Source organism: Ptychodera flava, chromosome 5 (assembly GCF_041260155.1).
Source record: "Ptychodera flava strain L36383 chromosome 5, AS_Pfla_20210202, whole genome shotgun sequence".
Taxonomy (NCBI): Eukaryota; Metazoa; Hemichordata; class Enteropneusta; family Ptychoderidae; genus Ptychodera; species Ptychodera flava.
The window spans coordinates 10,263,197-10,407,375 of NC_091932.1; the positions used below are offsets into that span (position 1 = coordinate 10,263,197).

Here is a 144,179-nt window from a genome sequence, read left to right on the forward strand (position 1 = left end):
CTTAGCCTGCTTTTACTCATGGACTCGTCTTAGCTTGCTTAAGAGGTACTGGCAATCTTCAATTGACTACACGAAATGTTCAGAGTTCGTTGGTACTACATAGACTTTATTTCTCGGTAGACAAGCTTGACAGGTGCCGTCGCCCAAGATACGCTTCTCCAATTGTCTAAATGCCCTGGAGTACTCTTTGGTCGTTCTGTCCTCCTGCCCTGTCTGTTGTATTTTTCTCTCTTGTCCTTTGTATTCCCTTTCCCATATTATTTTAGAATGGGATTTTAAACTTTATCTTTAAGGCTTGGTTTTGATCATATGATAGATATGAATTAAAGATAAGATTATACGTCCAATCAATATCAATACAGGTCTCGATCTTAAATTTACTTGTCACAATCAATATACAAATATCACTGAGACACGTTGCAAAATTGAACCCATTACGTGAAATTCTTAAGTTCCTTTATCAAGTGTTGACTACCTTCACCATTCTTATATAATTCAAATATATTCTTGTTTTCTTCAAAATTCGTAAACATCCTCGTATACGTAATTTGCGTCTTTTTACATTTGTCGCAAATATGCTTTTTATTCATAATTGAGATCATGTTATTTTAACTAATAATTTTACTGGCGCCTCTGTATGACCACCTAGTGAATAAACCTCCGTCAGAGATAAACTATCTTCGTAACACAACCAGTTGATTATTATTACACTGTACATGTTGTACATTATGTACTGGTATAGTGTTTACTGCCATTATTTATAATGGAATTTTGTTCAGACTCAGAGTCAATTAACTCTTAGTATGCTTGTTGTACTTGTACAAATATAACCTGTGTTTCCAATCATTGTTTTCAACGTGCTTAATGAAGCGCACAAGCAACACTGTATTGTAAATGTAACAGATGATTTTTGATACTTATGACCCATAAACCGATGGGAAAGTTAAAATTTATGCGATTGATCTATATTATGTTTTTTTCTGTGCCTGTTTTATTTTCGCTGGCTGGCTGGTAGGTTTTTCAAAAATCAAAGGACGGAAAACTAAGAATTTTCTTTACACGGCCTAATTATACACCATTCACAGGGAGAACACCTGTGTTGTTTTCTCCAACATATTTGTCGCTTTTCTTGTGCTCTTTTGGCAAAGGAGACATAATTTCTGTAACTATTGCTAAGCGTGTTGTACTCTGATAGTTACATTAGTATCGTTACTGTCCAATGCTGATATAAAAGTGTAAACGTTAGCATACGTTTTAGAAATGTGGCAGAGATATGGTACCCTCTGACGAGGAATGGCTGAAATATGACGCATCTTGAAAATTAATGAATTGCGACGCAGAAAGGTCAAAGGTCTAGGTCTGACCCGATCATTCCGACACCCGTATTTAGCCATGTCGTACATGTACTGAATTTTTCAATTTCTTAAATTATTTGCCAGCACGATGTAGAATAGATGATGTAGGTGAGCTCCTCTTGTGAATTTCAGCGCTCCACATCTATTAAAAGTGGAAATAATCACAACCATCATAGCCATCCATAATCCGATAGCAGTCGGTCGAATCAGTAATACATAGTGAATTGTTTTAAAAATAGACCCAAAACAGCACAGAACAAACAGTAAGGCACCTGTACACACAACAAAGTCATATTCATGAAAGAAAAATATGTTCTACCATCGCCTTAGGCAATGTATGCACGACATTGGCCGCATCCTAGATTCGGTGATTTGATCGTGTATGCCTCATCACTACCACCACCAACACCATCACCATCACCATTATCATCATCCTCATCACCTCCACCACTACCATCATAACTAAAATCGTCATCAAACAATCATCACCATAATCATCACTATCATATCCATCACTACCACCAGTATTACTACCATCATTGCCACCATAAACATGATCATGATCTACATTTCAGTCTTTTTTCACATATGGATGGTTTTAGTTTGATTTCATATGAAGATATATTTACATTGGTTTTCACTGTTGTCACATTTTACATCGTAATGTAAAGAGCATTGAGATGTTTTTGTTACGTAATGGGTTAATTAAGATTATTGAGATCCAGAGTAATCTGTTGAATGTTTCGAAACCTGAATTAGCGCAAACAACTCCACGCATGGCTCACGTGTCAGACACTTGCCCGAAGGATATATATCACGGTAACATGTATGAGAGAGTGTTGCAAATTTGGCAACCCTGCAGTCGAGCAAGGTTGTAAAAAACCAGCACATCTTTCCACACTTTGCAATGGCGCCATCAATAGTGTTTAGGTTTATCACTGCATGAAAACCCAATAATTCAGATAAATTCACATTAATGAGTTGCCTGTATTATAGTGTAATACACTTGAATTCATATGAATCCACATGAATACAGGCTTGCTGAATACAAAAAATGGATTCTTGACTGTATTCATCTGTATATGCACTCTTCAGATACAATACAGGCAATAATCCATGTTAATACAGTAAGTATTATTGGTTTTCATGCAGTGTATGGTATATAGCCTTGTTTGCTTCGATTATTACAACTAGGAACCACGTACACTGGCAGAAATCTGGTCACATGATTTGCACGAAATGAATGTACTGTTTGCCAGATTTATTCAGCGGTAGGTGTTTTATCTACCTCGATTGTCAATACTGCTCTCTGGGATATCGAAAGAACCTTTGCATTTTATACAATCGAAACTGCCATTGTTTCCAAATCACCCAGCTTTCATTTTAGACAGGTGGGTTTTTTTATATATTTATTTACTTGAAATTGCTGGAAGTTCACTCAAATGTTAACAATTAACAGTGACTTCCAGCTTGTCCAAGACTGGCATCTATCATTAAATAACACTTACACAAAGTGCATCTTGCATTCATTGTATAATAATGGTATACTTTCATACATTATCAGAATCAATTTATCAAATCAAGAACACAGTCACGACGTACTAAAATAAAATACTGTCGATTCTTAGCGCTTCATGCCTTCATTCGCTTCACTTCATGCTTGAAATCGGAAAGTTGCTGGAACATGGTGATGAAGACAGCCCATACAGGACACATGGCAGCCATCACGGATTATGTAGCACAGTGCCGAAATGAATAGTTTTTGTTGTGAAGTGAATAAAATATTGTCGATTCTGAGGGCAGTTGAGTAGCGCATGTAGATGGGGGATACTTGTTAGGTTCAAGAATGTCAAAGTTTGGGCGAAAAGTAGGTTTTTGACTCAGGCTGGCAGCGATCTGCATGTGTAAATTCAAAGGCCACAAAAGTGAAAAAATTTCAAGTATGAAAAGAATTACAGAGAGGAACTAAAAAAATATAGGCACGAAAGAAAAATACAGGTAGCTACGAAAAAATTACAGGCCTAAAAAATTACCGTTACAAAATAAAAATAATGGGTATGAAATAAATACAGGTATGAAAGAAAAATTTCAGGTACGAAATAAAAGTTACAGGTACGAAATAAAATAATTACAGGGATACAATTAAAATCCTTTCTGTGGCCTCATTTATCATTCGTAAAAACGATGTGGCCGTTAATTGAATCGACAACAGTACAAATACACATGATGACGAAAGCAGAACAAAACTGCTCTGTTCCATGTGCACCCTCTCTCGAAACATAGCGAATATTATTATTGACATAAATGTAAAGAACGCATGCTGTTTGACATTTGCTCCTAAACAGACTGTTCACGAGTTATAAATGCGGGTAAATTCGCGGCTATCTTTAACAGCTCAATAATAACTCAGTTTGACATTAAGTCAACATTAAAAATGTCAACTTCTTTCACACTGTAGACTTTTCAATGCGGTTATTGTTGTAGACGTAGGTGCAGAAAGGTCATATTTCTATCTTGTAAAAGTGAGACGCCGTTAATTAACTCACGCCCAGCTGACTTTAGGCTGGTCATTTTTGCGAAATGAAAATTTTGAGCGTTCACCACACCGTTTGACATTAAAAGCGCTATTATTGCTATTATAAATAATACTTTGCAGACCAGATCAAGGGTTCATAGAAGGGAAAATGGGAAAGAATGTCAAAAAGATGACTCATGTGAATTCATCACCAGTTTCTGTATGGAAATCAAATCAAATTACTATGAACGCTGAGCAAGACAGTTATGATTGTTAAGAAACCGCACTGAAAGTCCAGCGTATAGTAAGAAGTGAATAAAATATTGTCGATTCTGAGGGCAGTTGAGTAGCGCATGTAGATGGGGGATACTTGTCAAAGTTTGGGCGAAAAGTAGGTTTTTAACTCAGGCTGGCAGCGATCTGCAGTTGTAAATTCAAAGGCCGCAAAAGTGAAAAAATTACAAGTATGAAAAGAATTACAGAGAGGAACGAAAAACATATAGGCACGAAAGAAAATTACAGGTAGCTACGAAAAAATTACAGGCCTAAAAAATTACCGGTACAAAATAAAATAATAATTATGAAATAAATACAGGTATGAAATAAAAATTACTGGTTTGAAATAAAAAGTACAGGTACGAAATAAAATAATTACAGGGATACAATAAAATCCTTTCTGTGGCCTCATTTATCATTCGTAAAACGATCTGGCCGTTAATTGAATCCATAACAGTACAAATACACATGATTGACGAAAGCAGAACAAAACTGCTCTGTTCCATGTGCACCCTCTCTCGAAACATAGCGAATATTATTATTGAAATAAATGTAAAGAACGCATGCTGTTTGACATTTGCTCCTAAACAGACTGTTCACGGGGTATAAATGCGGGTAAATTCGCGGCTATCTTTAACAGCTCAATAATAACTCAGTTTGACATTAAGTCAACATTAAAAATGTCAACTTCTTTCACACTGTAGACTTTTCAATGCGGTTATTGTTGTAGACGTAGGTGCAGAAAGGTCATATTTTTATCTCGTAAAAGTGAGAAGCCGTTAATTCACTCACACCCAGCTGACTTTAGGCTGGTCATTTTTGCGAAATGAAATTTCAGCGTTCACCACACCGTTTGACATTAAAAGCGCTATTATTGCTATTATAAATAATACTTTGCAGACCAGATCAAGGGTTCATAGAAGGGATAATGGGAAAGAATGTCAAAAAGATGACTCATGTGATTTCATCACCAGTTTCTGTATGGAAATCAAATCAAATTACTATGAACGCTGAGCAAGACAGTTATGATTGTTAAGAAACCGCACTGAAAGTCCAGCGTATACACCCCCTATACCGTAAGGTTAGAGGTAGCCTCTGTTGCCTTTAATTCTTTAATAAATAGGAGTTAACTGACATTTCAATTGTTTCCAGTATTGAAAAGTTAGTATCTAATATCCTTGGTACTAGTGCGTTACTTACATAATGGTACAAAGCACGTGATTGACGAGAGAAGAACAAATCTTCCTATTTTATGTGCATCCTCTCTCGGTTAAGTTTGTTTGTGAATGAAATTGGAACATGGTGAAAGCTTACTTACTATTCAAATCACGGCAATGAACTCATGTTATTTGAGATGTCAGCTCCTAGCCTGAAATAACTTATTGTTCAGTGATTAATAAATGCGGGTAAATCTACGGGTATTCTTACAACTTTAATTACTCAGTTTGACATTAAAACAGACTTTGTAAAATGTTAACTTCGTTCACATCGTAGACTTATCAATGCAGTTGTTATTGAAAACGTTGGTGGAGACAGACAGACATTTCCAACCCGGAAAAGTGAGAAGCCGTTAGTTTACTAACGCCCAGCTGATGATTGACATTGAACTGCAACAGTAATATAAAGAATACTTTACGTTCACAGAATGGGAAATCGGAAACTATGTCAAAAAGGTGACTCTTGTGTATGGTCGTTAGTTTCTATATGTAAATCAAATCTCAAGTATGACGTTATGATTGTAAAGAAACGGTCAATGAAAAGTGGCTATAGATACAAGAACTCGTGAACTTCAAGTTAAATCTCTGAATTATATCTTGCACACAAAACATGATCTCTACAGAAGAGGTATGAAGGAAACACTCCTCTTCTCCTTCTGTAATAGCAATGACAAAATGCTCAACCATTTATGTAATTTCTCTAACACCTTTAAGGACAATTTTTTATTTCTACAAAGATTATCCTTTTCTTGTCGTGATACCTAGCCTTCGTGATGTACTTTTTAGAGACAGTGCAACAGCTATATTTAATTATCTCATACTTATTGCAAACATATTTATTTATGCAATGAAAATGAATAATAGGAAACCATCATTTCCATTGCATTTACTACAAGTTAAGAATAATTACCACCTAGAGTTTGAAATTGCTCAGGAATGTTTGAGACAAACTATCGTAAACGGATAAAAATACCACTACAAACAATAAATAATTATTAAGAAGTGTACCGCAACACTTCTCTGGCAAGCAATGTAACCCTTCTTGACTGATATAAATAAAACAATCAAATACAAAACATGTCCATCGCAAACACATAGACCTGAAAAATGGGACTTGACTTACTTTTCAACTGTTTCGAATACTGAAAAGGTAAGATATATTATTCTTAGTGCTAGTACATTACTTAGATCTATTTTCAAAATGGTTTCAAAGTGCTAATATTTCATAACTGACTTGAGGTAATTGACCTTTTTAAGGTAACAATTGTCTATAGTGGTTAATCAGCTCAGAACGCCCGTAAATTAAATTTTCGGAAAGCCTTGATATAGGGGAACATTTTGGTTATCATAGTGACACCATTGTTTACATAAATATCACGTGACAGGTAATTTGAATAATCTTTCAAATTCGTTTTTCCTTTTGTTTTGTTTCAACGCTTTCAGATATGAGGCTGAAATTTGTGTGTGTGCAAGCTGTTCTAAGGATCTTATAAAGTGTGTCTTAGAATTTTTTAAAACCTGCCAGAAAGACTTACAGAGCGGTGAATTTAATCCTGGTTGATTTCTTTAAAATTGTGCTCCAAAAAACTAAGCAAGATATAAAGATACAAATAATCTGAGACACACTTTGGAAGAGCATTGTGACAGCTTGCATGACAGCAAGTTTGAGTAAAATATTTTGAAGTATTGAGACAAAACATATGGAAAACCGATTTTTGAAAGGTAATGCAAATTACCTTTCACGTGATAGTTATGCACACAGTGGTGACACTGTGGTTACTAAAATGTTTCTCTAAATCTAGGCTTTCAGAAAATGTATAATTTACGGCGGTTCTGAGCTTATTAATCACCAGAGAATTGTTAGATTTAAAAGGTCAATTACTTGTCTTGGAACCTCAACCCCTAAAGCCAGATTTTTATGCCCGTTGCTTCTAAAATTATTGTCTAATTGATATGCTTTATTAATACGAGTATCGTCCGTATTTTTAATTATTTTAGTCCAGTGTGTGATCATCTGCACTACAGTGAAAAACAACACAAGACGTTTTCTTAGTTCCAGAGAGTACGCTTGATTAGAAGTATTACTGTTTACCTTTAGAACATGTACACAAAGTTTGATGAGTGGCTTTTCAATGTCTGTTGTGACATTATAAGCCAATTTATTTACATTCTTGCAAATATCATTGGACCAAATTTCTGAACTGCACGACTAAACATCTTCAGAGATACAAAATATGATTTAATATAATTATGATTCTGCATACAGCATGTTTTCTTTAGAAACATTCTTTCAAAGCTCTTTCTAATCCTATTTTGCTATATTGAATATTCCTGCAGTGTCTGTATTAGTTTAGTGCTAACGTAAATATATCTAGATACATTTTCCAACTCATTGCAATGTATTGTTAATCTGACTTTGTCGTGTTTACTACCCAATCTTGTTTTAGAACATGATATTTTATTCACGAATTATTGCAAGTTTCCATTTGTACAGTTTTGTGAAAGAACATTATTGCATATGTTATAAACATTTTTCCTTCAAAGTTATTCCTTCTTTCACTGTACCTGTAAAAACATTGTCACTGTTCAGAGAGCCATAACTGGGGTAAATCCTCGGCTGATCAATTTTGAGGGATCGAAAAAATTAACCTCGAAACACCACCGTTTGACATTAAAACCGCCTATGAAAGTTAACTTCGCCCAAAAGTAAACATTGCAAAACAGTTACAATTGTCGAAGTGGGTGGTGGCAGGTCATATTTCAACTCAAAATATTGAAAAGCCGTTAGCTGTCTCAAGTAGAAGCATACCGGCAAGTGATTGTTAGAAAAAACTAAGGAAAGCTACGTAACATTACGTTATTTGTTTTAACTAAGTTAAGTGCCTACGTCATCGCTCTGGATGCTTAAAATTAGATAGATTAAATAAATAGATATAAACTACAATAAAAAAGCATTTCCATTCTTACCCGTCAGCCATATTTCCGTATGATATAAATCGCAATTTCACACACTAGCATTGATTATAAAATCATCTCCAATTTAACTGCTTATGACTTTTCTTTTCAGATGACTGTCAATGTAGTGTATTCCGAGTTCTACTCGTTTCTCTTTACACAAGTCATCGGTAAATGCATCTTTAAAATGGCCGCTACTCATATTTTCGCTTTACGTCCTTTTTATCAATTACACATATCAGAAATGATATTCCATACAAAGGTACGAAGCCAGAAAGAAGACATCATGTTATTACTAATAGCCCGAGTCAGACAAAACCGAGAAAAAGCTCTCTGTACAATGACCATTGTCTTTGTACCGGATACCTTTGATCTATGACTTGGCCTATGGTTTTATAGACAGACAGAATTATGGTTTGCAGTGTGACTTTCCTCTATGGAAAAGATAAATACTAAGAACTCAAATATGAAAATATGAGAGCTAGAATACATCTTATGAGAAATGAAGATGAAGAGGGGCAATATGAGATTTGTTCTGCGACAAGATTATGGTCTCAACTGCTGTGTTTATGTTTACAGTGTCCTCTGTGCACAGGCGAGATTCGGTAGCAGCATTGCCAGTAATTGAGGTGGAGCAGTCCCAGCATGACAACAGTTTCTCAAATTTGAAATATGATTGTGGTCACTTATGAAGAGAAAATTTATCAAAGATACCAAAGGCTTTGGAGCAGATGGTACAATTATTGTGTACTTGTTCTAGGTATTATAGGTGTCACGCTAACTCCTATTTTTTACATTAAAGAAACCTGAGGGACATGTTTGCCAATAAACCTGGCCACGGGCAACAAAGGAACAATTTGCAACGAATAAGCAGGCAGCGCCAACTCAATTAGTGGCCATGCGATTTATGTTATGGAATAATTTTTTGTTCATCTTTTCTCTTGCCATAGTATATGTTAACTGAGGAGCTGGTCAACACGCTGCATGATGGATCATATCAGCTGGACTGACTATTGTCATTTCTATGACTTTACAAAAAAAAACAAGGAAAACCATATCTCAACAGAAAACTGAAACTAGCAGGGGCAGTTATCGGAGTCATTGCTAACATAAATTTCTCAAGCAGAAAATAATTATTTCAAAGGAAACTAATATACAGATATAACGGGAGCAGATGGTATGAGAGTTTTCGGAGCCACACTAAATACAACACTGTTTACACGAGGTTCAATTCTCGGTCACAGGTTATCAGGTCAAGATGAAGGACTGGAACTATCAAGAGAAAGGCATGACTGAACCTTAAAAAAAGTAATGAAGAGACTGAGAAGAATCGTAAACAATAGCAAATGTTTTATGATTGGAAAATAACTTCTCACAATCCAGATTGATGAGACGGAACTGAGAGTGACAATGCCAACATGCAAACTCGTCCGAGACCGCAAGCCAAAATGCCCTGTGCAGGGAAGCCATTGATGTGCCAAAACCTTACTCTGCAGACTGTACAATTTTTCGTGATCAGAAGAAATCGGAACTCATTTACATGACTGTTGGACTTGCTGTAAGCGAACTTTAATGGTAAAATATTTCTAACCACCATATCTACCATGTTCTGATATTTGGTGAAATAATAAATCAACGTTTCTGAAAAACAGCCATATATTTCTGTTTTTATATGTAACTAGAATAGTGCTGACTAAGAAGGGCAAATAGGCAAATAGGCATCCTTAAAGTACATCAAGGTCAATTGCCTATTGATAACTTGTACTTACTGTCTGTCTATAATAATTTTGGCTTCATCAAATAATTTTAGAAGGTCAACTTTTTCAAAATACTGGATAATATTCGTGTTTATCATGATGTAGAAGATGATGAACAGCTCCATTACTGCACGAAAATTGAGACCCATAATATGGAAAAGAGGCTTATTTTCCGGGCAGATGTAATATACCAAATGTAACTCTGCCAGGCGTACCTTAACCACGTACTCAAAAAGAAAAAGTAATAGGTACTAACTCCATTTGGGCACTAAGGGAGAGTTACGTAGCTTCAAACCAGTTGGATCCGGTTGAAAACGGTTAGGCATCCCAGAGTGAGTAAGATATATTTCTCTAATATCATATCATTTATCACAAAACCGGTTTGTACCTTTTTAAACTATCCCGCAGTAGGACATCTCCCCTACTGGCTCTTGTCCAGATGACCTACGGCTTATTGCGAAATGGAAAGTTTACCTTCTACAGCTCAATTTGTCATTAAAAATATATATATAAATTAAAATTTACCGACTCGGCCAAGGATCATAGAAAGTAAAAATAGGCAAAAACTCAAAAGGATGAGTAATGTGATTTCAATGCGTTTCAACATGCAATTCAAAACACTTTGAACGCTGAGCAAGGCAGCTATGCTTGTAAGAAACCATCAAGGAATTCCAGCAAAGACACCCAGACCTTGGGCGTAAAGCTCCAGTTCCTTCAAATTTAATAAGGTTTGCACTTAAATTAACTTTTCAATCATTTCCACTGCTGAAAAACATAAAGTAACGACAGTTTTTACATAACTTATTCAATTTCATATTTGAGATTGTTATTATCATACAATATTACAGTTTCAATAGGAGAGACCTTACTAACAAACAAACGGCTCAGAATAAGATATGCTGGTATATACTATATATAGCGACCAATCATATTACGTTAAGTATTGCAACAACTTTTTTAAAAGGATCATAAAGTCTCTCGGTAGGAAACATTGGCGTAGCAAACTCAGCATGACGCGTTTGTTGGTTCTTGGCATATTCGCGGTAGCCTGGTTTTCTCGTACAGGTAAGTAAATTAAGTAATTTAAATCAATGGCCAAATTCTTTTGTTGATTCGAAAAACAACTTCCTTATGGAATGAGACTTTATTAATGCAAAAATAGTCAAATGCACATCTTTGTATAATCTTATGCAAACGCGTACACTGGGACTTTAGTGAAGGCGAGTCCCTTCCTATCTCAATGTTTGTAAAACTGGGATGACGACATAAATCTATTCGGAGACCCATCTTCACTGCATGAAGTAAGCCTTATATTTTCAGAACTTTAGGTTAAATTTCAGGATTCAGAGTAAAACACGTCGACGTCTTCTTTATTTGAACCCCTCGTGTTTTGCGTTGAATAACCCCGATACGGTGAAAACTCATGGCCAAAAGTGTATTGACAGCCGAATGCCACTGGAAACATATCGGCGCCAACTCTCTCTCTCTCTCTCTCTCTCTCTCCTCTCTCTCTCTCTCTCTCCTCTCTCTCTCTCTCTCTCTCTCTCTCTCTCTCTCTCTCTCTCTCTCTCTCCTCTCTCTCCGCTCTCTCTCTCTCTCTCTCTCTCTCTCAACATCGGTCAGCGTCAGCTTTGCTAACACTATGCAAGTTTACCTTATGTGAAAACATGCCGCAGCAGCAATAAACGCATGAGTCATCAGGTGTGATGCTAAATACAACAATAGTTGCGAATACTTAACTGTAATAACTTATAACTTCTTGTGGATGCGGAATCTCTGCCTGTTCTTTACCGTTACGCGGACGCAGAATCTCTCTGCTCACATTCCAGTGCGATAACTGTGATCAAAAATCGACGACTTATAACTTCCTTTGCCAAGACTAAATTTCATACTGTTTATTATATGAGTGAAGCATTGCATGAGATTTTTACATGGTATAGAAAACATTCCATCTTAGTGAAGAGAGAGATTCGTCACGAAGCTTTATACGGTGGTCGATTTTAAAGTATTTATATTCTCCATGGGCGTCCAGCTTTCCTCTATTTTTGTTTTTTGAGGGTTTTGGTATTTTTTTGTTTTTTGTTTTTTTGTTTTTGAAAACAACAGAATACTTCTTCTCTCTGGTTATGGCTAATTAGTCAATCAGCGCAAGTTCTGGCCATCGAGTGAAAGATCAAGTTTGATCAAGATCAAGTTCGATTTGAAGTTGTTTCTGTCGAATTTCGCAATTGGCATTGTGATCAATGGCGAGAGTTCTGAGGTTTAAGACGCGATGTAGGCGAAAATAAATTTATTTAACCCTTGCATATCACTTAACGGTACAAAAAAGTGGTAACACTGTTACCTGTACGCCCAAATCAATAGATTTTCCAATATTGCAGATTTCTATTGTGTGGACTTAAGTTAACATTTTCCCTTAGCATTATCTCATCTAATTGTCACCCCACAATTTCATATATATCAAAGCCATATAAGCAATCACACAATGGTCATTCAACTGAGCTAGCTAACATTCATATCATAAAGCCCCCCCTCCCACCTTCCACAACCGAATCACATGTTGTAATGAATAAAATAAACATAACAAGACATTGCTTTGGCATCTGCAAATATAATATGATAAACTGAAAGCTATGTGCGATTGTAGTAACCAATATCACAAATTCTACAGTGGGATCAATTGTCCTGAGAAGTTCAAGGAAGGTCCATCCGGTAGATTTTCACAAAAGGATCGTAGTGACCGTTAGCCCAATGCGTGACATAACTCTGTATGAGATACTCTGGCATATCCCTCACGCGTGAAATCCCCTCTATTTGAAATTAAGAGAAAAATTTACTTGGACCGCGTTATCCTCCAATGACTAAATCAAATTTGCACTGACTGCACAAAAGGTATCCGACGATGCATGGCATTCCATTACCCGCAATTTGTGTCTCTGCATCTTTTCGTTACATTTATATGAAATAGTGTATACGAATTAATATGATTGCTCTTAGACTATAGTCACCATCGTTATCTCTGTCAATTTTATCTATTTGTAGTTTTTGAGTTTGAATATTAATATTCGTACAAATAATTAATATACTATAATACCAGTGTTTACTTAACTTTGTTTAAGTCGATGGCATAATATTATATAGTAGTTGCCAGCCGGAAACGAACGGTGTGCGACTGTACGCTAGAAAGGTCCGATCTTGCTGCTAAGGCAGTGATAATCATGGATCTATACTGGGTTTAGTTCAGGTAAAGTATCTTGCCTGTCTAAGCTGTCCAAAGGAAGGCTTAATGCCTTCTTGCATTTACTCCCGTAGACTTTTACGGTATAATGCGCCTTGGGATAAGATATTGAACTCTCAAATTGTGACATTTGTGTTCTGGTCTAGAGCAGCAAGTTGGGACTCATTTTGGCAGCTCTTGGAGTAAATAAAGTTTTCCCCATCTTAATTCTGTGAAAATTTATCATTTACTGTTTCTTATTGAGTCACCACAGGGATGGCTGTTATTTCGAATTTCAAGTATCGGTGAAGATTATGTATTCTGCTCCTAGTACAAACCATTTGCAGAAGACCAGATATTTTTATTCGTAGGTTGTTCAGACATTCATTGAAAATTTAGCTGATGCAATTTTTGGCACGTACTACCTCAGCTTCTACATATTTTTCTCTCAGAAGGAGAGATGGAATAAGAGTTCATCAAACATGGGTAAATCTACGACATAAAGACACAGACATCCCTTCAGATTATTTTCAAGTATTCTCAATATGTTCACATAGCCATAAGTTAAAATTTGCGCATAAAACTCTTTGGTAGAGTTGACTATCTTTTACTGGTGCCTGTTCTACAGAAATACCGACATGACAGACTCATTAACAAATGGTATTATTTTTTTTTCCAAAACATACGATGTTAGAAAAAAGACGCTAGCTCAAGCTTAGTGGGTATTCCGTAACTAAGTGGTCAATTCCTTACTTCCAGAGAGGACATTCCAAATTTGAAACTCAACGGGTTTCAATTGTTCTATCCAAATTACATTGAGTTTTCACTCTAGTTTGGCACGCGATAGTGCAACCGGGCACAGCGTTATAAAAACTGAGAACAACATGCCAAATTTCACTCTGATTTTAACACGACTGGTTTGTAGACCCTATAAATGTGACATTTTCAAATCATTGAAATATGTTCTTAAAAGAAGAATTATTAACCTGATAACGCCTCACATTTAAATATTGTGCCAGTGAATATGTGCACTATATGGGGTCATGTTTACACTTCTTACGGACAGAAATATCTGGCAAAATGTCCCCCAAAAGCAAGTCATCGGGTACTTTTTTCGGTTGACATATAGTCCGAGATTTTCATCGAAACTGAATAGTCAAAATTGAATGGCGGGAATCGTTATTTCACAGTTCTAAACTTGACTCCACGCAAGAACCACTTCGAGTTGAGATGAAGTTTTAGAGACGACATCGCAGTAATAAACCTTTGAAGAAATTAGGAAGGTAAACTAACATAATAAAAGCCAAAGTATGCATTTGATGTATTGGTTACTGTGATATACCATTTGGTATTTGTAAAATACATTAGTGAAGTAGAATAGTATGGAAGATTATCACATGAAGTGGCCCGGATCGCCACCTGTGTGCCGTAGACCAGCACAGATTAGAAATCCACATTACTCCTTATGTACGTCATCAACCGGAACTTTTTGCCAGCACTGGTTCCGTTCATAGATGCACACCGCGACAAAGACCGATTTGTCGTGATCGATCCCGTGCTGTCATGAAATTTGCACAAAAAGGTGACCCAATAATTCTGAATACTATGGCTATTCGTCGCCAGCGCGGTGAAAGCTGTGTCCGCCGAAAGCCGACCTGCTTAGGGGTCAGGGCAGCGCGAGACAATGATCACACGTTCACGTGACCAAATCCGAATGTCTTATTAGTGGAGATACCATTTGAACTATAAAAATTTCAACTTGATCGGATTTATAAATGAAAGTACCCGTAATTCATTTATACATCTCCTTCTGGGTGACGGGCCGCTTTACTCATATAAATGAAAGTACTCCGAGTAAATAAAACACAAATCTCGACAAAAATAATGCAGTTTATTGCAATAATTTTGATCCATCCACATAAAAAAAGAAAAATAAGAAGACTGTTCATGTGGTAAACTTGTAATCCCATGGTATTTTTCTCTATTTGACGTCATAGTATACTATTTTTTTTTGCGCGAGACGTACAACGTCACGCCGAAGGCGAGAATTTGTGCGGCTTCACAAAAAAAAACAGGAGTATAAGTATACTCAAGCGGACTCATTTCTCTTGCTTTTGCAATTAAGTCAAACGCATCTTTCCCTGCCTTCATGAAAACGGGATTTTATTTGTGTAGAAATAATATTTTTCTTGTCTGTGGAGGAAACACATTAATGACAGAAACTGGTTCATTCATAGCCTTGACACTGGGTCCATGATTACCAACGGGTGCCGGACGATACTAGATATCGTTTGCATTGGAGTCAAACATTTAGAAATTAGTTTCCATGAGACAAATCAATGGCTATATGGGCAGTGCGTACAAGGCATGAACCTCAGTATTTCAATAGACATCCTTACAAAAGAATAAAAAATGTAACCCGCAAACTCTAATAAGTGAAGAAATACTTACATTCCGAGTGCTTTGACAAAGTGTCAACTATATTCACACGAATGAAATGACAAGTCTGCAAGTATTTACTTACGACAATCAGTCCCACTTCTGTTGTTCAACTACAACTGCTTGACAAATGACGAAATGTTTGAAATGTTCAAAAAATTTTTGCTATGGTAGCTATCCTCCCTTTCAACTAGAAACAAACCAGATTCCACTTATTGTCTTTGACGCAAAGGTGTAAAATTAAAACATATTTACCTAAAGTCCAAAAAATAATTTTCTCACTAAAATTTCAACCGGGGTTCCTGTCAAATGTTTGACTTTCATTTACACAGCTCAAAGAGTCACCTATGCTAGTCAGCCCACGGCATATCAATTTCGAACAATAAAAAGTTAAGCTGGTACCACTGAGTAAAAATAAGTCTTGTGTAAAGGCTCACAGAATGGATAAAAAGGTGACACGTCACGGTCGGGTGAAATAGTGGCCACTGATAATCAGTCATTAATAAATAGCTTTCGACAGGGTCATTTGTACATATGGGGTACAGAGAGTTTATACATGTAGAACATATGTTGACTCTTTATTGTCAAACTTTTAAATCAATTTGCTACTAATGCGATCAGGATCATTTTCTTCGGTTGTTACAAAAAACTAGTGATTAACAAATATTCTAGTTTTCACTTGAGTCAAGTTTGAATTGGATAAGTTAGGACATGTCCGTGATTGTTGGGAGTATAAACGTCACGGTTATCGTCATAAAAAGGGTTCAAGGTATCCACGGAAGGCTTTGTTTGTGCCAATAAATACGACGCAAACAAAAAGTACGCTGTATCAATACCTTTATTACATTGTACTTACCTTCGACTGAAAAATTGTCAATTCTTTCTATTACATACCACGTTTGTCTATTTTGTCTATACACTGCTCACACAGAGGAGTGGCGATTTGGGCTGTAAGACTTGTTATGTTATGGCTTGTTATATGAGCATTGCTTCAAGCTGCAACCGAAAACAGCACTCAATGACTCGTTTTGCTGGACGTTTTACAAGATATTTCTGTCCGTAAGAAGTCTAAATAGGACCCCAGGCCCTTACAGTACATACACTCAATGGTACATTAGTCAAATGTGAGGCGTTATTAAGTTAACTATTTAGCACATAGTTTTAGGATTTGAAAATTGGCATTTGTAGGATGTAGAAACCGGTCATGTTAAATCCATTCCCTTAACTGCCATGAACAAGTATGAAAAGTTCGCAGTAATGATGCAATACCAGCTACGGCTGAAATAAAAGAAAACATCTTACGATATTTATTAATTAGAATGACAGCCGTAAGAAAATAACTCTGTAGATGTGTAGATGGGAATCACTCATGTTAATCAGTCAATGAACTTCAAGTCATTGTTTGAAAAGAAATTCTTGAGAAAATGACAAAATTACACAACATTTTTAAATCTTTATGGCATGTTAAATGTCACACATTGGGTCCGAAAACATGTGAATGAACCTGCAAGATTAACTATGGGAATGGAAGTGTACTCCAACAATAAGTTTTGTGTTTCAAGGGTTGCTTTTCGATGAGTTGGTCTATGGTCAGATATGGCTTGCCTGCACCAGAGGTCCGTTTATGGACTGTTTCAAGACATTAGTTCTTGACTTCATAGTCAGTGTCCAAGAGCGCACGGGGCAAAACATTTGGCGCGTCATGGAGCGCAGAACTGTCTTGTGAAAGATCGCAGTACAGTTCGACTCTTTTCCAGAAACAAGCGTATTTGTTCACATGAACATTACATGTATGCCACCCTTCGTTTACAGCGGTTGCCAAACGGTAAGCCTTATGTAAGCAGCAATCCCTAAGTCCCAAAGTTTACCACTTGTTATCAGCGGAAAACTAACCTTAAACATTGTTTATATATATATATATTATATATATATATATATATATATATATATATATATATATATATATATATATATATATATATATATTGTTTTCATATACTTCTTTAAATCTGGGCAAAGATAGATGCAACGGGTCACATCTAGATCTGTATTAAAAAATGTAATTTTTAATTAAATTCCGTTTCTGTATATCATAACGACATGAACTAGGGAAAAAAAACAATCGAAATATCTTCATTACGTATGGAACATTACGCAGTAACCATTTGATACGCTGGAAGTAACATTGATCATGAAGTGGATTGTTTTTACACAATAATAGTATCATAAACGCGGATGGTAAATGGTCTGGTCAATTATATATTAATCTTGAGTGGACGATAACCTGTCGGTTTTTTACCTACTATCCTACGAAAAGAAATTAACGTTTATATTTTTGCCAGTATCGGAAAATGTCGCAGTGGGAAAACCGGCGTATCAAAGCAGCCTTTACAGCGCCTCACCGCCACTGGCCCCGAAGATGCTGTTGATGGAATTGCAGACGGTCAGTGGTCAGCTCAATCATGTGCTTGTACTCTACATCAATACAACCCGTGGTGGAAGGTTGATCTTCAAAATAGATACGCTGTAAAGGAGGTGGTCATTACAAATCGCCAGGACTGCTGCCGTAAGTGCTGTCCTCTTTTTCAAAACTAGTTTTAATATGCCTGTCATCAGACAAGCTTAGTTAAAATTGCCAATAATTTGATTCATACAGTCTCTGGATATAAAGCTGCTACAAATTTTTCGACTTCAAATGTTGCACTTGAAATTATGTTTTTTCTAGAACAGGCGTTTGGTAAGGACGCAACTTATTCCCCACGGACTTTCGACACATCTTACACAAAGAAAATACACTTAGCGATCGCTAGCTCGATATTCATGAAACGTTCAATGAGATCGTGCCCATCACTATATGTTAACAACTTCGCTCACTTGTTTCTCTCAATTACCAAAAATAGGTAGCACAGAGGGCCATAAAATTATAATGACAAAGACAGGACATTTGGAGACGCCGTTAATTACAATTTGTATGATATCAACGTCTACTGCCGCATGCATCTATGGTTGGATTAACTCCTTTCACTTCTTCAAAGCCTACCATTTTTTGCTCACGTGTTCACACACGTGAGCATATGGTTTACCTCTGCCTGTTTGTGTGTGTGTGTGTGTTTGAAGTGTGTATGTGTGTATACCCGATATCTCAAGAACTGCTGAAGGGATGTCAACCACATTTAGTGCACAGCTTCAGTATCTAAATGGCAAGAGCTGAAAAGGTTTTGGTGGGCGTGGCTTGGATATTAATGAAGTTATGAAAGTTTTAATTTTTTCTGTTACGCCGCATTTGACAGGTGAAAACGATCGACTGTTTGAGGGCGCTTTGAAATGAGATGGTCCAGGTTGGCTACAGCTGGATAGCTCTGGTTTCAACCACGGTCCCTCCGTGTTTCAACCTCGTATTGAACATTAAAAATATGATATTTTATTACTCATTCAACTCACTATTCAAGATAAATTATCGTTTAGCAAATTAGCTTTACCCTTGGTGATTGATTTGTTTCTCTCGCTGCTCGATCGCCAGAAATGACTACATACGTTCTCTATCTAGCCTCATGGCATGGCATTATCACTCACCCCGACCCCTAAATATGGAAGTTCTGATGAATAATAACTTTTGGTAAAAGGTATAAAACTATCCAATCAGGTTCGTGCACAGAGTCCAAGCCGTGACCTACTTCATGTACTTCATGTACTTCATGTACTTCTGCCGCGTTTTGATTTTGCTTCGCCAAGAAACGTGCTCGCCATTGTCCATAAAAGTATGTTTGCTCTCCTTTGTGAACATTTTTAAATTCTGACTGTGTCAGATTACAAAGGCGAGGTTGTTCGTCAAACAAATTCCGGGATAGGCTTTGGTATGCATACGATCGGCATCGCGGCAGTGCATGTAGCGTACCATCATGCTTGTGTAACTGCCGAGCTCAACCTGCATTCACGGTTGGTACTTATATACAATCATGATGTGTTCAATTCCGATGAAGATTCGAAGTCTTACTTTTGCAGTCTTTTTTCCGTATGATAATCCCGACAATTCGTGTTACGGTTAGACGTGGTGGCCATTTTATGACAAGTTTTCAATACTGCAAAGCTACATAGCGTCACTATCGCGTGATCGAGGTAGGCCTACAGCGTTGAGCGGGATACAGAAACTCTGCAGAGGGAGAAACGATCGTTGACATGAACAGTCAATGCACTTCAGCACGTAGTCCGCAGATTGCGGATTGAGAAAATAAACGTGTTCCAGTAAATAACGGAATGTTTATTTACATTAACTCGATATTAATCAATTTCCAGCTCATCGCAAAAAATGTATTGCAAAGACAGTATTTGTCACTGACAAATACTGCACTGTAGGGAAAAAACAATCTGTAGAATAGTTCAAGTAGTACTACCCGAGACAAACACTTGTGTTGTCAATTTTGATTTCATTTCACAAATTTCATACTTCATCGAGTATCGCGTATTTCAGCCTTTGTGAAGCCATTTTATTGACATTTTCAATTTTTTCTTGGCTTCGTTGAGGAACATGTTGAATCGTCTCCGCGGACATGTAGGCACTTGGCCGTGGTGCAAATATTCAGTGGCCAAATTATCGTTTCGAAGCAAACAGTTCTATCATAGAAACACCATCAATTCTCTCTAGCAAAGTTGCGTTAAATATTCAGTAAAATGTCACATAATGTTAAAAGTGTGACGGGTCGAAGTGACTTGTTGTACCGGGGTCAACCAAACCAGTGTGAATTACTGGGGTCGAAGTGGACAGCGGTCGGGATGACGTGTTCCCAAAGCGAGCTACCTTCAGAAGTCTGTTTCGTCGCAAAAACGTCTACTTTTAAAACCCGTCTATGATGCGTACATAAAGGCCAATATTCAAACTCCCAATTTCCGACTATACAACTCAACATTCACATTCAAACTCCCAATTTTTAACTATACAACTCAACATTCAACATTCAAACTCCCAATTTTCAACTATACAACTCCACATTTTCAACTTTCGAACTCCCAATTTTCAACTATACAACTCTACATTTTCAACTTTCGAACTCCTAATTTACAACTTTCGAACTCCACACATTCAACTTTCGAACTCCACATTAACAACATTGGAACTCAACATTTTGCATTTGTATACCCCATTTGCAACTATCGAAGTCATAGGTCCCCCTAGACCACTAGCCAGCGAACACAAGCCAAAATGAGCATACATATAGTCAAATACGATTTAAAAAATCGTCGGTGTCATTTTACATGAAACTACTTATCACTTTGTTAGGGAGTCCCAAACACATGGTGACCTCGCAGTTAATTTTGAACATGGACGACACCGAGTTCGTTCATGACCACGTCAGTGATAGTTTGTCTAGGCTGCTACTTGACCTTTACCAGCCCGACAGACGGGGAGATATGTCACGTAGGTGTGAGAGTCTTGTAATGTTAGACTTTTGTCACAGTTAAGTGGCATTGGAATGTGTAGTGAGCGTATTGTCCAACTAGTGCAAGCCGCTCAACGTGAAATACATGATGTTGAACATAGTGGTCACGGTGTAATAAAGGGAAAGTGGCTTCACACATCAGCCATTTCGTCTTGTATGTGCTTTGGTGTGTTTAGTGTCTGAGTTGTGTTTTGGCTGTTAGTGTGGAAATTAACAAGCGAGTCGTTAATTTTAAAATAAGCCATGGGCCATGGCGAGCCACGCACGCACGGTCTTGTCATTAGACGACATGATAGCGACCGAATTAGGCCAAAGTGATGGCGGCGGTCGGCGGTAAATCTTGAAGTTATAGCATCACAAGTGTTACCGGTTCATATTTTTGGACCCTCTAGAACATCACATAGGAATAACTCTAAAACTCCGAAACGTCATGTGACGTATCTATGACGCGTTCTGACGTAGTAGCCCAGAAGAAAAAACGTGGCTAACTACAATGAAGCAAGTTAGGGATGCCTGGGAGGAGTTCGAAAGTTGAAAATGGGGAATAGGAATCCCAAATGTTGAGTTCGATAGTTGAATGTTGAGTTGTATAGTTGAAAATTGGGAGTTTGAATGTTGAATGTTGAATGTTGAGTTGTATAGTTGAAAATTGGGAGTTTGAATGTTGAATGTTGAGTTGTATAGTTGAAAATTGGGAGTTTGAATGTTGAATGTTGAGTTGTATAGTTGAAAATTGGGAGTTCGAATATTGGCCTTGATTACGCGCCATACCCGTCATTTATTTACTGATGTTATTCTCAGGATCATAAACATACACGCCTCTGCTATGTATCACAGCAAATAGTTATATTTGTGCGCCGCGTAAAGGGATCCTCGTCTTTTGCGAACTCGGAAGTGTGTCTTGCTCAATGCATTTCCTACCCATAGCGAGGGAAACTGCCCGCTTTCCCATGCACCTTTTTTCAATGCCAGTGCAACGCTATCTGTGCAAAATTTGTGGTGATATGCTCCCGTGTGATGGAAAACCTCTCTTATTCTAACAATGACGTAGTTGACTTTGGACTTCGATTTCGTAAATGTGATGTCCATGCAGTGAGTTTGGGTTGGCGCGCTTATAATGCAATCTTCGCCCGCCTGCGGTCCGATATCCCGCATAAGGCATAAGACCACTAGAAAGATTGCAAGAAACCCGTATTTCAACTTTGTTGCCATTTTTAGTTGCCTTTACTGCTTATCGGAGAGGATTTTCCAGGATAAGAAGCCGTGGGAATGTAAATCTATATCTTTCTCTGTACTGCGCCCTATTAGATCGCCTCTAACTCCTGAAAACAATGGTAGAAATCAAAACCACGCGGTCCATTTTCAAACAAAGAGTTCAAAGATCATTTCCGCATGCGGGAAAATTTGGCCACTAATAACATTTTTCGTCCCAAAGCGTTAAAGTTGAGTATGCGAAATCTGTGTTGCTGGAAGCCTTTTTGTTTGCCAAGGACCTAAAAGAGGGCCAACTGATTGGCCCAAACGATGGCATAGTGTACATTGAAGATACTATGATATAACGTTATCGAAAGTCATTAACAAGTTTTATTTCAGCCAGTTCCTTATTTGCATATGTAATGAACATTTCTAATTAGGGATATATATATCTGAATTGACTCAACCAAAGTTGATGAATCTTGCTACATATATTTCAGATACTATAATACATGTTATTGAAATTCGTTAAGAATTTTTGCTTTAGCCAATTTCTAATTTACATTTGATGAACTTCTTAATTAGCGATATTTGTCTGTATTGACTTGACCAAAGTCGACAAAACTTGCCATGTACATTAAAGATACTCTGATACAAGATTATTGAAAGTCATTTGACATTTTTATTTCAGCCGATTCCCAATTTGCATATTTAATGAACCTTCCCTATTAGGGATATATACTGACATTTACTTGATAAAAGTTGGCGAAACATGCTGTGTGACCATTATACCAGGTTATAACAGTATTGAAAGTATTTGCATTTTCATGTCAGCTAATTCATAATTTGCATAAATAGCTAACAAGCTTTCACGGTTTGGCATATAGAGCTTGAGGACTTGACCAAAGGCAATTACACATGCTATATTGTGATACAATGACTCAGAGAAATTAATTATTTTTATTTCAGGTAATTACACATTTGAATACTTAATGACCTTTAGAATTAATCTGTGGTGAAATTCATTATGTTGATCATAACACTTTCAATGAAGTTGCAAACATGTAGCAAAGGTTCAAACTTGCACATAAATGCAATATATAATGAAACACGTGAGCATTTTCAGTTCATATGTGTTAACCTATAAGTTGTGTTCAGATAAAACGTTTTCTTTGCTTGCAGCGGATCGTTTGATTGGAGCTGTCGTACGTGTTGGTTTAAGCAACGAGATAGCAAACAACGCTCAATGTGGAAGTACTGTTACCAGTGACCAAATAGAACAGTCCGTCACCATTACGATCCATTGTAGTCATGCTATAGAGGGACGTTTTGTTAGCGTTGAGCTTGAAGGCAAAACTCAGTACCTTACATTGTGTGAGGTTGAGGTTCATGGAGTTTTGTGTAAGTACCTACAATTATTCAAAGATCTCAGAAATTCTAGGGGCGTTACTTAGTATCTTTTGAAACACAATGCTCATATTAAAGTCAAATGCATTGATAAAAGAACTTCATAGTGTTATTTCTGGCGATATCTCGAAAACGAATCAAGACGGCGGTGATAACCTTATGTGGTCCTTTGAAGTTATTTTTTCTTACAGCAAAAATGTAGCGTCGTCGATTGTTTGGATTAATTGTACATAAACGAGGAAACACATTATCCAAACCGTCTCCTGTAGACATTGATTAACTACTTAGTTCATAATTTTGGCGATCTATCATTTCGACAATATTTTGTCGGATTATACTTACCTATCAGTTGAAAGAACATTTGCATTTTCTTTGCCAGTATCGGAAAATGTCGCAGTTGGAAAACCGGCGTATCAAAGCAGCCTTTACAGCGCCTCACCGCCAACTGGCCCAAAAGATGCTGTTGATGGAATTGCAGACGGTCATTGGTCAGCACAATCATGTGCTTGTACTCTACATCAACACAACCCGTGGTGGAAAGTTGATCTTCAAAATGATACACTGTAAACGAGGTTGTCATTACAAATCGCCAGGACTGCTGCCGTGAGTGCTGTCCTCTTTTTCAAAACTACTCTCAATATGCCTGTCATCAGACAAGCGTAGTTGAAAAGCGCATGATTTCTTTCGTACAGTCTCTGTATATAAAGCTGCTACAAATTTTATGACTTCGAAATGTTGCACTTGAAATTATGTTTTTTCTAGAACAGACTTTTGGTTTGGACGCACCTTATTCCCTACGGACTTTCGACACATCTTACACAATGAAAACACACTTAGCGGTCGCTTGCTCGATATTGATGAAACGTCGAATGAGATCGTTCCCATCACTACATGCAAACAACTTTGCTCCCTTGTTCCCTTCAATTACCACAAAAAGGTAGCAATAGAGGGCCATAAAATTATAATGACAAAAGACAGGACATTCGGAGACGCCGTTAATTACAAATTAGTATGATATCAATGTGTACTGCCGCATGCATCTATGGTTTGATTAACTCCTTTCAATTCCTCCAAGTCTACCATTTGTAACCTATAAGTTGTGTTAAGATAAAACGTTTTCTTTGCTTGCAGCGGAACGTTTGATTGGAGCCGTCGTACGTGTTGGTTTAAGCAACGAGATAGCAAACAACGCTCAATGTGGAAGTACTGTTACCAGTGACCAAATAGAACAGTCCGTCACCATAACGTTCCATTGTAGTCATGCTATTGAGGGACGTTTTGTTAGCGTTGAGCTTGAAGGCAAAACTCAGTACCTTACATTGTGTGAGGTTGAGGTTCATGGAGTTTTGTGTAAGTACCTACAATTATTCAAAGATCTCAGAAATTCTATCGGCGTTACTTAATATCTTGTGAAATATATAATGCTCATATTAAAATCAAATGCATTGATAAACGCACTTCAAATGTCATTTCTGGCGTTCTATCGAACACGAATCAAGACGGCATTAATAACCTCGTGTGATCCTTTGGAGTTATTTTTTCTTACAACAAAATGTTATGACGGAGACTGTTTTGGTTACTGTACATAAACGAGGAAACAGTCCGTCACCATTACGATCCATTGTAATCATGCTATTGAGGGACGTTTTGTTAGCGTTGAGCTTAAAGGCAAAACTCAGTACCTTACATTGTGTGAGGTGGAGGTTCATGAAGTTTTATGTAAGTACCTACAATTATTCAAAAATCTCAGAAATTCCATCGGCGTTACTCAATATCTTGAGAAATATATTATGTTTATCTTATTATCAAATGCACTGATAAAAGTAATTCAAAAATCATTTCTGGCGTTCTATCAAAAACGAATCAAGACGACATTAATAACCTTGTGTGGTCCTTTGAAGTTATTTTTTCTTACAACAAAAATGTTATGTCGGAGATTTTTGGATTAATGGTACATAAACGAGGAAACATATTATCCGAACATCTCGAGTAAACATTGATTCACTACTTAGTTCATAATTTTGGCGAACTATCATTTCGACAATATTTTGTCGGATTATACTTACCTATCAGTTGAAAGAACATTTGCATTTTCTTTGCCAGTATCGGAAAATGTCGCAGTTGGAAAACCGGCGTATCAAAGCAGCCTTTACAGCGCCTCACCGCCAACTGGCCCAAAAGATGCTGTTGATGGAATTGCAGACGGTCAGTGGTCAGCTCAATCATGTGCTTGTACTCTAAACGAATACAATCCGTGGTGGAAGGTTGATCTTCAAAATAGATACATTGTAAAGGAGGTGTCATTACAAATCGCCAGGACTGCTGCCGTAAGTGCTGTCCTCTTTTTCAAAACTACTCTAAATATGCCTGTCATTAGACAAGCTTAGTTAAAATAGCCAATAATTTCTTTCATACAGTCTCTGCATATTAAGCTGCTACAAAGTTTTTGACTTCCGAATGTTGCACTTGAAATTATGTTTTTTCTAGGACAGGCTTTTGGTAAGGACGCAACTTATCCCTTACGGACTTTCGACATATCTTACACAATTCAAATAAATTTAGCGTTCGCTAGCTCGAAATTCATGAAACGTCAAATGAGATCTCACTATATGTTAACAACTTCGCTCACTTGTTTCCCTTCAATTACCACACAAAGGTAGCATAGAAGGCCATAAAATTATAATGACAAAAGACTGACGTTCGGAGACGCCCTTAATTACAAATTAGTATGATATCAACGTCTACTGCCGCATGCATCTATGGTTGTTGGATTAACTCCTTTCAATTCCTCCAAGTCTACCATTTTTAATCTATAAGTTGTGTTCATATAAAAGAATTCTTTCTCGCAGCGGAACGTTTGATTGGAGCCGTCGTACGTGTTGGTTTAAGCAACGAGATAGCAAACAACGCTCAATGTGGAAGTACTGTTACCAGTGACCAAATAGAACAGTCCGTCACCATTACGATACATTGTAGTCATGCTATTGAGGGACGTTTTGTTAGTGTTGAGCTTGAAGGCAAAACTCAGTACCTTACATTGTGTGAGGTTGAGGTTCATGGAGTTTTGTGTAAGTACCTACAATTATTCAAAGATCTCAGAAATTCTATCGGCGTTACTTAATATCTTGTGAAATATATAATGCTCATATTAATATCAAATGCATTGATAAAGCAATTCAAAAATCATTTCTGGCGATATCTCGAAAACGAATCAAGACGGCGGTGATAACCTTATGTGGTCCTTTGAAGTTATTTTTTCTTACAGCAAAAATGTAGCGTCGTCGATTGTTTGGATTAATTGTACATAATCGAGGAAACACATTATCCAAACCATCTCGTGCAAACATTGAGTCACTACTTTGTTCATAATTTTGACGAAGCATCATTTCGACAATATTCTTTCCGATTATACTTACCACTCACAAAAAAGAATTAAACATTTGCATTTTCTTGGCTAGTATCGGAAAATGTCGCAGTTGGAAAACCGGCGTATCAAAGCAGCCTTTACACAGCCTCAACACCAGCTGGGCCCACAAATGCTGTTGATGGAATTGCAGACGGTCAGTGGTCAGCTCAATCATGTACTTGTACTCTACTGCAATACAATCCGTGGTGGAAAGTCGATCTTCAGAATAGATACACTGTAAACGAAGTGGTGATTACAAATCGTCAGGATTGCTGCCGTAAGTGCTGTCCCCTTTTTAAAACTACTCATTATGCCTGCCATTAGACATGCTTAGTTAAAAATGGCCATAATTTGTTACACACAGTCTCTGTATATAAAGCTGCTACAAATTTTTGACTTCGAAATGTTGCACTTGAAATTATGTTTTTTCTAGCTCAGGCTTTTGGTAAGGACGCAACTTATTCCCTACGGACTTTGTAATTAACGATCTCTACCTCGATATATAGATGAAACGTCAAATGCTATCTTAACCATCACTACATGCTATTGTTTCACTCCACCTAAAAACAAGGCCAGAAAATGATAATGACATCGATGTGACCTTCGGAGACGTGTTCTTATGCACGCGCATAATACCAACATCTTCTGCCTCATGCATAAAGCGTTGAAATCCAATACACGTTTCGTGTAACCATTCTTAATTTACGATGCTGCACAAAACATTAAGCCAAAAGACACCATTAGCCCCTATAGAAATTTTTTTTTTCAGAAAAAAAACAGAAATTGGCCAGGCTAAATCATTCTAACCATTCTTTAACCTCACTCATTTTAAGTCCCTTTCAAAATGCCAAAAACTGAACCTGTCGTATAGATAAAAAGTTTTCTGTTCGACTTCGAAAACGTTCACTGCCGATTACAATGACATGCATCGAATGGCAGTAATGTACAGAAAGTACACCGTAATATTACCGTTTCGGGGGATCGATAATGAAACCGGGAAAAAAATGCGATCAACTCGACTGCCGCAGTCATTGCATTACATTATCTCTTACAAAAGTTACAGAATTTTTTTACTACTTTACCATACCAATATTTACTGTGGTATTAGTCTACCGTCACTTTGAAAATAGAATGCTATTTTACGGTATTCACAAAACCAGAAAATGCCTAATCTGGCATTTCCAATAAATGGAGTTTCGTTGAGTGAGTCGTTCTTAAACTTCTGACACAGTATGTGTAAGTGTTTTGTTTCCTAAAATTCCACCTCGAAATGCCACATTGTACGAATTGTAACGCAATGTAAATGTTTGGGAATAAACTGTTTTAAAATGTTTATGATGGCGTTGTAGAACGAAATGATAGTAAACAAAACAATTGTTAAGTTTTGCTGTTTCCATGAGTCTCTTTTTCAGTGTCATAAATATCAGACGGAAAGAGACGAAAATTTTCAAAAGGAAACCAGAATGTTTTTCATGCAAACTTCCTACTGTCACTCAACCTATACACTGACTAAGTGCAATTCATTCGCATCATTGCGTAGAGAAAGCAGTAGGTATGATCGAGGAAAATATTTCTCTGATTCGTAAGTAAAGCTGTACCATCATGGATAGGAGCAACTCACTATGTCGCAAGCAATGGTATTACTCGATTATATTTATGCTTTTTCAAGTTTATGAAGATTATTGCAACCAGTGTGTATTTTGTAAATGACACATGTTATAAATTAAGGAAATGGTTAAAATCTAATACGTTTTCGCGAATTTAAAGTTTAATTTCTCTGAGTCTTTAAAATCGTTTGATTGACTGACTATATGAATCAAATCCACTCACAGTGCCCCATGAACATTTACTTTGTTTTCAACAATAATACGAATGACAGTGTATCTCGAAAATCTTGAGTTCGTGTGTAAAATTGAAGCAGCATTGTTGCTGCATGATTGTGCATCAATCGACTTCTTTTAACATTTTACTTAATGTCACACCATGAACAAAACTATTATTTCATAAATTTGATATTTCACAATACTGCAGCATATATCTGACTGTAAACTGTAGCGTCAATATGCGGAAACATATTTTCATTTTATCTATGTCTTGTACCTAACAATTGCTGTTCTCCCTTTTGTTGGTGACAGTTTGGCGCTGTGTTTTATACACCACCCTTGTTACACATGTATATGAGGACGTGTATAATAAATTTACATGTATCTGTTTGTTACTGATCTTTAAAGAACTGTAAAAGTTCCTAACTGCACGATAACGTTCCCTGCATTATTATAGGTGATAAAACTAGTTTGAAAGTCAGCCATGAAAACCCAAAGAATGTGAAGACCTTAAGTGTATATGATTCATTCTTGCATAATAAGGGAGCATTCGTTTTTTACGGGGAGGGCGGGGGTCGGTGGAACTTGAGCGACACATGAAAGTAAAAAGCGACCCCTCATAAAATTATATTTATAAAATTTGACCCCCCCCCAAAAAAAAAAAATTCATCAATTGTAAAATGTGACTCCCCCCTCCCCCCCAAAAAAAATCATCAGATTGATTCATTACCCCTTTGTACCCTGTGGCCCTTGGGTGAAAAATTGGGCCCTTCAAAAGTGTTTGCAAGAAAAAGAGTGACCCTCCCAAATTTCAAATGCATGCACGAAATACAGTGACCCTGCCCCAGATATCACAGTCCGTATGAATAATATCTTAATTGACTTATAATTTTACAGATTTAGTTAGTTTTGTATTAAAAAAGAAAATTCATAGTTTTCCTCATAGACTACAATGTATAGTGAATCAAAATTTCGGTGAAATTCCAAAATCCGATTTCTTGCTCACACACACACCTGTAACCACCCTAATCCTATCAAATACAGTAATATGAATAATGAAAAGTCTATGAATACGCAGATTTACTTAGTGTTGTATTTTTAAAAAATATTCATAGTTTCCTAGACTACAATGTATGGTGAATAAAGCAACATTTCGGTGAAAGTTCACAGTCAATTGTTTTCCCATACCTCAATACAAACCTTCGTAAAATTTGACCCCCCTCCAGATTGTAAAATTTGACCCCCCCCCTCAAAAACCAGTTTCGTAAAAGTCACCCCCCCTGATTTCCATCGGACCCCCCACCCCTTCTGTAAAAATCGAATACACACCAAAGAAATAAAACATATTAGGCAAAATTCCTTAACTGTATTTAGCAATTCAAGTGAAGTAAGTCCATAATGTAACATTCAATCAATAAAAATGGTGCCCGATAATGATTTGTTTTGGAAATTGTTCAGCCAGGAAATGTCCCGGGGCTAACTGTCCTAAAACTTTTGGTATAAGGGGCAAATCATCCATTTAGTTGCATCATTAAACATTTGTCAATATTTGACCAATTCTGACGAGTGTTCAGGATGCCTGGTACAATCAACACTTATTATTAGTGATTCAGGATGATTATTGGACCAGTTGTGATGTCATGTTGAGTATCTTATAACATAAGATAAATTATGTAAAGCTACGAAATATGGCAGGAAGACGCAGTCTTATCCAGTACAGAATGATCAAATATAGTAGTATTATATCAAGCTGAGGCGATTTTTCTATTCCAAAGTCCCAAAACTGTTCTAAATTTATTTATGACTCATGACGCTTTCATGTTTACATTTATCTGAAAGTTTTTAAGTCAAACAGACATACGAGCACTTCACATTAATTATCGAGGCTCTCAGAGAACACAGAATAGATTTCATCTCTTTTCCATTAATCATTGGTGCAAGTCTATCATACGGTACGTCTTCTTGTCGGACTATAGGAGGTGATGCCGCACCTCCGATACGTTTCGACGTCTTCAACAGTCTACGCAATTGTGATACAGTGATATGAATATCTGTTCAAATGGATTTGCTTTGCTTGTAGCGGAACTTTTGCTTGGAGCCGTTGTGCGTGTTGGTTCAAGCAGTGACATAGCAAGTAATACCCAATGTGGAAGCGCTGTCACCAGCCACCAAATAACCGAGTCCGCGACCGTAACATTCAGTTGTAGTGGGTTTCCAAAAGGGCGATACGTTAGTGTCCAGCTGGAAGGGAAAACTCAATACCTTTCACTATGTGAAGTTGAAGTTTATGGAACTTTGGGTAAGTACTAAATGTTGTGTTTTGTTTTGTTTTTTAAATTGAGGCAGGTTTTGTAAATCTGAATACAATGACAACGCACTCCATATGAAGATAGAAATTCCAATACCAGTTTCACACTATATCGCATGCATTATGTATGGTAAGCATGCATTCTGGGTGTTTCCTTTATTTTGCCAGTCACATGCAGGTATTACGTTTAGTTTCAAGTACCACAATATTTTCTCTTCCTCTGTCATTGGTTAGCAGCGTTTGTAAAATAATCGACATATAAAAGTACGACGGGCACTTCAATAGTGTGCCAAGTCGACTTTTTCGCCTTTCGGAAAAATAAAGTGTATTTAAAAACTTTGAAAAGCCTCCGACTGTGACGGTGACAGTGAGCTTCTGGTAGTCTTCCACATGATGCACAAAAAACTTTCTTTGAATTCATTGCTTTGCGAAACAGAGTATGTAAGCCAAAAACACTGGAATGGCCAACGTTTCACAGGAGGTTTTGACAATAAATAATGTATCCTAAACATATATCTACAAAGGTCAAACATGAATGCAACAAAACTTTTATATTCGATTGGAAATGTTGCTTTTTAGTAACGATGTGCCATATCTTTATTGATCACAGTTTCCTTGGTAGTAAATAGGTAGGGTTCAGTCAAGGCTAGCCCTACAGCGTTTACTTAGATTCTGTATGATTCACTCCAGAAGTAGAAGGGAGGCAGCTTCCCGCATTTGGAAAGATCATTCCATTTGCCCCACTTGGAATTATCTATAAATATAGAGCAATACAATAGCGTTTTGCTAATTCAGGTCAAGATAGTCGGTCCAATATAATAATGAAATGAAATAGTAACTTTAAGGTAGTATGCACCTCGAAAGTGAAAGACTTAAACTTTTGCTCTAACTTTCCTCAAGGAATCTTTCAATCATTCTCCTTCAAAATCAAGAATAAAAATAGGGGGCCACCGTGCAAATTTTGGAACTAGAGAAACAAATTACCCAAGATTTACCGATATTAGAAATTCACAATGGCCGCCATCCCTGTGTTAACTCTATGGAGAAAATAAAAATTTTCGAATTTCGAAAAACTAAGCCGGTAAAAAGTTTTCTTTCACCAAGAGCTTTAAAATGAACCCCCACATGTGGTATATCAGAAGAGAATTGTAAAAGTTTGAGAGTCCGAATGTCTGTCCCCAAGGTGCGTTCTACCTTCAGCGGCTTTGAAAAAAATGTTACATTGCAACAGAGTGAACAGAGTAAATAATTAACTTTAACTGCATAGGGTCACTTTCCATGGGTGATAGGTGTGTAAAGCATATACTCGTTATAGAAAGATACGCTTGAGTGAACAGTACTGTTCCCATATACTTGTTTCTCTATATCAAGGAAACAAATTAAGTCACTGTGTCTTGTGGTGTGTGTTAGCTTTAATATCATCCAATTTCTAACCTAAATTAGCTGTTCCACCATGCCGCCATCAACACAATCACCAACGCCACGACCAACTCATCCAACACCACTGAAAACGGAACCCCAAGGTATGGCAGAGTTTATCCTTATCACCTTTTCAAATTGTTTATGAAAAGCTGTTTTGCTAAATATAGGCAGACCAGGCTTTCCAGTTGTAGGTCTCACGATCAATATTATTCGACTCGATTAGCTTTAAGTAACATTATGAACTTGACATAATATATGAGAAATATAATGAACAGCAAGTTCATTAAGTAAGACACGCTCATAGTTTCTAGATCAGTAACAATTCATACACCGCCATCGATTCTCTAAACGTGCTCACAATATATTCAGTGAAGGAAAATATAGGCTTTCCTGTATTACTTCCTATGTCTTTGAGTACACGAAATTAACAAGATTTCCTAATGTATATCCGTTTCTTTGTCCACTTTAATGGTTCACTAATAAAATTGCATCACTTTATTTTAGACTGTCGTTTGGCATTTGACCCGTCGTTCTTGCACCAAACCAGGAACCGAATATACACTTATTCCATATTTAAGCTAAAAACTTTGTATTTTACAGCTTAACTAGTCTTTTCATCTTGCACAGTTATACTTTAGTTTTTCCAAATAGACAGAATTTGATGTCTTATCGTATGTTACTCAAAAAAGATAATGATATTTTCTTTTTATGCAACACAGTCACAACAACGATTCCGACCCTACCACGTGAGTATATATCATTTCGTTTGGCTTATAGAATCCATGCCTGTATATATCTCAGCATGGTGACACAAAATCAACAGTTGTCACTATTACATGAAATGTCAAGTTTACAGCATATTGTTTTAAAGCCTCTCACTTTATAAATATAAAATATCCACGATGCAAAGCTTCTAGATTTCATTGGAAGCATTTATGACATCTTGTTCTGCTGTCCACTTTACAACTTTGACCAATATTGGTTCCTATTTGGACTTCCTGGCAAGTCTACGACGCTTATATGTTTGTATTACGATCACATATAAAATTTACAAAAGCTGTAATGGACGCCCTGTAGGGGTTTGTAAAGCGTAGATATATTTGAGGCCATACCAGTACATACAAATATTGCTGTTTTCTACATACCATCATGTCTCCTTCTAAACATGTTTAACAGAAGAGGTGTGTGTGTTTCCAAAGCCCATTAACCCTTGCGTTTGACCAGGATGTGGCAATTTGGAACTTTTCTCATACACGGCTTTGTAATACCACATTGCGTGTTTTAAAGTTCAAACGAATAATCGACATATGCGATTTCCTAAAAGCACGGTCTATTCATCACAAGGTCGAGATACGTCCGATTGTACAACATGTGAACAGCGCGAGTTTGTTATATGATTTGCAGTTTGGACAAGTGACGTCATCAGTGTCACATCGTCCTTGGCAGTCAAGCATTGTCCGTTTGTAGTTAAGAAAGATATCTCTTTCAATTTTTTTCAATTTTAATTTGTGAACTTCTGTAAACAAAATGATTTCCTATTTTCTGTATCAAGTCGCTTTACTCTCTATTTCATGTTGTATTGCAGAGGGTGGGTCGATATTTTCACAGTTTACGTCTCCCTGTGTTCCCCTAATCCATATTCTGGACATTAATCGCCGAAATCGCACTTAAATAAGATGCGTCTTCCTAAAACGCGATAGATATTTAGTTCACGAGTTACAAAACACAGTTGTGTTTCACAGACTTGAAGAAAATGATATCGTCGGTTAAAGGTATACAGTCACCTGTAATCTAAATATGCCCATATATGGTCAAAGGGGCAAACCTTGGTATTCAAAATGTGAGGGCGCTGTTTTTAAAAAGCGGCCACCGCCTTAAAATCTTTGATTGGTTAGATTTTCTGTTTCCATGGTAACTGTGGCAAACTTTGAACAGGTGACAGTAAACCTTTAATGTCGCTCATTGTATGGCAAATTAGCACAAGATTGCTTATATCTTTTACGGTAAAAGCAAACGCCCTGAATAAGAACGTTTGCTTTTACCGTAAGAGAGATAAGCAATCTTGTAAAATGAAATAAACTTTTACCACAGGGGCGTCTGTGGGTCATGTGGTGGAGGTACTGCCGCACCTGCTAAAGCCGACCAGAAATGACCCATTGAAAATTTACGCGGGCAAAGATAGTTAAGAAATTACTTTCAGTGACAAAAGTGAAGTAGAGTATAAATCACCGTTACGTCAAGCCCTAATGAGAAAAGGTCATGCTTTCGAAATTATCGTTTTCGTTTTGCATCATAATCGACAATTATCTTACACCCCATGAAATCAGACGTAATTTTTGAGGAGCTATCATAAAACGTGCATTATGTAACTTTCCTCTTATTAATTCCATATACCTGGTCTGTCCAGCTTGTGAATTTCCTCCTGGTCTTCGCAACGTCGCACAGGGTAAGCAAACTGCACAGAGTTCAGACAAACCAAGGCAAGATGCAGGGTCTGAGAAAGCAGTAGACGGAGATTTTAATACCAATGCCAAAATGGGTTCATGCTCATGGACAGACAGAGATTACGAACCTTGGTGGAAAGTAGACCTTGGAGAAACTTACAACGTCTATGAAGTTGTTATCACTAACAGAGAGGATTGCTGTCGTAAGTAAACATGACTGTCAATGCGGTTTCGTTGTGTCATGAGATTTTTAGGTCTAATCTGATATTTATCAACGGTAATTTCTCGTTCTGATTTAACACATAGTAACATCTTTGCACGCCAGGTGACCGTGATGAGCACCATCCTCGGGCGGACAACAAATCGTGATCTTTCTCTTGCTATTACAATATTGCGATACAATACAAAACAAAACGTTACAATACAAAACGTTACAATACAATACAATACAATACAATACAGTACAATACAATACAATACAATACAATACAATACAATACAATACAATACAATACAATACAATACAATGCAATGCAATGCAATGCAATGCAATGCAATGCAATACAATACAATACAATACAATACAATACAATACAATACAATACCAAGTCTTCTAAGTGGATGAATGGCGATTATCGTCTCCTAGAAATTGCTTCTGATTATTCAACATCTTCAAAGCTCCGATCACATTATAATAGATGAAAGTGTCAGTGTATGTAGTACTTTAAACACTTCTGACAATACTTCTGCAACAGCAACAAACTGTTCTCTTGCAAAGAATAAAGCACAAGTTCCCCCTAAGTTTCCCGACTTTCACTCAACATGGAGAAAAATGGAATGAGATATAAACTTAGCCGAAAATGCGCATCAGAAAAGTATGTCTTCAGAGTATGGAAATTTATATATCTTGAGGACAACTTCCCTATACATAGAACCAATGGCGAGCTTTTATACACATTATTCTACATAATTAGTAATGTTAAAGGTCACTCACTGCAAGATCACGTTAAAAATTATTTCAACACTACTTTTGATATAATATCTACGAGGCAAGGTTTGAATAGTATAAAAGAGTGTCTTTTGATTTGCCTTGTGCTGGCTTGCGTCAAGATGAATTTGGTTGCTACGAGTCAATTTCGATGTCGTTCGAACCATAGACTCAGGGTCGAAATGACTATCATTTCTCCATTTCAAAAAACTCATCAGCATCAGCAGCAATCTCTAGAAACAATGTAAAACGTCAGAGAGTAATCTTACATGTCAGTGATGCAGTTAATTGTGACACGTGACACTTAATGTCCAAGCTTACCCAATAGTTTGTAACTCAGAAAAGTGTTGCCAAGCGTATTTGAATATAATCGTAATTGCGTGATGGTAACATCAACAATAAAAGCAAACCCTCTATGTGTAAAATATCGCCAAGATACACTTATTACTTCCTCAAACAATGTATTCACTTGATTGCCTCTGTAAATTCCTTACTGACGTGACTAGATGAATAAGACTCTGTGTATCTGAGAACTGCATTTATCCCACTTTTATCCATCATTCATTCATTCATTCATTCATCATTCATCTATCTGGCCAGTCTGTCAGTGATCTATTTAGTCACCCATCACTCTCTCACTAATCATTCATTTATTCTCTCACTTCCTATATACTTCAATAACACATCAATGTAGTGAAACAGCTATGAAATTAAATGATGTAATTTGTTACCGATAGATGACATATATTACGTGCTGAAATTATTCTTATTTTTCTTTTAGGTTTCCGTCTCAAGAATGCCGAGATCCGTGTTGGTGATAGTGAAAACTTCGAGGATAATCCAACTTGTGGAATGATGTAATTAGGAAAATGGTCAAAGAAAATCCAGTTCATGTCAGATGTGGTTGTGAGACTCCAATGCAAGGGCGATACGTCAGTGTACAGCTGATTGATAGAACGCAGATGCTGACCATGTGTGAGGTAGAAGTAATGGCCGCATAAATACTCGACCGATATTCAAATGGAACCAACACATATTAATTGTGAAGACATGCATGTTAAAATTAAAGTGATTACTAGTACAAACGAGTGTATGGCTTATTTTACTCGTTGCTCAGTTCATCATTCTTATAGCAATAAAGAATTACAATAGCGCATGAATGACTGTCTCTGAAGCATTATTTTTCTACCTCTTTAAACAAGTAACCAAGAAGGTACCCTTGGACTGTCTGATACTTTCATAACATCTAGAAGCAAGTAGATGTACAGAAGATGATTTCTTATGCCGAAATTAGTTTCTAAAGCCTGAAAGAACTACATACATACACGTACACATATATACATACACACACATACATACATACACATACTTACACATACATACATACATACATACATACATACATACATACATACATACATACGTACGTACGTACGTACGTACGTAGTACACACATACATACATACATACATACATACATACATACATACATACATACATACATACATACATACATACATACATACACTACATACATACATACATACATACACGTCAAAAATTCAACCTTACGTGTAGGTCGTTTAAAGTTTAGTTCTATTTTGGCAGTCATATCACGAAAATATACAAGCAGAGGATGAAAATACCGTTGAAATGTTTTATCAGTACTGCAACAAAATGCACACCATTACATTACTATGAACGAGTTACGACGCTGTGGCTGTACTCACTTCAAGTATTCCCTAATCCGCTTACAAATTCCATTCTAATATGGTATATTCGGCATATGGACATGCATAATTCGTTGTGAAATGACTGGTAGGGCTTCTCAATCCAAATTGCTGATGCGGAGTCCAAGTTCTTTCATGAGAAGAACAATAACTTTAGATGGTATTGGACGCTATTTGACCTTTGAGCTCACAACATCTTCACATCATCACAGGGAAAACAATGTAAGATTTTAATTGTTTTACAAACGTAGTGAATAATGGTGAGTCTGTGATTTGCGTGATTGGCTTTAATGACATGAATATTAGGGATGGCCCTCCGTGACTGGGAAAGGGTTGCTTGGAATAATCAATTCAATCATATGAATTTATATAAAGCTTAATCAATTTATTTTGGAGTTGGTTTGAGTATGCACTCTTTTCCCTTAACTCATCTCATTGACAGTGTGAAATTTCCAGTCATTTGAATATTTGATTTTCGAAAACAATGGCGTTGAAAATCTATGTCATCTGAATAATTAGGGCTTTCATATCGCCTCTCATGGTGGCGATTTTTTACACATTTCGGACCGTGTATACCTTTTTTTCACCAATTTTTGGAAAATCTTAACGCAAGAGTTGAGAGGATACCAACAAACGCATCCACGGATCCATGGACTAAAAATTACGAACATTTCCAAAAAACTAGTCTGTATGAGATATTCTAACTATAAAATATTAGCCTACCTGCAAACCAGTTTAACTTTTCAAAGAAAGTTGAGGAAGAATGGAGTTGTTATTTTCTAAAGTTATTGGCAAATTTTATCATTTATCATCCGCCATCGGGTACAGTAACTTCGGCAATCTTCGGATACGACGCTGAAGCTGACGCTGAGTAGCGTCATTTTCAACGTCAGCTAGAAAGGTCACCCTAGGCTGAGATGAGGATGAGGATGACACCAACTTTTCGTTCGTCTGTCATTCTATAGCATCGTTTGAGGGCGCTGTGTAGCGCGATCAAAAATATTTTCTGTCCACGCAGCGTTAAAGGGGAAGTTCACCAAGGATGATTTTTACATATGTGCTAGCTTTGTGGTCACTTACCCCGGAAAAGCTATTTTCTCCATTTATAACTCGCAAGATTTTTTACAAAAAACTGATAGAAATAGTACAGGAAGTTGCCCATGTAATTTGAATCATGGGAAAAAAGCGCCAAGCTTGGAGCTTGCATAATGTGATATGGAAGGGACCATTTTCCCATGGGTATAGCATTCTTCACTCACTCATGCTTAAAAGCAGGCTGTGCGTATTTACATAACTTTTGTTCATACTGAGTATCCTTGCATAAACGATAATCTACTTATAATAAACTGTTAACCGTCAGATTTTGTGTCGCTGTTTACTACCGTGTTACTGTGAGTGGACGATGTGGGGTATGATATGGGGGCCATACCCGTCTTGAGTTGGTCCCTTCCATATGCACATTATGCAAGCTCCAAGCTTGGAGCTTTTTTCCCATGATTCAAATTACATGGGCAACTTCCTGTACTATTTTTATCGTTTTTGTAAAAAATCTTGCAAGTTATAAATGGTGAAAATAGTTTTTTCCTGGGTAAATGGCCACAGAGCTACCATATATGTAAAAATCATCCTTGGTGAACTTCCCCTTTAAAGTTATCAAAAATTGTGATCGCAAAAGCAAAAGTGCGTTATTTTTTGAGAAAAAAGTTCACATATGTAGAGTTGTAATGCGAACTGATTTTTTTTTCCTTTACCAGTTGCAATAATTGTAACCCATTGGCCTAGCTGCAATACCCGAATCACTACTTTCGAGAAGCAGACATGTTTACATTGCATTATGGGAATATCGCTGAGGTCATAGGGGTCATTCGTGCCAAACTGTGCCGCGGCGCGGCGCGGCCTCAACGTACGTACGCATGCATGCAGGGTGTTTGAATATCAAAACAAACAGCGTCGAGGTACCGTACTTTCATGCGCGTACAAGACAAACGTCTGTCGACTTGTATCACGACAAAATTCCACATCTAGGGCGATATTTTCCATATATGTTATTTATCTTTTATGAAGGTAAACGTGCGGGGCAACCCCAGCCTAGCCCTAGGCCTGGTTTGAAAATACGAAACACACATGATACAGAACTGACACTAACACAAACACGAGATCCATAACAGAGAAACAGATACAGACTATCAAAATTGTTTCTTTTAGTGATTTTTTCTTGGTTCATAACGGTTTTCAGGATACAAGAGATCCCAGCCCAGCAAAGTCGCCATCCGTATTAACGCGATCCGGCCCACAGCAAACTCACGTCTTGGTTTGATTCCGTTGTTTATGTAACTTTTGTAATGAATGTATTATACATATATCTGAATTAAAAACTATTTGCTGTCGACTGTGATTTTAGTTGTAGAGAAGATCGGACCATGGACGTATCGTTTAGCAAGTGCCGCCTTCCATTTGCATCGACAATCTTTATCATACTCAACTCACACTAGCAGAGAGTGTGGTATGGTACATTCCAAAATTGGACAAAGCACAAAACTGAACTTTCAAAAGGACTACATAGTATCCAAGTTGTACAGTTAACAAACTGTTTAATAGTGAGAATGCTACTGGAGGGTCGAGCACAGATCAGTGTTCTTCAAGAATATAGTAATAGGGTTCCCTATCAAGACCCAGAAAATTATACTCCATAGGTAAACCCTTTTAAGATTTAAGAGCCTTTTCCGTTTGTGTAACACTGGAACAAGTAGAGAAATCTACCCCACTTTCCTAGAACAATAAAACTCAAGTTCTGTGATAAAATTTGTACCATGAAACTCATCATCTATTCCAATTCAATACTTAGACTATGATCACTCAATCTGAATTTCGATAAAGCTCTGAGAAGAGTAAAACTTGACAAATTGTTCAGGTATTTTAAAATACAATTCAGACTTGAAAGTTCTGTACGTACATAATTTGTCACAACCTCAATTTTTCTTGTATCACTTGACATATTCTCCTTACAAGTGATCCCTGGGTATCTTCCTTTTTATTTTCTTGTTTAACTGGGTATATGATATCACTCTTTTGAGTCGAAAACATTCATATGATTGTAACTTCCCAAAATACAAAGAATAAAATTTGCCCAAGGAGAATTTATATCTTTGTTTTCTTGAAGCGCCTGTTTCAGAATATGATCTCCTGTCAAACTATTTAACTGACACCAATATTTTAATAACAGACAAATAAAGATTGATCTTTAATGGAAATCTGTCCAACTTTGCTCTCATCCCTTCAAGTAGGGTACATTTACTCACTCCCAAGATAAATTTGTAATAAGACCTTCAAGGCAATTATCAGTACTTGTAATTTGAAAGAATTGGTATGATTAGAGTACCAATACTTTTAGACAAAGTTTTGGACTCAACACCATTTCACTTAAAATTGACTTTCTGATGCTGAATAAAGCTTTCATTGCTTTCTTTTTAAGAGTAAACTGATTCTGCTTGGTGTAAAATTTACATTTGGTGTAAAAACTATACCTAAATATGTATACTGATTTACAGTTTCAATTGCATTTTTCTCATATTAAAATGACTGTTTCTTTATTAAACGGTTACCTTTACTGAAAAACATCGTTTTTGGTTTTACTTAAAGATTGTAACTTATTCAAACAAATCTGTAGATAAGTTTTGAAACTAAATCGTCAGCATATAAAATACAATTTAACTTTAGATCTTCCATATCAACGAAAAAGAAAGAAATGTCCCCAAATATATTCGGAAGATGGTTAAGAAATATGTTAAACAATGTAGATGAAAGATTACAACCTTGTTTTAGCCCCCCCCCCCCCATGAAGAAAGAAACCAATCTGGAATTTTGATTGACGTTTTCACGTTATACTGAGTATTATCATACATGGAATCACAACTTTTGCATTTTTAAAAATAAACCCTTTCTGAAACAGAATCAAAGGCTTTTTTAAAATCAACAAATGCCACATAAAGAAGGTTTGATGATTTTTAGGCCCTTTAGCGGTGTCATTTTATGCGTGGGGCCATCTACTCCTGCATGAAGCGGGGCAGATAAACTTAACGATTTTCAAGGGTCAAGACGTGAGCATATAGGGCCTGAAGAGCGCGAGCTGCTGGTCGGACGCTGAAAGTGGGTACCTTGTACAACGTTTCAAGTATTTGTTGTGGAAAAATAGCATCATCGTTTCTGAGACTACGTCATAATGTCACTGTCAAAGGTCCAAGGGACCATAATTGGGTGGCGAAATCATGCTTCATTGCGGGAAAGCCTCCAATGGGTTTGGGGTGGTAATAACAGAGATAGGCTGGGAAATCACGGCGTCAAAAACGTATTTCATTTTGGCCAACTTGGCCTATGTGACACTGACATTACTTTCAATATTTTGCCCGATATGGGTTCACGGTTTGACATCTGAATGCCAGTTTACAAGCGACAGAAGTAATAGTTGAAGTATGCAATGGTCTGCCTCTCGATCCATTGTCAATGTTCAAACTACATGTATTGTATATCATATCGCTCACACATACATACACAGTTACGAACCGGCCGCAACGCCCGTGTCGACAATCATTGCACTGTCGTCAGTGAAGGAATGGTCACAGAGATGCTCGTTAGGCTCCTTTCACAGGTTGCAGTGGCGCGCAGATCGAGTACGGGATCGATAGATCGAGCCGAAAATCGATCGATTTAGCAGACTACCAAGCTAACGAGCGCCTGTGAATAGTGTGAGTCACTTTGTGCGGAAATACAAGCTATAGCAAAATAACAAGCAATAGGCAAGGTTCAGTCTGCGCGATGTGGATTGCCGGTGTGTATGTGGTGCGCCCACATGTGACGATTTGAGCGTTTTGGCACGAATGACCCCGTGACCTAAGCTTTATTTCCCACGATTCATTGCAAACACGGCCTTCGTTTGGAAGTAGTGATTCGGGTATATACATATAAATGGTAGCTCTCGGGCTCTCATCCAAAGTTTGACAATTCGCCAAGACGCAATCGACCCCTCTAGGATTATCTTCACCTTGGGCTAGAAAGAAACAATAAATCGTTCACCGGAATCGCTTCTTCTACTTTGCCCGATTGGAATTTTTTTTTATCTCGGCAAATTCATACTTCTGCCACGGTCCCTCCACAAAAGGGACCGTGCTTCTGCATTGCAAATACTTTAGTACCGCCGCTGGCGGCGCCCTACACTTCGTCGGGTTTTCGCGGGCATGTGGGATTCTGAATGAGACTTCCGACGTGTCTGCACTGAGCTCTGTCAACACGTTGTTGCGACGTCTGAATTTTGCAAATCACGACACAAACTGGGTCAGTTTTGGCTGAAATTTCTCCGTTTTGTCAAGGTTAGTACACCATGACTATTAATTTGATCGCCAGCATTCGACGTGATGGCCAACAGTTAGTTCCAAAGACGCTGTTCATAGACTATCACTGTTTTGTTCTGATAAAATGTTTGGCGATCTGTTTACCAAGATGGTGACAGCAGACCATGGGCGGTGCATCGGAATGAATGCCGGAAAAATGCATTGAAAGTATAAAAATTTATGACAATCAGAGCATGTTGAAATACTCGGAATATGTTAGCAAACAACGACTGTATATGTAATTTCCCTATGTTATTTGTTGAGAACTATAGTGTTGAATTTAATAACCAGTATCAGTATATCTTGTCTGAGATATTTCTGGTTAGCCTAAAAGGGGAAAAGATCATTTTGCCTTGTCTGCATCCCGCAAAACAGTCCGAGGGACCGCGGTTACCTTTTAGCCTAAAAAGAAATCTAAAAAGTTCGCTCGCCGCTCCTGAACCGTAATCCCCAAATCCGATGAACAAGATTTGTTTTCCCTCTGGCCTTAAACCCTTTTTCCTCAATTCTCTATTTGACAGATTTCTGCAACCGTAGATATAGCAAATGTCTGGCATTTTCTTTGAGGTCGGGAGATCATGTTGGTGTTGTACTGTCAACTGCATCGTCTGCGCGTTTTGCCTGGCCGTCGCTGGCGTGTGATCGGATATGACGTCACTGACATCGAAGAATAGCCTGGATGTAGTTGACATAGCAACAACAAAAGAACAAAGAACGAGTTCTACACCGCTCAACACGTCGCTTACTACGACTACTTTGACAGTGTGCTCATCACGCATATTCAACGTTACCGTAACGGTGGACACTGCTTTTCTCATAATCACAGCGTCATCTCATCATTATTACAAACTAGTAGTACATCTTTTTAGAAGAATGGCTAGCGCTGGCGAAAAAGATTTCATCAAATACGTCAGCATAGGTGACCCAGTGTCGAACATCAATGCGCTCGCATGCTTACTTACGGTAAGAATAGCTTGTGTTCCGCTCTCGCATTGTTCTCAATAACTTCACAGAATCTTCAAATATGACAGAAATATGCAAAATTTGGGATTGTCGGTGGCCGTTTTCGGCAAAGTGTACCCCTTTTAACTAGAATCGAGTACAATGATGACTTAAATGTTAAAATCAAACGATTTTTGCGGATACAAATGGAAGTGGAAGTGCCGGTATGTTTACGCTATGAAATTCAAAACAAACACCGTTTCGTTTTCTTTCGATGAATTTTGATGACTATCGACTTTTAAATTATAAACCTTGATTCAAATGGGCAATATTTATTGTGTTGGATAGATGACCTATCAATTCCTGATAGCTATATGATATAGCTACAACTGTGCGAATCAACGGGGATATCTTTAAATATTTCGAAGGTGGTGAACTGGCAGTATTTCGGCTAGGCAGGGTGTTTGCAACATTGACAATGGATTAGCTTCTACGCACACTGATGCATTTGCAGATTAGGGTTTAAATTAATCTTTGAAAATTCAAGACGAAGACTTTAACTCGACTAACAATTACATTAACCTTTAATACCATCTTTGACGTTGTTAGCCTGGACGTTTGGTCTACGAAGGCCTAATCAAGATCAAGTCACAGCACGGAGGACTTCGTTGTTGGAGAAGAAAGTTGCTCTCTCTTCGCTTTCCATACTATTTATCCATCGCAAAAGACGTGAGTATTTCTTGTTTTACTTTTTGTTCAGATTAAGCACCGGAATAATACATTTTATACTTTTTTTCTTTACACTCACTGAGTAGCTTTCATTTAGCCGAATCAGACGTCTCCCAGTTGAGACTAATGGCAACAAAATACAAACATTTAGTTTTATGCGTCCTGCATCATATCTATTTTTCATTAACCACTAAAAATCTTTGTCCCATTTGTTTTTAATTTTCAGCGTCATTTAGAGAATTGGACGAACTACAGCTTGATGAATTACCAGGAGATGAAAGTCAAGCCATTTCCTAGAACTCCGGGAAAGCTCATCAAAGAGAAACATCTAAAAATCACTTTGGTTTCGGTGTATCCCGACATGGTAAGAAGAAAAAGCACTTTGACCTTAGACATTCTTATCTTTTTCATATTTTTACTGTAATGATGAAGTTATGGAACTTTGAAAAATAGACACTAGAAAATGGTACAAATATATTTTCCGATAAACAACTTTCTTACTAAATGATGCTTAAACAAAGTGGGCCTGGCGCTGCGGCCATAACGGGGATTTCAGTTCAGAATAATATTGTCGCAATGTATACAGACACGTACACTCACTTATATCACAGAGTAACATATAGACAGAGTCGCAACACTTGCATGTCTTTTGTTCCATGGTCGTCTCGGTAGACTATTGGCTTTTCATATTAAAATGAGCTCCAAAGGTGTTAAACTTTTTGGAGGGTTTGTTTGTGGTTGATAATTACACGAGATTATGCGAAAAATACGACGAGATGGCATCGTACTGCCAGTCGCGTAGCAACCATAGTTACTTCGTGAGCTCTCAGGCCAGAAACACTGCTTCACGCCAATCAAAACATAACACGCCAGCAGTTTCATAAACATGTCCTTCCTTGACGCACGTGTAATAGAGGGTATGACTGACCGTAAACCATTGAGTAAAACCAGACAGTATCGATAAAAGACTTTCAAATTTGGTTCAAACACACTCATTATATATTCATAAAAATATGAGAGGAATTTTTAAAACGGTAAAACTCATTTTCCTGAAGCTCAAAACACTCCCGTTTTCGCCAGCATGTCAATTCTTCTCAGCACCACACGACAACAACAACACAAACTTTGCCGAACATACTTTCGCTTAACAATTGGCGAAAATCCGAAAATTACCGAAGGATTCATGGTCGGCACTCTTCGGAAAAGAGAGGCGAGAGCAACCTGAGGCGAGGCGAACATGGATGGGTTACGTAACCCGCTTCACGCCTTAAACAATACCCGTTGCCACTCTATCTATCTTTCTCTATGCTTATATTCTGATCATGCTGAAAATTCACTTTGTGATTATCATTTGACAGGAGGATATCAAACTTCAATGCCCAAACATTTTCCAGTACAATGCACTCAAAGACATCCTGGAAGCATTACTCTATGTTAACACCTTTCAACGGCAACAAATTGAGCGTACACTTGAAAATATAACCAAATACAGCAAACCTCTTGATGAGACCACGTTGGACAAATCAAACGATGACAAGAACCTGTCTTCGTCTGGATCGACTTCTGGCGTCGTCGAAAGTGACGACGAGACAGATCGTACCGATGTCGTAGATTGGTCGTCATCTTCAAAATTGGACATACTAAAGGACAGCGCAGAGATCTCTTCAAATTCAAGCAAAGCATCTTTCGAGATTGAAACAGAGGATTCAGAAATGTCTTCAACATCTAGCGAAATGACTATCCTTTCTTTCACCAATTCTTACTGGAAACTACCAACATGTACGCAGATGGCGACAACCATGGCCCTTGTACAGGCAATGCTTTCCAGCTGGACGCCACCACCAGGACGGATTTCAACAACACTAAGCCTGGAGTCACTTCAAAGTCAAGAGACCACGCAGTCCTTGTCATCGAGCGATGACAACAGTGTCTGCACTCAACAATCCGAAGGCCAAGACACTTGCGGTAAACAAATCCATCCATATTTTTATCTTGATTTTACAACATATATTGACGCTTGATAGAAAGATCCTAGGGACAGGCTGAGACAAAGAATAAATATTAACTTCATGTATCCGAATGAGAAAATGACAGAAACCATGAAAGACTGACAGACAATCTTAACACCTTCAAAACCAGTAAAAGTTCAGATTTTTGGTGATTTTTATTTACTAACTGATCTCTTATATCCAATGCCACTCGCTCCAGGTCTATGTTATATCAAAGGGAGATATTGTAGCTTAAGTTGGTATTTTCATTATCTTTGTTCAAGAAAATGAGATTATTTTGTTTCCTGCCTGAAGTGTGTGTGAGCTGAAACACTTAGAGGTTATTACCCAATGTCTGTGCCTGTGTTACGTCAGCTTGGCAGCACAGATACAACGAATGCTGACGCAATGCAAGTAGGAACAGGCGATATTGGGTATTAGCCGATTTATCATATACCAATGCCCAGAATTTTACAAGTGTTAAGAAAATCTTAATTTCTTCGTTTTTACTTTTATTCCACCTTGCGTGTAAATATGGAAATATCTATATAAGCAGTTAAACGATACGACGTCTTTCCACAGTAGTCAACACCTCGCGCACCAACATCTTCCGTATCTCGATGAACACTATGAAAACAGCATAACGGGATAAAAAAGCAGCTGGAAAGAACATTTAAGTGTGGAATATGTATTACAATCGTTATCGATCAAAACTGCCCTCTGCATCAAAACTTCCAATTTCGATTGCGCCCGCTTGTCTTACGAAGCGGAGAGGCGGCCGTTTAGTTTGTTTATGCTGTGAGTTACCATATGAACAGGTGTTCTGCGCACTACGTCACTGTCACTCCACGGGCTCACTGTCAGCGTGTTTGGAGGAAGACTATGCCGTGTCGTGTGAACGGAAGAATAATTGCTAGAGCTTGTCCAAAGAATAACAAGAATCTCCATGGAATAAACATGTGATAACAATACAAGATTCAACTTAATATTCCCGTACTTAGCTACCCGAAATGTCCTTGTCTCTCACAGCCCTTGAATTTTTTGACTCGCAACATCGCAACGTAGAGTGCGAGCGGCAGCCATTTTGTTTGTTTACTTTTTTACTTTTGTTTGCTTTCAAGTAGCAAATTTACTTCGGGAACACTCCAAAACCGACGATGTTTATCGTGCATATCTCGACGATTATCTTAAAATACAACGTTTGATAGTTTACGGCAAATGCCACCAGGATTAAGCGACATTGGCATGAGTATATGATAAAAAATATAAGCCTTGCAAATCTAAGGCTCTCTGTACGATATTATATGAAATGTGTTATTGGTGGCCAGTGACTTCTGAATTGAAAAACGCTTCTGTTGTCAACAACAATATCGGGTATTGCACACATCAGACATTTGTCTGTGCTTTAAGGAGATGGATGAAAAACTATGTTTCCTCAACAAAAGTAAAATAATTCCAATTAAGCCATAAACGCTACAGATGCTATAGGTTTCAACAAATAGCTCAGACCAGAAATTTTCCAGATTTCTACAGTACTTTTACACAAAGCGTTAGATTTGCAAGTTTAATATTTTGTATTTCAGCATACAGTACTTCAGGAACAAAGTGATATGATGAATGTACTAAATGAGAAATGTTCAATGTTAAAATGTTATTGTCAATTTGTGACTTCTAGCTGGCCACAAAATTCCACATCAAGGTTAAAGGTATACTGTCACCTGTTCCAATTTTGCCACAGTTACAAAGATAAAATCTAACCAATCACAGATTTTAAGCGGGTGGCCGCTTTTTAAAAACAACGCCCTCACATGGGCATTTTGAATACCAAGGAACGCCCCTTTGACCATATATGGGCACATTTAGATTAGAGGTGACTGTATACCTTTAACATCATCCACATTTATCAATTGCAGATGGAGATTTGCAGGCAGAACTTGGCGACGAGACAGCAGCATCTGATGATGTACAGGTCGATCTCGATGGTATTTCTTCAGATTCAGCCCAAGAAACGAATATCGAAGATGATGACATGTCCCGTCAAGGTACCTGTAGCAGCGGTACGAATGGATTGTTTAGCAGAATGATGCGAGCTCTCAGAAGACTGTTCAGAAGATGTAGGTATACTTTTATTTGAGTTTTCATCGTTTATACGTATATGACTTAACAGTCCTATTTGTTAAAATGAACTTTTCGTTTATTTAGTCGTCTCTTTATAGACAGACGACAGCCATGTATACGTGTATTTAGTCGTAGGACTGTTAATAAGAGACAAAAGCACTAAGTACGGCCTTGTTGTGAACAGGTATCGCTTTATAGCTTGTTAATGCAATGCCATGTATGCAGGTGAGTTATGGCGCTCCTCATTGGAAAGCCACGCGTGTGTGTGTCATTCAGTTCATATTTTCTGAGTGGCCTTCATTTTCTTTCAGTGAAGACCAAGGCAGTTGAAAAATGTTACTCAAAAAATCAACAAAGTTAAACCAAAGTTCTAACTCATCTTTCATATTTTATTGTTGTCCGTCAGAAAACTCAACAAAGAGTAATGTTTGAAAAAGGCGGGAGTGCGACTGAAGCATATCGTCTGCGTTAATTGTGTAAAGAAACAGGACTGCATAGAAGGACATGGGAGAAGAAGATGACGGCAACGAGGGAGTCTGTCAGTTGTGTCGATGAAGATGTGCTTGATTTTGCTTGGAGATGTGTGATCCGGCATCTCGCCAAAGCCACTGTGTTGTTGAATAGACAGAGTAGACGAGAATGTGTGGACATTTTGCAAATCGCAGATCAACAATGCTAAATTTGTAAGAAAGGAAAAAATCGAAAGGGCATTTAAATATTCTAGTGGTGAATCAACTTGGGAACACAGAGTGCAAAACTGATACCGAGGCCAATGATAAAAAGCTGGAGATTTTTGTTTCTGGTTCGTGACATTTGTCAACTTATGTGACCGGCTGATAGTTACTGACTGCAAAATACTTTTTCTGCTTGTGTGTATGGCAGAAAGACAGTTTCACGCGCAGCCTCTACTTCAGGCCATTGATTTCCCTGATACGTTGTGGATTCTGAATGATGTTGTTAGCAGCATGGAAAACTGTTAAAACTTTGTTGAATACGCCCTAACGAGAGGGAGACATGACGCACAGGTCTCGAAGTGACCAGGCTTGCAGGGCGGCGACTAGAAACAAATCGAATGTAATTTTTTGAAAAATGGATAATTTATTCATTTTTTCACTCTTTCATTGGAATTATTCTTGGATTTTTTGACATGTAAGCTTATTAGGCTATTTATTCACTTCATTACCATTTTGGTTTAATGACATATTTCATTTCATTTCATTTCATTTCATTCACTGTTCGTGCACTGGTACATCACATCAATATACGATTTCATCGCCTCTTTCGAAATCACCAATTGATGACGTAACATTACATTAATTTCATTCATTTATCAATGCCATCGTTATGTTGTGGCACTTTTTCATCTTTGAGCTGCAACATAGAGACGTAAGGTCTTTATCGTTTTGAGTCGTGATGATGTGATCTATCAAACGGCAGAGCCACACTCCATGTTTTTACCGTTGTTTATTTTTTTCATAATTTTGTGACTAAATTTATTAAGTTGTTTATTAAGAAGTCATGTTTGTAAAGACTAAAAACTACTTTAACGCTATAACTACAATCAGGAATAAATTAGTCTCCATGTGAGCAAATAAGAACAGAGGAAACATGTAAACAGAAAATAGAATTCATATAAGCTATGACGTGGGCTTGCTATAAAATATTAAGAATGTATGGATCACAATCATTTTCAGCAATCAAGTTACAATAGCGACATTGTTAGAATAAAATGAGATGAAATAATGTTGAAGTGTAGCGAGTGCAGTATTATTATACATAGCAGACATTAGTGTTAAACACCTAAAAGTTCGACCCGAGTTGCGCGGGAAGGCTATAAGTCTACACGTTTGTTATGAGTCATTTAGTATGTTCACTAGTTTTCGGAAAGCGAGATTCAACACACTTTATCTGTTTACCTCCCCCCCCCCCCCCACCCCCCGTTCCCTATAGAAAGATCCACACTCACCATAGATAACAATGGGTTTGGACGAAACCATAGTGGTTAAAGCTCTGAATGTTACATTTTATATCTGCAGATTTGGCATGTCTTCCCCCGGCTTGCACACTATGTTCCCGATTTTCGCAGGATCTGACTTCCAATCCACCTTTTAAACTGTGAAGCAACTTCTACACGTTTCATCAAATGAATTTGACTTCATGCCACTTTCGGCATTTCAAACAGACACGCTCACACACGCTGCTCTCTCCAAGAAATACTGAAATCAAAAGTTTATGTACAGTAATTTATTGACAAAAGCTGCTCTCAGCTGAACCCTATTCCCGTTTCAAATGGAATTAGCCTTTTCCTTCAATTTACACGTTAAATAAGTCACGGATAAGTCATTTTAATGAGACGGACCAAGAAGGATAACTTTCGATCGGCTGCGCAGTCGTACTTACATGTATGATCAGATTGAGATAGAAACAACAAACGAACACGTTTTTGTCCTACGCTTTCGTTCAGTGCGTATGTTTGTAACATTTATCATCAATAAATGAGAAAACTTGGTATTGGTCGCTAATCCCACCTTTACGCACAAATATAGGTTGTGAGAAAAAAGTGCATATCCAAATATACCATGCCGAGAGCGTTAACAATTTGCTTCACTTTCATCGAACAATTAGGGCCGAGTATCTAACTATTAATGTTCGATATTTGAAATATATATGGTTTGAAATATTTTCAAGCCCGGCGCTCGGATTTTTAAAGTGCCTATGTATTTGAACTAAGAGAGCGCTTTTCACCATCATATATTATTCTTCGCGATATTTTGACCATGGCGCCGATTATTTTCATTTGTATTTTGAAATTTTGTGTCTGTACTTTAAACGCCTCGACTAACGAAATAATTCTGACGTTTCGGCAAACATCATGACAATAATAGCCGGACCGCAGCCTGACACGGTCTCATCTGTGCAAATTGTAAGAGTATTGAACAAAATTAATGAATTTTGTGCACGGACAATGATGGTGATGTATAAATAAACCCGATGTACATATTGTAATTAATGTCAAGAACAAGGCAGATGTCCTGTGGTGGCGCTGTGTATACAAAAAGAACACAAGTTAGTCTAACATGAACATAACTTAACACTGCAATCCTGAGTTCAACCGATGTGCTTTCTGATGTATTATGAACAGCTATAGTCTACAGAGAGGAAGGGGGTCATAAAGACCGTTGCATTGTGATGGCCATGCAGCGTGGATTTCAAAAATTTCCTCAACAAGTGTCATTCAAATTCCATTATGAAGTCACAAATCAGCAACTGACCAAAAAATACTACATTATTATTGCCTGAATACATGGGTTAAGGTGCCCGAGAGCAGGGGAAAATTCGCCCGACGCCAGGAGGGAAAATTGTCTCCTGCTGAGAGGGCACATAAACCGATGTATTCAGGGAATAACATTTTTATTACATGCCTCTTCACAGTTAATGCTATATGACATAAGTTACATGCAGGGCATTTTCAAACAATTTTACCATTATCAACCAGCATCAAACAGATTTTAACGAAAATCAAAATAGCAGTGTGCGCATGGATATTTTACATCTAGCGTTAAGCGTCTACTTTGACGTCGAAAACATCGAAAGGCCTTACTGGCCCGGGTAACCATGGAAACCGGTCAGTACAACGTTCACCGGCCCGCTAACATCCCGGATATTCCTATTCAAATCAATGCACTGATTTTCATTCACCTCGAGGCATGTAATAAAAAGAAATGGGTACAAAGATATTAGAATAACTTCTGAGCCAGCGTTGTTGTTAAGGAATTCCCTACGGAAAGGCACTATTTTGATTGAATTTTTTTTTTTTTTTTTTTTTTTTTTTTTTTTTTTTTTTTTTTTTTTTTTTTGGGGGGGGGGGTCAATTTGGGCTCATGATCCGTCTATGGTATGGCCTCATACGTTAACATCAGCCTCGATAGCTTACTATCAGTTTGCAGTTTATCATCGTCTGAAGTTCAGACACACCTCTTCAGAGTGACAATAACAATGTACACACTCTATGTGAACGGCACAAATCTGAGTCGAAGGTAATGACCGAGCTCATCTTTATCTTTAATTAATTTTAATGAGATCGAATATAAAGCACATCAATATTATAACGTAAATGTGAACGTACGTATATCAAGACTATAATAAGCAAGTTTTGTGAAATGTAACATGTCATTGTCCTCACATGACTTCTTGCCCAAATGTTCACTGTGTTCTTATTTCACTACCTTCATACCAATGTTCTCTGCTTGAACTTCAAAGGTGATTTACAGCCAATCTGACTGAGCAATGTTCGTTCCAGGTCACTGTAATAAATAATTCTCACAACTCTTGACACTGTCCCATTGACGTTCTTTGATATTTTTTACGACTTATTTTTGTGCAAGCGGTCTTTGTTTGATAGTAAAATTATGCACGGAGACAGCATCTCCAGGGAGATGGAAAAGTGTTTGGATTCGATACGAAATGTCCCGCCTTTTACGAGTATTTTCGATTGTGAACCTCGGTTCTCCGAAGATTTGTGAATGTCCTTACCAATACCATTCTGCTATGTATAGGGATTCCACTCATTATTATTTGTAAAAAAATATACAGTTTGACTCCAATCGTTTTGCCAAAAGTAGACTTTTAACGGAAAATTATAGAGTTTCTGTTTTGAAGTTTGAACTTTTCAGGGTACACCATTACTAAATGCGGGGGTGAGTGAGGCCCCCAAGAGGCAAATGTTTGAAAAAGACAATTCTGTGCCGCAAGAAAGAAGTGTACCGTCCTGTTCTGACGTCTACAAGACTACCGTAATCGTACAGACTTCAAGTGTTTAATATGTACACTGGAAATACATATTTATACGATTTAATTAATGGTTGCAGCGGGGTTTTCTTCGAGATTCTGCCCAAGCTGTCAGAAAAGTTGCACGTACACAATAATAGGAATGTCATTTACTTTATTGCGGGCGTGGTCCCAAAATGACCGACCTCAAACAGTAGCTCTCCACCGTAACGCTTCGTATTCGCCAGCGGGAAGTTATGTCTCGTGTTTTCATATCTTTTCTCGTTCGGTGAGTCTCATGTGGGGGAGTGGGCACGTTTCCGCTCCGAAATATCATCATAATAACGCATGTACTGAATTTGATGGATTTTGATGGATAATTTGCACGTTACTGAGGGACGAACAATTCAATGACAGGAGGGATTGAGCATACGACTGAGATGATATTTTTAACACATCGTACGCATATTTACCTCCCCCGGAAAATTCACTGGTATGCTACAAAATTTATGCCCTACTGTGGTTTCTTCTTACTTTCGTACATCCCTCTTAAAATATTATAGTTGATCCCTCAGAATATTAACTATTGAGGGAAAACAACTTTTAGGTAAATAAATTGATCATCGTTTGCTACATCTTAACGAATGCACCGCTTCGAGTACAGTGCATATAATGGCGGTTGGTTTATTAAACTGCTTAGGTCGTCAATTGAGCATGTCCTATTTTTTCTGTTTACAAATAATAATATTAGCCTGAAGCTATAAAGCTCTTTCTACTGTGAGTCAACATGTAGTAATGTCGCTGTAAACCCTTTGTAATAATTCCGAGGGAATTACATTCCGCAAATGTTCAATTGCGACCTCTACGTCTCCTTGCCTTTGAAGAACATCGTCTTGGCTTTCATTTCATAGGAGTAAGTCAAAAATTTGTACAAGATGCCCGGTCACCGCGTCCCATAAACGGTTATATCTCCGCAGATATGACAGGCAACACTGACAGGTGCCTGTGCAATGATCCTACAGGCAAATGTAATGCACCAAAATTGCCCCAGTACCAGCAACTGTGTATGGTTGAAAAGTCCGCCGAACCATTTCCTGTCGTACGTGCAGAGTCGTCTGCTCGGTGGCACTTTTCTATACATAATGGTACAAGAGGAGATATATATCAGCATAAATCATGAAGCTTGCTTTATGCAATGGCCTGTCGACAGGACAATATTTTCCTGTGCTACCGTCATCATATTTTGGCACCTAAAACTTGTTGCTCTCAACATTAACCCCGTTTCCTTAGGTCAGTACATGACGTCATTTGATATGATACCACCGTTTTTTGCTTACATGGAGAAGGCACATTCTAAAGCTATTCTTAGCTGCCGACATAAAATTGCGGTAGACAAAATTAGTCAGGCGAATAATCGTTTTAACCTCCAGAGTAATTAGTAAAATAGTTAAAGAATAAATGCACTAGCTTGTGTTTTCTAAGACGACAAGACTTTCTTTCTATTCTGTACTAAAATAAAAAAATGGGATATACACTTGAAAATATGTCACTTATATGCCCCCGCCCCCTGACATTACATCCGGGTAATTTGATTCGCATGCGGTGACGCACTGTGATAGCCAAACATATTGACTGAATTCCCGCCCTAACTTTGTTCAGGAAAAGTGCCGCATCTACTCTTGGTCCAACATCGACTTCTATATAACGTCGAAGAAATCAAAAAGTGGGGTCAAAGCGGTAATGAAAATCGCGATCTGTTACCTGCCATTACATCAGCCTTGTTATTCGTATGTGAACATAACTCAGTGTGTAAAAAAGAAGCAATAAAACTCTTACAGTGAAGAAGTTTCTAAGAAGTCATAGCTGTAACAGTAGAAGTGTAGTAACTGTTGCAAAGTTATACCATATATAACATGCGATATTTTGTTCATTCAAAAACGGGGAACATTCAACCTATAAGGGATATCTGCCAAAAACTTTCCATTTGCATTCAAACGAAAAGACATTTGATAATTCAGTGAAAGATCAGGTTAATTTATCTCTTTGAAAGTGACATGCAGAAGAGTGCATCGTTGCGGTCGATGTGAAAATAGTTTTGTTTCCTAATATATCTGCCAAAAAGCCTAGGTCAATCGGACAAGTGTTACAATTTTGCTTTCTGTGACACAAAGAATAACTGTGCTCTTTATTTAAAATATGGAAGAACATTTTAAGGTCAAGGGTGTATACGAGGTACAATAAGATGCAAAAACATAAATCTTCCTTAACCTAACATTGTTAGAACTGGAGTACGATCTGCCAGAAAATATTTCCACAGACTTTGTATCTTTTAATTACTTGTCCCTTCTTTTCAAAAGTGGCGGCATTAGCTGTTCTTGAATTTGCTTAATAAAGATTATCTGATCATGAAGATTAATGTGCCAGATAGTCGACAAATATGATGAATATACGTCGTCATATCCTCATTGGTATAGCAGCCCAGGATTTGTGCAAAAAAAAACACGTGATCTGTCCGCGGAGTTGAAGAGTACAGATATTTTCATGTTTCATCTACGTTATCGATTTTATGCTGATATGAAAATATGCAAGAATATTTTGAGATGGGTGAATATTTGTCAGTAAAACTATAATGTGGTCTTTGCATGTGATTTATCCCTTGTCGCATTTAGGTGCGTAAAGACAAAACATAAAAAGTATAGTACACTGCTGCAATTTGTTCGCTATATAATCTTGGTAGCGTGTGTTTGATAGATTAAATTTTGACCTGGTAGTTATAACCATTAAAAACTAGTAAAATTACTAGATTTGTGACACGATAAAAATGTATTATTGCAGACCATCTTGAACCATGCGTACTAGTAAGTGGTTGTAGTGGGCGTTCGGCCCTGCCAGAAAGCTATATATATATACTATTGTAAGTCAAAAGCTGAAATGCTGACTCATCATTTGATTAATGGACGTATCATCACATCTCCATATCTACGTATAACGCCAAGAATGTACTATGGGATCTGAAACGCTGTTTTTCACTAGATTGAGTGGTGTCTCGGGTTTGTTACATTCATCACCATCTCAATGAGTTTTAGGACTAATCTTTGACCTGTACTTCTTCTTGTAATAAATCTGCTTGACCTGGGGTATCCCTTACAAATGAAAAAAAAACAATTATATAAATGTATATATATATATATATATATATATATATATATATATATATATATATATATATTTATTTGTAATGTGGTTCAGTCGTGTTCCATTTATTCTTTCAATCCCGTTTTTACAGTAGAGACATCGATATACATTTCATGCATGCCACGCTCTCGTACTCATATGAAGGTCATGTAAGGGACGAACAGTGTTTGGACGAGAGAGATGGTAAACCTAACAGAGAGACCGCCCACAAATTGCAACAACAGCGCTTTTTGATGTATTAATTATCCCTAATGAACAAGTTCGAAAAACAACGAAACTAACGGAAAGCTATGAATCCTAATTTACGACCATTCGTCAAACGCGCATCTTTCCACATTTTTTCAAAAATGAACATATAAATACACCGGTTACATACATATACGTACGTACGTAGATATGAATACGTACCACGCTGTGTAATACATGCCAACTTTCGTTCAAGCACACAGACACAATAAACATTTGATCTTTACCGTATTGTGTGTTTCATCCACAAAACTTATTTTCGGTATGTAAATTGTTCGCCTCAGCCATTGTGTTCGTCATAGGTCAGTTTCTATTTTTAATCGGGTAAAGCGATTCGCATACATGCGCACAATACCGGTATTTCATTCAAAATGTACAGACTTTAAATTTACGTTTCACAGGCCGGCTTCCCACACTGATGTCCCTCTGAGCCTTCGATAAGCTAAAGAAAAGTGGTTGAATTCGGAGATTTGTGAAAATCGGTGAGTAGAAACTTCAGATACCAACTGAGAATGTTGAAACATAGTTTGAGATGTGAGAAATTCAAGTGTCTGAGAGTTTGGTTTTGTTTGATTATATCATGTAACCATAGGAAACTGCCGATTTCAACTCTGATACAGTAAGCTTAAAGCAATATTCATCTTCCAGCCATTGAGGCCTTAACTACATCTCAACATCATAAATATTATTCAAAAAATATTTTAATTTCAACGTAGCTAAATCAAAGATTTGTGTTGTCTACATTAAATTTAAATTTTATTGTTCATTTTAAATTTCCCATCGTATTGACTCAAAACCAACCTGTTTCAACAATATTTAAATTTGACAGGTCGATGAGTAAATTCTGCTTTGGATTCATAAGGTTTTGCCGGTATCCTTTTCCTGTCAAAATCAGTGGATCGTGAATGGATGTTTCTGAAATTATAAATATACACTATAAACCAATAATAGAAAATACTTTCTGAAATGATAAATATACACTATGAACCTATGATATGAATACTTTGTTTCAAACGTAATATGTATTTTTTTTATTGCATGATATCATCATCATATGCGTTACTTCACTAATATTCCTCTTACACAGCAACTTAGTGTGTTCTCTCTCTCTCTCTCTCTCTCTCTCTCTCTCTCTCTCTCTCTCTCTCTCTCTCTCTCTCTCTCTCTCTCTCTCTTCCAATAAGTCTTTAAATTCTAACCTAACCACATGCATGCATCACTTTCGAGTCGAACGTTACTGAATTTTATCATTTTAAGATGATCACTAAACCGGTTCGTAATTAAGGAAATCATACTTAATCCATATATTGCTGAATACAGTGACTTTTTAAAATGTAATTTGTGGCGTTTACTTCACATTTTCTTCAACTGCGCTGTATTTCTCTTAAAACAGGCGCTCTTTATGCCTCAAAAGGACAAGGAAGGAGCAACAGTTCGGCAAGCACCTTCTTTGTATCGAATATATTTAGCTTAATTCCGATTTATTGCCGAATGTTTATTTTTCCCGCGATGTAAATATGAAATGAATGTCAAAGTCGTAACTGCCAACAATATAAACTATGGGAAAAATTCTGAACATTGGCGGAATCATATCTGTAATTTTTTAATGAAAGAAGGTTCCGTATGCCTGAACCCGCTATGAAGCAACCTATACCTAGCTGGGTAAAACTTGTAATCAAAATTGTATTCTCTTAATATTTTTCTGAACTCTAAATAGAGACTGGTGTACAATTGTCAAATATTTTATCTCCCACTGTTTGCCATGTGGTAGTCATGGTGTTTGTATGACGTCACGCCTGGTTTGCAGTTTCCGCTTCTGCTGGATGACCAAGGCAAAAATAATAGCGGTGGGTGTCGAACAATAAGAGGATGACGCACATATGATTTTTTTCCTTTTGAAAGAAAAAGGTAACTCTTTACGATGTCGATATTGTCAGTAGGAAACTTTCTTCTACTCGGGTCCGTTTGGCAGAAAAAAACGAAAGAAGTTTATGAAAGATGCCAAAGTTACTAAAGACACTACGCAGTAGTGCCTGTCCTGAGATTTACCGTGAGATAGTTTGATGTGAAACTTCACTTTACGAATAATGCAACCCCTTTATAAATCCTAACATACGATTTTAGTTTCACTTAATTACATCATTCCTGAAAAAGGCAGCATTACTAGTAACATTAATGCCCAGATTATACGCCATAATTCCCCAATCATGTAGATAATTCTCGGACAGTAATTTGCTGCCAAGATACATTGGTAACACCTAGCAGATCTGACACTGTTACAAAAGACTTACTCGACCTTTTACATGTAAAACACATACCAAGTAAACTCTTTAAAAACCCTCCACCAAACGATAAGAAGCAATAACGCTGTAACTGACAGTCGTATTCTGTGCTGCATTGGTATCGCAACCAGCAATTCTACCAGCGCTAACATTTTAACTTTAACTTTAATTTTTTAACTTTTTATCTATTCATAAATTGCTGGCCATATCAATTTGCGACCTTAAAAGTGCTAAAATATGACACATCCTTTATGACATCATGGACACATTTTGATAAATGACAATACTGATTATTATAATATTAATATCAGTTAAGAGATCACTTGAGAGATCTAACTGATCGGAGAATTAAGATTAGAAACAGCATTTTGCAATGCAATGCAAAAGTTTATGATATGACTTTCAAAGTTGAGAAATGTTGCCGTCATTGTAATTGCATATGGCAACTAGGAGAAGTTCTGTTGTCCTTATAATAAGTGGCAATATATGGAATCTGGGTATGGAATCTAATTCAATTCAATGGTGTATGTAAGTGTATATATATATATATATATATATATATATATATATATATATATATATATATATATATATATATATATATATATATATATATACCATTGAATTTGAATCCTTTCACTTCATCTGTCAGGATGAATCAAACTTACTTAATTAATTGGACCAACTGTGTAAGACAATTAACATTCTGTTTCACTTCGAACGATCAAAGGGCGGTAAACATTGTGTATATATATATATATATATATATATATATATATATATATATAGAGAGAGAGAGAGAGAGAGAGAGAGAGAGAGGAGAGAGAGAGAGAGAGAGAGAGAGAGAGAGAGAGCGAGAGAGAGAGAGAAGAGAGTTCTGTATCGCCGAGGTAATAAATGACTTGAAGTAATTTGTGTTTATATATATATATATATATATATATATATATATATATATATATATATATATATATATATATATATATATATATATATATATATATATATATATATATATATATAATTGGACCAACTGTGTGGGCTTCTCAATTTACGGCATTGAAAAACTGTTTAAGTGGCTTGTTATACCATGTAGTAGAGAGCAGAGACAGGGTCAAATGGAAATTTTATTCTTATGAGTTTAAGTGATTGTAAACGCAAAACATGGAGTGTTTCTATGTTCAGCATGTTTTAATAATCACTAAGTATTCTCGAAAACTGATATATTCGTCTTTGTCTTCACTGCTTGTTTAGTTCATCTCATTTGACTTTAACAGAGAAACAACAACATTAAGTGTAAATTTTGAAACACTGACAGAGAGAGAGACGTTAGTATGGTTTAAAATAGTTCTCACGGTTTTCACTCTTCCAGTACCTGATTCTCGAATAAATTACTGTGCATCACATCGTTGATATTCCAAAAACGGACCTTCGTGCAATGCAAATCACTGTGATGTATTTATTGCTTGTTGTATACTCATTGCACATCCATAAGCTTACGTTTGGATTGAAATAGCTGCTACTCAGATCAGTTCTGTCGACCAGCCTTGCTATGGCAGAGAAAGCCAAATTTAACAGAAAAGTGATGAGCGCTTGAACTGTTCTGTCCCCTGTGTATTGTGCGAAGGATCACGTAATGTAAAACTCACACGTAAATATAGTAAAGCCTAAATTTGTGCTTTCGAGTCTGTAATATAAGTGATGACACTTTACGTGTATAGTCGCCCGACATGGTGGGGAAATTAAAGGAAGCTTTTTCCCTTACTTTATTCTTTCAAAATACCTAGTATACGCGACAAATAAGTTGTTTTCGTGTGTTACCCGTTTGGGTGACACATTTCTATATATTTGAAAGATAATATGTGACTTCCTGGTATTCATATCGTCGCTTATCATAATGTTTGGAATACCATTGACGGTATCATTACTCATCTGTGATCTCACAATATCGTATTACTGTGCATTTTTCGTGGAGTGTTTACATAATGCTCATATATCTGTATTCCTTTTTATTCAAGTAGCGCCAAAGCGCTGATAACAAGAGCAGTGAAATAGACGTTTGTCAACAAATGTTTTAGGTGCAGTATGTCATAAGATTGCACATTCAGTTTCACTTCGAACGATCAAAGGGCGGTAAAACATTGGTATATAAAGAGAGAGAGAGAGAGAGAGAGAGAGAGAGAGAGAGAGAGAGAGAGAGAGAGAGAGAGAGAGAGAGAGAGAGAGAGAGAGAGAGAGAGTATCTGTATCGCCGAGGTGATAAATTAAAATTAAGTAACACACAGACTTTTATGACACAGTGTGGCTAAAAGTAGACAAACTTCGATTTTAGAACGGACCAATGCCTTCGCGTGGTTTGGATTAACAGGCTTGTAATATGGCTATTGTATACTCCTTTATGTTTTCACATGTTTTCATTTTGTTTTGAAACATAATTGCGTTCGCTATTTAAACAGAGGAAACTTCCAAACCGCTCGTCGTGTCTACCCTGGACGTAGTCTAGGAACAGAAAGTTTAAGCATATCCAACTATAATGAATAGTTATTCGACTACGAGACATAACCGAAGAAAGTGAGTCAACTATAGATTGTGTGTAGCTGGGTCTAAAAGCCTTTTACTTCCGGTCGAATTAAATTATAATATAAAAATAACAGTGTAGTGACCTGCACTCCTTCTTTGTAGCTATCTAATTCGACATTACTTTTCACCTTGTCAACAGATCATACTTAAAATTACACGGAAATGTATGAACCAGCGAAACAATTTAGCAATAAAGCATAGAACTCTGATTAAGGTAGTATGCGCTTCGAAAGTGAAAGACTTAAACTTTTGCTCAAACTTTCCTCAAGGGATCTTTCAATCATTCTGTTTCATTATCATGAATAAAAATGGTGGGGCACTGTTCAAATTTTGGTACTAGAGAAACAAATTACTCAAGATTTACCGATATTTGAAATTCAAAATGGCCGCAATCTCTGTATTAACTCTAAGGAAAAAATTAAAAAATTTCGAATTTCGGAAAACCAAGCCAGTGAAAAGTTTTCTCACACCAAGAGCTTTAAAATGAGCCCCCACAAGTCAGTGGTATATTAGAAGAGATGTTTTGTAAAGTTTGAGAGTCCGAATATCTGTCCCCGATGCGCGTTAAAGTGTTAAGTGATTCACAAAACAAATGATGATAAACCAATGTCTACCATATTCTCACCATAAATCACCTGAACACGCTCTTCGTAATAATTTTTTTCTTAAACACGACTTTCTTTACATGGCCAAGTCATCAAATGACATGACGCTGTCTAGGCTTGATAGACCATGTCAACCCTATAACACTAAACTTAAACAACAACGACAGTTATTTCTTTGAATACTTACTTGTTTGAATTCTTACTTGACTACTGATAACCAGTTCGATTTTAAAGAAGGGCGACGACTCCCTCTATCTCCCTTGTGTTTCGGATGAAGAAAATGTAAAATATATTAATCCGGTTTGCTCAAACAGTTGTCACCTTCAAAGCGGCTGTCGTAGCGCCAGGGCCTGGAGGTCCTGAATGAAGGGCAACATAGATCACGAAAGACAACGAAGTAAAATTTGACAGACGACAGACACTTCCGAATACACAACAAATATTGCGAATTGCAAAGGAGATTGGTTATAATTCGTCCCTACGAGAGTGCTCCTAAACGATCAAACACTAAAGTTAAACGAAAAAGACGACGCTAGCAGTATAAGAAGTTATATAGCAAGTTTGCCATAAGCGTAAAAGAAAATAAAGTGGCTAAAACTCATGTAATTTGACAGGTGATGATCGAAATGTCAGCAAAATTGTGACGATGGAGGGTTGTTTCAGAAAGTCGGGACCGCAAAATGTATGACATAAATTGTATGAACAAACTTTCGGGGTTTAGCGCTGATGTAAACAGAACCGTAACTCATCGAGTAACGAACACTTTTCTTTGATAATTTCCACCGTTCCTTGCACTTTTGTGAATATTTGTGAAGTACTTTAGCAAATATTTACAGTTAATGGTGTAGCTCTCGGCATTTCACACTTGGCAGCTCTGTTTACCAGAGTTTGATCTGGTCCTTCCTGTAACCTTTTCGAACATCTTGTCAAAAAAGGTCAAGCATATCTCAGTGAAATCATATCCTTCTCGGTGATCTCAATGCAACATATAACACTTTTTTCCTGTCATAGGTGGGTCAGACAGGGGGACTCCCTATCCAAATTAGCAAAATAGACCTTTTCCCGGTTATCCCACAATGCATTGCAGTGACTTTATCAAACACCGTATATAAGCTCAAAACAGCGAAAACATGCTGATTTGTTTTGTACAACGGATCGTTATAGAAGAATGACACAAATTTGCAATACCAAATAATGTCCCGTGTATAATCTAACCATCAGCGACGAAAATATAGGTTAGGGTGTAATCTGTCATAGAGTTCTATGAGTAACGTACCCTGCGTGTACCCTATGGCTAAAAAGTTCTATGCGTAACGTACGCTTTGTATACCTTGGCGCGCACTGCATCATGGAACCGGTAAAAGAACTATAAGGCGGCGAAGAATCTGGCATAACATTACTATCAAGTGGACTCCCTATCTGACAGTAAATTCAACTTTTATAAGCATTAAGGTAGTTTAGATTCACTTACGTTAACAGCTCCGAAGAATGACATATAACAATATGAAATGTTTAACCTTCACCTTTTCAGATGGAAAAGATAAAATGAAAAACACACACGTATCTCTGACATTGAAAAACGTGGACATATTATAATCCACCTTATACGTAATATATTCCAGCTTCTCCTTGAAAGCTGATTCAAAGAAAGTTTTGTCCTCTTCAGATGTGAGGTGTTTCAGACACATTTTATAATTTTGACGCTTTGCTCATTATCTGGTTTAATAATCGGATGTATGTATCTCATACAGAAATATTTATAAAATGGTCAACTTCAAATTCAAGCCATCTTAATAAAATTCTAACATACATTGTGTTGAATAATAATAGGCAAAGGTGAATATGCAAAACCATTAATTAACAAAGATTTTCATAAAATCATTGACCCCTATCGATGACGGTAGCGAACTTTTGTACACCTGGAGAATCTCTGATAATGCCGAATAAAATGTTTGTTTTTGGGGGGTTTTTTTATAGAAATGGCTTATTTAATAAAGTTATAGTGAATGATGTCTACTTTTTCTGATCAGTTGATGAAGTAAATTAGCAAATAACCATTTACGCATACCTACGCTAATCTGTCCACAGTGGTTCATTAATGATGCTTAATGTTTAACTATCGTTTTCAATGGTTTGAGAAATTATGAAAACATATCACAAAAAATTGTGCTTTAATTGCACTTTGTTTCATTCCATAGACCCTATTCAATATTCGCTTAAGGTAGTATGGACTTCGAAAGTGCAAATTTTCCTCAAGGAATATTTCAACCATTTTTTTCGAAATCAATAAGATAATCGGGGTCACCGTGCAAATGTTGGTCTATTGGTTGTATTGGTTCTATTTGGTTCAAATTACTCAAGATTTACCGATATTTGAAGTTCAAAATGGCCGCCATCCCTGTGTTAACTCTATGGAGAAAAGAAATAAAATTTTCGATTTTTTAAAAACTAAGGCGGTTAAATGTTTTCTCACACAAACAGCTTGAAAATGAACCCCCACAAGTGGTAGATCAGAAAAGAATTGTCAAAGTTTGGAGGTCCGAATATCTGTCCCCGAGGCGCGTTCTACTTTAATGACCGCATTTCAACAGTCAATCTATATTTAGACATTTGTATACAAATGCTGGAGAGGGGTGCAATGTGGTGCCCGTCATTTCAGTGCGGACACTTGCTCATTAAAGCAAGCTTTGTTACTCCTGCCCTCCTTCTAGATATATTATGAAGACAATTGAAATAAAAGAGCGCCGTTTTCAATGGAATATGAAGAATGATTGTTATAAGTGTTATTTATCTCGCAAATGGTTGGCGCTGTGTGGGTTGATGTAACAGCTATTATAATAGTATGCCTGCTGAGTAACTTTTGGCCGACCATCTGTCCTAATATTTGACAGAAACTTTAAACCTGACAGGTGTTCGCTGTTAAGCGATATATTAGACATAGGTCTGTAATTTAGCTCTCTGTATCTATTGTACCTTGTCCAAGAGAGTGAATGTGTGACATTATCAGTTAGGTCACGGTCGACTACAATAACAATACGCAGGCATAACAGCTTAATGGGAGCAAAACTGTGTGGTAGCAACTCAGCGATGTCAACGTCACCATCGAGGACATAGTCCTTGGCACTTGGTGTAATATGATCTTGGTAAGAAACTTTATGTGTGTTTGAGGCACATAGACTGATATAGAGTTTGGGCTGTGAAACCGTTCTTAGGCTAAAAGAGATGTTCGTTTCTTATCCTATAAGTTTATTATAAATTCGATTCAGTGACGCGGTTTTTATATTTTTTCGTTTTTCATCGAGCTAACAAGATCTGACTTCTGACTTAAGAACAACAAAACATTATTTTTTTCTCGCATGAAATACTCTGGAGCGGGAGCATCTGTGTTTTCATCGCTCATCAGTATTGTTACACAAAGCGTGATTAAAAAGTAGGTTTTCTGTTCATAATTGTACAATGCGTATACGTAATATTACAGAAACTTTCACTATGCGTAGCTCACTGTCTAATTTTAAACGTAATCGATTCGCGCAGGAATGAGATACGAAACTTCTATTCTGATCTTTAGTGTGCTTTTGTGTATTGTTACCTTTGTTACACGGCCATTTTTGAAAGAGATTTTCACTGTGTTGGAATATAGGTAACCCTGTAGCCAAATGCAGCGCGAAAAAAATATATATATATACATATACATATATATATATATAATATATATATATATATATATATATATATATATATATATATATATATATATATATATATATATATATATATATTATATATATATATATAATACTTTGAAGTTTTTCGTGCATAGTTGATTTGGTCTTAACTATCACGATGTGAAGTGAAGACGTGAAGACATGAACTAGGTCACCATCACAAAGTTGTATTCATATTGTCGAAAGTTTTGTGATGATATCCCAGAAAATGCAAAATCCCTTCTGTGATGACAAGTGTAACAATGGGTAGGGCCATAGTAACTTTGTAAATAATCAAACAAATACTAGTCTCGCGTTAATCATGTGGATATACGTCATTCTAGCTTTTGCTTCCGACCAGCATATTCGATAGCAAGTGAGTAAACTTAAACGCGTACCTCCATAATAAAGATAACGCACGTAATCTATTTCAATATTGATATTGTAAAGATGAACAGCAATGAAGCAAAGATGAGACATAACATCATTTTCAAATACTTTTGAATTTTTTTTTTTTCATCTGGCCTTCACATCGTACAAAGACATTTTACCGTTGCTTGCTATTGAACGAACAATCGATAATTCGAGTTGAATCGGAGGTATGTGATATATTCTTTCAGCAAAATCATCTTCTTCTTGAGTGTATACCCGTATACAGTTCACCGAATGGAGCGCGGCTCCTAACTGATAACTACAGCTACCTGGATAAATTATTTGTGGCCAAATATGGACATCTCGGTCACTCAAATGATTAGCGACAGCATTCCCGGCTTTTACTTATTACAGTTATTCATATACTGTATCACTTCATACAATATTTAGACAATTTTGGGACCAATCCTGACGGGTGTAGCATGCTAGCAGGGTACGCTTACCCATTCCGGACACCTGGTACCACCACTTACTGTCAGTGGTTCAGGTTGGTCATACTTAAATTTGTAAATCACAAATGTCCCGTGGACCTTGTAATATATTACCTTGAATGGAAATGATTATTGGACCAGTTTAATGTCATATTGCACCCATCATAGACGCCACTGCAAGACAATAACAAGTTCATATTGACCATGTTGTATATAATCAATGAGGACGTTCTACATCCCAGGTTTCTGGCTATTCAATACTAAAGGGTAATTACTTTACATTACGTAACTCTAACCACAAGGTAGTTTCAAAGGTTATTTTACATATATCTTCAACGAGTAGCTAAAATAATAAAGTGGTATCTTTTGATAAATACAATGCTAGTATGGGTAACTTTTCCACACTTTCATGAAATTATTAGGGGTCCAAGTCCATATATAACTTTATATATACCATGCCTATAAATAAATTGTGCTTGATTTGGCAGAAGGACATACATTGTACTTTTAGCTGTTTGATATCGCCTGTTGTTGAAGTTTATCTTTCAGCAAGAGGGCAAGTCATTCAGAACATACTATTATCATGACAACTTCATCACCTTACTTCTCTATGTAAGTGTCTTTGATAAAATGCTTTGATCGCTGTTCACGTCGTGGTACTGGGTTTCCGGGAAAATTTGGGAAAAACGCGGGAAAATCAATACTGACTGTGGAGAGGGCTATCAAGTCACGCAACAGTGAAGTTTCTTTTGCTGCAAAACATGCAGACGTCGTGACGTCGTTCACTTCTGTCAATGTAACGGCATACATACATGCATGGCGGTAACAAATGCCTTGTAAACATGTTTTCAACACGATCTTTGTATCTGTTTCGGGTTTTCCTTTTTCAATTGACAAAATACAGACAACACAAAATATTGATATATGTTCACTAATGAAAATCTCCATGATATAAAACAGATATGGAAAATATATCCGTTGTGCACACATGTTTAGTTTTCATACCACCTGTAACATATGCGTAACAATATGTTTCAATACTCGTCACACTTAAGCTAATGAATAATTATTAGTATACTCAGGGGCCATGAACTCGACTAGTCCTATTAGACTATTTCCGTGGTCCCCACCAGATTATACAATACTGCAATGTTCTTTCTTTCTTTCTTTTTGACTTTGTACAACTTCAGTAAGACACCGTTTCTTTTCATTTTCATTACTGTATATACTGTGAAGCATCTGGTGAAATAAAGCATTCAACAAAGTGGCTTGCTGTAGCATATCCATGACTTCCTTTTAGTGTGTATTTTTCAAACATTCTACTGCTAGAAAGTGCAATTTTGTGCAATAAGTTACTATGGCAATTCATTACATTAACAAGTAAATATGGATGGTTTTACAAAGTACTCTATCAAATTGATGTATTCCTACAAACGAAAATATAAGGATAAAAAGTCACTTTTGGGTCATGAAAATGGCGTAGCGGAATTGAAACAACCCTCTCAAGGACATTTGTTGCCTGTCTGCCGATACCTTCCTCTTTACAGTTTCGATATCTGATGATGCCGCTTCCATATATGTCTTGGTACTTTGAATCAACAGGAGATTGTCGTGACATTGGACGAGTTTCATCAAAATGGCCGATACTTCAAATCTACCCACCGATAATTCAGTGAAGAATTTCACGTCGGAGAGTCTCGCGAACTTTACTGTGATGGATTCTACAGAATGCGTTACGTCTAGCTTTGACGTCACCATAGAGCGTCTTGACAGGATATTGTTTACGGTTACAGTTGTGTTGATCATGTTCAGCATGGGATGCGTCACAGAAGTTTCAAAATTGTGGGAGAACATTCGACGACCCTGGTGGCTTTTCATAAATGTGGTCGGACAGTTCTTCATCATGCCGCTTGTTGGCGCTGTCTTCATCGTTACATTGAACCTACCTCCTATGTACGCTGTGGGAACAATAGTGATTGCTTCCTGTCCCGGCGGTCCGTATGCAAATAATTTCAGTTATCTGACCCTTAGTGACGTTTCACTCAGGTAAGACGATCACGTAGAGGTATCTTAAAAACTAAAATACATGACTGGAGTAAAAGTTGTAGCGAAGACTCTAGAACAGGAAGCGTGAAAAATTTAAAGGAACATAATTGTAACTTTTGATAGTTTTAGTATTTTAGTTCATTATAGATAAGTCCACATCATTTTGGTTTTTTGTTTTAAAGGGAAGCAGTCGTCGGAACTGCGCTTTTGCGAGTTTCTTATTCACAAACAATGTATTTCGTGCACGTGATCTAGATGCATCTCATCATCATAGCTGTAATATTTAAATTATACGATGTAGATTATGACAGACATGTTTTAACTTTCATCAATCACCATCGTACCTTGGATACAGTGTTCACATATGTCCTTTGAGCGCGGTTCTGACGACTGTATCCCTTTAAGCATTTTTAAGTACAAAGGATCAGTCTGTCTAACACAATGCGTTGTATAATATATGAATAATGTCCTTGTTGACGAATGAATTCTGGTCCGGACCTGTTGCCAAAAAAGCCCATTGGGTTGTTACACATATACGGGATAACCATAGACCCTCGAGGATCTATGGGATAACTTTTCAAGTTAGGTAGCAGAAGAAGAAAGTATATTCTACAAACAGAACAAAAAGACCAAACACTTAATCAAAACCTACAGCTAATGGAGATGTAAACAACGACTCCTTCATGCGCCTGATGCGTATCGCTTATTGATGGGAGATGTTGATCTCTATACGGAGAAAACGAGAAGCAATCAAAGTGTACAATTAAATCTTCCAATTTTGACATCGCCTAATTTCGAAGCTATCATCCCAATCAGCAGCTTTTCAAATGCGACTCTCTAAGTTTTGATTTCGCGATTGATGTTCAATATTTTCTTAAATGTTTCTAATTTATTCTGGATATCGAAATCAAACTAATACATCATACTTGGTTAATCGAATTCAACGTGAGTCCCAAGGTGTGAGCACACATTCTCGTTCGCAGGCGCAGATCTTTCATTTTGATATTTTTGGAATTTTTGTTAAGTTATATAATCAGCAAAAGTATAGCCACATGCAGGCAGTGTACTGTTCATAATAAGATTTTCTTTCTGTCACTGGCATGATCTACGCTATCATTACAAGAATTGCCATTTCGGTTTTACCAAATATTTTGAAGTCTTGATTCGGTAAAATTAGTAAATTTATAATGAGACCGTCCATCCTGGACAGCTTTGTTAAATATAGCTCACCTGCCGAGTTGCTCAGGCTCATTATACATGATATTTACACGAGTCCTCTTTTCATGTTGGAACATCCTAAACTAGAAAAAGGAAATCTTGATCACAAGGAAGCAAAACGCAATCACCTTCTCCTAAACACCCTCTTATATTAAGTAGAGGTGTAAATGTCCTTCTCTTTCCTTACGTGCAGTATATCATTGACGGCGTGTTCGTCTGTCCTTGTAATTGGTGGATTGCCATTGATGCTGGCTCTCTATAGCCACACCTTTGTTGACGATGGCGGCGTTGTTCCCGTGTCTTACGACGTTTTGTGTGTGGCCTCCGTAAAGATAATAGTTCCAGCTGTATCAGGAGTGCTAATACGATGGAAATTGCCACGCCTCGCTTCCGTTATAGAGAAGGTATGAACCACCTATAATCATATCACATTGAGATCGGTCATTCTTATATTACCACAAACTAGCATTTTCACAATATATTCGTAAGCACGTGTTCATGTGTTCAATTGTAGGTATCTATACTCAGTATAGATGCCTACAATTGAACACATGAACACGTGCTTACTTGCACAACTGTCAATTTGCCCTACTTAAAGCACTTTAATAGTCTAGATAATAGGCCCTACCGTATTTAATAACATGTACTTGACACGAACAAGCTAATGTGGTATATTACATATGCAGGGGGGCACTGCTCACATTCACGGTGTACAGGATATAGTACTGTAGTAATAATAATATGATATCCAGTAACCCATGCCATGATCACTTTTGTGGTTTTGTGTTTCATCATTCAGTGAATCAGTGACGTTTTGCTGGCTAAAAATTACAGACACAGAGATACATCGATACAAATGATAATGATGCGATGATAATTGATTTGATAACCTGTTTATTAATTTCTATTCTGGAGGGGTACTTTGCCGACAGAATTAACATTTCAACATTTCGTAATTTATTTTCAGAGCGCCAGCATTGTTCCTTTCGGATTATTGACGTGGATAATCCAGAAATGTTTCTTTACAAGAGAGATATTTACATCTCCATGGCAGGTCTATGCCATCGCTGCCGTTTTCCCGATAATCGCTGTCTTTGTAGGATTTACTCTCTCCAGTCTGTTCTGTGTGGAATCAGAGAAGCGTCGTACTGTTGCTATAGAAACTGGCTGTCAAAATGTAGGCCTAGCTTCAGCTGTCATCACGGTGTCTGACGTGGAATCTGCGCATGAGTACCAGCTACTGGCTGTTCCTCTGTTGTACGGCGTTTTCCTGTTCTCGTACGCTATACTCATCATACCAACCTACAGGCTGATACAAATGAGACAGGACAAAAGCTGCGAAAAGGACGACATCGAAAAATTTTTCGATGACAGTAATGAGAACATCAGGAGCGATTCTGATAACAGTAAATATGGAAGCGTAGAGAAAATGCTACGCGGTCCTGTTAAGATGACAATGCTGCCACGAGAACCTAGACAACCAGAGTCGCGGTAATGCAGCTATGATAGCCGTCAAATATATGTCAAAATTGGTTTGAAGATCATCTTTTCCCGAGCATATTTGACAGACAGCTCTGATATCCAGTACCTCTGCAGTGCATCAGAAACTGGAACTCACCAGAGGTACGGTTGCGTCACGCACAACGTCAAATGAAACGTCAACTTTCCAGAGAAATACTGAACACAAGTCAGCACAGTTTAAACTATGATAGTACCAAGAATATATTTGACGTTAGCTGTCAAATTTTGTCTTTCTTGAAAAGAAATTTTAAGTTAACACGTTTTCCTGTTTTCCTGCGTAACACTGATGGATTTACAAAATAGAAGGTCGGACATTTAACGACTTTTGCGAATTAACATGTCGTCAATACGTAGCCGTGACCAGCATTGCAGATTAGACTGTGTGTACCTGTTAACATTGCTTTGAAAATTAAGGTATCTATAGATCCGGAACTTTTTACTTTATATTGCATTTACTAAAAGAAAAAGTACAAGCTTTTCACAAAAAATTTCCAATTTTGCATGGCTTTATTGCGCACGCGATGTAAATAGTTGAGGGTAATTTGGCAGATATGAAACAGCGTACATGGTATCAATGAAGATATGCATGCTTTCTTGGCTAGTCCGAAAGAAAATTTGCATAAATATAAATGTTAGTTTGAGTTTCTTTGAGTAGTGATGCCAATGTATTTGTATAGTATATGTCTAGAATTGCCATTTGCAAATGTAACAATTTAAACAGGTGTGAGCCTTACGCCATGCAACCTCGTTTTTCGATTTTGTGAATGACTAGTGATCATGCAGTTAAGTTGGAGAGTTCGTGAAACCCGGATGGTTTTACGTCTCTGAGTAAGAGATGGCCAATTAGATATTGGGACGGATGGTACAGGAAGAATGCCCACATGCTTGGTTTCGTTTTCCGAAATTCGGCACTCGTTCTGATTTATCATCACTTTTGTAATTTTTTGTAAAATTACTACACTTTACTGGTGATATTCATATGAATATTCATTTTTCAATAGCGACACAACAGCATACTTTTTGTCGAGTAATTTATGCTTGGCAAATTTTCCTTCATATTTTCACAAATCCCTCCCAAGTTCTAATGGTCGATCCCTTAACGCCAAGTATCAAGGTAGTGCGCCCCTCGAAATTGAAAGGCTTGAACTTCTGCTCAACTTTCAACAATTCTCTTCAAAAATCAAGAGTAAAACTCGATAGTTACCGTAGCCCGTGCGAATGCTGGTACTAGATAAAAATAAATTAACGTAAATATACCGATCATTGAAACTAAACTCGACGCCATCCATGTGCTAACTCAAGGGGAGCGGTTAAATTTTCGATTTTCACAAAAATAAGACACAAGCGGTGGACCAGAAAATTATTGTAAAGAGTTGAGAGTACCTGTCCCCGTGGTGCATTCTACCTTGAACTGGAAATAGACTAGCGTAGTGTATAAGACCTGTGGATTTATTTACTGAACATTACAGCTTCGTATCATTATGATGTTACGATATTATTGAATACTATGGGTTTTACCATCCTCACATATTTACACTGTTAGCCGATGAACCTTGATTCCGTACAAGGACAGTCAAGCAATGGACAGCTACAACCCGGACATTACCCATCCACTGTAGTTAGAGCACAAGGGAGACTGAAAGATTCGTCGCCAGAGGGCGCTCTCCACGCGCAGAGTTAGGGTTGTTTGCTGACTGTCCTGGAATCCTAGGATTGAACTGAAATTCAATTGACACCTGTTACCACATAGACTAACTGAAATAGGTAATTTTACACAGCCAAGACGTCGAAATATCGTAGCTCTTTCCGCAAAAATATTGCGAATTTCATTTAGTGATCCGATTTTCACTCGTTCTTTACATCTATCAGGTATCATCGAGGACAGCACCTCGAAATAAAACATTTGTCTATACATCACACCTATTACAATTGAAGTTTTTGTACGCTAGATTCAACTCGCTTCATTAGGTTTTGAGATGTTTATTTTACTGAAGAATTAAAATTCAATAAGAGCTGCTTCACAATGGAGATGCACGCACAGTGTATTTATCATTACATTCAATTTCTTTTGTTTCTCATTGACTTGAAAATCGATTGTATGTATGTATGTATGTATGTATGTATGTATGTATGTATGTATGTATGTGTGTGTGTGTGTGTGTGTGTGTCTATATGTGCGCGCGTGCGTGGGTAGCGGCTACGTGCAATATGTATGTATGTATGGATGAATGTATGGATGGATGGATGTCAGGTCACCAGAACCACGCCCTAATCTAGTCAGATGTGTAGTAAAACTTGCAAGGCCTGGTGTAACCCTCACCGTGACTATATCTTCATGGTAGATGAAATAACCTGACTGACAAAAGTAGGCGTGTCATTGAGGGCATACGTGATATCGCTTTTGTGGACCCTCTGCGTGCTCTCATTTTACATGCAGTAAGTCCAAGTTCTTTCTGAGCCATAACTGATTTTACCATTACTTTACAAACACTTTAAATACAATCTAACAAGACCTATAGAAATATGTATCTGCGGCCCACTTTTAGAGCACAGCATTTGATACCGTCGTTTGAGATGTGACTTATCGAATCACTCTATGACTGCTTAAATTAAACGACAACGAGGATACTCTACAATATGGAACCACTGTTTAATGGAACTATTATTTATATACAATATGGAACAGGCTACTACAATACGAGTACCAGCACTTAAACCCTCGGATATAGAAATAACATGAATGAGTGATATGTATATCCATAGTAGCTTCAAAAACAGAAAAATTAGGGCACATGAGGACGTGTTCCGCTCCACTCACTTCCATGTAAATGATTTAAATATTTCTGCTAGTCTTCATGAAGCTTAATTCCATTCTTTCACTGCAGATAGCGATATCTATATATCTTGAATAAAAACTCGACACCAATATTGTTTTAGTCTCTTGCTTGTTTCGATTATTGGACTTGTTGTCATGACAACCAAATTTCCCTAAAAGTTTGATACATCATTCAATATCAGGTAATTTAGAGACAAGCACAAACTATTTGATAAGCCGTCAAGAAGAGTCAGTCAACCAGCCGATTTCAGTTTGAGAATTGTAACCTGACATGTTTGTTTGTTCGTGTTAATATGCTATTCATACGTTGACTGTAATTTGTACTTGGCGGGGAAGTAAAAAACTGTTCGCAAATGCCCTCTCGCTACGGTTTGGAAATTTACCCTCCCACCCACTATTTTACCTACTCCCAACCAAGTAAACGTCCGCCTCCTCTCCTCCCCATTACAGAACTCCCCCTCGTTGCCACATATCATATTCCCTCCCAATTGGCAAATCCTTGTAAACAACAAAATCATACTTTCTGCAAAGGGCGCTGGCTATGAAATAGTTTGCCAGTTGCCTGCATATAATAACAAAATTAATGACATTTCCCTACAAAAAAAATCCCGTCCACCTATTGCCCGCGGACCAATACAAGGAACATATCGATCTGCCTGCAAATTAAGAAAACGTTAGCAAGAAACACATTTTTCACGGAAAGCTTTATTAGTTGACCTGAGCCCGATGCATGCATTGCTAGACCCGGTCCATTTTATGAAAGAATGGTAATAATGAATAATGAAGGTAATGATATAGTATATATCAGTGTGTCAATCATGCCGATGCGTCGTTCTGATTGGACAAGAGCCTGCCGGCACGTCGTTTATTTCAGAATATCTACATAGGCTACCAGTGACGAAAAGGGCCACGGAAGACCGTAATGCCAAAATAAAGGGTTTAGGTAAAAGTGTGAGATTAAATTGAATGATTAAATACATCGACGTTATTAAAATAGTAATCGTTTTGAATTTGTACCTTTAGAATAGCCCGATTGGGATATTCGGCGTGCGCTCGTTCACAAAATCGTCATCACCGACTTCAAATCGTCGTCTGCTCGACTGCCATTGACGCGGCCAAGTTTGAGTGCGACCTACACCCATTGATCACAATGATCAGTCTCAGGATACGAATTTCCCTTCAACGATGCTATGAATACGTTAGAATCTGCTGTCTCCTCCTTTTTGAACACTCAAAGTACCTGCGGAACATTCGTTGATATTAAATAATAGCAATAACCTCCGAAGGTGGGTGTACACAATATTATCAAGCTGGTACAATGCGCTCGATAATGCGCAAACTCGGAGACTGTTGTAAAATTTTAGGCCTTGTCTATCTGCTGGAGATCTTTATCAAATGCACCTATTGTTGCAAACTTTGACATTTTTCAGATATTACAACGCAAAAGGTACATGTGTGTGGGTCTGACTCCCGATGGTAGAAACAGTTGACAACCACAGAGTCTGATTATCCTAGCGATTAGCCATACCTGTTTAATGTGTAGAAAAATATCAAAACTGTATGTGAATATTATGAATTATCCTCGTTTCCTGTCAAGTTTTAGTATATCCTGACAGATAAGACATCCGTTGATTAATTATGACTGTCAATCAATTATTAGAGAGAATACGTCAGAGTCTTGTTTGTTTTAAATATGTCCATTTCTCTTATACATATTTGATGCACCCGAATATTTACTTTGTCACCGCATAAGCGAGTACCATGGTCCTAGTTAGTCTATTTTTGGCTGCTCTCTATCTAAACTAAAAATTATCATCAGTATATATTGTTCGACCTTGCTGAGCATTGAACCTCTGTCGGTAAGTCTGAAACAACCTTGAAAGGATGGGAGTTTTCTGGAAAGAAATTTGGCAAAATGAGATGCAAACTGTGTTACGTCAAGGGTGGTCCATAATTTATAGTAGTGAAGTCTATTTACTTAACAGGTGTGTGGTTTTTATTTTGAAATGTCCCGGCTTGTATTTGAATTATCTTCGTTGTCTTCCAGACAAAAAATCCAAAGAATGTGAAATTAAATACACTGCTGCTTGCTCTGTGTCTTAGGCTCATCACCATGGTAACAATACCTGACAATTTACAAGAGCAAACACGTGCATTGTACAGAGATTTTATCACCATCGGTGTGTACCTGTAAAACTTTTATGATTATAATTTTGACAATCTTATTTTACAATCAGCTATTTATGCCGGCAAAACTTTTGTCAGATGGCCAGTGTAGTGTGAGCCAGTAGGTTGTATAGCATTAAGGAAACGCAATCTTACTGGTACCAAGCCAAATTCTAATCCTTTCATTGTGTTTGATTCTAGTATTCCAGCTCCCAGCGTGATAATTTCCTGTCTATAAACCTTTGATGTCAGCATTAATATCTTGTTGTTCATGGTTATATGTTTGTAATACACAATACCAAACTTGCGTATAGCATACAGCGTGCTGTCATCATGATGAAGCGAGGATTGGTCGGTCCTTGACACGTTCGTGTGATTTCACCGCATCCAATTGTATCGACAAGTTTGAATTCCAAATATCCTCGAAGTCTATAAGCTCTTTATCCGCATGTTCATTCTTTGTGTTCCATCCTCCCCTGACATTGGAATCCTAAACTCCCGGTATACTGCGTAAGAGGAAAATGTTTACCCATGTATTCCCCTAAAATGTAATTCATAGTTAGTAATTTTCTTGACAAATTTTGGGATATTTTACCTTTATCTATATTGCATGGAAAGGTTTTCCTAAGTAACCATGGGGGTATTTCCGGTGTTGCGACACATGTTTATAAGGTTTCTCTCGGATGAAAAGTTGACCAACGTTTAGGGATTTTTTTCGTGAAAAGGTGACCTACTCGGGCGGCACATACCCGTACACCCAATTTCTATGAGAGCACAACCAGCCGTGAGTATTCTAAGGCCCGTCCAGTTGGAATAAAGGAAACCCCTTGGACCATTTGATAGCGGCAGGCTGTCAGAGAGGACGTCGGATCGTTCAGCTGACATAGCCACACAAGAATAACTAAAATAAATTATTGTCGCAGGCTTACCCTGTCAGGTTCCTAAATAGATGAAATGGCTCGTTCTAATTTTAGCAACTTCGGTTGAATTTTGCCACGCAGAATCTATCTTTGCAATTCAAAGGAGATAGCGGCTGTTTATAAATATACGGTAAAATTCGAAAGAACGAAATTTAATCCATACGATTGTGACAGGTAATGCTACATACAAAACGGTTTTATGTTTAATTTTGCTTTCGTTATCCAACAGAGGTAAATTTGTTCTTTCTATGATGGGAGACGGCAATAAATCAGAAAAAATTCTCAATACGGCTCGCCAATATCAACTGGTGGAGTGCTTTCGTGACGTTTCATGTATTGCCTGTATAACACCATTAAGTTTGAATCCCATTTCAATAAACACCAAAACCCCGAAACTTTCAGCACCTAGGCTATGATAGCGGCATGATATCATTTCAATTGAATGACACGACAGAACATGCCATGAATAGATTGAATACTATTTCTGTGTGCAGGTTGTTATGTTAATATCCAAAATTCCCGGATGTTTGTTTTCCAATGACCACACTCGGAAACGCAGACCGCTGTGGCCGTCACAGATGACTATATCGGTGTTTGTGAAGTGCCGGTGATTATGTGATCAAGGAAATTAAGATCTCCTCGGACCTTAGGCTGAATCCAGTCTCGTTCCTAGTAAAGCTAACATATGGTAAGTGTATGTACCATGAGTGTGCTTGCTATTGAGATTTCGAGTCTTGGTAGGTATGACAATTATATTGCTTGCTCTTTTCAAAGATTAATCGGATCGATCATCGATATATCGGATATCCATGTCAGTGTAGAATGTGTAGATTGTGTCTTCACTGCACTGTCAATGATGCCATACTGGACACGGTCAGGTGGCAATGTCATTACAGCGACGTAAATGCGACAACGCCTAAGTGTTTGAGAGTTTCAATTAAAACTGTGTTGGCACCACGGTCGTTCTGTGGACGGTTACCGCGTGTGCAATCATGAACAGGCAAGCGTTATTCACGTGTACATCAGTCTATGCTTTTACACCAATTTCTGTTCTATTTCATATTTTTATGTCGTTCTCAAAACTGGTTTCTAATCCGCAACCAGATTGTACGTAATAAAATTGTTTGAGACGTCGAGACTTTTTTGAATGACAATGCTGTTTTGAATGACGAAGAACAGCGTTACATAACGAGTTCCAAAGTCCAACACTAAGATACAATAGAGACGTATCATTTACCTTCATGTTAGTAGTTGACGGATTTAAAACAGTTATCTGACTTATGTACCGTTCAGAGTCATTTTTGATGATTAATTCCCTGAGTACGAGCTGTGCTGCTGCTCAAATTATCGGAAAACTTTTCTCAGTGCGGAAACTTGAGTCTCTCGCTCTTAAGTCCGTCCATAAAAAATGTCATGATTACACGATTACCGTACATGATCATGATTACATGTGTCTTGGATACATTTTTACAATACAAGCGACGTAAAGTGTAGAATTTATTTTAACATGTGTCAATTGCATATTGTACATTAGCAATTCATACAATTCAAATTCCCCCTCCCCAAAAATTATTTATTTATTTACTTATTTATTTATTTATTTGTTTATTTTTGATTTGACTGGTAAACGGACTCAAAAGCCCTACAAGTATAAAAGATTCCGAGAAAATAAACAGAATACAAACAAACTAACAGTACAATAGCAACAGACAAAACAAAAACAAACAGACAGTATTTGAAAATACAATATGTACCGTATGTGTATGCAGGCCCTGAAAGTAATCAGCCCTGGGACAGTACCCAATCTCTTTCGCCAGCCCCCCTCCCCCTCCTCCCAAATCCCATCCCATTCCATAGCAAAATTCTTTTGTCTGTCAGTCTGCCTACCTTCTATTTCTGGCAATCTACAATTTTTCTTCCTCTCTGTTTTGATCAACATGTCACAGTAAATTAACCCTTAAACGTGTAAAATGAACTATCATCAACCGTTATCCAAGAAACCGGTGTTCTAACCTTTATCTTGTACAATTTGGATCAACAGATCTGGAGAGCAGGCAAGTTTGATCAAAATGGCGGCAAATATATCACGAATTCAACCCTCCGTCAATATCTCAACAGGCATCGTATTATCAACACTGGGTCCTACGGCTGCACTCGTCGGAAATGATTCCACCACTGACTCTCCAAATAACTCGGCATTCCAAGCGAACGTTGAAAAGATAATGATAATGGTGATAATTATTTCAATCATGCTCGGCATGGGCTGCGTCACAGAGGTGTCACAACTTCGGGAAAACTTGCGTCGACCATGGGGCATTTTGATCGCTCTGCTGACCCAGTTTTTCATCACGCCGCTTGTCGGATTCGTCCTCATCGTGGCGACGAAAATGGAAACTTTGTATGCGATAGGTACCATCATCATGGCATCTTGTCCGGGAGGTGTTTTCTCAAACAACTTCAGTTACTTAACATTTGGTGATGTCTCCCTAAGGTGAGTGGTCACGTGGTGAGTGGTAAAGAGAATAGAAACGTATGAATTGAAATCCATTATATTCAGCTATATTGATTGATCTCTGTCAATCATTCTTCGTATATCAGTACACCGATGTTTAATTAAATTTGTAACATCATTTGTTTTGCTTGATGCCACTAGATGATCATGCACGTGTAATACTTATAATAAATTACTAGTATTCGAATTGCCAGCACTATGTATCGTACACGTCTCCCAAAGGTGTCTCACATCTCCAGATATCCATTGCGTACTGTATAATATAGGTTTCAAGTACCGAATGTACAGTTAACTTAATACTATATTACAAAAAGCCTGCAGAATTTTGTCCGGCCCTGAACCGTATTCTAAAAATACATTGTGATTGATGTTTGCCATTGGCACAAGAGGGCTGTGCTGTATCTACGGTTTAGTCACTTCAGAATTTTGTGAATGATTTTAATTTTTAAAAGTACCGATTTCGCTGACAATATTTTTAGAGTAGCGACCCCTATTGCTCAACCGTCATAACCCTGCAGTAGGTTTTTGAAAGATTTACTTTGAATATTTACAGTGTCCGTAAAATTGCAAATATAACTTAAATATAATCTTAAAATTTGAGCATAACTACAACAGCGACAACAGTATCGGGAACAAAATATCTAATTCTAATTATTTTAGGGGAAATATCACGTTACCAGACATGGCCTAATACGACTGGGTAACAAGCTATAAAAATATACTGTAAAAAGAGTAAAAGATTAAATATACAAAATGGTTAATAAAGAGTGCCTCCAAAGTTGACAGAAAACGGTGTCACGTATTGCTTGTACCCGGACTGAGAGCGGAGAACGAACGTCTGTTTATGTCTTAAAGGAAGACGCTAGGCCTGGGAAAACACTTTACTTATTGCAAGGTACATAGTAAAACTTGAAATGGATTTCATCATAAATTCAATAATTACAAGCGCAACAACAACTTGCGCAAATTCGGTAGTATTGCAGTTTTCAATGCGGAAGGCAAAACGTGCTAGTCTTCCATCTAGTTTTAATAGGAAATCACTCCATGAATGTCCCATAGCGATGCTCACACCACCCCATTGTTAGATATACTAATGATAGATAGATGAAACAGATTACAGACGTGTTCTGGATATTATCTCATTTTCTGTCAGGTATCTGATTGCAATGCGGAATAAACAAGACGTTAGCCCTCACAAAAGACTCCACCACCAACATGGACATCATCGGCAGTTTCTATTCGAGAAATGTCGATTAAACTGATTAATCGATTAGTACAAATTGAGGAGATCGTCCCAGTGTATTCAAAGCGTTGCCTGTCATTGTAATGTTATGTTTATAAATGAAAAAGTAGTGTTATAAAAACTCTGTCATACAGTCTGTGTCCTTTTCTTTTGGATCAGCACACGAAACCTTGTGACCTACGAATGTTACCATTTATGAAGTACATATTGCCAATGCTATTCTGCTTTGAAACTGTAATCAGTGTTAAATGGCCAAATGCATTATTTTCTTTCAGCGTTTGCTTGACAACATGTTCATCTGTCTTCGCAATCGCCGGATTGCCAATGACGTTGGCGCTCTACGGCCGAGCTTGGGTCGACGGCAACGGCGCCATCAGCGTTCCTTTCAAGGATATTGGCCTGTCACTGATCATGATCATAGTACCAGCAGCAGTGGGCATTCTAATTCGATGGAAGCTCCCACGTCCAGCAAATGTCATAGAGAAGGTAGGCGGCGTCCTTTAACGTGCAAATAAATGACCATGTGGTTTGCTTAAATGTCATGTAAAAGTTGCAACCCTAGCACTTTGTCAGCAGAAGAAGATTACTGAGTGATTCAAGAGAATTTTTTTTATTCGCCGAAATGATTTTGTGAAATTTGAAACAAATCACTTCGCGAGAATATTGTAGAATTAAATACAGTCATCCACGACGTTTGCCAACATTCTTTACTGGCATTTCGTAATTATAAAACAAAGAAAAATTACGATTATAATTGTGTTTCTTAATATTCTGTCATTTTAAATTTGGAGTTATTTTTTCAATCAGCTTCAAGTTATGATCTACTTTCACAATCCTTCGTTGGTTTATGCATGGTCCTCCACTTTGTGGAGAGACCCTAGCCTATGCTACTTATTTCTGAGGCTGTTGGCCCTCCAATATACTAAATTCTCTCAACAACATAAAGTGAAAATGGAGTGTGACTGATTACTGTACAAAGATCAACTTTTGACCGTATGACATTGTGGCCAAAAGTAACGCAAGGAAAATATTGCTGTATCTCACAGTGCTTGCCGCATTTTCACATCCAAATTTATCAACATCGTTAATACAGCTCCATTAGCTGTAGCTGTTACCGTATTTTTCCATTATCTTTTCCTGTCTCTACAAAAATGAATTACTTGCATTACTATGTTTAAATGCTATAGCGTTTGGAATACCTGTAAGCTGAAGTGTATGACAACCAATATTGTTACTGCTGCCGTTTACAGGTCAGTTCAGTCCCGATCAGGTTTATTTGTCAAAAAGCATTGCATACTGTACACCATATGATGTGTCTGCAAAACCACTCTATATTTCAGCACACTTTCAGAGAGAGAAAACAAGAATTTGCATTTGTTTTAATTTCTAGAATTAAAAATAATGAAATTGATCTAAAAAAGTCCCATTTATTGTCTCTTTAATTTCCATGAGCTTGACTTGTCTGCTGTCGCTACCATTACTAAGCACCGACCAATTTCCCTATCTCACAGATATGTCAAGTGATCGGCTCGCTCGGATTGGTCGCATGGATCATAATGAAGAGTGTCCTGTCATCTGAAATATTTATAGCCCCCTACCAGACCTACGTCATCGCCGCAGTTCTCCCAGTGGTTTCTTTCTCCATCGGATTTTTATTCTCGACTCTGTTTCGTTTACCAGCGGACAAGAGGCGTTCAGTCGCCATCGAAACAGGATGTCAAAACGTTGGATTAGCGCTGGCAGTTATAGCAATATCCTTCGAAGGGCATGCCTACCTCAACAAGATACAAACTGTTCCCATCTTGTACGGTCTTTTCATGGTGAGCTTCGCGGTTATCTCCATTGCTACCTACAGATTGTTTCTGTGGAAGCAGAAATCAACATGCGATGACTCACGCGATGATGAAGACGCCCTCATCGACGATGACAGGAAACTTGTTCCCAACCCTGATAACATAAACAATACATATGGTAGCGTTGTAAACGATCCCAAAAGTCCGGCCGACTTGGATGTGTTACCAGTTGAATCTAAGGAAAGGTCGGATTAGTGTACCGTGCAGCAACTTTTTTATGAATGAAGATGACGCATGGGTATTATTCCCGTTGCTGAGCTTGTACTATCTAAGCTAAAGAATTAGATAATCATTTTGAAATTAATGTTTCGACTTAGAGAATGAACCAACATCAGAGAATGTTTGAGTTTCCTTCTGTGGATGCCAATACAACGCCGCCATGATCATAATATCTTTGTTGGTACAATTCTCTACTGATATTTCCGTTCAATCTTTAGTCGTGTAATTATAATATTTCATGTCATGTGTCGGTCCCCTGAATTCTAGGAATGCTCTATTTTCGGTAGAGGGCACACCAGTTGCAAGTTTCACATGCACAGCCTTGCACCCCAAGATCCATGAAATTTCGCCAAATTGAAACGCCCTACTTCTGTGTTGATTCAATTGACAATAGAGACAGAAAATTACAGAATTTCTAGAATATAAGGTCCTTCAGCTGTAATGAACTTTACGTGTTACCCAGTCGTCGCGTGAGTTGGGAATCCTCATTATAATGATATGAGGGTATAGCGAGCGCCCTCACAGACGTGCAATACTTTTCCTTTCCCGATCATCGACCAATGTACCAACATTCTTGTGAACCTGACTTGCTGCACGAGATTTGGCGGGATACACTATCATCGAGCGGAATGTTACTTTTTCGGTAACAGTGAGTGTTGTACCTGACATGCTAGTGACCCGGCTGATAATTTTTGTGCTGAACTGCAATAATTTGTTTTACATTTTTCAAATTTACTCATGTTATTACGTTTTAAGCTCTAGCCAAGACAAATCAGCTTACTGATATATTTACTGGTCAGTCTACATACATACATATATACATACATACATACATACATACATACATACATACATACATACATACATACATACATACATACATACATACATACATAGTGCACAGACAGACATCACACTATTACTGTTTACTGCTAAAGCATATTGAATTTTACAATCGGGTCAATTTTGACTTAATAAACTTAAAAGTTTACAATATGTCAACAGGCCTGATGTTATCGAAGCAAGCCTTTATATACATTATTATGTTTTGGTGATCAATAAAACATGCATAAAATGATAAACACGTGCATAATTAAATTATTGAGTCAGACACCCATAGTAAAAATAAAACTGTACCGTTTATAGTTTAATATATATTGCTCTACAAAAAAAACACTCATTTTTTACATCTTCTACATCGAATGATGAATTATAACACATTTTCCTTGCCAACATGTTTTATGTACCATATGCGATGTATACAGTCTGCATTGTTCTCCTTCGCTTGAAAAAAGAGGGGCAGCCTAATTTACATAACAGTGCAGTATTTGCATATCTGTTTGTTGTGAAAATGTATCCTTTTGTACAGTTAATAACATATGAATAGATTGCTCTAAACACAGAGGGGTGGCCCACCCCTAAAAACCACCTTTGGGAGAACCCTAAATATGTATGTAATATACAGGTGAAAACTAGTCTGGACCGAAACGATAACATATTCAACGGTGCAATGACAAGTTCACATGCAGTCTTGTACTGATAAGGTGTACACTTAGCACTTCGGCGTGATTTTATGAGCAGCACAATAAATTGCATTTTACGAATAAAATAAACTTTAAAATACACGAAGAGTAAGTCACAGTGAATAAAGTTGTAATTGTAAAAGACCGATAGTTTAATTTCTTGCCACCTTGTCAATAGCTCTTGCAGCACTTGGGATTCCCCCAAAAGTTTGTCGAAGACATTTTTGTTTCGGTACCATGGTTACATGATACCTGACCAACAAAACATTTTGAAATGTCAGACTCACAAATGGTGAGAATAAAGGCACTGACTACAGTACGACAACAGAGGATTATTCGACAACAGTTGGCAGGGAGTTTTTAATTTTGCAACAGCTGCGATTGAGAGAGAGAGAGAGAGAGAGAGAGAGAGAGAGAGAGAGAGAGAGAGAGAGAGAGAGAGAGAGAGAGACAGACAGACAGACAGACAGACAGACAGACAGACAGACAGACAGACAGACATAGACAGACAGACAGACAGACACACAGACACACAGAGAGAGAGGTGGATGGAACGGAGACAGGCAGGCAGTAGTGTAATAATTGCTGAATCACATCTGAGGTTACACCAATAAAAAGAAATATAAATTATAGTTACACCTATAACCATATCTAGAAAAATTATTGTTTAACAAATACAAATACCACAATGACAAGTAAAAAGTTACAAAAACATGTCTCAATGGTGATGAAACGCTACTGTGGCTTTTATTTGTCTAAATTTCACCATTTTACAGCATATTTTGATTTTTCTTATCGAACATCATGATAAATTTCCAGTTTCTTTGAAAATGTACATAACGTTTATCTGATTTGAAAGAGTGAGTACAGCGTGTTTGTCATTTACACTGTGATTGTGATTTCTATAGGAATGTCAGAAATCACTCAATGTACTCTAACCATGTTTGTGCACAAAGCTGAGCGCTCTTTCAGGACATTGCCATGTACGGAGAGATCTGCGCTGAATGTCAAATAACAGTGCCATGCCACATTCGCATTCCAAGGGATTAGACCAGACAATAGATATTTACATGTATTATGAGAATGAACAAGGGGTTCACTAATACTAAACTGGAGGATTCAATGTACTTTTTTGAGTGTTTATATGGGAGAGGATATGCGTTATTAAAATTGGAACTCAAACAAATGTACCATTTGCCTTTGAAAAAATGTATTGTGTTGTAGTGTCGCCATAGGGGATTCAATCTCCGATGATGACGATGATGATGATTAAATATTTAAAAATGAAGATAAATAAACATATATTTGGACTCAGTAAATTTGTTGTTATTGTTGTTGTTATTGTTGTTGTTATTGTTGTTGTCGTTGTTGATACTATTTGCAGAAAAGAACAAAGTATGCGCTGCAAATTTCAACACAGCCTAACTATACATGTGCGTCGCAAATTCAATACAGCCTAACTATACATGTGCGTTGCAAATTCAATACAGCCTAACTATACATGTGCGTTGCTGCCTAACTATACATGTGCGTTGCAAATTCAATACAGCCTAGGCTGTATAGTTAGGCAGCAACGCACATGTATAGTTAGGCTGTATTGAATTTTCCACGCACATGTATAGTTAGGCAAATAGTATCAACAACGACAACAACAATAACAACAACAATAACAACAACAATAACAACAAATTTACTGAGTCCAAATATATGTTTATTTATCTTCATTTTTAAATATTTAATCATCATCATCATCGTCATCATCGGAGATTGAATCCCCTATGGTGTCGCCCTTCACTGCTGTTGAGAATATGTGAAAACTACAAATTGTTCTGGGTTAAAATGTCAGATACCTGTAAAATTTCATTATAGTGTAAGGGTCCTTACGATAGGCTTTTGGTCGACAATACATTTCATAAATATTCAAAATAACCCTTCGTGTTGTTATGGATTTGGTGGCATTGGTCATCGAAAGGGTGTTTGTATCACCGTCAAACTTGTCAAACCATGTGCAGTATCCGAGAGTGTAGAGACAGGCCTGCGTGCCGTTGCTATATTGTTCAAAGCAGTGCACTGTTATTTACCTATGACTGACTTCCGTCCGGTGATACCATATTTATACATTTGTTTCAGTTGACTTAGCACGGATGTAACAGACGTGGTATTTAAATCCTTTCCATGTTGCATAGTGAGTTAACACTACAGGAATAGTCCGATCCGAGAATATCACCAGGAACAAGACTTCTGACCATATACCACCAGGAACAAGACTTCTGACCATATACCACCAGGAACAAGACTTCTGACCATATATCGCCACGAACAAGACTTCTGACTATATATCACTACGAACAAGTCGTCTGACCGTATATCACCAAGAACAAGATTTACTTCTCAATGATTTTCATATGGAAAGATATGTAACGTGCAAAATTTCCAAATCTCAGTTCGGTAGTATATGTGGAGGATATCCATAACATAGTGCGTCACGTGACTATGTGACGTACTTTAACCGTAATACTAGGGTTTTTCTTTTAAAGGTATACTGTCACCTGTTCCAATTTTGCCACAGTTACCATGGAAAGAGAAAATCTAACTAATCACAGATTTTAAGCGGGTGGCCGCTTTTTAATAACAGCGCCCTCACATGGGCATTTTGAATACCAAGGAACGCCCCTTTGACCGTATATGGGCATATTTAGATTACAGGTGACCGTATAGTGAGAATTTAGAGGGCCAAAATAGCGCCAGTGTACTTGGTTATTCCTATCGTTCCCGCGACTGACAACTTTGTTTCCAACAACAAACGAGGTTTCATTAGAGATCCTCATCACAATGGTCTGGTAACAGCTGGTTTTGCGATTACAGCAAATTTTATTGTCTTTTTGGATGTGGTTTTTTTTGAAATTTTAAATTTCAAAGAGCATTTTCAGGTAAGACTGTTCTTGTTTGTATCCATTGGAATATGGTTTGATATAGAATTGCAACTTATTAAAAGAAGTCGACCTAGGCAACTATATACGTCCATGTCAACATTTTACTTTTTACTACTCTTTGTAAACAAAATATCTCTACTTTAACTAACAAAAAAGTGTCAATTTTACCCGTACGGATTCATTTTTGAAAGATTTTATACTAAAAAATTTTGGGGTACTACACGTATATATTTCGTATTTACACAGCTGTCGGTAAATAGCACAAACAAATGTGTAAATTCAAACTTTCAGATTTCAGTCACCAGCCAGTGGCATCCATGAGTTCGCATGCTCATCATGTTGACCGTAATTGCTCATCAGTTGTGATTAGTGATGACAATCGAACCGAGAGAGATGCGATTATAAACTCATTTTCGCAGACAAAATTGTGGGCAACAACATTGAAATTTTCATTGAACGTTGATCATTACATTTTACGTTTTAATCACATCGAAACCAAGAAGAACAATACTGTTGATGAGTCCGTTGGATTGTTAAAGTTGCATTTCATGGTACGAATATTTCGAGACACAATATATCATAATAAATGAGCTTGCTCACAATAGTAACAGCGCCCTCATAAAGATGCAAGAATCACACAGTGCATTGCCGAGGGACGATGCATTCAGTATGGCTGAGAAGATACCATGTTGAAACTTTAGCAAAAACACTTCAGATCTTTGGAAAGAATGTATCATAACTCCGCCTTTAGATATTTTGTAGTTTTAAATATCACGGTTGCAACTTGTATTTTATCGCTGGCGTTGTTGAATCTTGGAAGTGTGAGCTACGAGACCTATAGATTTCGCTTGTCAGCCCCTTCAATTTACGATGATCCATGGAAGAGAAAAACCAATGGTGGTAACGGGACAAGTCAGATCCAGCGATTGGGAAAATCGTTCTCGACGGAAATTTACACCTCAGAAACACATAAACCAATTAAGTCGGTAAGTTCTCTCTCTCTCTCTCTCTCTCTCTCTCTCTCTCTTCTCTCTCTCTCTCTCTCTCTCTCTCTCTCTCTCTCTCTCTCTCATGCATACATATTCTATGTGCATGGTTGTAACTGTGGATGTATATTTTGTCCATGTAGATACAGTCAAACAATGGAAGTGAGAGGTACCTTCTGTACATCAATGCCTATCAGAGAGGCGGTCCAAATTGTCAATATAATCATTTCTTCGATGCACTGACGTATTGCGTCATGGAAAATCGCTCTTTGGTTGACGCGGTTCGATTCTTTGCTCACCATTTGTTCAACGATGGAACGATGACGAGGAGATTTCTGCAGGAAACATTCGATCTTGAAATCCTACGTCAGATCGTTGATATTGTGTCTCTGGAGAGATTCAAACGAGAATGCAATAACACTGTGGACATTGTGCTCACCACTTTTAGTAAGAAACACAACAAACATGAGAACGCGTATAATATGTCGGCAAAAATGTACTTAAAAGCGTTTGGGATTCATATACCGGGCTTCGAAACGCTGCCCACGACAGAAAATCAAACAAAACAGAGGATCGTTGACGCATCGTCCATGAAATGTGTCGGAGTATGGGTCTTGCGCCCTGATGCATACCAGCGAATTCCAACTACAGTAAATGATTTGACAAGGAAACATGTTGTGAATTCTCCTAACATCAGAGCTACGGCAGAATGGATAGCGAATAAAACCATGGAGGGAGAGCCATACATCACAATGCATTGGCGAAGCAAAGCAAGAGAAAGGTAAAGAATTTTGTCCATTCTGAACACTGGTATAGTATCACTTACTGTATTAATAAATAGAAGACGATTGGAACTAATATTATTGGATGGTGAAGTAAGGTCATTTTAATCAGCAAATGTAAGCTCATCTGCTTTTATTTTTAAGTAACACACATGTTTTTATGAGTAATTTGTTAAATTGCAACATTCAGCTCTATGGCACCTAACTCTTTTGAGAAAATTTGAAAAATGTGAAGATACAATTATATCCCAAATTAGTTCCAATCGTGTTATAGATACGGTCTGATCGACATGTGTTTACAAAGTGGAATATGACATCAAATCAATTCCAGCAATCGTTATCATTCAAGGAAAGTTATTCACCAGGTCTTAGAAACAAACAAACAAAACAACAACAACAACAACAACAACAACATCAACAAGCACTGACAGAATCAATAGTGCAATCTCGAACCAATAAGTTAAATGGTGGTACCAGGTGTCCGGAATCGGTAAGCGTACTTTGACAAAGTGGAATTTTATGACGCCCATAATGGTCCACTGAGTATTTTGAGAAAAAATGAGGGGGAAATTCCCGTACGGTACCAGTGTGGTCGGAGCCGTACTCAAATTGTCCATGAACGAATTCAATGTTACTTCAAAGTTTCTTCAAAATGTTTGTTTTCACTTTTACAATATGACATTCCGGCAAGAGAACAATTTATTAAATAGTATGTGGTCTTCGCAATGGGTGTGTATGGGATCATCAAGAAACGGTACTTAAGTTTTCTATTATTTCCATCTGGCTAGTTGGTTTGTATCATGTACACGTGCTGTGCTTTCCAGTAGCATCTTGAGAAACTAATCGAGATGCACATTCGGCCGACGGCGATTTTCCTATCACGAAGAAGAATTATGGACAAAACTGAGCTCAGGGCTTGTCTTTAGCTCGTCTTTTTTTTCTGTATTTGGATCAAATAAACTAAAAAACAGAACTGAAGTTACAACAGTCGAAGAGACAACATGTTAAAATATCTTTCTGTTAAATAAAAACCCGCAAACTTCAATTATACAGTTTATTTATCAAGAGAACAGCGAGGAGACACAAATGGAATAGATGTCGGCACTAATGTTGACATGAGCCTGATGAGGGAAACACGACTGCCTTCATCTAACGGATTTTATGCTTGCAATTTACGTACGAAAAAAGAATTGTTGTCAATATTTCATGCATATCATTTTGTGATTTGTGCTGTGAGGGTGAAATAAATCTGAATAGTCTGTTCATAACGAAAGACAACACGTTTACGTTCTCTATGGTAACCCGAATATTACCTAAACAGATGATGCCATTTCAGACAGAAACTAATTAAAATATCAAAGCGTTAAGACGATCAGATGGATGTTATAATTTTGTTCCAAATCGTTTTCACACTATATGGTATGTGGTATTCCGATGTTGGGCAGATTTGATTAATACATCACAACTCAGTAAAAATGTTATCCCATATAGACAATCGTATGAGTTCAAAAGATCCCATTCAAACCGTTGTGACATCAGGTACGTCATGAAGTAATCCGTTGTGAAGCTATTAGGTGATTTTAGGTTGTACATCGCAGATAATTTTATTCTTATCGCACTCAGACTATCATATACGTATACGAAGGTGCACATGTGACTATTTTCGTTTCAAATCATTTGAACACCAGGTACGCGATGAAGTGTGCCGGTGGGCGAATTCCAAAGCGAGGCAATTGTGACGTCATAGGAAGAGAGGTGATCACGACGGACGGTGCAGCGGCTCCCGTTGCTAAAGCAGTTCGGGAATTACTGATGCAGTACAATGTAAGGTTCCTGTATGTGGCAACTCCTCCAGTCTCATCGGTATGTCAGTCTTCTTCAAAATAGAACAATGCTGTCGTTGCAACTATTAAAAACTGTAAACGTGGACGAAGAATTTAAATCAGTGAATTGTTGTAACTTTTTAAAGCTATCGACCTGGTTTAGAACAATTACATAAGCTTATTCAAAACTATTATGCTTACGGTGACAGAGTCACCATTTTTGCGTTTCTTTCAATATCGTGAAAGAAAAAAATACCATAAAAAACTACTATGGATACTACGGAAGCGTATTCGTGACATTTTTGTAAGAAAAAGAAAATTAAAAAATCTCGTAATTACGAGTTTTGATTCTCGAAATTACGAGTTTTTGATTCTCGTTATTACGAATTTTAAAATCTCGTAATTACGATTTTTTTGATTCTCGTAATTACGAGTTTTTGATTCTCGTAATGACGAGATTTCAATTCTCTTGATTACTAGTTTCTGACTCTCTTAATTATGAGCCTTGATTTTACTGTATTATGAGACATAAACTATAATAAATAGTCTTTCTATGGTGTTTGAGCTCTTTAGTGTGAACCTCTGCTCATACGTATTATTGATCATAATTCAACGAATACAAAGGTTAACGTGAATCTTGACTTGATCAGGCGTAGTGAGCAGGTATAGTAAACTCGTTAATGAATAAATGAATGAATATACTTTGGGGTTGTTACATGGCTTACAATTGTAGATATTCAGTAACTTATCCAGCAGATCAAAAGTCACGCAAAGCATCATGCCAAGCATGGCCTATAGATTTTGTCTGTCCTGATAAACAATACATTAAGAGTTAAAGATGCTGCAATGCATAAGTATGCTATTATGCCAATACTTCACTCCTATAAACACCTATATTTGGGTCTTCTCTGACAAGCTGAAAAGCTCCGCTCTCAGGAGATAACACCGATATCACATGTGTCTGCCAAAGTGATGTTAACTTTTCACATTTAGCACAGACCGTCAGTTTTTTCATGTTGTGTCTACACTAGAAATCATGATGAGAAACCAACATCTTCTGAAATATCCTACTGTATGATTTCTATGTGTCTGTCCGACATCCCCCTTCATATATGAAAAACATATCTAAAACAGCAGTAGGCCTTAACAAGGAAGTTGGAAAGATTTCTAAGCTTCATTGCTCTAAAAAATAAAGTATGTACATAGACAGATAAAGAGAAGTATGACTTGTGTATGATGAGTGTCTTTGCATTGTATCCTCTCAACATAAAATAACACTACACGAAAAATGTGTATTATCTGTTTGATGAACTAATTGAAATTTACATAAAATCTCTTTCAAGAACATAAGAAAATGGCAAATAAAAGCGAAAAAGTGATGATGAAGTGATGATTTTTAAATGGAAATGAAAAGAACACGAATACGCACGAATACACTTCAGTAGGATACACATGTTGATAAGATACGTGGATACAATTTTAGTGGATGGTTGTCAAGATTAGGGTAAAATATAGCTCACTTTACACATCGGCAAGGTGTACGATGTGGCAGAACAGTTGTCGGCTCACCATCATCAAATATTTAGTCTAATATTTCTGGCAGATCCCAAAACTGAATGATACTTTCAAGACGCTGATTAATCATAGATCAATATATAACATAATTCTTAACTTCTACATACTGAAATTGACAAAATCCAAAATAAAACAAAACTTTTGACCTTTTAATTATTCAAGACGCTGAAAGTTTTGTTGCACAAGAATATTGTGCTTACGTTTCCCACTTAATGTAGAATTCACCTCGGGGACAGATTTCGGACTCAAACTTTTACAATTTTTTTCTGATCTACCACTTGTGGGGGTTCATTTTAAAGCTCTTGGTGTAAGAAAATTTTCTACCATCTTATTTTTTCGAAAATTTTATTTTTTCCTCCATAGAGTTAACACAGGGACGGTGGCCAGTTTGAATTTCAAATATCAATAAATCTTGGGTAATTTGTTTCTCTAGTGCCAAGAAAATTTGAGCGGTGACCCCCGATTTTTTTTGTTTTGCATTAAGCAAGAGAATGGTTGAAATATTCCTTGAGGAAAGTTAGAGCAAATGTTTAACTATTTCACTTTCGAGGGGCATACTACCTTAAATCTGAACACCCATGCATCTGATTTGAATACCAATGCATTTGTACCGATAATATCCGTGGCTACTAGCTAGAACAGAGCTAGAAAGAGTGACATTATGCATGTTTCATCCCAATTAATTCATTATTTGTTTTTCAAGAATATCGTGGAGGTGCTTCGAAATGAAGGTATTCGTAACGTCTTCTCCGCCGAAAACATAACAGTAGATGAGAACCCGTCTATCGCTAGAATGAAGTTGGACAACTACACATGGTCCTTGGTCGAAGAACAAATTTGTATCAGTAAGTTAGCGGTAATATGGCGCATTGACATTTTTAGTTCACAACTATATTAGTCATTCTAAAACCTGTAACATGCAAATTTTCATCGATTTCGTTTTACATTAGATGAAAAGAAAGGTGAAAAGAGTGCGGCAGGCAGAGGTGTTTACAAATTTAAACAAATTTGAAATACTTTGCCGATCCAATAAATTCAAATGGTGACCCCTGGGATTTTAATAATGTGATCGGTTTACTTTTCTGTAAACAAAGAATGAGCAAAGTTTAGCCTAAAGATTGGCCGTGTCTTCAATTTTTTCGTATCCACGGCGCCTGTCATGGGTTACAAGGAAATTAAAACATGGTTTCCAGAACCTCTACCACTTTTGAAGTTTCCTTATCTTACTGGTATCAAGCCTTATAGAAGGGTAGGCTTTATCGAGTTTTCACGTTATTAGCTTAAGCTTGTATTTTTGTTTTAATAAAAGTTTCGTGAAGAGAAATTTTTCAGAGACGTGTTTGTAAAAAGATGATTTCATTGTAATCGAATGCCTATTCCATAAATAACAGATTTTACTACACTCTATGCTTCATGACGGAAGACTTTGGATACATGGTGGAGTCGTACGCGTTGACTCGTATTGACATTGACATCACTAAATTATACCTGCACTTATTTCCATTCAGACCAACAAATGCATCCAGCGATATCTTTTACACTTATTTATACTAGGTTTAGGATATAAATATTTATTTTGTGTGGAAATACATTGATTTCTGATGACACTTTATCCATGTTTGACATTCATGTACCTCAAATCGTGCACTATATATTTTTAGATACCATATTCATTCATCTGCAGATTCTAAGATATTCATCGGACAGCCTGGAAGTACCTGGTCGTCTGCTGTGGTGAATGCACGGAAAGTTGCTGCCAACCGAACCTCAATACCAATAAATCGGCTAGCCACAACCGTCATGGCTGTGCAAGGCATTCTGGTGAATCAAGATGAATATGAAATGTCCGGATTGAAGCAGATATACGATTCACATCATGCTAACACTTCACTGGTATGAGACTCATCATCCTTGAAATCTTCACTTCCCTATGGTGAATCCATGGAATACCTCCTTAAGGAATTCAAACATAATGCAGACTGGCAGTAGCATTAACTGTTTCTGTTCTAGATATACATACACACATTCTCCATTCTCGCGAGTCATACCATAATTTTCGCTCCGCGAACCTACGCAAAACTTAACGGGTAGCGCTAAGCTGTTGCCGTAAAGAGGTGCGTAGTTTACGACGAAGACATTCTCAGAACATGATACAGATCTCGTAACGAGGGAGTTTGTATTTATGTATGTTTATAATATATATATATATATATATATATATATATATATATATATATATATATATATATATATATATATATATATTTCTTACTTACCATAATATATATATATATATATATATATATATATATATATATATATATATATTCTTACTTACCACTAGTAGTCATCCAAAAATGAATGTATTACTCAATAGCTTTCCTGAAATTTTGTATAAATGTATATACCAGAGCCGTAGACTGCGAGGAGTGGGGGTGTTGTTGGCTGCTGACCCCCCCCCCCCCCTCCCCCCAAAAATTGGGGGAAAATGCAAAATTTTCGAAGACACAGCAATGCTGATAAAATCACAAATATTACAACTACAGGCAAGGCTTGCCACTTCGATGCCTGGTATGCATGTTTTTTTACACACACTACACGTTTTCATATCATTAACAGGAGGGAACCTAATGACTGGCTTGTTTGGATGATTCCCAGCACCTGTGCTTTGATTTGATAGTTTAATGTCAAGTGTCTCTGTACTTACACTGACTCTTTGCTATTATTACTATTGTTGCTGTGGTTTATTGTACATGCACACTTGTTTAATTGAATCAAGTGTTACATTTTGTAGTCACTGAATGAAATGTAGCTCTTTTGCAGTTTAAACGAATAGTTAGACATCTTTGTGCTGGAAAATGCAAAAACATTCGCCCACACGCATGGACTTTTCATTTAGTAAAGTAACATCATCGCATTTGAATTACAGTGATCAGACATGCCATTGAATGGCTTATAGATTTGTACCAGGGGTATGGATTGTCTATTGGCAGAGAATGAATAAAGACAAAGTTCACATTCAACATGAAATGTAAATACCTTTTATTAAAATTGGCTAAAATAGATTGTATCTTTATCTCTTTTCACAGAACATTTCTGCTGGCTTGGCAGTGAACTTTTTTGTGTTATTAAATTTATCCTGTAAATGAGATGAAATAGTTCAATTGAATGTAGGTCTTCTTTGATTCGGCATTTCAAACTGGTAACTTTTGCAGAGTAATGCTGTAATTGACAATGAACTACATACTGTACTTGAGAGAAGCCAGTCTGGTGATATACACATATATAAAGTGTATGATTTGGTACGACAATCATCTACACCAAAGTATTTTCACAGATACTGACATTGTTGAACACTCACAGAATGCAGACACAAGTACAGACTCAGGGTCAATGGTCTGACTATGTGCAGCAGCTCAGAAGGTTACATCTGATTGGTCAGATTGTCATTATTTACAGCCAGTTAAGGAGTCTCAAACTTGGGCTATTTTCTGTCTGATGGCAGTTTCGGAAATGAATCAAGAAGAATGATGCATTTCAGCCAACAAACAAGCTTCTGAGATGCTGTACATTAGCCCTCTATGGTTGAAGTCAGTTACAAGATATTGAGCCAACATTTCAGATGGAGACAAAACTATCAACAAAGCAAGTCTTCACAACAAAAACTTCTACAATAGTGGATAGGTTTACAAAGTTTTTACAAATAATAGCTGAGAGTTGGTGGCCAAGTATGTGACATGTGACCAAAATGGAAGGAATACAAAATAGAGTGCATTTAAAGTACCTGTCTGTTGATACAAAAATAACATCTCTATCATCTTGCAGATTTTTGACTTCTTACCATTAAGGTAGGATGTGTCTCAGTTTCTCAATTTTTAATGATATTTTCAGATCTGCCACTTGTGTTGGCTCATTACAAAGCTCTTGGAGTAAATCAAATTTTCACCAAGGAAAGATGGAAAGTTTGACCAGTCTTTAACTTTGAGACACACACACTATCTTATTCTTGTAAGGCATCTACATCTGCTGTAATTCCTAAAGGAATGTCAAAATTAATTCATGAATTTTATGCTTTAATCTGATGTTATTTACAAAACAAGCAGTGTATTTTATGTTGCTGTGTAAATAGAGATAAATTCCATGTTGAGGAAAAATATGTACAGTAAAAATTTAATGTGAGGAGGTAATTTTAAAATGAATGTTGCAGTACATAATAAAATGAGAATGGAGAAAAAAGATCTCTAATTGGTAAAAAGAGTGAAAATGCGTTATTAAAAATGTTTGGGATTTGTTTCCTCCACTTAAAATGCTTTTATGATAAAAGGGACAGAAATCAACTAAAGGGTAGAAATTCCAGAACTTATTTTGCATATTTTATATCTGATATCAGCCTGTGGAAATGGTGCTTATTCAGAACACTGGATCAAACAGGGAATGGTTGTCAAAAATCATCAACTGTAGGGGTCCATTTAAGAATTACTAATACTACCCTAGCCCTAAATTGATATTGACCACGTAAGCCAACGGAATTTCACAACTTCCTCTTCCTTGATCCGGTGTTCCCAATGCATGATGTACGAACTCTTGTAAATTTGAAATGCCTTCAAGCATTGACATCAGCGAGAGGTGAGGTGGCATGATGATGGTCCAAGCTTCGACGACTTTTGCAAGGTTTCAATAAATGACGTCCAAACTGTAAACAAACAGAAAATACATGATTAGACGGCACAACAAATACATTGCAATATGATCAAACAGACAATTAGGTCTAGAACATTACTAGGTCAATGACAAACCCCTTTCATTTGAAGCCACAAAACACCTCTGTTGTACAGACAGTGCAGAGCAGCAAGGCAAAATTCTGTCTTTTGCTGACTTATATCTCAGAAATATTGTGGAAACAGAAACTTAACTTTGGAATTGCCAAAGTGACACCATAGACTAGTACTTTCCACTTTACAAATATGTTCAAGACAGAGACAACAAACTAGTAGGGTATTTACAGATGGTTTAATGCAATTATATCTCTTACCAGAGGAGATGGAGGAGGTAGGGGTAAACTATTGCAGGTGAATTTTTGAAGGATGAGTGGGGCTATTCTATTACTTTGCAAAGACAGCAACATTGAAAGTAGAACAGTGTATCATACAATAGTATATTTGCACTTGAAAAAATGCATTTCCAATATCTCCAAACAAGACTTGTTAAACCTCCTCTGTTGATCTTAATTTCAGACCCCTTGCTGTGAATAGTTAAAATCTACCAATCAGCTTTCACCTACTGAGCTGCTGCACTTTGACAAAAAAAATATTCTTTGCTGCAACGGACAGATAATTCCACAGAAAGTCTTGGAGTATTTCCTACCTTAGGACTGGCTTTCAGTGGACTGTTCTGAGGAGATGGTGTGAAGCCATGCTCATTTTCTTTGCCTACTGGAGGGCTGTCCATTACACAGCGGTGTGCAAATTTTTTCTTCAAAGCCCTAGCTATTAGAGCTGCCGGGTCATCGCTGTCACTGGGCTTTGGTGCTTGCCTGATTGGTGTGCCACCTGGAGATCTACATTCACAAAAGTTAAAAGCGATCTTCAAAAATATATTTTCACACTAGTGGTTGTAAGTGTATCTTATGACTGAAAACGTATTTTCCTTTGTAAACTGACAGCATGTATCTCTGAAATGAATTCTCACCAACCGGCATCCAAAGGGTCAAGACACTGAAAGTCACTTAAAATTCAATGGCTTTAAATTTCAGAGACTTTTTGAGGTCCAAAAAGCCATTTTCCAGGTATCATTTTCAGAATACAGTATTATTAGTTTTATATATCAATTTACATCTCATTACCGATCATTTGTGATTTTTAAAAATCATTGGTGGCTTATCGATTTCCCAGGACTTTCCAGGAGTCAATTTCATTTTCCAGATTGTTTAAACACTTTCCCGGAGCATATGTACTCCATTTATTGCTAGCCAGGATCATTGTTATTGCATTATTTGGATGAACAGGATTGTAATACCACTATGATAGTCTAGTGGAACAGTAAATACATTGTGCAATGATGTATAATAAAGAACAAAAATGCAGTATTGCCCCACTAAGTTACTGTACAACCAGATTTCTTTGTAACATACATCATGAGAATCGCTAGATGCCAGGAATGCAAACTGTTGAACTGAAGGAATTACTGCAAAGCTTTGACCCTGGTCCATATGAACGCTGACTAACCTTGCTATGGACTTGAGTTTGACTGACCCCAGACCTTTCAACACATCAGCCATGTTTGGCATACCAGCTGGAGTATTTGGTGTTTTCGCTCCCTTAGTCTCCCCTTTGGCAGCTTTGTTCTGAAAGGAAAAAAATTGGTTATGACGTTACTACACATGAGTTACAGACCGTTAGAGATTTTGTTTGTTCAAACAACAATATTGTTTTAATGTATTGTGTTTAAAGTACTGATTCCCATTGCTTTTATTTTTACTTCTATTTATCAACCTAGTAAAATATTTTACAAAAGAAATTTTTCTTCACAAAAGTGGAATTACTGCCCAGTCCCATGGAAAATAAAGTGAGATGACCTAGGGATGGAAAACCCATCCATATTAGGCAATCTCAGCTGTAAAGAGGTCCATCTTTTGGTGTCAGATGGACTGACTCTAAGCAACCACAGTCATTATTATTATAAAAATGTGACAACCTGTTGCTGACCAAAACCTGGAGAAGATTATTTGTCCTGGAAAAACAGCCGATTAAAAATATTGCAGTCTACATGGAATTAAAATTACAAAAGGCAGTCCTTTGAAAATGTTTCATTTATTATTAAAAAAAAAGACACACCATATTTGAGACAAATTCAGCAACCAGTTTAAATATTTTTTGTTATGCAGGTTGCTCTATTTTTAACCAGCTGGCCACAAAATAGCTGAAAATTTTATCACTTTGCCAATTTGTATATACATGTAGATAGTCACATGTACTTATTCTGACTTACTTTCTTGATGATTTCAGAGATTGACATCTGTTTAGGCATCAGCAGAGATGGAGGAGGGGGAGGAGGAGGAGGGGGTGGTGGTGGAGCTGGCGGTGGAGGGGCAAACCTAGGGCAGGTTGGTGTCAATGGTGGTGTTTCGATACCTGGGATACAATTTGGTGTAAACCCTGTCACTGGTGTTGCTGTAAAACAATCAAATGTAGAACTGTTAGATGATTTATAAAGTGACAGATATCCAGCTTAACATGGTGTTATGTTATTTGTTAGTTTGTTTCAGTAAAATGCACTAGGCATGTACAGCCAGTAACTCTTTTCCTGTCAGGTTCATGTGTCACTATCTATCAGGTCAAGTTTGTTGACAAAACATAGCATAACATGTCCTGTATGACATTTTGGTAAGACTGCATCATTTAGAGACACTTTATGAAAAGCATACACAGAACAGACTTGTTTGCTGAGACAGACATAAATATTGTGATTTTTACTGATTTAAACAGATGGGGATCTTGCATAACATGTTGATGTGTCTCTATGATCTTCGACTTTCATGATTTTGAACAGCGTGACCTGAAATAGGTTAAATGCAGTACTGACTGTGCCATTGTGTGTGTCTAGAATATTTCATATCTTAAATTTAAGTCCCTACCAGGTATCTGTTGTTGCTGCGCCTGAGTTGACACAATCATTGCTATCTGTGCCCTGAGTTTAGCAAGCTCTTCCTCTAACGCGCTGATCTTTGTCAGAGCGCTGGGATCTGGTGTTGCCATGACAGCGGGGTTTGTATCCATGGTGTCATGTTCTGGTATCGGCGTGATGGATGCTGATTCTTTTGGTAGTATGCTGGGTCTCACTTTGGCTTTGGTTCGTTTTGCCCTGGATGGCCAGTACTCAGATCTGTCAAACAAATACAAACAATTGTTAATGCTTAGTGGTGTAGCAAAAGCCAATTTTGTGTGACTGTAACCATTTTTACATATATATGTAAATAAAACATTTTGATATAAAATGAAACTCATATAAAATAATACCTTTTCAAAAACGCCCTCACACTATGATTTTCAAAAAGCAAGCTCTTCCATCAACACATAGAGATATCCCTATATAACTCTCCCTCCCCCTACTGCAAAACTCACATTTTCACTCTGTTTGTTACATGCTCCTGCTCTTGAGATCACCCTTCTAAAATGTTATTTTTAAAAATATCTTTTCGACTGTACATTTATAAAGAAAAAATGTGTTACTGACCATAGACCCTTAAGAAAAATAGGGTCTAGGTACTGACCAAACAATAGGCAATGATATATTTATCAAAGTGCTAAGAACAACTGCTGAGTCAGCATTTTTCCCCAATTTTATTTCAACCCTTCTTCTTCTGGGGGTGAAACCCGAATATTCTGGGTGTTGGGGGTCATTACTAAACTGAACCTGGAATAATATATTCCAGGTCAGGGCAGCAGTCAAGGTTACTGTAATAAACATCAACAAATAAAAATGATCTGTATGAAATTTAAACGTGTTGTGTCATGTATTGTAAAGTTGGTGGTGATAGGTCAGTCTAGTGAAAATTTGATCATGTGATTTGAATGTTACCCGGATGAAATGTCGCAATGTTATGATTTTGAAGGTTGCGCTGTCACGGTGGATTTAAAAATGGCGGCAACAGGTCCTGACATCAGTGGATTGCACAATCTTCCCCAGAAATTCGCGAAATTTTCAATGACAAGCATAGTGGAAAATTTTTAGGATTTTCAGATGTCGGCGATGACTCTGACAATGATTTTGATGCCGAAAATGCCGAGAACTGATACGACCCCAATGAAATGAAACTCTTATTGGTGCAGTATTTGCTAAGGGACTGGTAACCCACGAAGACATCGGTAACTACTGGTCAACCATTCCCATCCTTGCGACTCCACTTTTTCCATCAATCTTGTAACAAGATTGATTTCTCAACATCTTGTTGATTTTCCATCTTGCAAATAATGACAATTATATGCGAAGAGAATTTGACGGCTATGATCAGCTGTTCAAACTTGGAGCAGTATACTGGAACATCGTGCGTAACTTCCGGAATGTCTGACAGCCAGACAAAAACATCTATGTCAATGAGGGAATGGTCATTCAAATCAGCTGTGAAGATTATAATCCTTTTGTTGCTAAGCAACTTGTCCATCAATTTCTCTTGTCACAACTCTCTTTATTCATTTACTGTACATTTACATTTTCAATTGTTGTATCATACCTTTAATAATCTTCATTGCTTTTGACATTGAATCTTTTATTTACACAAGCATCAACATAATCAAATGATAGCCATAATGCCAGTGACAGTTTCAGAATGTTGATGAATCAGAGGTGAAGTTTATTGAAGTACATTTTCTTCATGAAGTGTTTTCAGCTACTTTATTTGCTTCAAAATTGTATTTTGTAAACTGGTTCCATTTTTCTGTGCAATTCGATATCGCAATATGAAGCTATTTCAATAACCTATACCATCAATTGGCAGAAAGTCTCTGAACTCGCACAATTGGAGGTGACTGCTCATTTGCATAGCAATCATATATTTATTGTAGTTTCAAAAATTCTAAACTTTTTTACCATCGGGATACTTTCTCATTGCACTCAATGCTGATGTATCAGTCTATCTTCCCAGACTTTAAATTAAAGTGTAAATATTTACATTGCTCTACAGCTACATGTACAAGCTGTTGGAACTTTTGTGAAATGTGAAAACATTTGTATTCATGTTATTACTGCCAATCAAAAGGGGTTGCTAGGCAACCATTGCATGATTCTGTTCTGGAAAAGTCACACCAGAACATTCTGTTTTGTTAGAAATTGTCAGGATTTTAATTGGCAGCCAATGTTAGTGTAAATAGTTATGCAGTTTGACCTGTTGTACATATGTATATGGCACAAAGATGTGAACCCGTTATTTTTGACCAAAACTGTCCATTCTTTAAATTCATTTATTATCAGAAAATGCAGAATTCACCCCAAAATCCACATCAAAACAAATGTATTAAAGTGAATGTAATTCCAAATTTTAGCCTGTGGTTGCTGGAGTGACTGAGTAAATTGCCAATTTATGTCCAATATTTTTACACATTAAACAGAAAATCTATACTTGGAGGGTCTGACATATGCATCGTGTACGTGTGTGAACAGTTTTCATCAGAGGTTAAACTGGGCATAGTTGTTGTACAAATATATACATAGCTAGTAACAATTAATTCTATTTTATCCTTTACTATTACTAATCATGAATCAACACAAATAAAATTTCTAATCTTAACCCCTGGCGTGACACCAAGGGCTGAGCTCTACATAATATTATGATGATGTTATTTGAAAGAAATGATATACATGAATGCCTTGAATTCTGTACACCTGTACCAGGCAATTCAGTGTATAACATGTATTCCTATGGGACAGTTCAGCAGGAGAAGGGTTAAGGTAAGGAATAATCCTTCCATTTTATCTTGAAATCTTGCACAGTGACACCGCTTTCTGAAAACGTTTTTCTAAATTTCTTGTACCAAAAGTTTTGTGAAAGCTTCAAGAAAATTACAATCTGTATTTAAACATGCAAAGCCATGGATGGGAAATGGCTGATATTGCTGTATCAATGGCTACTCTGCTATAAACTTAGTAAGTACTACAATTGCCTGACACTGGAATTTTTTGAACTCCTCATGCATGGCGCAAATTTAGACCACAATAAGGAAAAGTGAGTGTACATTATGGCAAATGTACTTTACCTCTTTCTTCATTATGAAGCAAATTTTTATTTTTAACTTATTTGTACACTGCAAATCTGACAAAAGCAACAACATATCTCAACACTGAGGGCATCTACTCTCAGAAGTTGCAAAGGTATTTCACAATGGCAATTAACATGATATAAATAGATTACACCCTGATTTAACTTATAGAAATAACTTACAGAAATAGTTCTTACTTTCTTACCACGTGTCCGACCGACTATCTGAAACGATTTACCCATAAAAAGTTAAAAATAGTTGTCGTACCCACTATGCCTAGGGTCTGCTGTATCTTACCTCATTCTGATATGTTTATCTGGACTGATGTTTGACAGCCATTTGATGTCTGCTAGTGATGACACCACCAAAGGTTCACTGTCCTCTTCGAAGAAAACTGGTTTCCACCCTCTTCTCTCAGACGCCCTCACATCTTGCAAATCAATCTGTTTTACATCATACAGAGAAAAAAAGTAAAGTTTCTGAGTCTTCAGAACCCACTCTTGCTGCTTTTGAGGTTTTAGTTATGTATCAAAATATCTTCTTGAGTAAATTAAAGGGATGGAGTCCTTGGAACTGCATCTGTTTGACTTTCTTGTTTACAAACAATATATTTCATGTACTAGATGCATTACATCAATAAAATGTTACAATGAATTATGACAAACATATTTTAACTTCCATCAATAGCCAACACCCCTTACCTTGGATACATTGTTTACATTTGTCATATGGGTCCTCTATGACCTTAAATGCACTTCCAACAACCTCCTCCCTTTAAGCAACAGTGAATGCAATAAGTGGTCATAAATGGCAAGCGTAAAATGTAACATAGAATCAATTTGTCTATCATTAGTGCTGAAGACATGTTTTAGCCAATATAATTCAAAGGGCCAAAAATCAAACTGCATGCTCGTCAGCTTGTCAAAAAGCTTATACCATAGAAACTCTGATTTTGCAACTATCATAGGCTTGTACTTGGAAAAAGTTTTTTTATGGGAGCACATGTTCCTTAAATGTTGTTTACAATGTCATCCATGGTACTACTTACATTGAAGTAGACTCTCTTGCATGGTTCTCAGTGGAAGATGACTTCCAATCACCCTGACAATGGACCGCCTTCTTTTTCTCATTCTTTGGTCTCTGTTTTGAGTCAACCAATCCTGCATTGAGTATGAGTCCAAAGAAGAAATGTCAGGGACATGTTTCTCATGAGAGGTGAAAATTTTGTTTTGAGTGCCAGTCTGATCCCACTGATGAGTCCATTGTTTTTTATTCAGTTTTTTATAGTAAAACACTGATTCAGTGATGTATATATTCAAGATTGAGCATATCCACCAAGTTTTTCTGTAGCCAAAGAATCAGAATAAGCGTACATTCAATACTGCTCAAGCTTTGCTCAGTAGTCCTGTATGTAAGTTTCATCACACATCTCAATGAGTAATTAGACTGCGTCCAACAGCAATCTGATTAAATCAAATGTAGAGTATGGGGACGTCTATAGTTACGTGGTATTCTCTTGCTAGAGGTGAAGGCAAGAGAAGACCGCGTAAGTATAGACGTTGCCGTACTCTACATCTGATTTTAATCAGATTGTGTCCAACAGATACCTAGAACAGCAAATTCTCTTCCTATCCAGGTACAATATTCAGTGATACTTTCTTGACTGAATATCATCAAATTTACGAACATCCGATGACTAAGATATCTACTTTTCTTGTGTAACTACAAAATATCTCCACTTTGAATAAAGTATCATTAATTACCCGACAAGATCATAATTCAATAATTAATAAATATTCATCCAGTCAGAGTACCTTATACATTTCACAGAAAAATGTACAAGTGAATTTCTGGCAGACCCTGTACATAAAATTTGATGGGTGTATTGTGAAGATATCGTAATTTATATAGTTCATAAATTGTTTTACCTGTAGTGAATCTGAATCAACTCCAAAATATTCCAAGACCATTCTCATCACCAATAAGACTGATTCAATCATCAGCTAAGTCACTCACTGACCACAGCATGAAAAGTTACAAATCCAGGTGCTGAGTGAAAGGGGATTTGCATGGTAATAAAAAATAAATGGTTCTCAAATTAGTTATATTTGATTATAAAACTATTAGATGTAAAATTATATAAAATATACATGCACTTACATTCAAGCGTGCTTTGAATGTAATTCAAGGAGGAAATTAGCTCTGCGTGGCAGGGCTATGTGTTACAGGCGTTATACTATAGAGGCCGTATAATATAACGCAGGTAACACACAGCCCTGCCACGCAGAGCTAGGAGGAATTGAGAACGTTGAACTAGATTTGTCTGTACATAGCTTCTCGACGAGATCGGTAAAAATACTGACAACATCATGTGGCTTAGAGAACAGTATTGCGACAGCAAATTATCTTGGCGTCAACAGACGATGTTCATGACCGAAACACTATGAGAACCTGTTGTTGAAACATAAAACCCTCATTAAATATGTTAATAGATCCTGACGTCATCCCGCCAGCGCCCTCTCGCAACAACCGTTAGCAAGATGATTTTGCTTTGCCCTGGAAAAACATGCAATAGCGTGGGGTCAACTGACTACGCATGCGCAGTCGAAACATCAATGTCCAGAGCATATTTCGAGGCTTCTTTTGCCGAAAACCGCTTGAAAATCGACCGATTCTACTGTAAGCAATCGACTTTTTCCCAATCAGTGTAATTTTTAACGTCCAGTTTGGAATTTTGGGCCGAAAATTAGGGTATTTTCAAGATTATGCTGTATTTAGGGCTGATTTTATTCGTGACCTCCAATGTTTTTTCCGGGTCAAGCATTGCATGATCTATCGTTTTGGCAAAGTTTGAGAGCCGAGTTCGCCCATTATACCATCGAGTTCGGTTTTTATTCATGACCAGTTTTCCGATTATTTAAATTTCCAGTTTATGGTGTTTGTCGAATGCACTGGTGAAATAAAGTGTTTTTACGATAATTTGTAATTACTCACGATCGTTCATGCCACAGGCTCTTGACCCAAAGTACAATACAGGCGAACCGCCAGCCGTCAACGATACAACAAAAATCAAACTTGATTTTTATTGTATCAGCGACGGCCAGCGGACCGCCTGCACCGAGTCAAGAGCCCGTGTTTCATGCTAACGTGCATGTGTCCCTCAGCAGGATAATATTCTCCGAGCTCAAAAAAGCGTTTTCTGGTCATTTTTCTGTGATCGCCTGTGCCTTCAATCAGTGGAATGAATCGAAATTCATCGCACGGCCACGATTTTGCAGCTTCCACGGCCGATCGTAAAGTTTTTAGCGAGCGTTGTGATTGGCGAGATGAGTGACCTTTAAAACTATACACAATTAAAAGTCGTATTTTTGACATTTACGTCAAATTCTCGCGAAATCTGCGCACGGGACTCGACGAGAACAGTGACTGAGCGTGCGTGGCGTTGCTCTCTTGTTTATTTTATGATTCCCTGGAGCCTACGGGCGACTTCTCATAGTGCGAAACAAGTGACCTCCTCTACAACCACAGGATGCTTGTGACATATACGACCACAGGCCGAAGGGGATCCAATCGATATTGCCTACTTGGACTTTAGCAAGGCATTTGATAAAGTTCCGCATACCACAGTGTTTCAGCCAGCGTGCGGCATTGCGACATTTGACGCAATTTTTTTGTTTTGTCCCGATAAAATAACCGTTGTGGGTCACCATGACGCAATCTGAGCAGGCCATATTTTTGTGGCTATTGAATTTTTAGACAGTGCCTCCTGGGCAGAAAACTACAGCTAACAATAAAATGTTGTAAGATGTTGAAACAGTTTACCCTCCTTCCTACAAAGTTGCAATGTATTGAAACAGTTTACTCTCCTTTCTACAAAGTTACAAATTCCCTGGTACGTAAAACAAACATTGTTGCTGTTCGATACTACTAGTACAATACATCACCGGTGTACAACGTCCGTGAATACACTGACAGTCTGTGAGGCTTGGTTTTGCATAGATGAGTGCCGCGTACCGGTCGTCCTTGAGTTCAAGTTTTACCTACATTGCTTGCATCAAAATTTGGCCTGCAGCTACTCAGTTTGATAGTAAAAACCATAATTTCTACGGAAACTTTCACAATCAGAGTCATTGTACAAGTGAAAAGGAGACAAAACTCAGGTTTTCTGAAAGGTCAAATCTGGGTCATTTCACGTGATGTCATGAATGAAGTACACAATTATGGTTCAAAAGAAACCACCTAGGGAGGGCAATAGGTACAATCTTATGTAAAAGAGAAATTTCTTGGTGCCTTCCAATTTACATGGCATTTAGCTTGACTGTCAGTTTTAAATTCTACTTTATTAAGAGTCATGGCAAATGGAGATTGTCAACAGTACTTGCAGTAAGCATATTCATTTTCAAATCTTCACATTTGAGAGCTGCAATTTTGCATGGTAACTTAACATCAAAGCAACAATTCAAAAGTAGAGCTATTAAAATTGTCCATTTGGCATATTTCAAACTGCTATAACTTATACAAGAAATGGTGTGATTCTGAATGATTTTAATATTTCTGCAGATTCTACCACTTTCATGATATAATAATGAACATCACTAGACATTTCTTGATGATATCAAAATATAAATGAAAATATTTCTGGGCTAAAATGTTATCATAATCTTTGAAACAATGATTACTCTAAAACATTGGAAATTAAATGAACAATATCATTGTGTATTGTTTTACAGGATTTGGGTTTGGCCAAACCATTTTTGTCTCAAGAAAAATACTTATGCTTAAGATGCTATTGAGCCTGCTTGATCACAACTATGACACAACACCAGGGCCTTAAACACCACAATAATTGTATCTACATTGCCACTATGCTACCCAATGCTTTCTTCTGCATGGAAAATTTTATCTGTGTGGCTCACAAAATTTTCGTCATGACTTACAAACTGCATAAATTTGCCACATTAGGAGCTTGTATCAAGTTGTCATTCTGTGAACACTGACAGAATGCTACAGAAATATACACTTCACATTGCCACCTAATTTTATTTCTGGTGGTAAAAGTTTACCACCAGAAATGAAAAAAATATACCTATCACTTTAATGTCATAAAAACACAGATAATTAATGCAATAAAAGCTGAACAAATATTTCTTTAATGTAAAATACAAAACATCTTGATTTGAAAAATGAAGAACTCCTGAATACCAAGAAAGTTGTTGCCACACTTGAGATCATAAACTGCCTAAAATTTGTTCAAAGTGGCTACAAGATTTTTGATTTGGCTAATGAGTTGGCTAATCATCTTGGTGACTTAGGGGGAGCCCTACAGTTTATGTGCATACCACGTGGTAGCAGTAAACTTAATGATACTGCAAGTTTCATGTTGGCACAATTTTGCACAACACCATTGGCCTACTATATATACTCACCGTTAATGCACTCACCTGACTTGCCTATTGAACACCAAATACAGTACCAGGTCATAATGACACATAATGACACTGTACTGTTGTTTTATTGAAATACATTACATGTCCCCAAAAATTTAATTTGTCCCCCATTCAGAACTACCATGGGTCACTGTGTCCCCATGCAAGCAAAAGCTGGCTGAAACACTGATACCAGGCTGATAGCCAAACTTGAAGCACATGGCATTGTTGGTAAAGTAAAGACATGGATACAAAAGTGGTTGAACGGTAGATTACAGAGAACAGTATTAAATGGTTCATCATCAACATGGTCATCCGTCACTAGTGGTGTCCCACAGGGATCTGTGCTTGGACCAGTCTTATTTTTGATTTATATAAATGACATCGATGATGTAGTGAAGTCTCATATTCTTAAGTTTGCAGATGACACTAAACTTGGCAGAATTGTGAAATCAATGGAGGACCGGGATAAATTCCAGGAGGATCTTAATAACCTTGAAGTTTGGTCAAAGGACTGGCAGATGTCTTTCAATGTGGATAAGTGCAAGGTCATGCATGTGGGATCAACCAATCCGCAATATAATTATACCATGAACAACATAGCTCTTACTCCAGTTGAGGAAGAAAAAGACTTGGGTGTACTAATCCATAATTCCATGAAGACAAGTAAACATTGTGCAGAAGCAGTAAAGAAGGCGAACAGAGCTCTTGGTTTTATCAAAAGGAATATAAAGTACAAAACAAAATTCAATATTATACGGTTATACAAGTCACTGGTTAGACCCCACATTGAATATGCAGTACAGTTTTGGAACCCACATTATATTAAGGATATCACATTAGTTGAAAAGGTACAGAGACGAGCAACAAAATTAATACCGGAACTTTGCCATCTTAGCTATGAAGAGAGGCTGAAAGAATTGAAATTGACAACTTTGGAGGAAAGAAGAATGAGAGGAGACCTGATTCAAGTTTTCAGGATTATCAAAGGAATTGACAGAGTTTCACCATACAATTTATTCACATTTAGTCAGCATCACAGGACAAGAGGACACACACTTAAACTTGCCAAATCAAGAGTTAGACTGGACTGCAGGAAATACTTCTTCACTCAGCGGATTGTCTCTGCATGGAACAATTACCAGCATATATTATTGAAGCTGAAACAGTACTGGACTTCAAAATAAGACTTGACAGTTACCATGGACATTGAGGGATTATATAAGCCAAGAGGCTTCCTTCCCTGTCTGGCCATGATTTATGAATCATGGCAATCAAGGTAAATCAAGGTAAATCAGGCTCTAGAGTCAATGCACTTGCAGGCGAACCGCTAGCCGCCACTGATACAATAATAATATTGTATCAGTGGCGGCTAGCGGTTCGCCTGCATTGACTCTAGAGCCTGTGTATACGACGGTCAAGTTCCGTGAATCACATTTAAAATGTGATTCACGGAACTTGAACTTCGAGGATGACTGAGGACACCGCCGTTCGTGGAAGAACACGGTAGCACTGCACCTGTACGGTACTTGCACCTCATCAAGAATATTTGCAAACAGACCACCACCCGTCTACCTAGCCCGATTCAGGAGCACATGTACGTTTACAACCCAGGGCGACGTTGAAGCCATAGAACGTTGTAGTTCTGTACAGTGTATAGATGACCTGAACTTAGGTCCTCGTCGTTCATTCACAGACGCGACAGAGTGAAAACTCACCGGGCACATGCAACGAAATTGACGAAGTGCAAACATGCTTGGCCCAGAATTTTCGTTCTTCAACACCAGTTTTCACATTCACTTACCGTTTGTCCTAATGCCGTCGATGTTTTTGCCACAGATATTACCTTTCGAAAGTAAAAATCGACGACATCAACATCTTACGAACCCCACGTTCTGCAGAATGACTTTGAATGAAAACAACACTAAGAGTCTAAGCCAATCATGTTTAAATGGAAAAATGGCTAAGCCAATCACGAACAGCCTCTTGCGGAGGCCCGTATCATCATCGCCGCCATTTTTAAACATACACTCCATGAAAATCCCACAGTCGATGCAGACGAGGTCCGTTTAAACACATTATCATCGGTAAGATTCTGTATTTTTTTGCATCTGTCTTTCTTAGCCTGTAAATGGACACATGTATTTATTTATGTAATGTTATGATATGATCAAATTTCGTGCTGTTAAGTAATCGTTTACACGAGATGAATCTGTGCAATGCATTGAAAACTTCCTACGAATCTCCCGGACGTGATCCAGGCATCGGCACGACGGGAAATTCAGACGTAAACATATTTTTTACAAAACATATAAAAATCTCGGGGTTTTGATATGAACTTTTCGTGTTTCCGTTTTAATAAGTGAGGAAATGTAGCGATAAATTTTAATCCGATACCGTATTTCACCACACACGCTCGCGCATGCAAGCACCTGTGACCACAGGCGCTTGGGTCGTCGATTCGCGAAGCCCCTTTATTTCTTGTTGCAATCACCATGGCCAAACTTTGCACAGCAATATACTATTAGTATACTACAGCGAGCTGAGCATCTAGCATATGAACGTTATTTTCAGCTCATAGCACAAACCGTGGTTCCTCCACCAGTAATGAGAAGGGACTTGTACATTGTACTATTAACTATTAAGATTGCAGTGAAGTAACGCGTACTGAACAGTGTGACTTTGTTTTGAAGACAAAATCTTCAGTCCAGCAACATTTCTCTTTCTGTATCTTGCAGCAAACAGCCACCAACTTCAACAATATAAAATGGATGCTGGAGTTATTGTCCAACAGTTGCGAACATTAGCAGCAGATCCTCAAAATAGGGATGCTTTAGTCAAGGTACTATTTTCATTAACATTAATATATCATATATTATTACAATGGTCTTGAAATTAGAAAATCATACTAGTAATGATAATAAAAACACATGCCTTTGAAAGTTGAGTAGATATGCCAACAGAGTACTATTAATCTTTTGGAGACAAAAATAGTACATACACCAGCCCAATTAAGCTAAAGTAAATTTGATTTTGGGTAATTCATTATACTTTCTAATTTTCTATGATGTAGACTAGTACAGTAATAGGCAACTGATAGACACATAACAATAACACAAATAATAATGGGTCTTTCTGCAGGATCAAGCTTCAATGCAAGGTTTAGTTTATTTTTTGGACAACAAAGATAGCAGTGTTATAATGACTTCACTAGAGGTAATGTATCTTGGGTTCAATTCAGATTTCGTGTCAATTGTAACTAAATTTGCAATATTTTGTTTCTCAAGAATATTTTTTGCCCTCATGGTTATGATGGGTTGTGTGAAACTGATAGTCTCATGAACCATTTGGCTTGCATATACAGCTACAAGTATTTGTTTGGACAATTTATTATATAAACAAATTCTATATGTGAAAGTGCCTTTAATTTTGACGATCCCTTTCCATTTTTTCCAGAAAAATCTTCCTTTTTAAAGATTTATTGGTTGCTTTAATTTTTACCCGTAATTTAGCACAGATGTACACGTGATGTTCACTTTGATGTTTGCATGAATTATCAGCATATCCACATTGCTGGGTACTCACACTTTGCGGTTGGCTCTCATATAGAGTAAGTCCTGTTAAAAGAGGATACAGTATTGCCAATTCATCAATACACATGCCACTTCCTTTTCTGTCTTGGTACATACATGTATATGTTTTACAATGATCATCAAAACTAAATGTAGGCTGTGAGCAACATATTATACAATTCATACTTTCATTGCAACATCATATTGTCATATCATACCGCACAGTGTAACTGCCAACTTGCCTCTCTCATGTGAGCTTGCCACTGAATGGCTGAACAATAACATCAAGACCCAACACCTTGATTCCAAAGTCATTGCCTTTTATCAAAAGTTTGGTAGTTTATTCCACAATATGTATGCATGCAACAGTCTTCACAAACTGTCCAGAGCATATGCACTTACAGTACCATTTATGTACTTCTCACAGGCAACAACCATTGAAATGTGGATGGCTAAAAGTCATGCTATTTACTGATTTAGAAGTATTCTACACTGAGCCACATCACATCACTTAAATAACTGTATCTGTTTCAAATTGTCTCAGTGTGGTGGAAGATCCAGACAATCCATGCAACATGAAATATTTAAGCAATAAAGCACAACATGTGATGGTATACCACAAGATTTTGACTGGTACATGACATAGATGCACAAGCGATAGCGAGTGCACATATGAAGTGAACTGGTCAAATCGAGAGATTTATTGCTATTATATCATAACAGTATATTGAAATTCTGGCGTGGAACGTCGAAAGCAGATTTTTGCTAAAGTTAAGAACTCACGTGTATGCTAGCAATGGTATATCGCCAATATATCACGGTTCTTTTTGTGTCTCGACCATTAGATCGCAGTATTTGCACCGTCAATATACTGGTATTATATGGTATAATATAATCATTTAGAGGTGTTTTTCACTACAATATGTCATACAACTTTGAAATTGTCTTTTAATAGGCACTACAAGATCTTTCAGAAAATCCATCCAACAGACCAGTAATGAGAGACTTGCCATATGTGGTAGATGCTCTACAAGATACATTGAAAAGGTCAGAATATGATACTTTCTGTATGATAAAATACAAAACATGCCCCTTTTGCTTGAATTGTGAGCTGTACTATGTCCATCACCAACGGCAAGGAGGAAAGTTGCATATTGCAATGTCACATGGAACACAGAAAGGCACAATGAAGTTACGTCAATACTAACATTGCAGGGAAATTCCGGCATAAAAATGTTGGAAAAGGACATGAAACTGCATGTGTGGCAATATAGTAATATGATTTCTAGGAAACAGTTTGCTAATCAATCATTTTAATACTTCAATAACTTCATTCAATTTTGTGATATATGTAGACAACATGATAAACGAATACAGCACTTGGCCAGGAAGATTTTAAGTCGGATTTCACCAGCTAACCACAGTCCCCTGAAAAACCATGTTAATAACTGTAATCAAACAACGCAAGGTAAAACCAACAAATACAAGAAGACACACTTCCTCGGAAATGCAAACAAAAGAGCAAAAACAGTGACATTACAAGTCAAGGGACTTAATGATCTGGTGAGTAGTGTCTTATGTTCTCATACCTTACATATTCCATCCAGTATCTAATACTGATATGAGGGGATAAGTTCAAAGATCCCAAGCCAGGTGTAAACACAAGTTTTAGTAAGAAAATACCATAAACTCAAGTTTCTATTTCTAACGTAAATGTACATCATGTGTTTTATAAAAGTATTCTAGCTTGTCATACAACAATGCCAGTGTGATCCAAAACAAACTGTGGGCAGCCCTTTGTGCTTCATTTGTCATCAGGCTGTATACCAATCTTGGTAGTATTATTTTGACTGAGTATGTTTGTATGTGTGGGATTCTAAGAATTTCTATCTAAACTGAATATCCAAGACATAATATCAGCACAACCACATACTCAGAATGTTGCATTGCTATTAAAGGTAAGTCATAAGGTCTAACAACAGGAGTAACTGTAGACACTCTATGCAAGAGTGCGTACAGTATTAGTTCAGTATGTGAGTACATGTGTGGCACCGTGCCATTCCATTTATCGTATTTATTACATTAGATTCAATGCATTGACTTGCCATTATACTGTCTTTTCTCATTTCAGCAATGTCGTAAGATTTGTGAAGAGCTGTTGTTGCCAGTGAAAGGTGTCATCAGTTTCACATTTGACATGTCTAATCGTCGATGTATTCTCAGAGTCAAAACAGAACTCAAACCAGAGGTAAGACCCAATCATCGTCTCTGTAAACCAATTACAAGAATCATGAATATGAGAGGGTGTTGTTTTGAATTCATGAATATTGTTGAATGCCCTGTTTATGTCATCATCTTTGCCTTTTCTTGACACATATCTTTTTAAGAACAGAATTTTGTGTTCTACTCTGCTTCCTAGGCAAGTCAGGGCATAATCCTTTTACTGCCTTGAGATAGCCCGATTAAAGGTATACTGTCACCTGTTCCAATTTTGCCACAGTTACCATGGAAAGAGAAAATCTAACCAATCACACATTTTAAGCAGGTGGCTGCTTTTTAAAAACGGCGCCCCCACATGGGCATTTTGAATACCAAGGAATGCCCCTTTGACCATATATGGGCATATTTAGATTACAGGTGACGGTAAACCTTTAATATCTCAACGGTGTTCTATATGCTTGACCATCTTCTAAGTGTTCTTTCACATACATGACAAATGGCATAAACACAACACCATGTCATTTATCCAATTTAAATCTCTCTGGCCATAATACATTATTTTTAATCTGTGCAGCCATGCGATGAGCCATCTAGTAGTCGTTTAGGACATGTTAATTTTTCCCTATTATTCTTTGTTGTGTATATCTCATAATGCAATGTTATCTTTGTGTGTGAGTACAGGTGCTTGTGACGGCCATTGCTAAATCCAAGATAATGTCAGCAGAGCAAGTTATCAAAGATGAATATGGACAAGAGGTAAGATGAGCCTTTTTTTTAACAGTTGTCAAAGAGACAACTGTTAAAAAAGGGACTGGTATTGGTTTCAGGTGTATTCTGTTATCTTCTAAAGTATTAGGGAATCATCTACGTCAAGATTTTCAATACAGCCTGTATATTTATATTGTTTATCATTATAATATGTTTAGAGGCTAATTAATCACTGATAATCTGAAAAATTTATATAAATTGTCAATATTGAAATATATTATAGCATTACCTCTATAGATTATCTTCTTGTTGGTCTTTATAGTCTACAAGCTTTTCTGGTTATTCAATTTCACAAACTCATAATCTTGGGATTCATGCATGTTTGAAATGATCATTTTCTTTAGAGTTTAGATATTGACTGTAGTCGAATCCTAGCTCATCATTATGTGAGGACTGATTTGCATAATCACATGATGTGGTCACATGATTTATCTCATGTACTAAAAGTGTATTTCACAATTTCTCTGCACACAGGTATTGCTGTCGTTTGGTGCCAATCCAGCCACTGTGGACAAGGAGAATGACTCTCTGCCACAGTATCTACCTGAAGATGACAGTCCCATCAAAGGTGCTGACAAGGCTGTCGTCAGAACTGATAATAAGAAAACTGAAAGTAGCTGGGTTGCCAGCGCTGCCAAGTTCCTATCACAGTCATTTTACTGGTGATGTCATTCATGTATGGTCAGCTGCTGTTGTAATATAAATTTGCCAATTTCCTTGCAGACACTGCCAGTAGTATAAAAATACAGCATCTTTTATAAATATGTCCTGTAATACAGCATTTGTTGAGTTACCAGGTAGTTAGTTTGAATTCAAAACCGCCCACCATAGGGAAAAGAAAAATATTCTCTTCTTCATTGTTCATGGCTACACACTAGGTACATATAGAATCTGGTATGCTCATGTGCAAGAAGGAAAGCTGCACAATTGGTTAACGGGATATAGTCATCGGAACTGCGCTAAAAGGTCGTTTGGGACCATACGACCCATGGCAACAATGTATCCAAGGCACAGTGGTGATTGATGACAGTTCAAACATGTCTGTCATAATCTATCATCGTATAATTTAAATGTTGCAGCTATGACGATGAGATGCATCTTGATATCGTGCACATTGTTTGTAAACAAGAAACTTGCACAGGCGCACTGCGCCGCAGTTCCGATGACTATCCCTTTAAGATATAAGATTTAGAAGTTACTAGATATTTCAAAAAGTCGTGACAGCTACTTGAACTGATTGTGAGAATATTTGCCTTGTACAGTACAGTATCGTTAAAACTATCTCAGCCATTTAATGTGCAAAGTCAGTCTTTCATGGAACACAGTTCAATTTTGCTATGATCGATTGAGCAAAATGTCCTCTACTGCTGAACATGACAAATCCAATGGAATTAAAACCATGATTCAGTGTGGATACTGTCACCTGTACATAATCTTGTTGCTCATACAGGAATGAAACTACAGCTTTCATGATAAGATGAGATCAGCTGACTGCCTGTCTCAGGGTACACTACTGCCTCCACTGTCCCACTCCAACATTCCACAAAACATACATCCTTTCAGGAAAGCAACAACATTAACATTCCGTATTTCTTGTAAATATATTTTGAAGTCATTGTTGCGAATAAAGAGAGCCTTCATGTGTTGATTTTCACTGTAAAGTTCAATTCCTGTTCAATGATATGGTCATTTGTTAATGGATAGTTGTGTCTATGCTGCATGGTATATGAGTAAGTTTGTTTGGATGTGTTTATTCAGCACACAGCAAAAAGGTTGAAATGAAATGAGGCAGTATCTGAAAGGAACTATAATAAGTATTTTTAAGATAATTTTTTGTAAATATTTTATTCACAGATTGATTTTTATATGATTAGCTTCTATGTTTTCGGAAATTAAACTTGTGTGAATGATCTTATGGTACTTTTTTGCCTTCTTTGCAAGACTGCACAACACTTGACCCACGCTAAGTTGAAGTACAATGCAACACTATTCTATCATAGTCTAGGTTTATTCATCACTATTCAAGCAACTGGGGTACTGATTACCACCGTAAGGAAAATACAGTAAATTGTCCTTCAGATATGCCATTTTTCTCAATGTGTTACCGACTTTTTAGCTTTTAAAAAGATAAGATAAGATAAAACTTTATTAAATCCCTAAAAGGGCAATTTGAATGCCTGCTTGACGAACGATACAAAAATAAATTCAAAGTCAAAAAGCACAAAAAACAAGACCATGAAAGCGAAAACAGAGACAAAATGAACATGGCCGTTAATTTCCACGATTAAAATTTGCGTTAAAAAGACTGATAGCTTGTGGAATAAAAGAGTTTGCGTAACGCTGGGTACGGGCTACCGGTGGCCTAAGTCTGCCACTTCTAACAATGCGTTTATCGACCAAGTCGTGATGTAGAGGATGAGTCTCATCGGTCAGAGTTAGTGTTAATTTCTTATCAAGTCGGTCATGGTAGATTAGGTCAACTTGTCGCTGTGAATTTCCGATGATTGTTTCCACCTTCTTTATGATTTTGTCAAGCCTAGCTTTCTCTTGCTTTGAGATGTTACGACCCCAACAGACAATACAATAAGTTAAAACACTGCTGATAACTGCATTGTAAAATGCAGACAGGATCTCTTTCCTTACATTAAAAGACCTTAATTTTTGAAGACAATACATACTGGAATTAAGCTTTTTCAACATTGCTTCAACATGAAAATGCCAGCATAATATACTATCAATAGTGATACCCAAGTACTCATAAGTCACAACTCTGCAAACATTTTCACCTTTTATAACAACTGGGTCAGGCTCAATTGGCTGCCTACGAAAATCAATTAACATTTCCTTCGTCTTATCAACATTCAAAACCAAGTAATTTCTATCACAATAGTTGACAAAGCGTTCAATTTCAAGTAAGTAACTTGAGTAGTCATCATTGCTAATCAAACCCACCATGGCAGAGTCATCTGCAAACTTAACTAAAGGACACGTCATTTCTGTTGCTCGGCAATCAGCAGTATACAAGGTAAAAAGAAAGGGAGCAAGCACAGTACCCTGTGGTGCCCCTGTACTTGAATATGTAATTCCTGATGACACAGAACCCAATCTTACATACTGTGCCCGATTGGTAAGGTAATTTGTTACCCATGATATCATTGCACTTGGAATTTCCATTGAAAATTGTGAGAAAATTTTCCATTAATAAACCTAAGTTGTAAAAATCACTGACTTTCAAAATGAGCTGTTTCACAAAGAAAATTGACGCGGCATAGAAACAGGTTTCTGTGATTGCATATGAGGCCAGATGTCTTTGTTTTGTACTTGTTGACCAAACTCAACAGAGGACACTCAATGCATGCAAAATCCACATATTTCGGCGAACCTGTTCTTTTTCCTTTGGAAGTTGGGATGTACTGCAAAATTTACCAGCTTTTTTCATTAACAATCACACTGCGTCTGCTAAACTTGGGTAATTAAAAATGCTACAAATGCACAGCTGTATAAAAAAGAAATCCTGGAACACGAAGAAAAGAGCTGCTTGGTCAAATCTTACTGGGAGATCAAAAAAAAGAAGAGATCTTGGCTGCATTCAATAGAGGGCGCCAGACAGACTGGACAACAATAGGTGATACTCCTGATGGTGGCATGCATTATTGTGTATAGCTAGCTCAGGGAGCTAGCTGGCTGGGAAAGTAGTCCATACTGCAAAAATATAGTTTAAATGGATTTTCTCATGCTTGTGTTTTTCTCAAAGTCCATAAGAAGCACCATATCTTTCTGTTATCAAGTCGCACACAGCCATGTGATTTTCACCATTTTCTCACAATTAAATTTGATAATACATCCCAGAGATACAATAGCATATGCCAAAGCTGGATTCTCAATAACTTAAAAATTCACAAACTCTGTGTATAAAGAGATATCCTTCAGAGTTAAGAGTTGCTGAATGTATAATTCTTTAAACTTTTTCTGGAGTTCTGCCAGCTGGTGTAACTTTTGCAATAAGTGGTTGAGCAGGTCATGCATTAGTGTTCGGTGCATGTATCAAAGTTTCATTCCACGAGAAGAATTTCTTTATTCCTTATTTTTGTTTATTTACATCTGTCAATGATCAAGAGCACTTACAGAGTATAAACAGACAAAGTTGTAAATACATGTATTGTACATTTGCACATGGTTTAAAAGACAAAGATTTGGGGAAAGAGACCTAGTTTCTCCCATGAATGAGCAAAGGCCTTTCTATTTGCTATGTGGGAACCGGGTGTGGGAACTATCATGTGTTTTTGATGCCTTGGTTTTTACATGAAAGCGGAGAACTATACACTGTGGGATTTGAAAACCATTATTGATTACAAGTTCTGATGATGACTGAGGCAACACATTCACAATCACTAGAAATATCTTTTGGTCTATTTGGTGGCAATCAGGGCTGCCCTTAAAAACTACACAACTTTGCTATCTAGGAGCACACTGTTTTAATGAAGAATATTAGAACTTTATTCACATTTTGATCTGCTCTGGTGTGCCATCTAACTCTTCATTTTTCTGAACTCATGAATTAAGTGAGATGAGAAATTTCTGGAAATTTTCAGCCCCATGCCAATACATGTGTTATGAAACATTTTCTTAATTCAAAGAGAGAGAAGTCTGAAGTCAGCGGTAGGCTAAATTGAGTCAAAGGGCACACTGGTCTGCCACATAGTTGGGATCACCACACAGTGTGTATGGCATTGGCAGTACCTCTCATTTTGATGTAAACATGATCCAATTCAATAATCTATAGGTTAGATCTATCCTAAATCTTGCAATAAACAGCAAAATAGAACATAACTGGACAAATTGGTTCTAAATCAGAAAGAGTGGGGTCTGAATCTTTGAAAGTCACACACTGCTTTGAATATGAAGTGCTTGATTTTAACTATATGATGGCATATTTTTTGAATGCAATACTAAAAGATTACATATTCTGTTTTTTTTGAAATTAAATGTAAAGAAATAACAGAAACTGAAATCCTGAGAAAATCATATCACCAAGTAGTATGCATATTCTACAAAAAGAGAATGAATTTTTACTTTCAATGGTATTTCAGATAGTTAAATCAAACACTTTTAACATTCTGTGTTTGTGTTTTATATCTTCAACCATGAAATTGCATTCAAGATTTGTGGTGCTCCATAGCTAGGCCACAGGAGAGCATTAAAGGAGTGTTTGCCATGCCAACATATCTTTGAGAAGTCCAACACTTTAAAATGAAACTGAAAAGTATCTTATTTAGCCAGAGTCACATTGATAAAACTTACAGGAATGCAAATAAACGGAAATTCATAAATTGTCCATGCATTTTTCAGTTGGTCTCAAAATATCCATTTTTCTTTCTTCTTATTTTTAACAATTAAATCTAATTAAAATACCACATGGTTGTACATTTCACATCACAGAAGACAGACAATTTATGATATATCATATTTCTTGGACTTCATTAATTCTTTCTTGCAAGTATTGCTACAAAACAGTACCTCTGCTTCATAATTTGGAAAAAGATCTCATCATTGACAGTATTTCAAATTAAAAGAAGCCACATTTTTTTTTCAAAGTCATTCTAATTAATTAAATCTCACCCTCATGTGAATTTCTGAAAGAGTACAGCAATATATATTTCTCTCGCAGTTGAAAATACCAGATTTAAAATGTTACAGTTAAAGTACATCCTAAAATAAAAAACTTATCGCTGTTCAGGAAAAAGGTTCTTTTTTGCTCATTAGGACCCTTCAAAAAAATATCATGCTACAAGAAAGAAAATCTTCAAAACAGAAAAATTCTGTCTTTTAGAATTTTTTTATCAAAGGAGAAGTGTACCTGGTGTTCAGTGGTGAAATGATAATCACTAAAGTATGCAGAATATGAAAACCAATAAAGAGGTCCAAATGGGTAGCTGTTCCGGTCGATTAGTTTACAGCATTGAAAAAACGAAAACCATTAAAAGGATTATTATTTATACACTTGACATTGCACCACTGTGTTCAAGTGCACATGGCAGTTTTATACACATTAATTAGTAATTAACTTGTTCAACAGTTGATAAATTATTTGGTCAAAGCTTTGCATTTTTGTGTGAATTCCACCTGCCCTATTCTTTATTACATTTCCTGTCTCTACTGTGCAAGTTTTTAATATCAGGCTATACGAAGTTATCCTACAATTGATTAGTGGCACATCCAACAGCTGCCCCTACTATATTTTGTTTCTTTGTTTTTTAGAACTTAAAAGTGAATCGGTCGTTTTTTTCCTCAGAAATTACTTATACCTTTGAACCAACTTCGTTCAAACACTGCATTCACACTAATCTATGCCACAAATTTGCAGTCTCCTAAAAAGAGTTTTTTACCAGATCATGCATCGCATTTCAAAGAGCATACACAAGTCTGTCAGCATGGCTTCTGGTTATGAAAGGATTTCAAATGGTTGTAGAGTTCTCCTATTATAATGAAACTATGCATAAATACCAAACTTGTCCAATATCTTTTATGTAAGTAGCTTTTTTCACTTTGAGGTACAAGTGGTCAAGTATGGACCAACCACCTTTTTTTTTAATGGCTGTCATAGTTCAATCTTTGAAATCAGCACTTTCAATGTCAACAAAAATACCTGGCTTACTTCACTACTGTTTCAAACTATAGTTTTACAAGAATTATCACATTCCCTACTAAAAGTAAAAGCAAAGTAAGTTATCAATGTAGCAATATTTGTTACTCCACTCAATGCACCCTATTTATTGATTCGGAAGTAAACTATGTGGATGTCGAAATGCACACTAGACTGCTGAAATGCAAGTCACCATGGTTACCATTCACCTGCGTGGCAACATGTATAGTTCTACGGCAAGGAATTCCAAGGTTCCCTTGCTACCTATGCAAAGTCTTGTGGAATCAGGTCAAAGTTTAAAGGTCATTCATTGTCAACATTTAGTCTTTCTTGGCATTTTTCTTTGAATTGTACTCGAGTTCCACAGCTTGCCAGGCGTCTTCATCCCATCCACCAGCATCATCCCAAGTATCTTCCAGTGTTAGCTTGCCCTTGGGTGCTGAACTTGCCATTTTAGCATTGACTTTGTCCCTGAAATAAACGAACAAACTAGAAGTTAGGTATAGTGTGTGAGTTTGGAAAGCAATGTATTTCAGCCCTGTTAATGGTTGTCTCCTGTAGCGTGCATTTTCCCCTCAAAGTTGACATTGTAAATCAGTCATGTAATTTTCTTCAATTAATTAAAGCAACAACGAACAACATACAGAACTTCATCAAATTCAAAACCACTTGGCATACAACATATCCATGACGGAAGCTTTTTTAAGTACTGATTATTTGGATATTTTTCACTTTTGAACTGCAAGATTAAGCTATACAACTTCATCAAAATGTGGAAGAAAAATTTGGCAATTAGTTTACAACAAATATACTTGGTTTTTGGTTAACTTAATGATTGCATGTTCTTGCAAAATCAAGTAAAACCTAAAAGTATGTTTCTGGTAAATCTCCACCAAGTCTTCGTTACAGTGGAGTGAATCAAAACACCTATGAGATGTCAAACAACCATGACATTTTGTAATAAGGCCAAACAAAACATATATTTCTGGTAACCTGACCCATGCTAGAAAAACTCGCCAACCTTAGACATATTTTTTGCATTTTCAAAAATTTCATGTAGATTCTCTAAATTTTATTGTATTTTACGGGTCTCTCTCTCAACAAAACGAAAAGCAAAAAATAATTTTCCTCCGACCTATCAAACCTGATTTTCGGAAGCATGTTACCACAAAGATGCATCATTTTATATTTGGCCTAATATATAAAGTTATGACACCTACTAAAATCACACGAATGAGCATGGATTCCTCAAAAATCACCGTTGGGGGCGCTATTGCCCTAACTAGGTCACAACTTCAGTGGACCTGCTCACATGAACAATTTAATTACACTGCAGGTTGTACTCAAGCAATGATTCAACCCATGTAAAAGGGGTTTGTGCGACCGAATGTTTAGCTCAATGCTACTGGAGTGGCCTAAGGGAAATGAATCACAGATCTGGGGACATCACATGATTAGAGCTGACTGCATGTATATTCACATACTGTTCATCATCATCATCTAGTCCAAGTAAATCTGCTGTGTTGTCTTCCCATGCATCATTCCATCCATCCGCATTCCCCGTTGGACTCGACGTCTTCTCTTTGTTCCAATCCGTGTCGTCCCAATTCCAGTTATCCTCGTCCACTTCCCTGGCGGGCGACGGTGGTCTATCATACAATAAAGGTGTATTGCAATCGTCAGGGTCAATCTCTCTGGATGGAGAAAGATGAGAGAAATGGACGGGAACACAGATGCATGAAATGTTCCCCTCACTCCGTGCATACAACCATTGCCGTACAGTGGTGTTAGTACGTGTCGGTGTATATGCTGGCTGCATTGGAGCTAGGGTAGGATGCTGGGTGAAGCAAGATGGGGTACTATGCGTGAATCGTGTGTTAAGTGAGTCACTGTAAGACAGTTGAAGCAAGCAAGCAAGCACTGAAGCAGGCGAAAAAGTGAAAACATCTATGATAAGAATATAATAAGCAAGGACTTGAGAGAGGGTGAAGATGCAAAGATATGAGATACTTCCGGGATAAGAAGAGTAAAGAGGCAAAACAAGCCTACCCAGGGCACAAGGAGTGCAACTCAACTGTTGTTAGACTCTGATCAAACCAAATTTAGAGTGCGTGTCTGTTTGACTGTCATCCAAGTCAATGTGTTTTGCTATACAACACTCATTCATATTTAACTTCATGCTTACGGTTAGAGACTGATAAGGAAACAATAGTGACTTGGTATATGACAGTTACACTTAAATACCAATAATTCAAACTATGTTCATACAACGGGGAAAATTTACAACACAAAATATACATTATGGTCACCATTCCTTGATGATGGCAGGGTAGCACAGTGATGGTAGGAGTTACATTTTGTTGAAGAAGTTTCTAAAGAAGATTTGACTTCTTTAATTATCTTTATTTTATATTGTGTCTAGGTAGAAAGGGTCAGGGTCAATAGGTATTATCTTGGGATAGATTCATAGATGAATCTGGTAGTACCAAAACCTTTCACCATGTTTAACGGTCGAGCTTTTGCAGTTTATGGTCGAAAGTTACCAGAATTAAAGTGTATAACAGAAATTGGACTTTTCAAATCAAAATTGAAAACAATTCTTTTCAAACAATTTTATCACCTGCACTGATTAGCTATTTGCATTTGAGAACATGAGATTATTATTTTGTTTTTAGTAGTTTTCCTATTGTATTTTTACTCATTGCATTTTTTTAATGTTCACTTGTAAAGTGCTTTGGAATATTTTTAGTAGAAAATGGGTCATAGAAAACTGTTAAACATCGAACATGAAATATTATTTTTGCTCTAACTGCTTTGAAATCAAGTTATCCTGTTTGAGTGTGAGACAGTAGCTAATTTTCTGAACTAAGATTTGTCACTTACGGAAAGCCTGGTTTCTCAAGGATGGCTACCCTAGGTGATTAATACATTCAGCAGGTAAATAAGGGCTACTTCGTGAATTACAACTACATCCAGGTTTTGACAGAAAGGCAAGACGCTGAACCCAGGAAAAAAGAGGGCAGCAAACAAGCTTTACACCAGCAAACCAGAAATAGATTGTAAGCAAGAGAGGGATTCCCAGCTGGACAACTGCCACCAACTTCAGAATACTCTTGTTTGATAACGACACAGAGAACAAGACTGGCCATTTTAAATATCAAATATACATTTTTCATACATGAATTTCTCGATTATAATTATCCAGAAGAAATATATTTCTGTGAAAATTGGATTACCGGACAATCTTGTGTACAATATTTAATTTATATTTCTGATTTTGCCTCTTCAATCTAAAATTTGTGAATTTAACAAGGTTTATACAAGAGTATTCATGGTAAACGAGAAAAGAAATATATTCTTTTGCATTTTTTGCTGTCAAGTATTGTTTGATAGGTGTGCAGTAATTGTTTTGAATGTCATATTTCAGTGCAAATCACCATCAGAGCAAAGAGATATTGCTTTTAAGAATTGATTACGAGACATGATTTGCAGCACTGGTTTTCATTTGTAGACTCAATGAACATCATGACAACTTATGTAGAAGTCCAGCCATACAGATGACAATTACCAAGACTGAGTAATATTAGGCAAATGCTTACCATAGTGATGATTATCATTACCCTAGGGGGTATGTTAATACATTGTGGTGAGGAAGATGGGATCCACTTATCTTACCATGAACGTGGAAAACAATGAGTGTCAATGACATGTTCAAATCCTTCTTGTGTGACTACCACATGTTCTCACCTTATCCTTTCTTCACGTTTCTGATTTGCTAGCAGTGGTGAATCTGTTTGAGGTTGATCATCCACGCTGTCTAATGTTGTGCCTTTATCTGCGAATAAGTTCTGCAAATCTTTCCATCCTTTGGTTGTACCTTCAGCTACCTGCAAATTTCAATGGTCATTCAAACTCACCACCAAGCTGTGTTACAGAGCAAGCTAATTCACCATCAGAGAAAGTCAGGTACAGCATTATTGACCACAGACATTATTGTAAACATTTGCTGAAATAAAAACTTTCAAATTTTGCGAGTGCTGAAAATGGAAAAATCTTAAAGAAATATTACACACTGAAATATTAATTCCTTCTGACAAACAAGTACATATTTATAACTTTACAAAAAACAGTAATAATGGTGATACAAATATATGTGCAAAGTTTCTTGAAGTTGCTTCATATATATAGACGGCATGTCATCACATACATATTTAAAAATACAATATCTTTTTATCTTCTAGTTCACAAACACACCTCTTTCCTGCACTCACTGAAATGTGTTCTGATACAGATGTCATCTGTTGATTATGTAATTGTGACATGAGCACTTACGGTACTATTTTTACCCATTGCAAGTCCACACAATATGGCACTACATTATTACGTACCCATAAAACTACTAAAACACTAAAACACAGTGTACAAAATGTAATATGTGAAATACGTTTACATTGAACACAGAATATATGGGTTTTCTAAGAAAGTACTGATGTAGGCTGAAAAATTTACAACTACTTCCAGAACATTGTTTATCCCCATGTAATCTGATAATAATTCACTGATACTAACATTACCGAAAATGGTGTTAAATAAATGAAACAGTAGGGAGACAGGGGTATGGAGGAGTTTACAAATGTTACAACACCAAGCTGTGACTGTAAGATGATAAACCTAACCCAGAATCAGATACTAGAGTGGAATGAACGGTAAGATGTGAATGTGTTCATTGCGAGAAGTGCATTTCTAAAAGTGCATTTATTCTGAATGTGCACAGTCAATGTGATTTCACATGCTGAGGCCGACAGAGATGTGTAGAACCCAATACATGTGTTGTTTCTTCAGTTTGTCCAAATCTTACCTTGGTTGCTAATGACTTTGTTCCAACCGACAAATCTTCCAGTAATTTGCCCTCTTTCATCTTTTCCTTGGTTGGTCTGATTACGCTTTCATTGACTTTAGATGCATATTCTTGTGTCTAAGAAAACCAAATTGTTTGGAATGTGCTCAAATGTTCCCCACACATCACCAGACATGCCAGTAAGTGTTGTTTATAGTGTTTTTTTGCAGACATGCCAATCAGTGTTCTTTATAGCATTTTCCTTCAACATTATTTTAAAATGAGATGCATACAGTACTTTTTCCATGGGTATGGTAGCGTATCAAGCATACAGTGTACAGCTGATATGAAGTACGAACTGGGTATACAGCACAAAGAAACAACTATGTAATTTCAGTATTTGACAAAATTAGTAGTGATCACGGTTTTTATATTCCTAACAACTGTAGTGCAGGTTGTATTTTTTGGAGTTACCAGTCCTAGCTAATACCACCAGCACTACAGTGAAGGCACTGTTACGTTATTATTGTTAGAGAATATTGTATGCTTTTGTGGAACTTTATTTGAAAAAGTGGGGTAGGTCAGCTATTCTTTGATTTTCATTGTATTACCTTTTGAGATGCTGCTGATCCAAACTTGACAGCCTACAACAGAGAGAAAGAAAACGTCATTTTTGACCCATTCACCACCATGGTTTGGTCCAAATATATTGTGATCTATTCTGATTGTGGACTTCTTTACAGGGAAATGGGGGTGAACAGGTGAAAGTGTACTGGTATTCATACGGATTAATGCTACATTATGTGTATGTGTAAAGGGCTATTCTTGACTGCGGAGTAACATCAGTAGGTGCAACCTACGTTAACAATCAGACGATACAGAAGAGCGAATGATACAGAAATTGTGTGAAAAAAAAGAAAAGTTATGTCATATATGTATGTTGAAACTTTGAATATTGGTTTTGTGGTAGAAAAATCCAAACTTCAATTATTTGTTTTCACCAAGCTGTGACACAAAATTGACGTAAGAACCCGCAAGTACCCGGATGACCTGCAGTCGAGAATATCACATTCATGAAAACTTTTGAAATTATTCTTGTGTTTCTGAGCTACTTGTACAAGCATTCAGGCACCGCATGTGGCCGATCTAACAACTAATCTTCTTGAATAGCAACAATCAAGATTCATCCATGGAATAAGACACCTACCCCTTCTTTGGTAGCAGCGGCAAATCTTGAAGCACCTAATGCAAATGTACTCCATCCCTGTAATCAAGAAACGGATCAAATAACAACGAAAATTTCAGCATCTATACATAGGAAATGCCGCTACATAAAATATGACAAGATCTGCAGAGCTTGACTGTAGAATGATATGTTGTTCACAAGGGGTATAGACTCCTACGGCTCACAGTTTTATCAATACATTATATTGGACTCTCGCTGTTGAGATATTATGAAGAAAACTTTGGATGAGAAAAATCATCAGAATGGAAGAGTATACTCCTTGCAAACTGACAGAGAATGCAAATACAACAATATTCATGATGGATGCTGTTTGAGGCCTGCTTTGAAGTAGTCTCTGAAAAGCTATAACACGTGTTCAAGGGTAACTATTTGGCGTTTTGTCCTGGAGATACTATAGAGTTTGGGAGCCGAGTCAAAATGTATGATATGGGCAGAGATGATGACAGAAATGTTTGACTATATGAAATATCATATCTATACTTCTTAACATACAGGACAGAGTGGGGTATGAGTGTGTTAAATGCATGCTTGTACAGTATTGTGCAGGTCAATATTGCAATATTAAGTTTGGGAGACTAACATTTATGATAAAAGTCAGTCAGTGTACATCAGCTATTGTTGGGTCATGGGTCATTTTATCAATTACAGAATACAGATATATCTTTGTACAATTAACTCAACCGTATCAATACACTGAAGACAGTGCATACACAAGGCAAGTCATATCTCCTTTCCAATAATATTATGAGATTAGAAAGCAAATACCATGATGAGTGCCAGTGAAGGGTTCATTTCCACAAGCGACCAAACAATCATGATTACAAATGTTAATTTATAAATCAGGTTACTCATATCATGAATGAACTTTGTGTATTGATCATTACAATAAATGAGACAATTTATCATCAGCTGTTGTTTGCGAAAGCCATGTAGTACTAGTGTGTTAAAAGCACAACATGCAGGGTGTATGGAATCAAAAGGCTTTATATCAACATGTACCTCTGCATTTGTGTCATGAGTGTTATCATGAAGATTTGAACATCCGCACAAATATGGAATCCACACACAGAGGTACTGAAGAAAGTAGAGAAAGATTTGATGGAGAGATGATCAGTCAAAGATAATGTGAACAATGAAGAGGTGTCATGTTGTAATACTGCACATATCATGGCATTTACTCAATTATCTCATAATTTTCATGTCAGGTGCTTGAAACTAATAAAACTTCTTGTCAATAACTGGACTACTTTTACAAAACTGATCATGTCTTGCCAATATAATTAGTTCACTCTACGGAGAATGATTATGTTACATTTATGTACATGGATAGGGCAAAAGATCACATTTTCTTAACTGAGCATCATAACCCTTGATATTTTTAAGTACACGACGTAAGACTACATGTTATGTGATTTTAAAGGCACAAAATTTCCTGTCTAATGTCACAGTACCTATTGGTATGATAGGTTTGTATATCTCACAAGTAGAGTGACTGATTGATTAAAAGCTAAAGAAATGTTGTCCGCACTTATCCAGTACATGTACTTGTAGAGATAAACAAAGTCCGTTCTTTAATAATTTTGATATTTAATACAGCACTGCTGTTTTATGTTTTCTAACATGTGACTGTATCAACAGTTCAAATAGTTTACAGACGATGTAATTCAAAATGTGTTCTTTGCCACCAAATTTGGTTTGGTAGTCATTCACTTTAGTTGTTAATACAAGGTTCTTTTCAACAATTACTATTCATGGAATCACAGTCCCTCATTCCATGGGACTGTGGTAGAATGCTTGGTAGACTTGATGAGTTTTCACTCACTGTAAAATACAGCGTTCTATGTTCAAATCCATAAAGACAGCATAACTGATAGGTACATTATCCTACTTACAGCACTAAGAGATGCCATAGCACTGTCTAGGCCTTCATTGCCACCTGAAGACTTTGGAGGGTCTGGTGTGTTGCCGAAACCTGTGTACCGGCCACCTTGACTGGGTGGAAGATTTCTGAAGAAGACAAAGAAAACATGATTGATCAAATAGATGAGTGACTGCAGCTGGTAAAGTATACTATGTGTACCTGTAAGAGTGTACCTGTAACATTTTAGATTAGCTCACTGAACAGTATGTATTTGTATTTATTTATGAATAGATTTTGTAAGCAACAAACTTTTCTTGACATTATTAGAGTATGTTCATTGTGAAGTTACAGGATACTGTATAACTTGGACTGTGAAAACCAAATAGACTGATTTGCAAATATATTGGCCTGTTTGTAGTAACGGAATCCTATTTAGCATCAATTGTTAGAATATTACAGGCATTAGTAGGCAAGATCAGAATGTTTACAAAGCCAAACAAGCATTATTTAAAATTGATTTCAGCTTTATATATGCACAAAACAAAGAACAGCGAATTGATTTTTTCAAAGTATGGTACTGACTGAGAAGTCTTTAGAACTGTCATTTCAACTTACTCTGGTCTTGCTGCATTTTCTCGTTGTGTTCTGTCAAAGAACTCGTCTCTTTGGGCGGCTATTTCTGACCTGAACAAGAGAAAGAGAAAATGCAAATGAGTCACATCTATGGCAGTATATTTATGCAACCAATTAGAATGAGTGCATTTCAAAATTTACCAGCAAATTTGCCATGCTTTGGTAGAGCATATTCAAGATCTTGGTTCACAAACTTGTGTTTGTATGACTAAATTGCCATTAATAAGATTACTCTGTCTAATAAAGTTACAAATCAACAGCGTCCCCAATATACTATATACGTATACATATATACACAAAGTGCACCTTGCGTCCAGTTACTCTTTCGCTCTCTATTCTACGTCACCTTGCGTCCTGTGTAAAGGTACGTACGATGAGTATTTCTCATTTTTCACCCTTTTTAATGTAATTCAAATTTCTCTATTGTAAACCCCTGTAACAGCCATGCTAAAGTTTCCAAAGATTTTAATAGAAACTAACTGTCCTTACTTTTTGACAGAGAACATAGCATCCCAATCATCTTGTGAACCTTTGGACTGATAGCCAACACTACCACTGTCAAAATCAGAATACACTCCTCCAGAGCTATAACTACCACCACGGTTGGAGGAGTTTTGAAACGTTGGCGTTGATGCTGAATGGTTTAATTTAAGACTAGAATTGGAAGTAGTATATGGTACATGATTCCTGGCTGCTGAAGTGGCTGCTGACCATGTTTTACCCTGTGCTTCTGTTGTGATCTGAAAGAATGATAAAAACATACAAAATATCAGAACAGTCTGGCCAATAGTTCCTGTGTGAGTATTGGTATTGTCACCTTCTTCAGCTCATTCACTTCAACACAATTCCATCATTGACCTGTAATATATCTTCACAACAAATACTCAGATGATAGAGTGTTTCTCAGGTTTTTATGGTGGATGGACATTAATATAATATACAGACACAAAAATGAAGGATACACACTAATCAAAGTAGCTCTACGTACTATACAGACACATGTACAGAAAAATGTTGCAACAATAGCAAAGTTGAAGATTACTGGGCAAACTACAGTACCTCGGTACATACATATCCTTAGGTCTCACATGAAAAAGGCTAAACTATAACCTGTTATTGGTGCTACCCAACAATGAGAACCATGGAAAGAGTGATGATACAGCAGTATTTATACAGAAAGACGAACAGAAAAATACACAGTTATACATGTATGTATAAAAAATACAAAACCGGCTTTAGTTTTACATACCATATCATCAGATGGCATTGTACTTTTCTGATAGAAAGAACATACTTGGGAGTGATGTGAAAAGTCTTACCTTATCCCTGTACAGCGCAGCAGCCTTACTATTGTACTTTTCATGGAAAGACCAGCTGGGACTATAATCTGCTTGTGATTCTAAGAATGACTGAAATTTTCTATTTCCACCAACTTTCATCTTCTCAAGTTCTAGATCTTTCCATTTATCCATTGTTGTTGATCTCACAAAACTGAAAACAAAAATTCACATGAGCATCTTGTAACTTTCAGTTTTACAGCAATCTCATCGGGATAGAATGTGAGAGAAATATTGCGATGCTGAGCATCTCAAACTTTAAGTGTTATACTTGAATTGACTTCACAAAGACTAGATTTTAAAAAAAGCTGCCATTCTTTTGGAAATCTGAGATATTCTTTTATGGGCGCTCTATGTGCAGGAACTCAAGTACTTGTAAAGAGCAAATTACAATCAGTTACACAAAAAAAAAACTTTTTATTTTACTATTTTACGTCATATAATAATCCAGAATAATTGATATCAAATTTGATCTTTTCAGATCAACAATGTCCTTTCACAATGATTGGTGAAATCACAAAGATTTCACAAAGACCTTTGTCTTGGCTTTTCAACATATCATAAGTGTTACAGGATGAATTGGTGCTTAGGTAAATATGTGAGTGCATCATCAGCATTATTCCTTGCTAACTTTACAAGTCTTTTAACTTTGGGAGGGGGTCACAGTTCAAACTGCAAAGGTTGGATTTTGTTGACATTGAACCCATTAGTCCGTAAACTCTAATTAGTATACATAAACTATAGTATTCAGTCAGTGGCTCAAAAAAATTTATTTTGATTTGACATATCATCTATTAGTTATCACCGTCAGTTTGGAAATAGCAGAATTACACTTGGCATACTGGTACATGTATTCTTGGACATTTCTACACTGCACATGTACTTGTAGGCAGGTGTTCAGCAGCATTGTCATTAGAAAGGAAGACATCGGAATGCTAGTGCAAACTTCAATTTTTTCTGAGAATATGATACCTTCAAAGGCCATCACATTTACACTTTGCACCACTCTAAAACAAGGAAATATGCCGGAATATCTATTTTGTGATTTCTAGACTAGGTTTTGCTACTCTGTAGCCTCAGTTGTAAACTGCACAGTGTTACAATACACTGACTTACATTGTAGTGGATAATTATTGTACACATTTACTGAGCCATTTAATCATACATGTTATTACCATATTAGTGATATTAAAGGGAAAATCCATGGTCATTGGACCACGCAGGATGATTTTAAAGCTTGGTGATGGAAGTTTGCATAGGCATGCAAAGGCTGCTGAATATATTTACATGACTAAGATTCTTCTACTTCATTTACTTTCTACATTTTTCAGCTTTCTGTTTGGTGACAGTGAAAGGTGAGCAAATGTTTAAACACAATAGATGGTGGTTTAAACTTTCTCATATCAAGTCCTTCGTATTAAATATAAAAATCAAGGTACATGTCATAAAGACACACACTACTATGACAATAAAAACTATGTTCATGTGCTGCATTTCTTATAAAGGAAAGTCACTGAAAATCATGATTGTAAACAGTTTATTTTAGATATAATGATATCAGATCATAGTGAAAGACTGGCTTGTTGATGAATTCAAATACTGCAAATGTCACTCTATGATTGTAAAAGAATACACAGCAAAAATTCGTTTTGTATTTTTTTAATGTTACTCAATGTCAGACAATAAGCAAATAAGGGAATAATTCAATATGGGCATGACTGAATTATGGGATCTTCTTGATCAGGCTTACCTTAAATGAACTCCTAAAGATCTGTGTTTACCAGAGCATTCCAAACATATATATATTCCATAGTTAACACTAACCCATTGTGGATTGTGACCACCACATTCAAAACATGTCTGTAATGATGAAATATGAAAGTATATTACGGTAAAAATCCCCTACATCTACTTATGTAATATTAACATTGTTCAGTGGTCCAGTTATAATAAAGGGAAAGAATGTAATGGAATTTTCCTATGGAAAATTTTAATACAATTTAGTCTACATGTCATAAAAGTGGGCAGATAATGTCATGATATTGTAAGACACATTACTGGTGTTGTTATTGCTGTATGATCACAGTTTAATATTTTCACTAGTGTGATACAGTCCTCTGACTAAAATTCATAGACTGCTGTACTCAGTGAAGTTTGGCAACCTGTTCATTCAGCCATTTCAAATAAGCATAATGAAGTGTAACAAATAAAAAGATTTAATTTTATGACGTCAGATCTGAGCACACATGTGCTGTATCACTGTATGACCAGTATCCTGTGTCACATAAGCAATACTACACTGTGTCTGTACAAATAATACGTCACTGGTCTGTCCGTGACGGCATGAGCGTTCACATACGGTATAAATACTACTGTATGCGTGTACCATATATTGGGGATCTTCAAATATTGAAACTTTACTATCAGTGATTTGAAATGCTACACTATGAATAACAATACTTAATTCAAATTAGAATAAACATTTTATCAGATAATGTGGTTATCGTGGTGAGCGATATTTTTCGGGTGCAGTAAATGGACATGCAACTATGCATTACATTTACAACCAACAGTAGCACCAGCATATGGTAATTCAATGACTGGAACATGTGGAGAAAGGGAATGGGGTGAAACTGACAGTGATATAGTGGTTTACAGCAGTATCAATACCAGTGACAGTTTGTTCGCTAGGTCTACGATCGAGCAAACTACAGTCACAATTTGTGCCATTACACGGGGAAAGAAATTATGCCGGATTTTGAGTTTCCATTGATATTTATCACTTTCAAGGATACCACACAACCACTGAACCGGTCTTTGGCACTTCCTGTTTGGCCAACTAAGTAGTTTACATAATTGTTCCGCACACGTTATGTGTTAACACTACCGCAACAGCGATCATAACGATTACCTGGTTGAATGAAGTTTGAAACAAATTAAGAATACATGACGGAAGAAAATATAACAAATACGTACGTTATTGTTGTCTTTAGGGCGGAGATCCTTCAGTACTCGCCGGGTCCTCGGACTCGCCATCCTAGAACTTTGTCGGCTCCTTTGACGCGTAAACTTCCGATAATGAAAACGTTAGACGATACAAATGGAATTAACTTGAAAAACTTGACTGTAGAGTGTCCTTTGGATGAATGCAGCGGTTATAATTACAAATTGTTTGCTTCGATCTGAGGGAGATGATGTGTCACTTGTGTCAATGACGTTTAGATACTGTCGCCATCTTTAATTTCTACCAAACTTGCTTAGAAATAGCAATACGGCCGCTTAAAATGATGCAAATGCAGAGCTCATTGTTCAAAAGAGGCTTTCATGGATAAAAAACAGAGGGATGAAATTTTCAAGAAAGAAAAATCGCGTATTTATCAATTCGTGCCGCTCCAGGCAATAAATCACATGAATATCAACTTCTTTACAACAATTATGAAGACCACTTAGGAAAATGTTATTTCTTTCACCGGAAATACGTCATCACAGGTCAACTGGAAGAGCAACTTTCAAGTCGTGTGTGGATATCACCGGCGTCTTCGCTGATAAGTCGATCTGTAGACCTCTTCCGAGACGCACTGAGCGAACAGTCATAATGTTTACTAGCTAACAACAATCAAAATGTCCAAAGTCACTAAGAAGGGAGACAAAGGATTCGAGACTCCTCGACCTTTTAGATTATAAGTATCGATTTTGTGATTGTTTTTGTTTATTTCTTCAATCTGCTTTGCTGATGAATTTATGGAGGTAGTAGCTCCATTAGATATTTTCGTACTCCGTACAGGGTCTGTGTAACCACGTGATTGCAGATCATTTTTCGCCTTGTATTACAGAAGTTATTTGAATAACCGTTAATGTAGTTTCATTGAAAGGATGAAAATACAGAATTGGCTTACATGTAAGACTAAGTGTGCAATCATTGATACAAGGGTCAGTCAAGTGTAACAAGGCAAGTTGCAAGCAGTGGTTGAAACTCTGTAATTTTGAGAATATACTTGAGAATTTACAACATCACCTCAAGATATTTAATCCTTTAAGGTCTGTAGTTTTTTACCTATATATCTTTCGTCCTATATGCCCAGAAGTGAATAATTTTGTCAATATTGACAAGCAGAATACTGATATTTCAACATATTCGTCGAGTTGGATTGATAACAGTAGGAATGGGGTAAGAGAGAGAGCCTTCTCCCATCTACCTCCATGCAGTAGGTGATTAATACATTGAATTGCAGTATTCAAGTAAAACGTTACACCTGACTCTTTAATGATGTAGCTTGCTAATGAAAAGGCACCTTTCATAAGATTTACATAATAATTCCTTTGCACAAGTTAGCAGTACCAGTACCTAACCATTGTTTTCCTTTTTCTCTTTACGAGTCATCAGATACTGTGTATCACAGGTGTAAATTTCCAGAGGAAGTCAATTATAGTAAGTACTCATTGAGATAAAAAATATTGCTTTATTTTTGTTTTTGCAAATTCACTTTTAGCAATTTTCAAAATAATATATCATCCAGAATATTAGAACCATAATTGTTGTACAACTTTTTTTGGTGTTGGTAATATGACTTGCCTTTCCACCGAAAGATTCAGATGAAAAAGTAAAGCATGAAAAGGATTGTCAAGTTTGCTGTTCATATTTTCTCAATAGTAAAAACAGTACTACTGTCTATTCTCTAAAAGTTTTGATGATTACATGTACATGTTTTTATTACCATGTGTTTTAGTTGTGCACATGAAAGTATATTGCTCAATGCAAATGCTCTATTCTATCCTGTATGTTGAGAATTTGCTAGGTATTTGACTGATCTTGTACCTTTGTACTGTGTACTAGGGAAAGTAGTTTTTGTTATGTAGCATAAGTAACATGCAAAACAAAGGAGATATCTAAGCTTGACTAGGCAAGTTTTACTGCTGACGAGATTATATTTGCCATATGGGACTGCTGTTGAATTTAAACATTTCTAGCACATACTCTTACTACATGTATAATAAATTTGTTTAGTATACCTTTGTTCCTCGTAATGATTAGGTAGACTGAAATATATCTTTTAGCTACTTCATTTGGAATTTTAGTCCACCAATTCATACAGAAATTTGATTGTTGCAATGAAATAGATTAGTAAACATAATCTTTCTTATCATTTTCCAGGGTTACGTGGAGCTTCATCTTATTCCAAGCAAACCAAATCTCAACAAAATCAAGTTGAACAGCAAACAGTGTAATATCCTTTCACTCAGTAGTGACTAGTCTCAGCCGATATTAAATGAAATGTGACATTGCTTGGATAAGTATGGATGTACAAACCATAGTTTCAGTGCAAGTGTGGCACTAGCAGTACATCCATCTTCTGCAAAGATTGATCAATATTCATTAGTCTTTCACCGCAATGAAATACACTTGGTTGATATACATGTGTATTCATCTATGTGGATTGTCTGATCTTGTAACATATATTATTGGTATTCAAGGAGCTCTCACCATACATGTATATTAGAGTGACTTTGCTTGAAAGCATTGGTATCTGTAATTGTATAATTCAGTTTTACATTCATTAAGTTAAGATTCAAATAGCACTCGAAAATTAACCATGATAGCTCAGTGCCTCGTTATACCACTTTGTTCATGCTGAAGATTAAATTGACAATTCATAAAAATCAAACAAATTATGGAAAATTGAGACATTCATGAATGAAGGTAGTATTCATTCCTGCAAATTATCAGACTTCCATGAAATATTTTCATTCTTTCAATTGAATGAAAAGCAGTTCCGTGACTTACAATACACCGTAGTACAGATATACGCATGTAACTGTAGCCGTTGTATCATTGAATCATGATTTAGTCAGAGTGATCACTGAGTATACTCTCTGTTTTCCACTAAAGGAAAGGCAAGTAGTGTATTTGGCTTTATAAAGATTTACCAAATGTAACACTTTTATGAAGGTTGGTAACTTTCAAATATGAGTGTTTCAGTTTCACATAAATACTGCAAGTTATACACCCTTGACTTTAGATTTGAACGGATCTACAGAGTGTGCATCAATGATATTTGGGAAGCTTCATTTCTGTACAATGATCCAACTCTAGCAATCTGTCAGAGTGATGCTAAACAGTAAGTATTCAAATCAATGTTCTGAATAGATCATTTGTCAAAGAAGTGCATGTCATACAGATGAATAGTAAAATGGATGAGAAGAACCAACTTCGTAGAAATGAACTTGGCATGCTGTATTGTAGTACAGTATTTGGTTGCAGTGAAAATCATGAAGTAGTTGAAATCCATGAAGGCATATACCAGTGCATGTGGAAAGTACTTAACTTTGCAATGGTTTCTAAACTCTTTACAGCTTCTTATTGGTTGTGTAGCATGACTGTATCCTTCTGTCTTTACATTCAATCTCACATTTGTAACAATTGGGCTTAGCATGGCCATTAAGCAAGTTGGCATATGGCAATGCTCAGCTTTACCACTACTTTAGGCCAGATAAATGAGATTTGTTTGTGATCAAGGAAAGCTGCAGCATTGTGAATATTGCTCCTTTACTCTTCTCAAAATCTGTCATGTTTACTCCGAAGCAGCATACTGATAAACATAAATGAGCTGTTGCACATCTTGCTGAAAATCAATAATCAGACATGTTATCAATATGATAATTTGAAAAAAGGTGGGAACATATTTGAAAAAAGTGCTCTGGAAAAAAGAAATAAATTTGAAAACTTTTGTGTTTCTTCCGCAGACGTAATTTAAATTTCTTTTCAACATGTCACTCTGCTGCGGTGAGTTCAGTGGATGCAGACAGTGGCAATGGAGAGCTGACTATCAGAATCCCACAGGAAGCAATGCATCTTGTTCAAGGTAAGAGGAGTCTACAGCATTATGATGTAATAATGTGTACATGAAACACTGATGTGTACAGTGTTTAAATCTTCAAGCAAATGCAAGCTTAAACGTTTCTATTCCAAAATGACATAACTAACATACATAACAATGCATATTGTACTGCTATGAGTCTGAGTCAATTGCCTGGTTGGGAATGAGTTGTAATCTAAAGGAATGGAGAGAGATATCGATGCATTCATGGTTTAGTGCCACTCCATTTTGCTCTATCCTGGATGTGTTGTTTTTTTCAGACATGAAACCACTGAGAGTTAGCATAGAATTTTCACTGGAAACACCACAGGGTGGGATTCAGTTTGTGGTCCCTGAATTGGATGGCACTATGGCAGAGGTGAGTTCATGCTTAGATCATTTCATCAAGTCAATTACATTATTTTTCAGTCATAGCTAATATATTTGTGACAAAACTATGTACATATAGCAGATGTGGCACAAATTAAATGTCATAACAGTTAAAGGGCACCACTTTTGATGATTTTTTTCACAATATTTGTTTTGTATATCAATTTCAAGTTCCTGTTCTTTGCCCAAAAGCATGTTTAAACGCTTACTGTTTGTCAACACAGTGTATGTACAAGCAAAATCTAGTGATTTTGTTTACATTTAAATTCTAACCCAAACCAGAATTAGCTTGTCAACAATAACAATAGTAATCTACACATGTACGTGCTTAGTTGAGTAGTTACTTTGTATCTCAATAGGCTTCAATTGCCAGTAGGACAAGAAACTGCAGAGGACATTAACCCTTGACTACCTTGAACGCCGGATATATCCGGCGCCATATTGAATTACCATATACCTTTAGTGCCGGAAATATCCGGCACAGTTAAATAGGCGTATTTGCTTCATTTTTGTCCCTAAAAATCCCATAATTTTGGCGTCGGCACGCAGCGCGACTAAGATTGATGTATACCGATCTGGCCTGAATTTGATTGCGCCCCCCTTACGTCCGAGTATGGCCAAAATCCGGAAGCAAATGTCGTGACCCATGACCTCGACCCTGAAAGGTCAGGCTGATCACAGAAGCGTCGCGCTGATTGTTTACAGTTTTCAGAAGTACGGACGATCGCGAAGATTTTTATGGTTTGTTTTTTTTAATGAAATGAAATGTTTATTTATTGAAAACAAATGATTAATATGTAAATATGTTCTATTAACAGCAATATTCTGTGAATGAAACTGGAGGAAATATAATTTTTTACTATAACCCAGTGAAATTTTATAGCAGCCATATTGTCAATATGACTGGTCACATGACTGGTCATGTGATTGGTCATGTGATATGTTGTTCCCTAAAATGTATTTTTAAATATTGTGAATTATTTTTTGATAAATCATAACCATTTTAGATGCATGTTTCTGCAAGGAAGACATAAAGCAGGTGTTTACAAATAAAATGTGTTGATTTTCAAATACAGAATTATGTCAGATGCTGATGTTTGTGGTTCATTTACTCTGCCTTTTGTGAGAAAAATCTTAAACAGGTACATCTATAAATAAAGTAAAGGGTAGTTATTATCACATATATGTAAAGACAAAGCCCTGAAAATTGCAAGTGTATTCTAATTGCGTCATTTTATGGATTCAAAACACGTCCTGATGCTTCAAATATTCATATTCTTTGCCAACTCTGGTCATATGTGTCATGTGACCAGTCACATGACCTGGAAATACAAAACTTATGAAAAAGTGGGAAATTTCATGCTGATTCAGAAAATATATGGTTTATTGGTACTTACTTAAATTTTACTCTAAGCAGTGTTCATTCAATGACCACACCCAAGATTTTATCAATATTTACATAAGGGGCCTGGTATATAGGAATACATCGGCCTGGTAGTCAAGGGGTTAAAAACAAAAATACTCAAAAAAATCATCAAGTTACACCCGTTAGTGATGGTTTGACAGTGAAGCCATGTAATTTTCTCTCAGTAAAAGTGTCTTTTTGGGTGAAGTGTTCTGCTGTTTACAGTTTGCTTCATTTCTACATCCTTACTTCTGCAAACATCAAAATAACAGTGTAATACTTTTAATGAAAAAGACAGAGTTATGCAGCAGATCAGCAATTTGATGGTATGAAGTTTTGATCTCATCTGAAACCCATCTTGTTTTCACAGAGATCAGCTCACATGTTCACCTATGGCTATGAGAACTCAGCCAGACTCTGGTTTCCCTGCATTGACTCATACTCAGAGCCCTGTACCTGGAAGTTAGAATTCACTGTGGATGCCTCCATGACAGCTGTGTCATGTGGAGATCTCATTGAGACTGTCTACACACCAGACATGAGAAAGAAGACTTTCCACTATGTACTGAACATACCAACAGCAGCACCAAACATTGCACTGGCTGTGGGGTAAGTCATCAATACAGTGACTATAATAGTTTGTTAATGAAGTAACCCAATTTCAACCAACATTATTACAATGTCTGGAATCTCTGAAAGTGAGAGGAGAGCTTACATTTAATGTACAAACCTTATATCCACTTTGCTCGTTGCATAAAGGTTAGTTGAAAATGCTTCATGCTCGCTCCGTCAGAACATTTACTCTAACACAAAGGCATGGACTTTGTAATGTTTGGCAACCAAACTTCTATCGATGTGAAAGAAAGACAGATAACAAGACACAGACAAATGATATCAGAGATAATGTTAAATCTCAGAAGAAATAGTATGGTAATATTTATGTCTTCAGGAGAGTTGTTTTGGTCACAAATATTCCCGTCAAATAAAATAGATTTTATTTTTCAAATGAGTCTGTATTTTGGAATAAAACTGTAATCAAAGTTGATATATTCTGTGTCAATGGTAAATTTGGCAATGATAGGTTTTTTGGCAAAACTCTAAGAATTTTCACTTTTAAGTTAACTTTTGAAGCAGTGTAACTTGAGTATTGTGTTAGAATACCATACAATAGAATGGGCAGTTGGGCCTTTGTGAGTCTCTCCACTTACTACATAAATTGTAAATAATAACTTCTTAACATAAATTCTTACAGAAAAAGAATCAAAAGAGACTCATTCTCCCATTCTCCTTTTCTCCTTCAGCCCATTTGAGATATTTGTAGATCCATATATGAATGAGGTGACTCATTTCTGCCTGCCACAGTTGTTACCAGTGTTAAAGCACAGCACAGACAGACTCCATCAGGTAATGACATATCTCTTTGTTTGCAGTATCAGTGCAACCATCTTCAATCTTGCCAAAGTAGTTGGTGATAGCTACATGAGCTTCCCTAAGAATATTGCAGCTGCAAAAAAGTTTCATTTTTGTCCTGAGACCTGTTGAATTCAAATTCAAAATCTAGCAACCTTTGATAAAGGTTTCATCCATCTAAGCTTATACAATATATTAGCAATTTTATTAATTAATAATGAAAATCAATGAGAGTTCAATGCTATAGATACTCCACTATAGTAGGCTTATTAGTTTTGTACTAGCATTGATTATCAAACAAGGGACTGAAACTACATTGAAGACAAAATAGGAAAAAATGTACAAGAATACAGTAGGAGAGAGTGACATTGCATCATAGTGACGTATATTCAGTGAGATCAATGTGTGGTTGAAAAAAATGATCTGTGGATTATTATCCAACTAGTAATAGTGTAATGTTGGATAAAATGGAGTATATGAAGAAGTGGCAAATTTCCATAAAAACAATTAGTGTGTTCTGCAATGTCAAGTGTAAAGCATACCATAGAGCATTCTGCTACTGGGTAATGAAAACATCCTACAACTGGTTGTGAACTTTTGGGGTGTGTATATTTTTCAAAATGTTTAGAGTCAAGTCTGCACTTGGTAGACTGGATTTATAGTCAGGATTGGTTTTTTGTCATCACAGGCATTTGAATTCTATGAAGAAGTTCTTGGTACTCGATACCCATACAGCTGTTACAAACAAGTTTTCATTGACTGTGCTTACATAGAAGCTGCAGCCTATGCATCTATGACAATATTCAGGTATTTTTATCTTATCGTATCTCACAGCACTTGTTTCTTTTTCAACCAAACATTTTACAAGACAACACATTCTTTCAACTTGGCTGGAGCCTGTACTCAAGTTCATGTCAGTCATCAAAATCAAGTCCCCACAAATCTTTATCTCAGTTTTTTGCTAATTTTGGAATACTCTATGTGAAAAGTTGGGGCATTACTGAAAGGTTTCAGCCAAGGATGTTGATATACTGGTAGATGTGTCTGGCAAGGAAGCAAAACCCTAGGGTTTCTGTTGAAATAATGATTTAACAAAAGGGGGAAAGTTTGTGGCAAGGAAGTCATTTCTCTACTTCCTATACACAATGTTATTGATTTCCACCATAAAGACAATAACCAATACAGATTAAAACCACTCTGTCTCAATCACAGTTACTTTCCCCTCATATTTTTTCAGCACTAACATCTTGCACTCCAGTCATGTCATTGACCAGACTTTCACATCACGTCGTCTGATGGCACACGCTGTCGCCCAGCAATTCTTTGGTAGTTACATATGCATGCAGTCATGGCCAGATGCCTGGCTTATCAAAGGTATT

The 144,179-nt window shown here is 37.0% G+C and overlaps 9 protein-coding genes across 13 annotated transcripts in view; 7 read left to right on the forward strand and 2 right to left on the reverse strand.

Moving 5' to 3' along the window:
* The first annotated feature begins 11,054 nt into the window (after positions 1-11,054).
* Positions 11,055-37,317, forward strand: LOC139132972 (fucolectin-like). 2 transcript variants are annotated; one of them, XM_070699306.1, is made up of 11 exons: positions 11,055-11,140; positions 18,074-18,297; positions 23,543-23,761; positions 24,147-24,370; positions 24,899-25,117; positions 25,871-26,094; positions 31,077-31,295; positions 32,748-32,827; positions 33,446-33,472; positions 35,134-35,373; positions 36,940-37,317. In XM_070699306.1, exons 8-11 carry the CDS (start codon positions 32,758-32,760, stop codon positions 37,017-37,019), a joined length of 417 nt encoding a protein of 138 aa, XP_070555407.1. In that variant the 5' UTR covers positions 11,055-11,140; positions 18,074-18,297; positions 23,543-23,761; positions 24,147-24,370; positions 24,899-25,117; positions 25,871-26,094; positions 31,077-31,295; positions 32,748-32,757; the 3' UTR covers positions 37,020-37,317. The 2 variants fall into 2 exon arrangements, with proteins under 2 accessions (XP_070555407.1, XP_070555406.1); XM_070699305.1 differs by lacking the exons at positions 11,055-11,140; positions 18,074-18,297; positions 23,543-23,761 and adding exons at positions 26,617-26,835; positions 27,226-27,450.
* A 20,308-nt stretch (positions 37,318-57,625) lies between these two features.
* Positions 57,626-74,132, forward strand: LOC139132973 (ileal sodium/bile acid cotransporter-like). 2 transcript variants are annotated; one of them, XM_070699308.1, is made up of 4 exons: positions 57,626-57,739; positions 68,894-69,337; positions 70,749-70,959; positions 71,523-74,103. In XM_070699308.1, exons 2-4 carry the CDS (start codon positions 68,928-68,930, stop codon positions 72,048-72,050), a joined length of 1,149 nt encoding a protein of 382 aa, XP_070555409.1. In that variant the 5' UTR covers positions 57,626-57,739; positions 68,894-68,927; the 3' UTR covers positions 72,051-74,103. The 2 variants fall into 2 exon arrangements, with proteins under 2 accessions (XP_070555409.1, XP_070555410.1); XM_070699309.1 differs by lacking the exon at positions 57,626-57,739 and adding an exon at positions 65,686-65,867 and having other exon boundaries at positions 71,523-74,132.
* Positions 74,133-78,509: 4,377 nt separating this feature from the next.
* On the forward strand, positions 78,510-84,907 carry LOC139132974 (ileal sodium/bile acid cotransporter-like). 2 transcript variants are annotated; one of them, XM_070699311.1, is made up of 4 exons: positions 78,510-78,686; positions 80,117-80,489; positions 82,029-82,239; positions 83,265-84,907. In XM_070699311.1, the coding sequence occupies exons 2-4, from the start codon at positions 80,221-80,223 to the stop codon at positions 83,799-83,801; spliced, it is 1,017 nt and encodes a 338-aa protein (XP_070555412.1). In that variant the 5' UTR covers positions 78,510-78,686; positions 80,117-80,220; the 3' UTR covers positions 83,802-84,907. The 2 variants fall into 2 exon arrangements, with proteins under 2 accessions (XP_070555412.1, XP_070555411.1); XM_070699310.1 differs by having other exon boundaries at positions 78,511-78,686; positions 80,040-80,489.
* Positions 84,908-87,886: 2,979 nt separating this feature from the next.
* On the forward strand, positions 87,887-95,614 carry LOC139132476 (uncharacterized). The gene is made up of 5 exons (XM_070698805.1): positions 87,887-89,267; positions 89,411-90,048; positions 91,738-91,912; positions 94,151-94,292; positions 95,132-95,614. Exons 1-5 carry the CDS (start codon positions 89,010-89,012, stop codon positions 95,344-95,346), a joined length of 1,428 nt encoding a protein of 475 aa, XP_070554906.1. The 5' UTR covers positions 87,887-89,009; the 3' UTR covers positions 95,347-95,614.
* Positions 95,615-96,472: 858 nt separating this feature from the next.
* LOC139132975 (mitochondrial fission regulator 2-like) lies at positions 96,473-111,543 on the reverse strand. The gene is made up of 9 exons (XM_070699312.1): positions 111,429-111,543; positions 106,127-106,247; positions 105,247-105,358; positions 104,496-104,641; positions 101,081-101,328; positions 100,435-100,616; positions 99,672-99,790; positions 98,812-99,004; positions 96,473-98,140 (listed from the first exon to the last, which is right to left on the reverse strand). Exons 4-9 carry the CDS (start codon positions 104,498-104,500, stop codon positions 98,051-98,053), a joined length of 837 nt encoding a protein of 278 aa, XP_070555413.1. The 5' UTR covers positions 104,501-104,641; positions 105,247-105,358; positions 106,127-106,247; positions 111,429-111,543; the 3' UTR covers positions 96,473-98,050.
* Positions 110,080-110,811, forward strand: LOC139132695 (uncharacterized). The gene has a single exon (XM_070698961.1). It carries the CDS (start codon positions 110,080-110,082, stop codon positions 110,809-110,811), a length of 732 nt encoding a protein of 243 aa, XP_070555062.1.
* Positions 111,544-112,310: 767 nt separating the features above from the next.
* LOC139132976 (armadillo repeat-containing protein 1-like) lies at positions 112,311-118,095 on the forward strand. Its single transcript, XM_070699313.1, has 7 exons — positions 112,311-112,466; positions 112,766-112,840; positions 114,152-114,243; positions 114,552-114,759; positions 115,328-115,444; positions 116,098-116,172; positions 116,659-118,095. The coding sequence occupies exons 1-7, from the start codon at positions 112,392-112,394 to the stop codon at positions 116,848-116,850; spliced, it is 834 nt and encodes a 277-aa protein (XP_070555414.1). The 5' UTR covers positions 112,311-112,391; the 3' UTR covers positions 116,851-118,095.
* Positions 118,096-120,253: 2,158 nt separating this feature from the next.
* Positions 120,254-136,000, reverse strand: LOC139132978 (ADP-ribosylation factor GTPase-activating protein 1-like). 2 transcript variants are annotated; one of them, XM_070699315.1, is made up of 12 exons: positions 135,718-136,000; positions 134,492-134,601; positions 132,724-132,895; positions 131,894-132,144; positions 131,387-131,455; positions 130,803-130,917; positions 128,872-128,928; positions 128,276-128,308; positions 127,686-127,802; positions 126,575-126,714; positions 124,312-124,521; positions 120,254-123,298 (listed from the first exon to the last, which is right to left on the reverse strand). In XM_070699315.1, exons 1-12 carry the CDS (start codon positions 135,775-135,777, stop codon positions 123,148-123,150), a joined length of 1,485 nt encoding a protein of 494 aa, XP_070555416.1. In that variant the 5' UTR covers positions 135,778-136,000; the 3' UTR covers positions 120,254-123,147. The 2 variants fall into 2 exon arrangements, with proteins under 2 accessions (XP_070555416.1, XP_070555417.1); XM_070699316.1 differs by having other exon boundaries at positions 124,312-124,476; positions 135,718-135,996.
* Positions 136,001-136,269: 269 nt separating this feature from the next.
* Positions 136,270-144,179, forward strand: part of LOC139132977 (transcription initiation factor TFIID subunit 2-like) — a 32,426-nt gene continuing 24,516 nt past the window's right edge. Inside the window, exons 1-10 of the mRNA XM_070699314.1 lie at positions 136,270-136,421; positions 137,116-137,170; positions 137,894-137,966; positions 138,767-138,857; positions 139,483-139,601; positions 139,877-139,974; positions 141,761-141,999; positions 142,692-142,794; positions 143,489-143,607; positions 144,038-144,179. The exon at positions 144,038-144,179 is cut by the window's right edge and continues 72 nt beyond it. Coding sequence (XP_070555415.1) covers positions 136,363-136,421; positions 137,116-137,170; positions 137,894-137,966; positions 138,767-138,857; positions 139,483-139,601; positions 139,877-139,974; positions 141,761-141,999; positions 142,692-142,794; positions 143,489-143,607; positions 144,038-144,179 — 1,098 coding nt within the window. The 5' untranslated portion in view covers positions 136,270-136,362. The remainder of the gene's footprint in view (positions 136,422-137,115; positions 137,171-137,893; positions 137,967-138,766; positions 138,858-139,482; positions 139,602-139,876; positions 139,975-141,760; positions 142,000-142,691; positions 142,795-143,488; positions 143,608-144,037) is intronic.

What these genes read in the sequence shown, in the direction of transcription:
- LOC139132972 (XM_070699306.1), top strand. Translation starts at nt 32,758, where the DNA reads ATGCCGCCATCAACACAATCACCAACGCCACGACCAACTCATCCAACA. An exon ending in ACTGAAAACGGAACCCCAAG is followed by an intron (nt 32,828 to 33,445) that starts GTATGGCAGAGT and finishes TATGCAACACAG; the next exon opens with TCACAACAACGATTCCGACC. An exon ending in AACGATTCCGACCCTACCAC is followed by an intron (nt 33,473 to 35,133) that starts GTGAGTATATAT and finishes TGGTCTGTCCAG; the next exon opens with CTTGTGAATTTCCTCCTGGT.
- LOC139132973 (XM_070699308.1), top strand. Translation starts at nt 68,928, where the DNA reads ATGGCCGATACTTCAAATCTACCCACCGATAATTCAGTGAAGAATTTC. An exon ending in CTTAGTGACGTTTCACTCAG is followed by an intron (nt 69,338 to 70,748) that starts GTAAGACGATCA and finishes CCTTACGTGCAG; the next exon opens with TATATCATTGACGGCGTGTT. An exon ending in TCGCTTCCGTTATAGAGAAG is followed by an intron (nt 70,960 to 71,522) that starts GTATGAACCACC and finishes ATTTATTTTCAG; the next exon opens with AGCGCCAGCATTGTTCCTTT.
- LOC139132974 (XM_070699310.1), top strand. Translation starts at nt 80,068, where the DNA reads ATGGCGGCAAATATATCACGAATTCAACCCTCCGTCAATATCTCAACA. An exon ending in TTTGGTGATGTCTCCCTAAG is followed by an intron (nt 80,490 to 82,028) that starts GTGAGTGGTCAC and finishes ATTTTCTTTCAG; the next exon opens with CGTTTGCTTGACAACATGTT. An exon ending in CAGCAAATGTCATAGAGAAG is followed by an intron (nt 82,240 to 83,264) that starts GTAGGCGGCGTC and finishes CCTATCTCACAG; the next exon opens with ATATGTCAAGTGATCGGCTC.
- LOC139132476 (XM_070698805.1), top strand. Translation starts at nt 89,010, where the DNA reads ATGTATCATAACTCCGCCTTTAGATATTTTGTAGTTTTAAATATCACG. An exon ending in CGAAGCAAAGCAAGAGAAAG is followed by an intron (nt 90,049 to 91,737) that starts GTAAAGAATTTT and finishes TTTGAACACCAG; the next exon opens with GTACGCGATGAAGTGTGCCG. An exon ending in CAACTCCTCCAGTCTCATCG is followed by an intron (nt 91,913 to 94,150) that starts GTATGTCAGTCT and finishes TTGTTTTTCAAG; the next exon opens with AATATCGTGGAGGTGCTTCG.
- LOC139132975 (XM_070699312.1), bottom strand. An exon ending in TCTCTGAAATCATCAAGAAA is followed by an intron (nt 99,791 to 100,434) that starts GTAAGTCAGAAT and finishes TTTTCCTTTCAG; the next exon opens with AACAAAGCTGCCAAAGGGGA. An exon ending in AAACTCAAGTCCATAGCAAG is followed by an intron (nt 99,005 to 99,671) that starts GTTAGTCAGCGT and finishes TTGTGAATGTAG; the next exon opens with ATCTCCAGGTGGCACACCAA.
- LOC139132695 (XM_070698961.1), top strand. Translation starts at nt 110,080, where the DNA reads ATGGAGGACCGGGATAAATTCCAGGAGGATCTTAATAACCTTGAAGTT.
- LOC139132976 (XM_070699313.1), top strand. Translation starts at nt 112,392, where the DNA reads ATGGATGCTGGAGTTATTGTCCAACAGTTGCGAACATTAGCAGCAGAT. An exon ending in ATAGGGATGCTTTAGTCAAG is followed by an intron (nt 112,467 to 112,765) that starts GTACTATTTTCA and finishes GTCTTTCTGCAG; the next exon opens with GATCAAGCTTCAATGCAAGG. An exon ending in CTACAAGATACATTGAAAAG is followed by an intron (nt 114,244 to 114,551) that starts GTCAGAATATGA and finishes TGATATATGTAG; the next exon opens with ACAACATGATAAACGAATAC.
- LOC139132978 (XM_070699315.1), bottom strand. Translation starts at nt 135,777, where the DNA reads ATGGCGAGTCCGAGGACCCGGCGAGTACTGAAGGATCTCCGCCCTAAA. An exon ending in GCTATGTTCTCTGTCAAAAA is followed by an intron (nt 131,456 to 131,893) that starts GTAAGGACAGTT and finishes TCTCTTGTTCAG; the next exon opens with GTCAGAAATAGCCGCCCAAA. An exon ending in GAAAATGCAGCAAGACCAGA is followed by an intron (nt 130,918 to 131,386) that starts GTAAGTTGAAAT and finishes TGTCTTCTTCAG; the next exon opens with AAATCTTCCACCCAGTCAAG.